The following is a 112,254-nucleotide window of genomic DNA, read 5'->3' as shown; positions in this document are numbered from 1 at the left end:
TGTAAACCTCGGCTTACTGGAAGTAATAAAAGAAAAAAAAAAAAAGCTCCTTTTTGCTTTCCTGTTACCAGTGGCATGAGCTGTAATCCTGTATGCTTCCAAAAGCAGGAAATACAGAGACAACAATCCCAACTGAAGCTCCACTTACTGTCACAGTGTTCATCAGTGGATGGAATTGGCTCAGATGTCACGGTGATGGATCTGTTTATAGTCGAGCTCAGTATGCGAGGTCATTCCTGCCTTTGGAAATTTGGCGGAACAGTTCCAACTCAGGGTCCACTTAGTAGTTTTTTCCTGATCTTCCAACCACACCACAAAGAACAGAGTGAACTCTTGGTGTCGTGGATTCAACAAGCTTCTGGAAACATTTAGAGACGCTGCAATGTTGACATGAAAGCATCACGCAGGTGCTGCAGATTTGTCAGTTAACAACCTCTTGACCACGTCTGCATGACTGTATACTTTACTGTACATTATCTATTGTAACCTTTACAAAACAGCACGTATGAATTTATGACATGTGAAACACATCTAAAGTGAAGTGAAAAATCGAACATATTGACACACATTTTTCCGACATTTCTCGTGATAAAATCTTACAATATTTGGCAAATCAGATATTTCCCATGGAAAATATCAAATAATGCTTTTTTTTGGGAAAATTACATTGTGTTTGTGCAGGATGGATGAGGCTACAGATAACTACTGAAAACAGGCATATTTTTGAGCACCTGGACTAAACACAATTTTGTAGTTTTTCACACTTTTTTAAGATGTAAAAATTCAGTTTGTATTTCTTCCAGACTTGTGAATCAGAACCCTGCATGTAGAGGATCCAAACAAGACTAACTCTGATTGATCCCAGAAACTGCAGCAAGGGAAGTGAATTAAACTCACTGATACTGTAAGTTTCAACGTGACTCGCAGTTTCACATCTGTAGGAAGTTTGTCTCATCGTGACTCCAAATCAGGAAGCTGACTTGAACAACACGAAGTCTGAGGCTCAAAATGTAACTGTTTCCAGATAAATCCAGCTTCTAAACACAGAGAACAGACAGATATGTGGGATATCTTCAAAAACATTAAAACAACACTTAAGAAACCAACTTTTATTAATCCAAAAGGGGCCATTTTCATACAATATCGAGGTAGAAATTAAATAAGGAACCAAACTGATGAAACAAAGCAGGCAGTGTACTGGACCATCGCAGCTTGAATAAGAACACTTCTGCCTCATCTCCATGAGCTCGGCTGAGCCCAGCTGGGTCCAGTTGTGGTGGATCTCCACTGCAGACTGGGACCAGTGAGGCTCAGCCAGCTGACAGTGGAGACTCTGTGACTCTGAGCCAGACAGACCACAACGAGACGGAGCTCAGGCCAGTGGAGACGAGACATTTGACAAAACCACATGAAGGACTGAGGAGAGTCAGATTTCATGCGCAAAACATATTATCATATCACAACTGTCAGCTCCAAAAATAGAACTATCTTCCTTATTACAACGGTAATGAACATTATAAAGAACCTTTTTCTCCAAAACAGAATCAAATAAAAGCTGATATGTGTTTACATTATATACATTTTCCTTCTGCTTAAAGTAAAACATGAGGCTCCACTTCACATTATGATGGCCAAAGCAACTCTAAATATATTAGTGATGTTAAACTGTGTAATTAACAGGGCAGAAAAACACCATCTTAAAGTACCAAAATAAATTAAGAGTGATGGAAGTGTGCAGCAGAAAGAGGACATTTGACTCAAAGAGAAGTGATTTCTGCCGTATATTATTTTAAAACTTAGCATTTAGTTTGATTAAATGGTAATTTCTGACCCTAATAATTATATCTTGTACCAGTCAAGTAAAGTAGTTGTTCATATAATTCTGCTAAAACTACTCAGCCTGCTGCACAAAACTGTTGACAGCAGGAACCGTAAAGTGCTGCATCGAGTTCTGACACAAATGAAATATTTGACATGGCTGCTGGAGCTTTATGACCCAACGTTGAATTGTAATGTTAAGAATAATATATTATATTTAGCTTACACTCAATTACATACATGGTGACAAAGCTTGATGATATAATTGGTCTTTTATATGTTGTATTCTTTTATCATTGCAATAAAAGAAATGTTTAAACCATAGCAAACTATTTTACAAGGTCAGTCGGCAAAATGTAAAACACACATGCAAAAAAGGCATTTTGTTGTGGAAATATTGCTTCTATTTTCTAAGATGTAAACATTAGAACATTACTTGAGAGTCGAATGAGAAACATACGTTACAACGTCGTATTTAAGACAATACGGTCCATCAGTGCAAACATTCTCAAGACCAGAAAATAAAATAAAATACCATTCTTATAATAAAATGACTGGTTACTTTGTCAAGGGTGCGCTATGTTGTGTTAATCCTTGAATAGAAGTGAAAACCCTTTTCTAACAATTATCTGCATTTTAGAGACGATAAATTATGATTTTCAGATGAAGATTTGTTACCTAATATACTGTATATAAAGCGATTTGAAAAATGTACCCCAAGCAAGCAGAATATTTAGAGTATCTTCAGGATTATTTTTGATGGTTTTATGTGGACCTCTGAAACAAGTCTGGCTGCATAAGCGTCTGGTAGAAGCAGCAGATTCAGTGTCAGCAGTATTTGACCAGCAGCTTCTGTTAACGTTGCGCTTTAATAAAAGGTCCTTTAGTTGCTGAAGGCGCAGTGTGGGCTGCAAATGACTTTATCTGTTGTCTGTGTAAACAAAAGGCTCGACTTGAGGCTCTAGTTAAAAGTCACGTTCAGGACTCCACCAGACGATGTTGGGAAGTAAAACGACGCTTCACTTCAAAACTCTTCGTACCGTAGTGTCACTGAGGTATAGACTTCTGAACGGAGCAGTTAATGGAGCGAATGCATAGACTCTAACATTATCAGTGTGTGACTGCTCAGAGCTGATTCCCAAACCTTTGTGGCTCTCGACCCCTTTAAACAAACCAGTGTGTTGATGTGTGCACACTTTGTGACTAGTTTACACAAAAAATCATTTGTCTTCTGCTTCATTAGTGTTTCAGAGACCCGAAAAGGTGAGCAGTTATTCACAAGACATTAGAGAAAAGTCTGAATAAACATAATTTTATGTAGCATGAATGTGTTTTTTCTCTGCTTTCCTGGCGTGTTGATCGCCTCGTGACCCACCAGATTTATCTTATGACACCTTGTGTGGGACCACTAGCTTCAAGTCCCTTATTGAAGGAACCACTTAGAAGCTTTTCCACTTTTTAGCTGATTGTTTAAGTAACCTCAGGGTCTGATTATAAAGACTGTGCTCAGAATTGTTTTTCTTGCTAATTGGGTCGATATGTTAAATGACACCCGATATTTTACAAAAAGAACCTTAATGTTTTTTAAATCAGGTTTTCTTGAGGAAAAAAAGAAACGCCTGAAGCAATGAAACATGATTCAGGTGTTCCCTTTAATCTGAGAGTTTGGAAGTTTATCTGTTTTCTGGCAGCTGAGCAAACTGAGAAACTTCTGGTCCCAGTGCTGCTCAGACAGGAAGTGCTTGTGTGCTCACACATACGCTGTTTCACACACACTCTCACACTCACTCCAAATACTGAACCATCCTAACACACACATACACACAGACACACACAGACACAGACAGACAGACAGACAGACAGACAGACAGACAGACAGACATGACTGGGCTGCCGTGGTCACACTTTCTATCTCCTGCTGAAGTTTTCTTTGTCAAACTTCTCAATTTCAGGCACCAACAACAGCAGGATCGTCTGACTCCGAGTATCCATGTTCACATTGACTTACCGTGTTGCCACCGACTTTAATAAATACTCAGCTTTCTGCTGCTGTTGGCCAGGAGAGCCAGGCTGAAGTGCCCTTTGCTCTCCGTTGTTCCTGAGTGGTTAATCGCTACATCAGCGGCTGCCGCTGGTCAGTCGATGCGGTTACCACAGATTGTGAAACGGTCGATCTCCAGCAGGTCTTTTTTGGGAGTCCTGTGCTTGAGTTCAAAGGCTCCTTGTGCCTCGCCCTCCTCTTCTTTGGAGAGTGAAGGTGCAGGTTGTTCAGGTTCAGGTGGTGGAGTTGGAGGACGGCTAGCTGGAGCAGCAGGAGAGGCATCAGTGACCGGCAGAGGAAATAAGTCGGTCCTGGGAGTCGGCTGTGTGGTCACGGAGGAGGAGGAAGATGATGGTGGGCTGCAGGTTGTGGGAGGGTTCTGATCCACCTTTGATTCACCTGTACAGGATAGTGGTTAAAAATTGTATTTAATGACAAAAGAAATATGGATGAGTGAAGTTTAGGTTGTTCAGCTTATTCACTGGTCAGAGTGTCTAATGGACTCTTCACATAATATCGCAGTAAGTTAGCAGAGCAGCAGCGTCTGAACACTTTATGCTAAGCTAGGCTAACCTCCTCTTGGTTCCAGCCTCGTACTTAACACAAAGACATTAAGGTGGCATCGATCTTCTCATCTATCGCCGAGAAAACAAATATGCATATTCAAAAACGTCAAATTATTCCTTTAAAACATTTAACTGATGCTCTTTTTAAAAGCAATTTTTTAAAACATGAAACTCAGCAATGCAGTATTTAGAGGGGGATATATATATATATATATATATATATACCTTGATATATGTGCAAAAAATGTTGTTATGAGTTGTAAGAGCTCTGTCTCCCTCATGTCCTTGTGTGTCTCATACAAAGTGCCTTAAGAAATCTTTAAGTTTCTTTAAGACTTTCTTTAAGAAACACGCAGAAGGAGAAGTGAGAAGGCGAGAGAGAGAAAGAAGAGATTTCTTTTAGATCATTTTGAGGAAGAAGATCCAGTACAGGAGAGGGTGAAGTCTTTGAGCAGCAGTCCTCAGCCTGTAACAGAAGAAGTGAAGGTGTTCTGGCTTAAGTGACAGGGAGTGATTCAACCTGCCGAGTCCACAAGTCAGCCAACGTACACCCACCTGACTGCTCAGTTTCAAAGCAGCACAGAGGGAGAACAACGAAATGAAGCCAGAAAAGAAAGCTGACATGGAACATGAAGCAGCACGGTTGGTTTTTATCACAACTCCACTGAATTATGTCAAGAGAAAACGCTGCAAAGTCTTTTAACTTTGAGCACACAGAGTGTATTACATTAGGAAAATCAACCAAACAGAATAATTCATCATATTAGAGAGAATTGAGCGAAGCAGCTTCGGATATTAACAAGGCCGTCCACAGCCCCGGGCTATGTGACTACAACAAACTTCTTACTGTAGACGGAGCTGAACCAACGCTTTACTGTACAGAACTACTGCGACACACTGAGCACACAGTGTGTATAAGAGCACATTGTGTGCTCACGGTGCTCGAGACACTGCAGACTACATGTTGGACCCCGCCAGTTTATAGCTTGCAGTCTTTTTCAACTTGTACGGTGATTAGTAAGTTACCAAGAAGCAGCTTCACTTTTCCACACCGACAACATCATTCCTCTTTTGCATCACCATGTTAACATATCTATTGGTCAACATCACAGAACACATCGTAGAAACAAGCCTAAAGAAAGCAGAAGTATCTGGAACGGAAGATATTTTGTTGGGATGTAAATGTTGTGTTTTTCACTTGTTTTATTGCCCCCCATGTGGCTAAAAGAAATCAATTAATGAAGGTTTGTATATAATGGTGCATTTGTCAGAAGAAGTTCTTTTTTATTTACATTATGTTTGTTATCTAGTTGTTTTTTCTTCTTCTTTTAATCACATACCTTTCTGTCTGGGTTTGATCATTGGTATGTGTAAATAAACTCTGTTGTAGAGTCCTTAAGGGTGTACCATTACAAAAGATTTAGAAGAAATGTTATGCGAGTCACATACTGCAGAAACTCTGCTCTGCTTCTCTAGAAGATAATGTGAGCTTTGACAAAAGTTAACCACCATATGGGGCTTGAAATGGCTGATGTGAAACTGCTCATTACCCATTTCTGCCCTCTGGACAAAAACATGCACTATAGACAGATGGCATATCTAGTGTTATGTGAATACAGATCATTGTAAAGACAAAGACATACAGATGAACATATTGTGCAGTGAATCCACTGGAGCGGCAGGTAAAGCTCGAGGCACACACCAAAGTAGTGTAATGTTAGAAGAGTCAGCATGGGATGTGAGGTCGCAGGTTCAAATCCCAGCAGCTAAACGTGTGGGAAGCAGAAGGAGACTGGCATTAATTCCACACAACCTCAAAGTAGTTATTATTATACTCTATATGTTGGAGCGTGGAGCCTTAAGCCTTGTAGCGGCTGCTTTCTGAGAAACCAGATTCGTTTGAAACACAAGCGCTGCGTTTGATGTTTGATATGAAATGATGCACCATCAGGATCTTTGTCATTTTAAAGCTCCTGGCTCAGTGCAGCAGGCGGGTCTGTGGCACACGGGAGAAAAGATCTGCAGGGATTTGGCTGCGGATGACAGGGAGATACTGCCACCTCCAAATCTGTGTGTCTGATCGTGTGTGTGTGTGTGTGTGTGTGTGTGTGTGTGTTTGTGTAGATACAGGGCCCATTTAACACTTTGTCAGGATATTTACATGAATGTTAATGAGGAAATTCATATGTAAATATTTGAATGTTGGAATGAATGTTTGTTGTCTGTCATATAGGATTCCAAGACATCACTGCTTCTAAAGTCAACAACTACCTTTCATTATTCATTAAAACGCAGATTATTTCTTGATTCATTTTCTTTAAAATGTCAGAAAATATACAACCCTTGCTATGTAACTACAACTATCCTCACAAAAAGTGACTTATGATTAGTGGAAGTGCTGCTGGTACTTTTGGAGGTATGATACCTTTTGAACTCCTTTTGGAGTCCAGACAAATTAAACTCATTGGCCTGAGGGACGTGCTACTGTACGACAAAGGTCAAACTTCAAAATGTCAAATGCCATACCTGCTACATCACCATAATTTAATGTCACATTAGATAGATAGATAGTAATACAGCAAAAATGATTAGTAGATTAATATGTCTAATATAATTGTAAATTGTATATTTTTGGGTTTTATACCATTGTTTGGACAAAACAAGCAGAATATTAGAAAATGTCAATTAGAATATTTTCACTATTTTCTGACATTTTATAGACAAAACAATCAATTGAGAAGATATGTGGAAGATTAATAGATGATAAAAAAAATGTTAGTTAAGTTAATTGCAGCCATACACGCAAGACTTCATGACAATATACTATACTTCTGCCACAATACAGTGAATGAGTACTAGGTTAACCATGAAGACAATGAAGACTCATATAGGGATGCTGAGCAGTCTCTTAGAATATGTATAAACATATAAACAGAATATAAACTATTTCAACAAAATTATTTTAGGAACACCCGATTTGTTTTAACCTATAAATGTTTTGGAATCAAACTCAACATCTGGCCAGTTACAGCCTGACAATATTCAGGTAGACTTGTCCACAACTAAAAGGTCACTGGTTTGATTTCTGCATCACCACACTGGATGTTTCTGTCAGCTGCCTGCAGCAGGACACTGAGCTCCTGCCTGGATACAAGTGTCAGCTAAATGCCTGACATGTAAATTAAAGTGTCAGCTAAATGCCTAAAAATGTTAATATAAACATGATTGTTCTCTGAGGCGGGGCGGGTTTGGTAAGTGTTGTTTTAGAAACTGTGCTGCACAAACACAGGATCTGGAAGCATTAACTAGCAGTTTCCTTTGTGCATTTGTTTTTCAGATCACTGACATGAAAACAGTGATGTCTTACAAAGTGCAGAGGGACAGGAAAGATCATCGATTGTGTAGGAAGCTGTGAGCAACAGGCACATTATTCATAACCGAGATTAAATCCCAGGACGTCTCATTTACTAGATATCTGTTCTCTGAGGTTGTGATACTTTTCATGTCTCCAATAGAGGATGCAACCTCCCACATGTTATATATTTATTTATATATTTGTAAAATATTTCAAGCCGATGTTCTGTGATTACAAGCTTTTAAATAAATGTATTTGATATCTTTGCTTGCACAGTAGCTGCAAACATGTAATCTTTTAACATGCTGCATTTTCTGTGTTTAGATCCAAAATCAAACTGTTGTGTTCACACTGCATGATGACCTCAGCTGAGGGTTGCTACAAGCTCACTGAATTCTTCATGCTGAAGATATGAGTGCACGATAAAATTTCAATGTCTAATGTGCCAGAATTTATTTTTAGAAATTGCTTAAAAAATGTATTTATTCAATATAGACGGCTTGGGGTTTTGTGTTAACAGTCAATGGACTTATTTAATCTGGTAATGAAGTTTTTTTCTTTAGTTTATAATCTTATAAAAAGCAACTAGACACAAAGTGCCACGCATCATTAGACTACTGACCAGAACAAAGAAGATATTAACAGGGTATTCCAGGACTTCCAGGACTTACTCTGGTTGTCCTTGATTGTAGGAACCTGACATTTCGACACAGTGTAAGAGGTGAAGTGAGAGGGACAGACTGTTACCAAGCTGAGAAGTTTGAATAATGATGTAAAGTGATTGGGAACACTGGGTCAAAACAGTAAAGTTGCAGCCGGACAGATAAACAATACGCTGAAACTGGTTTACCTGATGGTGTGGGACATCTGGCCTGATCAGCTTTGCTGGGGGTTTTCCCAGAGGAGGATGGAGTGGCGGAGGGCCTCTCAAACAGTTTGTCCTCCATGTTGGCTCTCTTGACGTAAACACACGACTTCCCCAGCAGGACAATACTGTTCAACACTTTAAGTGAAACCAGCCTAAAGAGGGAGAAGGCGGCTGTTTAGAGAGGCGCATTTCTGACTGGAAGAAGAGTTTGTCAAAAAAAAACAACCAAACAGTCCCAGCTCTGATGTAGGGTTTACACGCTTGCCATGCTGACTTTGTTAAAACATTTCACATTTGCATGTCTGCTATTGGTTTTGGCAGCAGATGCATTAGTGGTGAGTTGCAGCAGAGTTATCACTGTGCTGTCTTGAGCTGAGCCACAGCTATAATGAATCTCTTCTACCATCTGGTTTCGATCGCCACTGTTCACATCCCACCACTGACACCAGGATGTTGATGTGCACCATCCTTCTGTGTTTCTGGGCTTTGCTATAAGGCCCAGCCTCTGACACTGATGAGAGAGAGACAGACACATTTGGGTCTGTGGACCACTGCTCGCTGTGACAGGGCGTTTCGGACAGAGACTCAGCGCGGCTGAATCTTTGCCAAAGCACAGCGGTCTGTTCGAGCCAGAGCTATTTTTAAATCAGGGGGTGGGGAAGGCCAGAGATGGCACTAGAGATGACAACATTGTATTCTTCACCCTGAGGGAAACTCTTCAATGGTACGAACCGAATGGGATCCGGCAAATGAGAATGAGCGAGGCAATCAGCAGCTCAGCACAGGGAGAACGTGAGGGCACAGTGTTAATGCTTATGTAACTGTGTGTCTCTGAATCTGAGTGTGTGTTTATGACAGGGCCTGCATGTGTTAGTGTGCATTCAAGAGACTCTGCAAGCATGTCTGTACACAACACATGAGAGTCTGTGTGTTTGTATAAGAGTCTCTGTGGATATTTGACACATTAACATGTGAATATTCACTGACATATGACTCAACGAATACAGTGTTAACATTAAGAAAATATGGAAATATAGATTTTGACCTCAATTTCAATGGTTTAAGGAGAGGGAAAGAATAACAACATGTTCTATCACCAGATTTATGCGCATGAACAATTTAGACAACCAAAATCAGTTTCAGCCTTTAAATCGCCTCTTGAGCTGCATTGTCAGATTAAAATATATGCAGAATATGCAACATAAAATGTCATGTTCAGTACAACAAGTGCAGCAATATAAGGCTTAAAAGCTCCCTACGTTTTGGATGCTGGGCAGGGCAATCTACAATAAAATCATGTAATGACATGAGTGATATTTAATTTAATAGACTTACCCGAGATAAAAGAGGAACACACACGTGTATGAGAGAGCTCCTTGTACCTTCACTGAACTCATTACCACTCGGATAAGCTGTTAAAAAATTTAAAAAAAGAATAAATGGACATTCTGACGTTTAAACAATGGTGAGAATCAGGCAGCTATTCCCAGTAATAAGGACAAGTTTGTTCTGGCTAATCTTAATGTGCCAATGACTAACTCTCTACTGGTATTTAGTGCTTGAATAGCAACAGAGTGCTGCCTCTCTTACCAGAACAGCCAAAGGCAGAGGGATGAAGCCCATCCTCCGGGCCACTGAGTCACTATAGTCTGTACAAGCCTACACAGTGACGGACAAGCACAGATTACAGCACTCAACAAAACTGCATTGATTAGCTGCGTAGGCTCAATGCTGTTTATGTAAGTATAATGACGGTGATATGAAAGAGACAGTCGCTTACATTCTTCTGTCGACTGCTGATGAGATCAAAGGCCAAACTGGCTCTGTACTCACTGTACACCTGGGAAAGAAAGAATGGAGTATGGGAGCAAACAAGAAACAGACCACATACAGAATAAAACGTGCACCGTGTGTGACAAGGCAATTTTAGAAATAATGAATATCAGGTTTGGTCCTTACTTCTGCAGTGATGTCATTGAATTTGGTGATGAAAGCATGTTTAATGATGTCAACAGCAACTTCAGAGGTGACGACCATAAAGACGTCAGGGAACAACACCCACAGGTGGTCTGAGGGAAAGAAAATGGCACATAAAACTGCTTTACAACTAGGTACAACCAGCTTATTTTTCTGGCCACTGTTATTAAAACTCCACTAGAGCAACAGCTGGGGTTAAAATATCTTAGAACCTCAGTTGTAGTAATTGTGACGTGGTGTTCGTTGCCCACAGCTGAGATTTTCTGATCCAGGATTCAATGTGGTGACACTTAAGTTACAATCTTAAAAGACACAAGAATGTTTAAAGCTGTATTCATCTACACATTAGCAATATGAGCATCTATTTGGTTTCTGTCCACCTCACAAATGTAACTCCAAACTTCACCCTCCTTTTAGCCATTTTTCTCCCCACCAACTACTGAGGGAAATATCTGGCAGTGAGACTGAACCTAAAAACCAAAACAATGAGCTGAGAGACACTAATAAGCTTCATAGAGCTGAGGGGAACTGCAGAATCAGGTGGAAACTCTTCATCAGTTTGTCACTACGAGCAACCACCATTGTTAATACACATATATTGATTAGTGCAGCTTTAAGTAATATAATTACTCATACAATTCAAGGCATGAGTTTACAAATACTATGTACTTATATTTCTGTACCAGCAGTACACACATTATGGCTTAAAACCCAGAGATTATACTAATTACTAATATTTTACTACAAGTTGTCATACTTGTATACATTTCCTAAATACTCTCTCATTTCAGCCACTTTAACTATCAAAAAGCGTTTAGCAGGTAATTAGCTGAGAGCAGGTGCTTTGGTTCTGTATAATGTAAAGAAAGGAGTGCAGGCACCACTAATGCAGCATGGAAGATAAGTAAATTACTGGGGACTTGTGATTTGTATACCTCTTTAGCAACAGAGGGCTGTGGCTCTGCTAGCATTACCACATCAGTGTTATGATTTCAGCTGACAGGCCACGTCTGTCATCCACTGTGTGTCTGGCTTTGAGACTGTCAGGAGGAGCTGACTGTTTTCAGAGGGCTGTCACACAGAAACGCCCAGCTGTCATCCCTCACTCTGCGCTGTCGCATTCACTGAGGTTTGCGGGAGAGAAACATCCCCAAGGTGTTGCATTGGGGTCGACCAAAACTAAAACAGCAGGAAAGGAGCTGCTCAGCAGAATTTTCTGAATTTTTACAAGCACTGACCGTTTGTGGGAGCTTTTTACAAATTCAGCTTTTGAAACAGACAAAGTATGGTGAATAAACCTGACGCGGCACGCTGTCTTTTTGCATTTACAACAATATATATTAAAAACAGATAATTACCCGGGTTCCATGCGAACTGCTCCATGTTCCTGAGACAAACGATGAGCAGGAGAACGTAGCTGGTGAACCGTTCCTTGATATCTGCAGGATAAAATAAACAAGTCTGTGATTACAGTCTCTCAACTCTGGAACAACTTGGTTAAGAAGCATCAACATTTAAGACACAACTGCAGGAAAGGTGCTTTCACACACATACTCCTACTGCAGTTATGTGTTTAAGCAGGTGTTGTTCAAAGGCTGTTTTCAATGAGTCAGATCTGTCAGTTTTAAATGAGTCAGATCTGTCAGTTTTGAGAAAGTCTGAAATATAGCAGCATATCACAGTTCCAGTGGCTCTTAGTCTTATCACAGAACTGCATGCTATAAACATTCATCAACTATAATTTAAAGACACAGCTGTAAATGTTCGTCTGTGCTGATAATACCAGGCTAGTTAGGACCGCGCTCAGCTCCATAAAATCTTCCAGGATGTTAGTGGGAACAGTGGGAGGGGAACGACAGCTGATTAAGGCTCATTTTCTTCTGCTGTCATTAGAATACAATAAGAGTGACTGAGATAAAAACATGCTGCCTCGGGGGAATCAAAAGGGAGATGCACAATGTGTTCATCAGACATCTGTATTCGGACTATTGAAGTCAGATGGATTGATTCATAAAAGGGTTGTATGTAAATAAGAGGAATTTTACTTGTTCCTTGTTTAGAATGTTCTTCAATTACAGTTTGATTTTTAGTAAATCAGTCAGTAATAAATCTATACAGCAGAAACTGACAAAAAGCTTGTTTCATCTACATGATTCACTCAAAAAATAAGAAAAAAGAAAGAGTTGAAGGTCAGCAGAAACAGTGTTGCCTACTATCAGGGCGCTGTGAACTTTGACCCCTGAGCTCATTACCACTGGATGCTTTAATGCTGAGCAACTGTGGAGAAGCTCCTGTGACTCAGCTAAATGCTCAAAGTGTAAAATCAGTGTTTAAAAAGTGTTGTCACAATACCATCAGTTTGACTTCAGTGCTGATTATTTTCATCACTGATTAACCATTTCAAACAGTCTTTAGCAGGTCTTCTGAAGAGGGAGGTCAGAGCTACAAAGAATATTTGTTTGTAGGACAAATTCTTTTGACGCAGTTTTCTCTTTTGTACTCTCAGCAGTCGCAGTGAAGCAGTAAAGAGCTCGTGGAGCAAATGATGATCACAGATCTTGGAGACTGTGAGACACTCAGTCTCTATGAATATTTGAATAAGTGTTTAATTTTGTAAGTGTAAATTCTCTGCAGGCTGACAACATCACATGAGAAGCGAATACAGACGCGAGTATTTATTGGTTCTGTTAAAATTATGCATTAAATGTGTGACTTCGGATATGACATTGAATATCTTACCACTGTTGGACATTTGGAATAAGTTGTTCTTTCCAAATTTCTTGAACACACTTCCTTTGATCTCCACAAACTGTGATTGAGAGAAGAACAAAGAAAGAAATGCAGTTAGCAGTATTTATGATCCAGAAAATACAACACAAACCATCATGTTGCAGCTGCAGCAGCAACGTTTCATCACCAACGTTTTCTAGGATAAAACTGCATAGAAATTATTTAAGTATAACGCAGCTTGTAATCACATCAGGCAGATTGTTGTGTGCTGTAATATCTTGGGATGTGTGTGTGCACTGACGTTGTTGGACATCATGATGGTGAGCAGGGACTTGTTGTGTGAGTTGAAGGCGACATTGAGGGTGGAGGCTTGGACCATGATGAGGATGGCATGGAGGACTGACGAACAGCCACTCAGGAAAACAACAGATTTAAAAGCACAAAATACCACTTCATTAAAAGCAACACATCTTAACAGTTAGACAGACCACCTTCTAATCAAGACCACAAATCATGCAGCACTTAAAGGCTCTATTTATCTTTTTCAGTGGTCACAGAGCTCACAAGTCTGACTTGATCATCTGACTGTATGTCATCTGTTAAACGTAACACTGAGAAGTCAGAAACTTAGGAAATTGACGACCAAATTCATATCAGCTTGTAAAAAAGACTTAAAACGCCTACATTTCTGCTGTGGATTTGAGCAAGAAGGATACAGACATAAAAGACGGCCATGATGAAGTGAGGAATGACTCCTATACTGTCTCTCTTCCGCTCTTTGGGTTCTGTAGCCGTCCAGTAGAGAGCGTCCAGGATGTCTTGACCAAAGGAGGAGAAGAGGCGGTCAGCCACCTGACGGAGGGACAACAGATAAGATCATGGCTTAATAAATTAATAATGAACATACAGACGCTCACAGAACCATAAAAAAAACGGTGAATGGACGTGACAGTTTGAATCCTGATGTTTAAGAATCCATGCATTTATTTTATGACCAAATGTCAGACGTGAGCGTATAAACTGTGGGGTACCTCCATCATGTTGTAGATGAGGTAGAGTTTGATGACAGACTGCCCTCTGATCACGTGGTACATCATGGAGTAATCCACGTAATGCATCATGGAGAAGCACAGCACCAGGATCAGGCCCTTCAGCATGTCACATACCTGCGCTGGCTGCAGCAGCCGGGACCCGCTGACACACACACACAAAGATCAACTTACAGTATCTGGATTGAATATAGAAACACATTTAACCAACTTTTCACAACATTCTCACGTATTTGCACACACTTGCATGCTGGGATAGTTCAGTATATGCATAAGTAGTGTATACGCCTAACATGCACACACAGTAACCTGTCATTATATTGCCTGAGTGAACAATGTATTTGTACCCATATATAATGTACATGTATGCTGACAAACACACACATTTTTACCACGTAAAATTATGACCATGACTGCATGAACACATACAAGTATTAAGAGCATTAACACACATTTATTCCACGTTTAGCATCACAGACACTGAGATCTACTGGTACACAGTGAACATCACTGACTACTGCTAGTTACGGAGGCTCTGAAAGATCTCTGATGATCACACCATTCGAGGACACAATAGGACAACACATACAGGGGTAAATAATTAATTTCTGTTCAAAATGAGATATCCCACATAAAGGAAATGGCAACAAGTAGTGATAACACAAAAATCACAGTATGAAATATTAAAGTTAGTATCTCCTCTATACTAAATGTTACCTCATTCATAAGATTTATTTCCTTTTAATACGTTTCTGTTTCTGTTCTGTTCTTCTGCTCTTATAAGATTGAATCTTTGTTGTTCTTATCTACCAAACAGATTACACCAACAAAAAATCATATGTGTTTGAGCATCTATTTCAATTTTGTTACCAAAATGGGTGCAGCATTTTGGACAGAAATGTTTAAAATGGTGTTGGGTGAGCAAATTAAATGGAAGGAAACACACATGCTAAGCTGTCACATACTGCAACAACAGAAATACATGTCCTTTTAATGTGTAATAATGTGCAGCTTTCATAATTAATAGCAACGGTTGGCAGCGGCAGCTTGGGAGCATGTTAAGAGGAGGGCTGACAAATCCATAGGGCCAGTTATTTAGTATTTACTATGACAGGGATAACTGGGCAGAGCCAGAGCCAGAGAGCGAGAGCTTAACTTTAAGACATGCTGCATATTTTACATGTCAGCTGTGTGACTGGACTATATGTCTGCAACCACCACCAACTACAGCAAGAAGAATATGTTTCATCTACGCACCACACGGACTTTTACTGACCATAAACCCCAACTTCCCTATTCACCAACATTATGAACATGATACAGTCAAATTACAGAGTTCTTATTTTACCACAAAGACTACCACAGTATCATTGTTCTCAATAACAGCCAAGCTGAACCCTACAGGTACCATTTTACACTAAGTCACTATAAACCACACTAATACTAGACCAACTCACTAGAGCACAAGACATGGCGGGGCAACAATAAAGTACTCTAACAGACATCATTACCTTGATTAACTTTAGCAGGTGTTGATTAATCTTGCAACACATCAAGGCTAATCCTCACATCCCTTTTTTAAAACATGGGAGAGGAAAGAAATCATGTTTCAGATGGAAGAAATGTGGAGCTGGAAGGTAAAGAGATCTGAACTATTTTAGGATCCGACTCAAACCCGAGAGAGGGGGGAAAAAAACGGGGCCTGAATTTGGGAAGATGTGTAAATGAGTTTAATCAAGTGTCTTCTGTATCGGTGTGCAGCTGAGCTGTGAAGACAACAGGAGGAGCTGAACATCTGGGCCTTTTTGTCCAAAGCATAAAAGACAATAACTGCCTTCATAACCAAAGAATAGCTCAGGTTTAGTTTGAATCTATTAACGATTTACAGAGATTACACAGATAAAGTGAACTTATACATGAAAGCCATTAACCTGAATCTTTACATATGAGAAAGGATAAGATTCAGATAAAACTGCAAAAATGGGATACTATCCAATGTCAGGAAGGTGTCCCTGTGATACTGAAGATTTCTCGTGGTTTCTTTTCCTGATGCTGTGGCTCCATCCAGTGGTCAGAGCCGAAGTCATTCACGTAAAAGAGGCTTAAGTCAAAAATAACAACAAAAGCTTGAGGCCTCCTACAGAAGATCAATTTCTGAAGTTGTTTGATCAGTGTTCGATGTACAATAATTTACATTAGATACATAAATAAAGGTTTAGTGTACTAGGACAAAGTGTACTGTAGCAGAAGATAAAGGAGTGAGGTAAGAGACAGAAAGATGGCGACATAGAATAAAGTAAAGAGTATAAAATGGGACTGCTGCTGAAAAGATATAGTGTAAAAGAGTCAAATCAGACATAAAACATAGTCTAGGGCTGCAACTTACAATTATTCTTTTTATTATCCATGAATCTATTATTTTTTTCAATTAACTGAATAATTGTTAATCTATAAAAGACAGAAAATACTAAAACATACCAAAGTTCCTAAAGCTGGAAGTGATGCCTTCCAAAAGATATTTCATTTACAATGATAAATCATATAGCTTGCCCCTAATGGGAAGTTGTTTATATTGTATTGTATATAAAACAGAAAAGCAGCAAATCCTCAAATTTGAGAAGTTCGACCAGAGATAAATTACTTAAAGATCAAAATTATTGCTAGTTGATTTTCTGTCAATCTTATAATAGAATAATAGGTTGATTCTTTCAGTTCTAATCCACAGTATTACACTTCTCTTAAAAGCATGTGTTGGTGAACTGTAGCTTTGGTATTCAGGTGGTTGAGTGCTAATTCATCTTATCCCCAACATGTGCAACACACACGGATCTTTGGAGGCAAAGCTGCTGCAGCCGGCTGGTAGTGTAGCCTGTACAAAGCAGTCTTCACTATCTCTACTTGACAAGCATTATCTCCATAACACATGTGAATATTATAACGTTTGAGTGCAGTCAGCTACGTGCTGCATTCCAAGCAGCCATCACTTTGTGCCATTCGTACTGTATTAGCCTGACAGTTGGCATTAAGACCCTGCAGCAGAAAAAGACGGAAAAGCTGGATTTCTGATACTAAACCTTGTTAGAGAAGCAAACCTGTGAAAAAGAAGCTGTTTCTTCTGTAGAGCAGCTGGGGCTTTCTGTGCAGGGAAGGTGAATCTTTTTACCTTCCTCAACAACAACAACAACAACAACAACAACACCAACAACAACAACAACAACAACAACTGCCCTTAAACATGACAAATGAGCCCCAAACTGTTCCAGAGGAGCTGTACAGGAAGCATGTGGAGCTGTATCACTGACAAGCAACACGGTGATGAGAATGAGCATGCACGCTCGGCAAACCTTCCCTGGATGAGTTTGAAAAAAACAAAACACCCAGACTTAAGAGGAACCAACATGGCTGCTGTGGCTTGGAGAACATGACGCGAGGTGCCGAGCTGTATATTAACAGACACAATGGAGATGAAGAGACACGTGGAGGCCGGTTCAGGACGGTGATAACATTTATGAAGCCTGGAGAGGCTTCAGGGAGCGTACCTGCTTCTTCTGCAGTAGGGGCATGTGTGTGCCCTGCAGGGGGGGGGGGCAAGGGGAGAATCAGACAGAGGGTGAGGCAGGCAGGAGGACAGGCAGTGTCCATCAGGAGGGTTTAGGTACAGACTGTATGCCTTGTAGCTGAACGCTTACTGCATTGCTCTTCAATATTACATATTGACATTTTGGTCAATGTCGGAAGACGGCTCCCAACACATAGTGTACAACATGTGAGTTGACAGTTTGATAAAAGCTACATTATTTTTCCTCATTTTCCAGACCTTTTGTACAAACACCAAACTTATCAAGCCCTAGAAACATTATCAAATGAATTCCCTTAAAATCTATAGGGCTTTCATGTAGACAGAAAGACAGCAACATAATCCTGGTAAGAGGTAGACAAACTCTGACAGCTGATGTACAATCAACAATCAATAACTGATGGACAGAAACTTTTACCAGAATGTCTTGAAGGCCTATTCCTGCTCCAAGTGGAAGAAGTAAAAAACAGCTGCTATGTTCAAAACTATAGCTGTGACAGTATGTGTTGCACAAAGTAAAGTAATGAACTGGTGACATTTTACTTCAGTGGATCAGATAATTATCATAAAAGTAGTAACCAAAACTTGACTATTTCCTAAAAGAGAAACAACACAAACATTTCTCTCAAGGCCATTTCGTGCACAGTTTAGTGTCTTCCTGTTGAAAAACATATGTCTGTTTAAAATCAAGAAACCAAAAAGGAAGATGGTAAATGTTGCATTACTTTAAGACAAATCATGCTCATACACCAAACAGAACTGACCATTTAGACACGTTTCACATTTCATATGACATATATATGTATCTGTGATTGAGCTCTACTTATATGTACGGCTGCACAATCAGTCATGACTTTGGCTAGCACAATTTATTCAACTCTCTAGGATGTTGACACTTTGCAATCAGTTATCTGCTCTTGTGTCATATGAAACACAATATTGTCTCTTTTGATGTTGTTCAAAATAATTGTTAATGTGAAGTTTATGTGCTTCTTTTGGTACGCAGGTATAATTATATGTTTATAGGTAAGAGAGTGTGGGTGTGTTTAGGCTCTGACCTGAAGCCACAGCATGGCAGGGTGAGGAGACGGAGGACGGCCAGCAGAACCCTGAGGGGCAACAGGGTGAAGACGTACAGGAAGGCGTCCGCACACAGGAAGAAGCCAAAGGTCATCAGCTGGAAAAGTCACACAGCAACACCTCCAAGTCAAACAACGACTGTCAATGTTAATGAAGATACTGTACAGCCTGGAGATTAGGCTTGGGGTGACATTTCACCGGGGGACACAGTATATGGCGGCATTAGTGTAAAGAAAAGAAAATGTAAAAGCTTGTCGATTGTAGCATGTATGACACTGTCTTGCCTACAATGCTGTGTCTCTAATATGCAATTAGCCTACTTAGACAAGTCTTGCTGGGTTTAAATACTTGTGGCTGATAATAATAATAATAATGAACAGATAGAAAATAATAGATTCTTTCTGATGGCCCCGATGACACTTGCTGCTGCGGCAGACACCAACACATCAGTGGGCTGAATGGAGATAATGTGCCTGTGGTGGTTTAATAAAATCATGTGGCTAATAAAATGCTTTTGTAGATGGAAGAAGTCATCTCAAGATAAAGTTCTATGTGCCAATATTTTCATGATTCCATAGCTATTCATAATTAATGGTATAATTCATATTCAGGTTTCTTTAGCCATAACTTTTTTCACAGTTTCCTCCGTGTTAGCTGGCACACTTTTATCATCGGGAATAAACCAAAAATACTCCCAAACAGGGGCAGAGGCATTTTTCTATTTACTAGTCCTGTAACAATCCCCACCACTCACAGTCGTCATCTTTCTCGGCTCAGCTGCCTGTTACTCCGGTAGAGACTGACCTCTGGTGGTGCGTGCTGTGCACGACAATACATCACCTCAGAACAGCATCTCCGCATCAGCTTAATATAAACAGGAGCATCTGTATTTTTGACGCTATTGAAAATCATTCCTTCAGGATTTTCTGAATATCCTGGTATACCACAATACCTTGATACCACCCAAGTCTACTGAAGACACATTTATCCATCATAGTATAGTATTTCTAAGTACAACTAAATAAAATAATGAAAAAATAAATGCAGGAGCATCAGATGGAGGGATACACAAGAGCTTCTTCACATCCAAAAATGACTTCTCTTATTTTCTGAGGACACAACCTCTGTCTCCTTTCCATCGGAGGAAAGTCGGGCGAAAGATAACCACTGGGGATGTAACGAACAATTATTTTCATTATTGATTAATCTGCAGATTACTTTCACGATTGATCGTTTAGTCTATAAAATGTGATAAAATTGTGAAAAATGACATTGAATTAATTTTTCAGAGCACAAAGTGGCGTCTTCAAATTGCTTCTTTTGTACAACCAACAGTCGAAAACCCAAAGACTCTTCATTTACTATCATAATAACAAAGAAAAGCAGCAAATCCTCACATTGAAGAAGCTGGAACCAGCAACTGTCCGTTGCAGTTCTAATAACGACCACATGTGACACTGACACCAAAAGACTAGCACTGAACCTAATTATGCGGCAGACACATACCTTCATACTTTCCCACATAGGAACAGCCATTGCCTTGTCATTTTAAAAGGAAATGGTTAAGAGAAGGGTTTTTAAGCCAGCTGACGTCTTCTTGCTTCTACAACATGAAGACACTGAAGTTTGTTTTGGCAGAAGCTGGTGGGAGGGTTTGTCTCCCATTGGTGGATTCTGTGTGACTTTTCTTGGGGCCTTGTCAGCTGCGAGTGACGTTGGTTAGTCTGCTTAACATAGTGAAATCACTGAGGTCTTTTTATGTTTACACACATTCCTCTCTTGCCCCCAAGGAAAAACCAAGCCAGTTGGAGCTACATTAGTCTGGGCTCTGGGCTTGTCCCGATGTGTTTCTGTAGAGAGATGATCTACTCAACTCCAGAAACTACATACAAAGACCTTTACACCACATGCAAACAGAGAGGACTCCCTCAATGGCCAAATTGTACGATTTCAATGTATAAAATTATAATTTAATAACTCGGTTCAGTCTTTTTAACACGTTACATGTTAACCTGTGTTTTTTTAGGACAAGAATATATTTGTTATTTCCAGGTATCATTGTAAAGTATGTGATATATTCCTAGAAAGAGGCAGCACAGAGCTCAGATTAATCCACATTTTAAGTGCTGCCACCTGGTGGCTCATGAGAAGAACAACAAAAATATACTGGTGTCAGTGACGCACATCGCAAAATAAAATGTTTTTATATATCTCAATTATTAGTTAAAGTGTGTGTATGCACAAATGTTTGTGTGTGTACTTGAGAATGCAACTAATGATTATTTTCATCACTGATAAATCCATTATTCTTTAAAAAACATTAATCATACATTTAACAGACTCTAAACTCAATCAGTCAAACTTAATTTGAACAACTGCTCATAAAAAACACAAAGTTCAATTTATAATGATGTTAAAAGGAGAAAGCAGGTTGATTATATCTTCATTTACGAAGCTTTAACCAACACATCTTTGGTGTTTTATACTTTTATACCAAAACAATGAATTGATTACAAAGCTTGGAGTTGATAAATTCACCAATAATCAGTTAAGCATTAGTACAGAACATATCGGGGGACTATCAGGTTTAGGTCTGACCCAGTTTGAAACAGTTGTGAGCTGTTAACTGACAACATGACTTTCTGTGGGCTTCTTGGCAAGACAGCAGACAGATGGAGATAAATGAAGAGAAAAGGGGGCAGCTAAGTTCAGGACTTGTATCTTACAGTACCTTTTCCAGCTCCTTGGGAATACGCATGCATGTGTAAACTCTCTCTCTGCGCTCTGTGTACTTTGCCTCATTGTGTTCGAGGAAGTAGCCTCTGGTGAGCTCTGCGGCAATGAAGCGTGTCAACGACGGATCTGGAACATAGTGAGAGCACCAGTGTTACCACAAGTCCATTGTCTGCAACAATTACAACCACAGCTATCAACACAATGAGAGTGCCAACCTTTTGAGAGTCACACTGCAAAGTGAAAGAGAAGGAAACTTCTCTGAGAGGTGAAAACTGGGGGTTTAACAATATTCTTAACTCACAGTTTGATTCAATGCATCATGAAAACATTGTTATAAAGGCTGAATAGGCAGAAGGTGTCACCATGACTCTCTTTAAAGAAAGTGAGAGTGTATTTTAAATCTGTCATAAACTTTAAAAATGACTGATGATCTGCGATGTTGCTATGGCTAACTATAATGAGACTATGGCTGTAACTAATGATTATTTTCATTTTTAATTAATTTGCCATTTATTTTAATTATTTTTCCTATAATTCACTGCATCATTTGGTCTACGACATGTCAGAAAATAGTGAAAAAATGTCCATCAAAAGTTCCCAAAGCCCAAGATGACATCTTCAGATTGCTTGTTTTGTCAGTTTAGTTTTGTAGGAGATGTGAAAACCAGTATATATCCACATTTGAGAAACTGAAACTAGAGAATTTTAGGCATTTTTGGTTAAAAAATGGTTGCAGATTGAACAGCATTTTATGTATTAAGAAGAACAATTCAAAATTAAAAAGCCACTGAATTAATGTCTCTCTTTACAGAAAGATTAGAGACTCTTCAAATAAAGTGATATCTCTTGTTATGAACCAGGTTAATAAATGCAAAACAAATACAAGGAAAAAAGCAAAGGTTATCTCAGTCTGACTTCATCCTAAATGCCCGCATACTGTCTTGAAATTTGTTCCACTTGACTTTAACCTGTGAGAACCTGTCAAACAAGTCATGCTTCATAAACTGAAGACAAAGATGAAGTCATCTCATGAAACATCATATGACCTAACATTATAATGTTGGCTCAACTTGCAACAGTTTTGCTGGTAAAGTCACACAGAGAGCTAAAACATGTTGGGGTTTAATGGGGTTGAAGCAAAACATATCAAAGGTTCAACTAAATTTAGCACCCAGAAGCATGCCTAGATTGCAAAGACATTTTCCCTCTTGTGCAAATTTGCATTTTATCTAAGATACAGTGCCTTTGGTATTTGTACTTTTCAATGTCAAATATTTATTTATTCAGAAGCATTTACCTAGCCTCAGATGTTACTTGTTCTTAACTAGATAAATCCAGAATTTGCAGGGTCAAATAAGGATCCATGCGAGTGTGTGTTGCCCATAAATTATGCTTCTTGTTTAACCAAAATCTGTGATTAAATTATGAATTTCAGGTATAGTTCCACTGCAAACTCTTTAATTTGTTGTAATATATCCCAGAGCCCAAGGAGGCATATTTAAATGTCTTGTTTAATCCGACAAACAGTTTAAAACAAAAAGATATTCAGTTAACCTTCATCTATGACAAAGAAACATATTTCATTACATTTGACAGTTTTACTTATCATAACTATCAAAATTGGAGACCCTCTCTGTATCTAAGGGGTCACAATTAGTCTTTACACCAATCAGAAGTTGTGACCCTGTCTAAATACTATTGAGGCACCCTTTTAGGTGTTAAAATGGAAATGGAAATAATATATATAGCTGAAATTCATCAGGCCACAGAATCTGATGGGTCACAGAATTTGGTGCAACACCTGAGAGGTGAACTCTTGAGGTGAAAACTGTGTAGTTAGACACTGTACCTACATTACAGATTGTTTATGCGTGATTATGTACTTACTGCTCACTGAACTGCCTAACTTTGTGCAGCTACAGGCGCGGTTCATGCAGCCATGCAAACAAACTTTAGACATTAGTACATTAGCTAGAGAGTGAGAGAGGAGATCCAGAACTAGTTTCAAAGAATAACTCTATTGTTTCAGCCACATAGTTGTTTTTACAGGAAGGTTTAGAGAGACAGTTCAATATTAGCTAGCTAGTTAATCAAGCTAGCACTGACTGCAACACTAAACAACAAGCGTTGACAGCTCTCGACTCTTCACGTCTAACTTGCTTAGATTAGAAATGACTGTCATCGTTAAAATATTGCATTCATGGAGTCACTACGGTAACAATGCGAACGTACAAAGTCAGCAAACTGAAATTATACATGTAGGTTAAGACGTCTAACGTTTATTAGCTGTAACGGTAGTAACGTCAGTAATGGGGAGCTGACGTTTACCTGCTGGGTGCTCCCGTTGCTCCCTCCTGACAGCACTTATGTCGTAAAATCCCAACGTTTCTGGCAGTTCTGGAGTTATACCGATTTTACCGGACTTGTGCAAATCCTCCCACGGTCGTTTCTGTCTTTTCTTTGGCTCTATTTCTGTTTCTTTCTCTTCTGACAGTTCGGTCCCCGACAAGTCCGCCATCTTTACTTTGGCTGCTGCCGTCGCGTCGCTCCGTTCAACGTCACCGCGCTGTGGGTAAAAACAAACGACGTCATAACGACGACCGTTAAGGTAGATTCAACGGTTTCTTTTAAACTTGTTTAGTGGTTTTACTTCGTTAAGATGTTTATCTCTAAAAAATCTGGAAAGATATTGACATTAATTGTCACTTTAAATCCCCGAGACTGTTTGCTGCTTTGTGAGACTATTTGAAACAACGATTGTGCTTTTATCAGAAGACAGATTGTTAAACATTATTTTGAAAACTTACGAGAAAACAAAAATTACAGCTCTTATACTTTTTTTGGTTATATTTAATATTCATGAAGCCAATTTTATAGGTAAAAAGCCATGGTATTCACAAAGGAGGCTAGATTAATTTCTCTATAAATCCAAATGATCAAGACTTAAGTGTAGTTACTTAATAATTTTGTTTGAAATCTTTTCATGGAAAGGAAATTCTCCCCCAGCCTAATAGTTAACTTTTCTTCTGTACACCTCATACTATATACTTCATCTACATTTGTTTACTTATTTGTTTATTTCAATATAGAAGAACAAAATTCAGCAGTTTCACTGACATTGACCTTGAACTCTTTGTACAGCTGTTAATATATCATGATAATAATAATAATAATTATAAGAATAGGAACATTATAGGAAAAATCCACATGCACGAAGAAATGGACTTACTCCAAGCCTTAACTCATTTTTGCCAAGAGCTGATTGAATATGGCACAAATACTAATGTAAAAACATATCTACTGTATATAAACATAAGTTTCTTTATACATGTCCCTGGTATCACCATTTGTCTTTGTAACAGACTATATTTTACTTAAGCCATTGTTGTAAGCGCCAGTAACAATAATATTAAAAGTACAAAAATGAAATAGCGACATTAATACAAAGTCATAGTGGAATGTTGTTGCAGTACCGATAGTTTCCACTTGGTGCCGCCAAAGTTCCATCAAATCATCCTGGATTTAAAGTTTACCCAACAACAGTACTGAGGCCTGTTCTTACTGAGTTATCTGGGGAACTTTGCTGAGAAGTCCATTAATTTGTTCATGTTACAAATCTCAAATCTTCACATTTGAGAAGATGGAACCATAAAATCTTTTTACATGACATATTACTTGACTTATAATCAAGTATCTAAAATTCAGTTACAATTTGGGCAATAATGCTGCTATTTAAACAGTGTCAGTGTCATTCTACAGCTAACTAAGAAGCATAACTGTAATGTAGACAGACTACACATTAAAGACAATCACTTGATATCATTTTGCCATCCTCATCACATCCCAGGACTAATTTTGTGATGAAGAGAGGCAGTTGTTTAAACATATTCTTCATTAAATGATTTCCTACATTTCCCAGAATGCTAATAAACTCCAAGAAGCAAGGGAGAAGGCGCATGAACCTGGAGTTAAGATTTTTAATCAAAAGTGAATACATGGGCATATAAATGAAACCAATTAGTATTTGAATACTGGAGTGTGTTTATGATGATTTCTTCATATTTAAAACACAACCTGTCTTGTGGCTGCACTCCATTCTGGTCTAATTATCTCCATCTCATCTCTGGTTCTTCAGCAATAGATTTCTCCCAATATGATCATTAACTGGCAGCTCTGGAAAGAAGCTTTTGCTCCTTTTAGAGACTGACGCCAAAAAAACATGATGTTTAGGTCACTGAATCATTTTCTGCTATTAGACTTCATCACAGACGCAGGGAATATAATTTCCAATAATTTTCTTTCACCGATTATCAGCTGGAACAAGAAAAACATATCACAAAACAACAATTTCAGTCCAGAAATGTAGTTTCCTAAAGAGTAAGTTAGATTTCAGATCAATCAAATCCACCATTCATAGCAAAAAAGCAAATCAAATTGTCTCACCTTAACGTCCACTTAGCAGCTGTTCAGGAGCCTTTGATTATATTATACTTTCTTCCTCAGCAGATAAGGCGATGTCCAGTTATTATGGAACCGTACATGTTCAAATTTCCATTTTTCTGAGCACATTATGGACTTTTCGTCCATATTGGATGAGACTAAATTACTTTCTCCAATCTGTTGAGGAAGGTCGTGGTGAGATTGTTTTTGTCAGCTGCTGTTTTCAAGGTCAAGAATGAACTTTCCAACAACTTATCAAACTGATCAGCGTTAACGGGTGAGAGTAAATATCCAAATAAACACATGGTGCATGTCACCAAACCAAATTCAACTCTTTTGTAAGCACGGTTTATTGGCACACATAATGGTAAAGCATACATACCAGACATCAGATATGACACTGAACACCTCTGCTATATAATGTACAAATGGTGTCTAATAATACTAGGCTCAAACATATTTAGAAATGTGTTAGCTTCCTTACAAATGCACAAATAAATACCCATAAGATCCAATTGTATAAAGACATCTGTCGCTGTCTTCTTGCCCATTTTCAAACTAAAGTCCAACAAAAGAGATCAGGGATATAATATCAATTCAATTAAAGATTAAAGAACAATTGTGAACACAAACACAGGGATCTCAAACCATTTCTGTGGGGTGGATGGGATTTTATCTGTGCGTTGTTGTTTAAAATGTAAAATCGTTTTCTTCCTATGTCACAGAATATACAAGAAATATGTGACTGTTACACTTTGTGGCTTTGGTTCTGCACTAGCTAAAGAGGACGGGAGACATTAGAGAGGCAAACCAGCGTCCATCCAAACCACCCAACAGAAATCTGAACCTCCTGTACAAAACAAAACAGCTGCCATATCCAAACTGGTTTCAGTGGCTGATTTACAGTGGACAAAATAGATTCCACCTCTATTTACAGAGCTACAAACCTTGCAACAGTGTTCCCAAACTGATGAACCCAAAAGGAGAAATCAGACTGATGCGTTTTAAAAAGTACATATATCAAACAAAATAAAAATCCTATAAAATCATGCAGGAAAAAGGCTTTAGTATCAGTTTGGGAGTAGGTCGTTAAAGGGAAAGAAGTCCAATTTTTTGAGGAGGGAAGAAAAAAAAAATCAACATTAATGCATCAATGCGTGTTGGCAAAGTTCACATACTGATCGGCAAAATTACAACGTGATTGCAAAGGATTCTGAGAGAAGCAAAATACCAATAGACTACGAACACAATCAAACTGGTTTGCATGAAATCACAATCTGTGACGACCGCAGTAATGTCAAAAAACAATCCCAGGACACGATTTTCCCTCGTTTGAAAGGAGTCCATAGCGGTAGAGAACTTTTATTCCTTCTTAATTGGAAATTGAAATAAACAGCAACAGCAGAAACAAACCAACAGCCAACCGAATTTCCAATAAAAATGCAATTGCTTCAAACAATGTTCTTATTTGTCTCCAATGTGGTTAGATGCTTCCACTGGCTCTGCTGGCTGTTAGAAAACACCTTGCCTTCTCATCTGCGAGCTTGCCATTTTTTGAGACATTTTGTTTGTTTTTTTTATTCTTCTTCTTTTCCCCCCACCTGTCTACTGTCAGCATGATGACTTGCGACCTGCAGGTCAACCAATCACAGCTGTGGTATTCCACTAGACGAGAGGTTTGTATCTGAGGGTCCAAGGAGGAGAATTTGATCCGCAATTTTCCACTGCATTCTTAAAAAAAATGCAGACCTCTTGCTATGTTTACATTACAGTTGCATACGACTTGTATGCATTTGTTGTCTTTGACATGTGGATATCGCTGTGCAACGTTCTCAGTGTTCTCCAAGATGTTACAGTGAAGAGAAGAAGAAAATATCCAGAGCGGACATATTTTAGCTGGACACGCCAGGTGAGTTTGCAGACGGGGGTTCAGATTCAGTACAATGTTATGAGGCGTAGAAGCACTACCCTCAGGGAAAGGGGAGAGGTTAAAAAGTCCAGTCCACATGGAGCCAAGGATCTGTTGTTTTCTTCTTCTTCTTTTGTTTTACTGTGAGGGCTGGGGCGCTGTGCTCTCGGGCTTGCTGTCCTGGGTGGCGGGGGGTTTGCTGCTCCAGGGCCCGTTGTTGCCCAGAGCCGGGGAGCTGTTGAAGTCGTCCTCGTCATCCAGGCCGTTGGTGGCGTCGTACTGCGTGTTCTCCAGACGAGTGATCAGACGCTCATCCTCGTCCCCGAACTCGCCGCCCATCAGGGTCGGCTCGCCCACCACCATCACGTCCTGGAGAGAGAGAGAGAGAGAGAGAGAGAGAGAGACACGGAGAGCAAATTTACAGACCAAAAAGAAAGGAAGTAGCAAATGTTCTTGTTTGTGGGTGCACACTTTTTAAAAAGGTCACGTCATGTTCAAGCTGTGTCCTTCTTTGTTACAGTTGTGTTACTTAAAGGCACACTTTTTTATTCTATTTGAATATTTGCATTAACATATAATGAAGTCAGCCAATCAACCTTGTTTTTTGCTAGATAACCATAAAGTTTTAGTTTATCCAGTGGGGTTTTGAATGGGTTTCTCACATATAAATATGTGTCCTTCCTAGAAAAGAGTATGCGAACAATGTACATTTAGTTTTGTCTTGATGCTAACCAGGCTGCATAAAGGAAATGGAGACGAAACAAATTATCTTTTCAGTCACATTCTCAAAACAGAATATATGTTGTTCTTGAATTTGCTTGGTAGTTGATCTTACCAGTTCTATGCTTTTTAAAAGAGTGTCTAACTCAGATTAAACTGGTATTCAATTCTAACACAGGCACATGTGATGTGTTTTCAGTTTTGTGCAGGACCGTCCACATTTAGCCTCGGGGTGATTCAGAATTAACATGCTAAAGTGAGTGAGAAATCACCAGAGAAGATATTAATGCGTATCTGTTTCATCTAATTCGGAGACCAAAGCACCGTCTGAATATCAAGTGAACGCACATCCACCCAAAAGGACCTTGCAACATTTGCATTACTTCAAATAAATTATTATGCATTATGTCTGTTTCACATAATTTTAGCAAAAAATAATTTATTTAATGGACCAGCTTTTAAAACGGAGGGTTAAAAATACTACAAGGTCATAAAGACAAACATTTACGAGACTTCCTTCAGCAGCTGATCTGTTTGTGTGTGTTTGTGTGTGGGTCTACCTCATTTCCCAACAACAAAACCCCCTACGATGGGAGGTGTGTGTTTTCCTGCTGCAACACAGACCCCCTGCTCGCCATGGACTAACAGGGTTTGTGACAGAGTTTGTGAGTGTGTGTTTCAGTGTGTTTGTGTGAGTGTTTAGGACAGACGTTGGTGTATCCAGTGAACCCATCCGTATGGTCAACCCCTCTCGAAGCAAATGAAACCTTCCCGTACAAAAAGCGGATTCCCCCAGCGCTCCGTATCCGCCCCAATCAATACTCATCATGTAAGACATATTTCACAAAGATGGCCCTCTCACAGCGGGTCAAGACGGGAGGCAGAGAGATTTATTCATTATCCACCGCGATCTGTGACTCTCGTGATGAGACGGAATCATTCTTTAGGAGTTTTATTCCATGTTTCAGTTTCAGCACTTCATGAACAAAGTGAATCTGTTGACAAACAATCACTGGAGTGTAATGTGTGAGTTCACATTGATCAATAAGCTCCAAATCATGGCTGTATTTCCTGTGCGTGTGTGTGTGTGCTGAGTCTGTGAATCTCATCTTCCTCTGACTGGCTAAGCATCTCCCTGCTGCCGAGCCCCAGCGCCACCCACCGTAACCTGGGAAGAAGCTGTACAGTTAAATGGAGCGCACGCTTCACTGGCCATGTGTGTCAACGCTGGCTGGCTCGGGAGATCTCGCTCTTCTCAGCCATCTCCTCCGCAACACACACACACACAGACAAACATGCACCTGCTCTGGCACACAAACCCAGATTAGTTTACTGTACAACCACACCTTAACACACGATCACACACCTGAACACAAACATGGACAAAAGCACTTGAATGCAAACTCAGATTAACCCTATGTATTGTACACACACACACACACATGCTAACCAAGAGCTGTACACAAAAATCAAAAATCCCACAGAGATAAACAAACACACACAGAACAAACACACATCGAGCATTGATGCAAACATACAAACAAAACTAGACAACTTAGCACACTTCAACCCCCCCCCCCCCCCCCCCAAAAAAAAAACTCACAACACACACTCGGATGAAGAGCGCCAATGTGGAGAGGCAGTTTATTTATCCAAGCCATCCCCAAAACCCCCCTAGCGACCACTTCTACACCCCACTATGCCTTAATCAGGCTAATTAATTTAGGTGAGCTTTTCAACTAAATGACAATATCCACACTGATTTGTCAATTTGCATAGCTAATTAAGTCATTAGCTAAAAACGTGCTGATTGCCAACAAGCCTTGCATTCACCATCTGTTCCTGTGAGGAGGCCTGTCAACCTACCTCTGGCCAATTTTGGGCCAAAAAAAAAATAAAAATCCCTCAGACGATAACAGCTGGTGGCTAGTCTGAGACTGCAGAGCGCTAATTGTGAGCTAATTAATACTGTCTACTCGTCTACTCATCTCGTTAAGAGTTAGCTTTTTAGTGCTAGCTAGGCGGCGATGCTTTGAATGGGGCGACACAGCAACGAACACCTCCCTGTTCCCTTCATTCACTCAGTCATTAACATATCTTGTACAGAGATTTGCAGCCAGTAGCTTGGAGGACGTGTTTGCTCCTCAGGCCTCCGAGACAACAAGTGGGAATTTTGGTGACTTGGCGGGAATGTGATTTAGAGAACTAAACTGTCCCATAAAGCAGCAAAGGAAAAAAAAAAGCAGTTTGAGATACAAATTAGATGATTAAAGTTTTAATAAAGTTTAGCCAGCTAACGCTCTCCATCACTTCTGTATTCACATTTAGAGAAAAGCAGACAGAATTGAGAGGTTAAATATTGTTTTCTACGCTAGTTAGCTTGTTCATGCTAAAATACAAATTTAAAGGATAAGGGCTGGTGATATTCTATATTTGTCTTGTTGTGTCAATGCTCTCTGACTTCCCTACCACGACCCATGTTCAATTACATAGATACATTCTTTAAAAAAGACTCAGTTATCTCCTAAAACAGCTGGGGATGGTAGTTGTTACTCACACAGGAGTAAATGGGGCATTTGTTGGGGACTATTTTCAGCTGCAGATTAATACATATTTGGCGCTCTGGTGAGTATTTACAGCAGCAGAACGGTGTATGTCAAAATAAAGTACAGTGTTGATGTTCATATTAATGTAGGAACATGTCAGGGCATTTGTGGCTCATTTGTGTGTTTTAATAGTTTTTGGACAACGATGGAGCTCTATGGCACAGACGAAAAGCTTTACATACACAGACAATATTTGTTATTAGGATCAGTTAATTTGTTGATAATAAGCCTTATCCTACAGGGGTTAAAGTAAAAACTTCACCACCTGAATAAAATGACTGAAAGTTAAAGTTTTCAGTCAAGTATGCAACATAAGAAACACTTTAACTGTTATTTGAGTCATAATATGCGTAGAGTCCAAGGATTTTTGTGGCAGTGTCACACGAGCACAGGAGTTGTTTAAGAGATGTGTGACTCCGTCTTAGTTCAGTGCAGAACCTTGTAAGTCAAATCCTCATGATCTTCAATCCATGATCTACCAATGTGATACACAGCGGATGGACAGTTAATTACAGGTTTAGTCCATAACACGTCATGCATGCATGAAAATGAGACTGCTGCTGAAGGCCTGCTTGGTAAAAGAAAACACATGTTTAACATTAAATTTAGGCCACTAGAGGTCAGTGTTGTTCATTCTATGAGCCCCCCCCCCCCCCCCCCCCCCCAACACACCTCCCCACCTTCCTTCCCCTGCACCTCCTCTCTTCCAGCCGCTGGTAACCCCCCCTTCCCCTCGCGAGGGTCCACTCCTTATTGTCATTGGGCTCACGTAGGCTTGTGCTCAGCCACAAACGAACAACTTCTCAGACAAAGACAGCAGGCACGCAACATATGTAACCAGCATGTTACCCCAGCCACGCTGCCAGTCTTTAAGAGGCGAGTGAATGCACGGCATGAGTGGTATGGGTTATGTGTGTGTGTGTGTGTGTGGGGGGGGGGTGTCAGCGATGGAGTAGAGTGTGTGTATGTGACGGAGGAAGGGGCTGGGGGTGGAGGGTGTATACAGATATCGGTGATAATGAGAGCTGGCACTGAGCCAAACTGCCTTCTAGAGAGAAAACAATTGCGCACGCTGTGTGTATATGTGTGTGCGTGATGTACATTATATATGAGCCGGCGAGAAGGCGGTAAAATAAGAGAGAGAGGACAACAAACCTCAAAAGATGATGAGACAGCTAACCACAGGACAGAGACAGTACAGTGTGTGTGTTTGTAGGAGAGAGGAGTGGTCCTCATTTAGAAATACTGTAAAAATGCCAATAAAATGAAGTCTTCCAGCGTTGAGTGCCAAACAGATGAACAACCCCAACCTGGCTGGAGAAACAAGTCCATCCAGTATCAAAATTATTCATCGAGAGCTTCTACAAGTTCTACAACGTCCCCATGTTCAACCCTGTCTCCTAGAAAGTACATTTATCTAATACTCATGTAAATACAGCAAATATGTTTTGAAAGGAAGAAACATGATGCCGCCCAGATTACGTTTTCAATCAACATAATCAACGTAGTACCTGACATGTCCGCTGACAACATATTTTACTTGTAATCCCGACAAGATCTACTCTAACAGCAACTAAAGCAAGAAAAAACCTTTTTTATGATTCGGTTTCGGTGCTCAAAGCACTCCGTTAAAGTTAGGGAAAGATTGTGGTCATGGTTTCCCAAACCTGCTTTTGTTGCCTAGAACTAATAACATGCAGGACTCCAGCTCTCCAACAAATTAGTAGTATATAAACGTCATTTCTGGGGGACAGGGCTACTGTACTGCACACGCTGTGAGTAAAGAAAAGCATCAGCAGGCTTACAATTCCCATTGAGCAGAATTAGTCCTGCGTACAAGATGAACACACACATTAAAGCCAACCTGCAACACCTCAACGGCGACAACTTCCAGCTTTGTTTGTTTGTTTTCAGCTCACTTTCAGCTGCACTGGAATGACCTGTATTGAAAAACACCTGAGTGCTGCACTAGTGTGGCTACAGAATTGTAAATTGGATGCAGTAGTGTAAATATAATATAGTATGTGTGTAATGAGCAGTGTATGGAGAAGGTAGAAAACTAGAGCCTCTGCAGACACACTCACAACAGCATCAAATCCTCGAGGGGAGAGCCAGGCATGTGGTGTAATACTCAGCTGTTTAAGAGGCTATTTAACCTCTAACTGTGTCAAGTGGCCTGTTATAGAGACATGTGGCAAAATCAGACATTCACACCCTGAAACACAGTATGCACGAGTCACAGGGCTACATATTTCTGTCTTTATCCAGGTTACTTTTCCTGAATGACAGTATTACGTCAATATAGATCTATTGTTATTATTGTTGGTTGCTTGTTTTGTCACTGACATAAGAAAGGCAGTTAAATTGTTCACTAAAGTAGTTTGATTTTCTAATTCAAAGGCAGCATTGTATTTCAGAATTACCCTCTTCAGAAATGTGATGACTAATTTCATTATTCTGGTTTTACTGTCTGAAAGACCTGCTGAGCTTCTTTCACGACAACATTTTAAGTCTGTGGGTTACAACAGATACAAGTAACTTACAGTAACACAAAAATGAATAATTATACTTACAGACAACATGTGCTCCAAATATTACCTAAATGGTCTTGTTTTAATACATAATTAGAATAGAATAAATAAAAATCATTTTTTAATCCTGTTACAACATGCACGCTAACAAGTTATTGGCCCAGTATTGGGTTATCGTTTGCGCCTCTATTTATAGGTATTGTTTAAAATGATTACATATCCAGAAACTATTCAAAATGTACTACCTTCATCTTACATTTACTGGTACTGTTAATAATAGTACAGTCTATTGTTCCAATATTAAATATCCTTAAATAACCCGATTTGGCTGATATATAGTTATTTATTTGTTTTTACTCTCAAATATTACTATGAGTCTCTAAAGTCCCACTGGTTGAGCTCTGGTTCTTACAACCTGACATCATATATATATATAACAGTATAACTGGAGCAGCTGAGGTCACAGAAATCCTTCCCCAGGTGCTTAATGACCAAACGACACAGGAAGTGGCTGTAGTTTAACTACATATGAAGCTCTTTCAGTTGCTTTAAGGCAGTCTGTATTTACCCAGCACTCTTTAACAGCAGCTTTACATTCAGGCGGTTCTGGACACGCAGAGCTTCTGAGAACAAGCGAACTGTGCCACCAGTCCTCTGGGCGGCTGTGAGCTCAGTGCCTTGGTCAAGGGCATTTTCAACAGTGGTGGCTGAGAGAGGGCCGAGAGTCACTTTCCCATTTGGTCCTGAGATTCAAACCCTTTTTTTTTTCTTTTTTTTTCCTTTCTTTCAAACCTCTAGGCTACAGCCACTTGGTTGAACAACGAGGTCGGCTAGGTCTTTTTAAACATGCATATTCTGAAGTACATGTCATGAAACTGGCAGAAAACTCAGAAGGACATACAGTAGCTGTTAGTGATGTGATACTACCTGCAGCAAAGGAACACTTTCATTCACCTTTACTTGTTGTGTATAACTTAGCTGTTCTTGTACTATTTTCTGCTTTGATGATTTTTAATGTCGTTTGTGTCACTCTTTATGATATTTGATGTATTTTCTCTTTGTCTTTTGGGGCGAGATGTTTTCACACAAATCCCTCGAGGTTTCTTTGTCTCACTGCACAGAGTTTCTTCTCTAACTGTGTTTTTTTTCTTTTCTTTTGTGCAAATAAATTAAACCTAATAGCTGCAATACCATTAGGAATAGCTCGTGCCTCTGTGTAACCCTGCAAACATGCATGTGGAATCATAGAAAAAGATAAAGGAGGAAGCAAACCGAGTGGAGCTGATGCTTACAGGTACCTGACTGGAGAGGCTGAAGTTGGTGGCGGGGCTGCGTTTCTTGCCTGCGGTGGTGCCCACGCTGCTGTTGGCGCTGCTGGCTGAGTTCTTCCGTTTCCTCCTCTTCGTGGTCGTCTGTCGGGCGGGCTCAGCTTTGGCGCGACCAGCAAAGACAAACAGAGGCAATGCCAAGAACATAACGCATACAGACGGAGACAAGGTGTAGGGATGTGTGCTGTGTGGATTGTGTGTGTGTGTGTGTGTGTGTGTGTGTGTGTGTGTGTACATGTTTTGGGCTCGTACAAACAGCAACATAGGCGGAGGCACAAAGGCATGCAGTCAAAATTGTACAAAATGCTTGTATACATGCATGCATGTAAAGAGAGTACACACACACACGAAAAGACACGTTACAGAGACGAGCGACTAGTCTACATTGACCCATGCTTTGTTTTCTTCAGAGGTGAAACCGCATGAGCATTAACATCTCCCAAGACATGCACTAGTAAGAAAGAACCCCTGTTTCATTTGCATAAATGCTCAACAATGGACCCTGATGCTCAACGTAATGTAAATTTGTTAATGATTTCTGAGCTGTAGCGATTGAGATGTTCCTCAATAGAGCCAGATTAAAACTGCTCTGCTGAGGCAGAAAACACATTCATGTTTGTCTTACTGGGTAAGCTGTTATACTGTGTCCATTTGTGCACATTAGTTTTATTATTACAGATCTGACTTGCTGAGCATGAGTGTGTTCTTGTTCTAATCATTATGTTTTAGCCAGCGCTTGAGAAAGTCTGTTCTTACATGCATTAAACTGGCATATGTAACCTGTATTTAATTATTAGTACTGTTTACAGCTGAGCATCCATGATGAATTTGCACACAGAAATGTTGCACACTACAATGCTGCTTTCTTACTTCAGACAGTCAACAGTGTAAGAGAGAAGATACCTTTTTTGTGATTTGTGGGAAATATTTCCGTTTTGAAGTTCTGTGGGTGTCCAGCTGAAACCGGAGCCAAAATCAGTTTTATTTTATTCAGGTGACTGAATAATCTCTTAAACACTTTAAGACAGAATGAGACCAGAGACGACAACAGAGGAAAGGAATAGAAAGACATTCAGTGTCATACAGATGCTACTTAACACCACTGGGAAACTTGTGCTTAGATGAAAGATGTTTTCCTATTATGAGCTATACATAATTCCTGAAGGTGCAATTAAATCACAAGTGAAAAACAAATATTATTAAAAAGATACAAAGCACTGACAGGTTAAATAGAGATCTAGGTGTTTCTAGTATTTACAAAATAATTTATGTAGTGCATAATTTATGAATACATGATTTTGCAAATTCTGCAAACATTTCTTTTAATCTCAAGAGAGACAAGAAAAACACTGCTGTTATCTTCAAACAGATGTCTTTCGAGGTTCCTACTAATCACACCAAGGGAGATGCTTTCATATTCAGTTACAACAACCAGCGACTCATGATACAAACAAAACTGAAACTGTACATCAGAGCCAAAACAATAAGGGGAATTTTTATCAGTATCTTTTTTCTTTTGATTCCTGACTTTGACAGACGTGTGTGCAAAAAAAGAAAAAGAAAAAAAAAAAAGCGGGCCTATTGTCAGAGACAATCATTTCTGTTATCCGACTGGTTTCCTTCGATGCTGAAACGGTGACGCACTAAAATCACTTCCATTTCCACCAAAAGGACTTATCAGAGCATAAATGCGCCTGTGGCTTCCTTCCTGGCTAAATCCTCAACCAGTTTCCAAGCTGGAGAAGAATTGCAGGAAAAGGGGAATGACACGCCACCAATGAGGAAAAACTGCAATTCCAGCTAAACTGCAATGTCCAGTCAAACTTCATGTCAAAATATAGACAGATGACATGAACTGAGCCTGAAAAACACTCTTTCAGAACGGTTAAACACACTGAGAAGGCCTGACTTAAAGAAAGCATTGCACTTACTATATTTAATATTTAAAAAACAATGTACGGATCCAAAACCATCATTCCCACACCGGATGAAGCTGCATATTATATCAAACTACATTTCACATTAAGCTGTTTCTCATAAATCACACATACTGCTATATATGATCCTCCGTCTAGGATTTCATAACAACCTGTATTTTCTTTCCAAGTGCACAATTAACCATCAATACAAGGGTTTTTTTTCTCTCTGATACTTTATATTCATAAAATGCTTTCCATGTTTTTTTTCTTCTTCTCTGTTTTTTCTTTTCTTTGAAGAACGTCATCGACGCTGGGGAGCCGCTGGCCGGGGAGCTGGATCTACTAGTCTGATTACACCCGGCACTCTTAATTAAAGTTACACAGGTCTGAGTCAAAGGCTTTTTGACTGGTGTTGGTTTTTAAAGACATCTCGTCACGGCTCGCTAAGCATTGCTGTAATTTGCAGCCACTCCGATGTGTCCAAAAAAACTCGGCTTACTCTTTCTCTACAGCTTAAGACTGCACAGCCAATTTAAGCCTGGTACTTTTCAGAAACCGCCCTTAAAACATCAATCATAGAAAGCTGAGAGGCCCGTTAAGAGGTTGAGATTCAAGAGGCAGCCCTGAATTCTGATTAATTTCACATACCTGACAGGCAAAACATATTTAAGGGATTAAGACATTTAATGGCAAATTTGGAAACATAAATGATGCAATAAAAACACAGTCTGAGAAAATATATTCCTATTCCTACAAAGTGAGCGATGGTACAGAATTAAAGGCTGGTTTTTAAAGGAAAGGAAGAAACTTGAACCTCCGTAGAGGAAGACTTAACACTTAAGACTAGATCCACAACATTTCAACAAATGTAAAAGATTTTCTGTTGTCATCCACTCAAACTGGATTTGATGTCATTTTGGTCGAGAACTTGTTCAGAGAAGCAGGTTTATCAGGAGTTATCTGACAATCTTTGCTGAAAGAAAATCAGGAATGATCTTTTCGTGTTTGTCCATGTTCCAGATTAGTCCAGATTTGACTGAAAAATGCGATCCAGATGTGCTTCTTTGAACAGGCTTATGGAGAGTAAAGATATGTTTGTTAGTAGTAGGTAGTATGTAGTTACCTGGTGGGGCTACCATTCTCTGCCATTTTTGGAATAGGCATGTCTTGAGACAGTCCCGGGGGCTGAGGTTGTAGGTCTTGTGCCTTGACATGAGCTCCTGCATGGGCTCCAGGATGACACACAACTGCAGAAGACAACGGGACAAACCGAACGCTCAGTTAAAGCAGATTTATTCAACAGCGTCCTGTCCACTGTTGCAAACTCTTATCAAGGTAAAGCAAAACAACGTCCATAAAAACGCTGAGTTTGTTACTCAATTAATCACCAGCAGACTGACTTTGAGTGATTAATTGCGCAGTAAATCTACTTTTTATAGACACTACTAATAAAGTGCCTTTAAAACACAGGTTTATTGTCAAGTGCTTTGGAGAGAAGCACAAGACGACAGATAGAGAGAGAAAGACGGGCAGGAGGATACTGTTTACAACACAATGTGTATGACACATTCATGCGTGAATACACACATACTTTATCTGACTGGGCCGGGCACACAGGACTTCACTCGTTCCCACACTGCACTCCAACAATATTCTCCTGTTAAAAGACCTTAAGTACAATATTCAGCTGGTAGAAAACTGTAAATCTCTGGTGATCTGCAGTGAGATGAACCAGGGGTCAGCCTGTCATCTTAAATATATAAGGCTTAGCTTATCCAGATAACATCTGGATAACATTACAAACTGGTCGGCCCCCAGCAGAAACCGTCCGAATGCTTGTTGGTATAGTCAAAGGACAGTGATAGGACAGTTACAGCGCTGTCTTATTGCTGGACCAATCACAGGACAACACTGGGATCAAACTCCAGGCAACTTGCCCGTCTATTTCCTCCAACTGGATGAAATTGTTTTCTTTTCGTCCCTGACTTCTCTCTTTCTTTGAAAATTTGACAATTATTCTCTTTTTGAGCAACGTCCTGGTTTATGACGAAAAATATCAACAATTGATGTTTTGATGTCTTCCAGAAGTGTTTTCTGATCCGACACCTGTATCAGCAGGACGGCATCATTTGTCATTGCTGTGGTTAAGGTTTGGATAAGTTTAGGCACAAAAAGGGAAAGATCATGGTTTGAGTTAAAATAACTACTTGGTTAGGGGATTACGTTCCAAGATGCACATTGTATTCACATCAAGAATTGTTGTAGTGATTATCACACACAGTAAATGTAAAAAAAGTAGTAAATGTCATCAGTCTGATGTGCAGCAACAGAGGTTTTGGCCACTTGGCCAGCTACATAGCTAGCTATGGCTGACCAGGCTAGCAGTTGATGTAGTTTCTGTTAGTGTTTCTCAATCAGAGTGTGAAGTAAGGTCAAAAATTACTGGAGTGAAAGTAGGCGTGGGTTTACTAACTTGCTCAAGGGCACTTTGACAGTCGTTACTCAGAGAAGGGAGACTGTTAATCATTCACTGCATGCTCAGATGATCTCATCTGACCTTCAGCATCCCACCACCTCGACATTTCCGATGTCAGTTCTAATCAACATGCTCATCCTGTCTTCAGCTGTACTGTACAGCCACTTGGAGGTAAAAAGAAAAAACAAGGGGAAACTTGGAAGGAGCCTGTGTGTCACGTACAGTATCTATTACCTACTTCTACGTGCTAAAAATGTTTGGATGCACCAGGAATCCTCGCAGAAATGTTTTACTTAGCGGATATTCAAACCAGGGAAGTTGTAGGTTTCAAACTAGTCGATCTAACAACCGCGGACTCAGCTGCTTACACCAAATTACCCTACATAAACATAGTAATGTCTGCTGCTTTTCCCTGTGTTAGGATGGCAGTGTTTTGATGCCATGCAGCTCGAGGTAAAGTGAACATCCCTGTAGCAGACTAATCCCTTGTTCTCCTCTGATAGTTCCCTCCTGACACAGTAATATCCCTCCACAGCTCAGCCAACAAGCCCTGGCTCTCAGCCTGAAAACAAGGGCTATTTTCAGGCTGAATAGTAGGAAGCCGGCAGCTCCAATACATGGAAAGGCTTAAATACTCCAAATGAAAAAAAAAAGAGAGAGAGAGAGAGCGTGTGTGTTTGTGAGAGTGAGAGAAAGGCCGGTTGTAACCCCTAAGCCAGGAAACTGTCAGTCTCTTTTGGAAGGACTGATAAACGCTGGGAAAGGTGTTTTCCAGGGACACATAATTGCCAGTTTAATGTGAGGAAAGGGTGTATTTTACCTTGACATCCTTGGATAACAGTAGGGGAAAATATCATTTTCAAAGTGTGTGACATGATGAATAACAGTGACTGCACAGCAGTGGTGCCCAAAATCGGGATTTGGACCCCCAGAGGAGGTCACAAGATGAATCTAACAGAATAATGAGATGGTTTTTGGGGTATAAAAATGAAGTAAATCAAAATTCTATTCTTCTAAGAAATGTTTTGTTTTTCAGACTTTTCCCTGTAATCATGTGAAATATTGTGTAGTTGTATCTCTTCAGGCCTCAAAATAGTATCCAAATGAAATCAATGAGGGTTTGCATGTAGACATTGCTTTGTATTAATGGACACAAGCAAAAGAGGTTGGGAACAACTATGTAACAGGACACAAGTCACAGTTTTAATCAAAGTCTTCTTGATGCTCTTGATGAACTGGTGATCTGGGTAAACTCACATGCTTAAAATGCAAATTCAATAAACTAAATATCATTATTTTTAAACGAGTAAAATAATCTATGTAGTTTACGATGTTTTCCTTATTACTGAAATGAAAGAAAACCTCAACATGGTTAAATCCGTCATTAAGTTGAACATTTTCTGTAGCATTTTAAAATAAAACCACATTGCGCTCTGGGAAAGTCGGCCAATTTCTAATTTAGCAGACGCACAAGGATTTATGTGAAATATTTCAGGTTTAGACCACTGAGGCAATGCGAGTCATTTCAGCAAAATAAACCATTCTTCAAAAGGGAATATTTAGACACAAACAACTTAACCTCGTCCATAAAACTCATGTTGTCAGCAAACAGAAAACAAGGCGTGATCCCTGTTTCATTTGCTGAGCACTGACCATCTGAATCACCAAAATAAAGAATGAGCTAAATCTTTAGTGTTTAATTACAGATACTTGAATTATGTGTTTTCTCTTTCAATGGCATTACAGTTGCTTTCTGTATAGAAAATAATTGTTATAGGAAAACAAAAACAGCCACCCTGCTCCCTCTCTCCCCCTCTGTGTGTCTTTCTTCACTCAGTTATTATAAGCAGTGGAAGGTGCCGTTCCCCGATTCGTGCGCCATTTCACAATTATGAGTCTCAACAGGGAGCGTTCATTAATGTTATGCTAATTTTCTGTATCCAATTAATTCTTCTCTCTCCCGCTCGCTCTTGTTCTCCCATTTGGAAATCGTAGCTGTCACTCAACTGTGGCGGCGAAAAAAAAACACAAACAAAACCCTGTGAAATAATCACTAATGTATTCAGCCGGCTTATACCTCCTATTTCCGTAAATTATATTGCTACGGTCAGGTAGAAAAACATGTATATAAAGAGAGTAAAGGAGAAATAAGTGCTTATTTTTTGTATTTGATGCCATGAAATTATACACTCAGGTTTCAAATGCCTGTGAGTCATAAAACGTGTTCAGCACCTAAATAACAGCATAAGCTTTCAATTCCAGTAAGACAGAGAAAGATAGTTACAGTTACAGCTACAATATGACCTTAAAATACCTAAAGACTTGATATGAGAAGGAACACTCAAACAATGAATATCCCTATAAATTTGAAATAAAACATTGCGGTTTACTGCAAGGCAGGTAATATAATCATGCCATATATGACAAAGCATGAATATTCAACATAATAAAACATCTTTATGCCGTCTAGACGCGTAAGTATAAGAGATTTAGTTAGAAAATATGAGTAACATGAATTACTGCATTTAAAAATGGACAAGAATTGTTCCTCTGTGTGCATTAAAGTGTGAGGAGTTGAGAACAAAAACAAAAGCAGAATGACAGTCATAGACATTGTCACACACGCCCAAACACACACACACACACACACACACACACACACACACCACAGAGTCCTTACCCTGAGGTAGTTGAGGGTGAAGTTGGTCAAGCCCATGCGAGTGATGTTTTTAGACAGTTGTTCCAGCACCTGAGGGTCTTGTGCCTAAAGTCAGCAGCAGAGAAATGAAAATGAAGAACAAATGTATAAATATAGGCATTATATTATATTCTGTTATGTTTGCATTCAACTGACTACCCATAAACCAATTATCTACGGGCAATTAGGCTAATTGGCATTCATCAGATATGCACAATCAACACATTCACACCCTCAAGTCATAAATGCAACTACTTAACATTGTTATTGCAGTTGTGCCACAAAGCTGAATGGAAGCATTTCAGGCCTTCATTTCACACTACTGTCAAACTGTGAGCTAATTAATCAATATTACTTTGTCACTCCATTTAAATTTTCCACACATTTTTAATTTCATATCTTTACTGGATTTGATGATGTTGCTCAGTGTGTATATACAGAGTCTGGGCAGCAGGGAAATTAGTTTAATCCTGTTGGAAGTTGTTGGAAAAACTGGCCAAAAGTCTGCAGATATAACCCAACTTTCAAGTTTATTTGTATTGTGCTTTTTGTTTTTGTGAAGCATAAATAAATGATGTTGTCCAGTTGACAGAACTGACCACCATCTTCAAATGTGTTAAAAATAAATCAGCACCGAATAAATTGATTGTAAAATAGAAAATGCATGGAAACCCTGTGATTATACAGTATGTGTGTGTAGGAGTAAAGAATGAATCTTAAATAAGAACAACAGAACAAAACAAAAAAAAGCCAAGATAGCAATTATAGGATGACATCTGATTGAAAAAAAAAAAAAAAAAATCTCATGAAGACACATGATTATTCACTAAGCTTGTTTGCTGCTTCAAGAATAAGCAGTCAAATCATAAAAAGCTTTAGGTATTGACAGAGCAAAAGCAGACTGAGGAGCAGCAGTGAGCACACTTGCATTCACCGCCTCATGAAAAATGCATAATTCTATCTCCAGTCGCATCTCAGTGTGGAGAAAGTCAAGAGGGAGGCGAGGGAGTTCTTCTGTACCGTCAGCAGACCAGCATGAGTGACGGGAGAATTGAATTAGTGCGCATTATTGGCAGACCATCAGAATCTGAACTACTTTACTCATCAAGGAGAATTAGTCTAAACATACTGTACAGGAATTTGTCTTGGCAGCCGTGGTGCAGCCACGTATCAACAATTTGTGGAGTAACGCGAGCAAATACTGGCGCATATGGTGCAGGGACAACACAGACACTCGGTTCAAGAGGCCAAAGACAGACAAACAAACTCCACCACACTCACGGCAACGGTCTAAATGAGACGTTTAAACAGAGAAGACAATGACAGTGTGCGTCTACAGCACATTAAGCCTGATGTTAGAGAGGTCAGGATGCAGCACATTCTACATTTACCCAAGTACTTTATAATACTGTGTACTTCTACTCAGCTACATTTCAGAGGGAAACATTGCACTGTTTACTCCACAAGTATTTGACAGCTGTAGTTACTTACATATAATAGATATTAAGAAAATATGACCCTTTGTTAGGGACTAAAGCATCCGACCGTATTTAATGTAGTTAAAATTAGCTCCAGTTTGACCCACCACAACAGTAATATGTTGCTTCCACATTAATGCACCAGTAATAATAATCTAGACATATAATATATAACAATCACCGGGGCCACATATACTTTTTACACTGTTGTATTGCTACTTTTACTTAGGTAAAAGATCTGAATACTTCTTCCAAACAAACTTACTATTTACTACCCACTCGTACTACAGCTATTATTAATGTGTTTAACAGCTGTTGCATCTTTGCCATCTTGCATCATTTGTAATTGTAAATGTTTTATTGTTATAATTTTTTGTTCATTTATATCTGTATGTGTGTGTGTGTGTGTGTGTGGGGGGGGGGGGGTTACAGCAGATGTTTGGGAGGGGAAATATACGCTGAATCACCTGAGATGATACGCAGCTTCCATAGCGTTTTTTTTTATCTGTGTATTTTTTCCATCCCTCAAACAAGGAAATGAACATTTTGCAGTGGTGTCATAGTAATTTTACTCATGGCCTGTACTTCAGTAGAGTTTTGGGATACTTTATTTGATTATTTCCATTTTCCTACTACAACAATTCAAAGGGAAATATTGTACTTTTTATCCCAGTACACTTACTTTACAGCTTACGTAACAAGCTATTTTGCAAATGAATAGTTTCTTAAAGATGTTTTATGAAACATCCCAGTATATAAAACAGTTAAACTGAGATTCAACTGATCCTCGACCAGCTACAACATTAAAATGCTGTTTTGATCACTAATAATAATAATGATGCTGTAATATAATAAAACACTGCAGATGGAGCTATTCGGCATAATGAGTACTCATTTTTCTGCACATACTTCTGTACTTTCACTTAAGTAAGTATTTTCTAATTGTGGTATTGTTACTTTTACTTAGGTAAAGGATCTAAATACTCCCACCTTCCAACTACTTTTTTTTACTGCTGGCTGCCATCTTGGAGTAACAAGACCTGAGTGAGACAACTGTCAATCAAGCAAACTTGCCCCAAAACTTTCTCCCTTTAGGTCCTCTGTAATGGAACAAGCAACGTTGGAATCATCGTCAAGACAAATGTAAGAATAAGTAAAAACAAATATTAAGACCCAGATGTCGAAGACTATGCAGGCGAAGCTGCCTCTCTCACACACACACACACACACCTTTAGGTCCACGGGGGTAAAATGAAAATACTGGGAATGAATCTCGTTTAATTTATCAAAAAATCGACTGACAATTTTGTCACTGACTTCAATGACACAGATGATACAGATGAGTTTCTGAAGTCAGCATCTAGTGGGCGTTACAGGAACTGCACCACTCAGCTGTGATGGTTTTGCACATATTCACAAAAACTGTATTGACAGTTTTAATTGCTTTCATTATGTTGCAGCTGTGGTTTGGTTTGGCACCTTTTATATGAGAACGTATGAAAAGTTGCTTAATCTCACAAGTCCTTTATAGACATAAACAATGTTTAAATATAAAACACTTTTCATAGTGTATAATCATTCACAACATCTACTTAAAATGCCTATTTATCCCATACTTTGTTTAATACACTTTTTACTACAAACATCTACTCTGTCCTCTCGTCCTTGTCATATGTAGTGATTCCTGTTCATCTAATTTTCATTTTGGGTACATTTTAAATTGAGTTAAACTATGCTACTTTTTTTACAGTAAGTAGGTACTTCACACTATTAACACTATGTTGTTGTTGTACTAAAGCTCCTGTGCTTTTACTCAAGTTAGATTTATTTTTTGATACTGTCACTGAACACACACCTCTAGTATCTACAGTATCAGTACTGGCTAACATCAATTACATGCCGTTTCTTTATAAACTTCTGCAAACTCAAATAAGAACGAACCTAATTTCCAAACAGTTCCTCGTGAGCGACTGTAAAAGTAGTTCAGCTCACATTAAAAACTGGGCCTTCCACAGTGGCTACGTCTGTACTGGTATCTGCAGTTTTAAATTTCCTATTCCGACTCCCATGTGTCTGTATCTGCTTTCATTAGTCCAGGCAACGATCAAAAGAGTGAACTCACACAAATCACTAAAGGGATCTGGCCAGGACCCACAATACCGCACAATATCCCACTCTCCAGGAATTAGTGTGAATGCCCAGAGGGGCCAATTTATTGGTGAGTGAAATTCATATGAAGATTTGGCCAAAAAATGAAGCTGGCTATGCAGGCGAAGCTGCCTCTCTCACACACACACACACACACACACCTTTAGATCCACGGGGGTAAAATGAAAATACTGGGAATGAATCTCATTTAATTTATCAAAAAATGGGAGGAGCTCCATGTATAGCAAGTGTATTGCACATCACAGCTGAAAAGAAAAAGCCATGTAAGAGCACTATGAATTATTGTCATTTTCTCACCTTTTCAGACATGCAATGCGTAACACTGCTGGCTTCATCTATCTGTTAAAGTAATGGCTTAAGGTGACTTCTATGTAAATGTTCACAAAGGCTTTTCTCAAACATGACAGGACATTTACGTTAAGAGCCACGTGCTGGCGCAGTACTTGGCAACTACGTACGTGAGAGGGGGCGTCGTCGCTGCGGTGAAACAGGTGTGAGTTGAAAGGTTTAATGATGTGAAGGAAGTGTTTTCTGTTCCCTCACAGGCTGCATCACTGATGGATCTGAAAACTTATCTTGCCGTCGAAGTTTTAATTAATGATGATCTTGAGCTTAATGGACATTCGCCCCCACTTCTCTTCCAGCGAATCTCCTAATAAATTAGGTAGAGAATCCTGCTGCCTGTTTTATCAAGTCAGGTGTTTAGTTGGGAATTTCTATTTGCTCACAAGCTGTATATAAAGTGTTTTGCTGGATATTATTTTAAGTTTGAAAATTGAAAAACAGCTGGTCTAATGATTGTGGTTGTATGAGATTTCTTTAAAACTTCTTATGTCCTGTTCGCACTGCAAGGGGAAATTATAAACTTATTTTATATGAGGAGAATATCCTGAACAACGTGAAGTGGTTCAGTTTATTAAACCACTGAACTGTACTCTTTGCAAGTCAGACTTGTGCCATGTGAAGTGTTGCGGAGATGTTAGTAGGTTCGGCCTGGTAAAATTGCCATCATGACTTTTAGGTAAAAGTTATTTATTCAGACCAACATGTAAACTTGCCATAATTTGTGAAACATATGCTGTACAGCATTGGGGCCAATGTGAATATCCACTCAGTTGGCAGTTCATTAGGTACACCTAGCTAAAGCTAACGCAGTCCTGCAGTAAATCCTTTAAATTCATGAAGGTTATAATGTTTTGGTCATTTTTGAGGCTGCAGTTTGTGGTGCTGTTGAATTGTCTTGCATTATGCTGACAGGTGTTCCTATTATTTTCATGAAGGTAGATTTATGGCAGGACTGTTGTATTATACTGTATTAGTTTGAACTGGGTGTGTTTTAGTGTCTGTATAATTTGGCTTCCTATATTTGTAAAATAAATTGTGTTCTATTTCCCTAACAGCAGTGCTGTATTGTACAGTTTCAGTTCAAAATCATTTGGAAATGGAAGATCTTCTGCTAGCTCCATCTACACTCCACAGCCCCAGTGACTAAATGTGTGTTACACTTAGTGGAATTAAGCAGATTATTCATTCGACCTTGTTTTTTTTTCTCTCTCCCTTTTCAGACAAGGGCCCTTTTTTATCCTTGGTGGCCTTTGATGTCTGCAAATAAATTGGTTTGCAAAAATCCCTCCAAACTGCTTTGTTGGCGTTTAAATTTCATATGCTCATGAAAAGCCTCTAAAAAAGTGTCTTGGCAGAGTGCAGAGACCCTCGTTAGGATTCAATAAGTGACACCTAAAACAGGGTAGATTGGGGAGGGGGGGGTATTTGTCGCGTGTTAATGATGTCACACTCACGTGCATGGCCAGGATGCTGCGGGGGATGAGCTCTCGGTACTGCCGGATGGTAAAGTGCCACGTCTTGATCCTCATCAGATCATCAAAGGCAAACTCCAGTATCAAACGACCCTCTGTACAAACCTGGACAAAGATCACATAGTTAGTGTTACTTAACGTTTCTCCTCGGATTGATATCTCTGTCAGTAATCCTTAACCGGCTGGCAGGCGGCCGTCAGCTTATTTGGACGCATACAAAACAGAAATCAGTGTTTATTGGCCAGGCGTGATTTTGATAAAAAACGCTGGAAGGGTTTCGTCTCTGTTTTGGAATTTGTTCAAGGATTTTGTAGCATGGAGCGAGCTATTATGCTCCCAATATTTACTCTGCTCGCTTCCCTCATTCAGAGCATCTGTCCTTGGGCCTCTCAACCATCCAGCTATCTCTAAAATGTGAAAATAAATGTAATCTGGAGAGGGGTGTGTTTACACCAGAGACAAAAGAACTTCAGGTCAGAGAGAGTTGCCAATTAGGAGGAGAGAGAGAGAGAGAGAAACAGTGAGGGGAAAAAAACATTTTTTCGCCCCTTTAGCTGAATTCAGCGCTTGCCGGGGCCCTTGCGCTTCTCCCGTATTTCGTTGCTGTGACAACCAGGGAGAGAGAGGAGAGAGATAGAGAGAGAGAGGAGAGAGAAAGAGAGAGAGAGAGAGAGAGAGAGAGAGAGAGAGAGAGAGAGAGAGGGGAGAGAGAGAGAGAGAGAAAGAGAGAGAGAGGAGAGAGAAAGAGAGAGAGAGAGGAGAGAGAGAGGAGAGAGAGAGAGAGAGAGAGAAATGGAGAGATAGACAGAGAGAAGGGGGGAAAAAAATCAGCTGATTAGTTGGCATGGCAACGGCAAAGATGTAATCCCACCAGACACACTCTAATCAATGCCCCCAGCGCAGATGGTCTCCTGAGGATCAGCAAGAAAGAGGCTAGCGGCCATACTGCATCCCCTCCCCACCACCACCACCACCACAACCCCCCCACCTCCCTCCTCACCCTCATTCCCCACTTCCCACCCACCCACCTACCCCTGCTGGTCACGTGCTCCACCGCTAACTCCAACACACTCAAAAAAAAAAAAAAAAAGAATAAATAGAAGCTCGACTGCTCCAAAACCCCCCGAACGCAGAGCCGCTTCTCTCCTGTCTTGACTGAAAATGTGGATCCTGTATAATGTTCTCACTCTTTGTGCGACGGTGCGTTTCCTGAGTTATTCAACCAGCTGAGATTACAATAAGTACATATGGAGAGAGTTTTGTTCCATAATGAAATAGTATCTCATATTTGGAGGGAAAAAAAGGTGACACTATTAAAAATGCCTGATTAGAATAACAGCAACTTTTGAAAGACAGTAGCTGCACTTTCATTTTTATTTATAACAAAACCTCTGGACCACCACGTATTTGGCTTTAATGTTGCACATTGTAACAAGCACTTCACAACAATACACCTGGACCTTGGTTTCATATCTTTATTATTGTTATTACTATTGGGAAAATAATAAGAGTAGCAATACTACATTACTACTTTATTATTATTATTATTGTATCATATAATATGCTGTAAAGCTGTCTCTATTTCCTTTATATTTATTTCATAGTATTGTATTATTAATGTAGAGCGTGTGTATATACTGCTATATACTTTAATACACTATTATATATATTGTATATTTTTGATGCTTAAACCTATACACACACATGCACGACTGGATCTACTGACTTCTTTCCCACAAATATTTATATAATTTACTTATATAATCTAAGGTATTGCAATGTATATATTGTATATAAATCTTTAATGTCATCTCTCTGATCTCTTATTTTATTTGTATTTATTTCATTCAGATAGTAATTAAACTTCATCTGTTTTTTTATCTCTTGGCCTGCCTCTGTGCTGCTGTAACATCCCCGAGGGATCAATAAAGTCTTCCCTTTTCTTAAATACTGAATGATAAACTTCAGTTTATAATTGTATTCTGTCTTAAAATAGATTTGGAAATTAACACTTCCATTCAATGACACAATTCAGTGCTGATACAGTGTTTTTTTTTTTACGTGAAAACACGCCTGGGATCTGCATGGTTGGATAACGGGCTTGTCTGAGCTAGATAAGTGTGGATTAGACTAAAGCAATGTTTGGAAATAATCCTTGGTGTTTAATGGACAATGAAAATGGTCTCTATTTTATTTTTTATTTAGTCTAATTCCAACAGCAGTTTGTCCAACAGCTGACCTCAGAGTTCAGAGTGAAAGGAGGGATGCAACATGATTCGTAACACCCCAAAATTTAAAACAACACCTTCCCAAGAACTCAAACAGTGGGATTGAACCATCGCTCTACAGTGAAAACTATGTATCTCCAAATATGGGGATGGAGGACTAAGTGTTCCTTTATGGGTTGAGAAAATTCTTCTACTTCTTAAACTAAGTAAACCAGTTAAAAACTCACTGGATTATTTGAAAAATGTATTGTCACAAAGCTGAACACAGGGCTGCTCATGAAAAGTTGACATTTTGGAGATACATTGTTTTCACAGGATTGCTACAAAACAAAAAAGTAACTGAAAAAAGCCTTAAAACATATATAAATTATTTATCAAAAGAAAGTATACAAAAAACAAGAAACCATATTTGTATATTATAAACATATGCGTGCATGTTACTTAAGTTTTGACAATTATTATTATCATCTCCTGACCCGCGGGTTCTCTGGCCATGCTGAATTATAAGAGGGAATGTTAATCTACTAGGACTCAAATTGCTGTTGAAAGGTGAAAAAAAAATACTGCAACTTCAGTGTTTTTCTTTTCCTCCTTTGAAATGAAATGCATCATGGTCATTATGTGTGTGGATGAGTTTCATGCCCTTTGGGCTGCTGAAACCTATTAAAAGACCAAATACTTAGGCATATATGAGGAAATAAGTAATTCTTTACATCATTCGTGAAAGTGTGCTTTTTGTAGATTTATGTTTCTTACCCACCAGCAGGGAAATAACTTGGATTGTGTTTACTAGTGAGCCAGTGTCTTCTGATGCTTTCCAGGTGCTGTAGCCTACAGTGAAACAACGCTGCACTATTGATTTCTTTTTCCATAGTGCCAACCGTGTCTTTAGCGTTGCCTCCACTATTGCTCTTATTTCTCTCCACAAGCTTTCTGCTTCTCTGTAACCAATAAATAAATTGGCAAACCAGCTAAATCAGAACCAGAATAAGAATCACTTTAATTGCCAAGTGCAATAAATGTGCAGGAATTTGTCTTAGTGGCACTGGTGCAGAGATACATTAACCACAAATGCAACCAAGGCAGCCCCTTTTCCACAGATTCCAGAGTAGATTCAATCATAAAAAGCTATTTATTTCTCCATACTGAGAGATAATTGGTTAAAATCTAATATTTCTCACAATGGCTGTAGCCATTTTTTTTTAGCTAAATAGTGTTCCTTATGAAAACTAAAAGGAGGAAAATCCCCTTGAATTAAAAAGTGGTCCATTAAATGGTGCAGCCCCTCACAGAGAGTACCCATTGATTTAAGAGCAGGGTCATAAATCTTCCACACAACGGGGCTGAGATCAGGGGATCTCCGGCTCAAAAGAGTAAGAAAGAATAACAGCGTCCTGCTGCTGAGACCCTATTCAATACTGTATCCTAACATGACAATCAATTAACAACAGAGAAGTTGAAGGTCATTAAATCGATTATTATGAGCGTTCATGACTGCTTCTGGTGAATATTAACTAAAGTTGACTAAATATGCTCAATTATAGCCACAAGCTGCTGTCATGCTTTATAATACTGTAACTCAATACAACCTTTTGTATCAGTAAGTGTAGATTCAAGAGCTTGACAATGTTAAGGTTACAGCAGTGTTACTTTAATGATATGATATGTTACTTAATTTGAGTTTAGAGCTGATAAGGCTAGTCAATTAATAGATTAGTCGATCACTAGAAATTTATTCCGAAACCATTTTGACAATTGAATAATTGTTTAATTTGTTATTTACGGAAAATTACAAATAAATCACTGTTTACAGCAAACATTAGCTTGTTTTCTTACATTTCTATGATAGAGATCTGAAGGTCTTTGGGTTTTGGACTGTTGGTCAAACAAAACAAGCTATTTGAATATGTGAAAATGAGCTTGGAAACATGCACGGCGCTTTTTTCATTTTCTGACATTTTATAGACCAAACTAATTGATCAATTAATTGATCATGAAAATGAGTTGGGCAAATATATTAAGATGAGTGGCTGCAAGGTGTTATTGAATACTTTTCCTCAACATGGCAATCAACTTACAACTGTGGACCTAATTTAACCTTTAAATTAATAAAAAGTATAAGTTTAAAACTTATATGCATATATTTGCAGCATTACTGGTTCTATTGCAGCATTTGTTGCGAGTCACCCTCTCCCCATGTTTTATGAGTGTCTCTACTGTCTTCAGTCAATAAAGGTTAAAATGTCAAATAATCTAAAACTAATCTTAATGAAAACCAATAAAAAAAACTCCTGCACACAAAATGTTCTGAAAAAGCAGCTAACTTATGGTCATAGCCCGTCATAAGGAATTAAACAAACAATACAAAAAGCAGCATTTATAGGCTGCAACAACTAATTACAAAGAGGTCAATTCACCGGATCATCTGAGACATTCAGTAATTAATCTAACTTTGATCCCATTTATATTCACCAGAAGAAGTCATGAATGTTGTACATCTCATAATAATCAAGTTAATAAGCTTCAGCTCATGTTAAGGTACAGTAAACGTTTCTATATTTATGTACCTTGCAATAAGGGTTGACTAGTGGTATTTTTAACAGCACTATAACTAATAAAAGCAGATTGCTGCAATGTTAACATAAATATCATTTAGTATCTACAATTATAACTAAAGTATGGTAGAGTGACAACTCAAACATGCCTGAAATATACTGACTACAATTCAAGCAAAGCTCAAAGAAACACATCCACTAGTCAAGCCCCCCCCCCAAAAAAAAGGACTCAGGGAATTAAATTCACTTGAGCTGAGATCACCATGTCATGAACTCGCCTTTTGCTCTTTGCTCGCCTCCCAGCATGCAGAAACCCCCAACTGGGCACCGGTAACAAGGGCCGTGCCCTCAGAGCTAACACACAGTGGCCAGGGAAAGCAGAGCCTGCTGGGTAGTGAATAGAGGTGCTGGGATACCAGGGGCGACTGGGAGGTTGGGGGCTTTTGGTCAAATTGGCACCCTGTGTCACCTTGTCAACACCTTGCCACCCTGTGAACCTGCACACATTGTCCACCAGCACCTGGGTAGCACCACCCACTCTTAACACCTAGCTAAACCCGCCCATTCGTTAGTCTGTAGATGAGCAGTGACGGGGGGAGATAGAGAGCGCAATAACACATGAAACTGTGCTGAGCTCCTTGAAAAACTTCTTCTCTGGAGCTCATCATAACCATTACACTGACTTGTCAAGGTATATCTATCTGATTTTTATTCACTGATTACCAGCTGTGACAGCACGTGGCTGGTATTGTTTTCACCCCCAAACTTTACACCCAAAATGTAGTAATGACTGCTGAGTACTCATGTAATAATGTAGTAATGGCGGCTGGATACTTGTGAGTCAGAACATTGACATGTTGACAGGCGTCGCTGCTGGTGTGATCCCATCACAGGATGGTCTCCAGTTTGTTTTTCTTTCATCATAGTATTGCTTTTGTTATATGTTTTTTTTCCAAACCAATTCTGGTTTATTACAACTTGAGCAATCATTTCTATTGCTGGGATCTGGGAACATGGTGATATCACTACAATTAAGTCAGACAGGACAAGAAACACAAGCGAACACAATCAAACACAAACAAACTAGACCACAGTTTAGCTAAATGATCTACTAGTGGCTCCCAAAATGGGTAACTTGAAGATGGGACTGAGGAAGCCTTAAGATTTGTTTATTTCCATTGTTTTATTGCACATTTTTTCATAATGTTTCAGGATACATTTACAGTAACCACAATTCTAAAATAATGTTTTCAAATACCTCATAAATAAGCAATAAACACCACATTTAAAACCGTGTTAAATATGCAGTTATGCATGACAGTTTATGGTTGCTGGTTTTTATAGTAACACTAAATGCTTTCTGGAACATGGCACACAGCAAGCAAATCTATATGGACTGCCTGGTTTAACAACCACGTTTCTAAACCACCTTATTTCAGGGTAAAACCAAAAGCAGCTGAAATGTTGGTAATAATGCCTCACCGCACAGGAAAAGTGTGCATTCACAATTATAGCATTGTTGAACCAGCCTGTGAACTGTGATGATGACAGTTTGGGTAATAGTTTTACCGCTCCCCTTCGTTTTCTCAAATCACTGTATGGCTTACAATATGGGAATATGTTTACATTAAAGATCACAATGGCAATTAGTCTTGCACTTCATTGTTTTACCCTTGACCTTTGTGTTGACAACGACTGAACGTTTCATTGTCTGACTGCTACTGTTTGTATGATGTCTTTTTATAGTCCCAGATGTCAGCAATTAACTTTGGTGACTACAGAGTTGTTACTACTGACAGGAAAGATGGCTAGAACTACAAAAGTAAGAGTAAATTTTTAATAAACCAGAGTTATTCTTCTTAAAACATGGCCATGCCAATAAACCAGATCTGAATTTGAAATTTTAAAAGAGAAAGAGAGACGGAGAGAGAGAGAGAGAGAGAGAGAGAGAGAGAAGAGAGAGAGAGAGAGAGAGAGAGAGAGAGAGAGAGAGAGAGAGAGACGAGCAAAGAAAGAGACAGATATAGGCAGAGAGAGAGAAAGAGTGGGAGAGCAGGAGAGCGAGTTGGGAGCTGGGGATGATTTCTCTAGGGATGAAGGATGCGTGTGTGTGTGTGTGTGTGTGTGTGTGCTGAGGGTGCAGGAGGGGGGTTGAGAAGAAGAAGAAGGGGGGGATGAGAGAGAGCGAGGGGGGAATGAGCGAGTGAGCGAGTCAGGCAGGGGGATGAGAGAGAGGAGGATTGGGGGAGGGGGTGGGGGGGGTGGTGGTTGAGGAAAGCGAGGCGAGGCAGAGCTGATTGAGATTCGGGCCTCCAGAGCTGCAGGCTCGCTGCTGCTGCTGGGAGCTCAGGGAGAACACGCTCAGTTATTGGAATTCTTTTTTTTTTTCTTCCTTTTTTCTAATGAATTAATTCTTCTCATCCAATTTAGGTGAAGATGAAAAGAGAGCAGCGCTGCGAGCATCAAATTTAGCTTTTTGTTGACCGGGCCTGTGCCGCTCTGTTTCTGTTCTGTACGGTTAATATCGGACACTCGTAATATATTATGTCTTTTTTTTTTTTGTTCCATTTGGGGAGCCTTGTTTACGAAAACCAAACAACAGCAACATAAAAAGACATTTCCTGTGTGTGTTATTGGGGATGTTTCATGCTCATTTACTGATACGATAACACAAAGAACCCCCTCCTCCACCCATTCACACATACACATACCCTCACCACCCACCTACCACTACATGAATACAAAATCATCTCCCCCCAAAATGTACAGAAAAAGTGGTGCAACCTCATGAACCCCCTCGTCACAAACCCACATGTAGGCAGTCATGCATGTAAATATACACCGACATACACAGACACTCACACTGGGACTGAACACCTGTCACATCTGAAGTGGTGGTAAGACTCGACTTTGGTATGCTTCTGTAAATAAAGGTCCTGCACTACAACACTCCAAAACTTTTTCATGTGGAAATCATTTCCTTCAGAATTCATATCAAAATGTGAAGTATTATCATTTCTTCATTGTGTGGCAGATTGTGCTTAAAAACAGGTAGAGTTATATAGGTAGGGTGAATGTTTATATGAAGAATGTGAACATATTTTTTATTTATAAAGTTATTTATAAGTCTCCAAACTCTTTCTGTAGACCCTGTTGATTCACAGAAATATCAAGCCAAAATCATATCACAGGAGTAATTAAATCAGAAACACTTCAAGAAATTGATCATTAATAACAAATGCAATTGATATAAAAATACTCTGCTCTTTCAAAGAGCTCTCAAATTATCTGACCAGTAATAAGGACTCTGCTGGGAGAACTAGTCCAAGTCAGCCAAGCACAACTAACTAGCTAACAATTCAGTCAATAATATCAATGTGTATTTTCATAAATTGTGTGTACAAGAGTAAGCACAAAGTAGAAACCCACCGATAAACTGACCGGGCTAATATATAAGCTGATATTAGCTAATTACATGTATATCAGTATCAGTGTACAGTACACAAAAGAAAACATTGTATTATAGATATGTTAAAGATGTTAAGACTAAGATTATTTTCTATACATATAATGACCAAATGTATAGAACCTTTGTTTAGCTTACAGTGCATGAAAAAAAAGAATATTGGTCATTATCAGACTCCTCAAATATCAATACTGATATTGGCCTAATATTGTCCGGGCTACAGTGTAAACACCTTAGTACTAAAATTAATTCAAATCGATCCTTTAAAACTCTTCAAACAGAAAACTATCTACCAGAGAGGTGAGCAGAGAGCTCCATTTCATCCTGATTTCATTTCCCAGTTGTGAAGAATTTGCTCAAAAAGAGATTCAACATTTAGAAAAAAAAAGACTGGAAAAGGCAAATCACTGTCTCAGTGTCAATACAAATACCAAGAAATTCTTGAATCAAGTTCATCAACCCACATTTTGTTCAGTTCTTTTCAGACAATACGATTTTAGATCTCAATAACAGACAAAATTACTTGCTAAAATGGAGATTTTTTTTTGCAGTGATGTTTTTTAATACATTTTTTAGTCTCACAGTCTGTGGCAGGTCAGCCAAAAAGTTAATTTCAGAATCTACACTACAAAGTCCTAAAAACAAGAGGGCGTATAGCTGTTTAATGTCAGAACAATCCGGTCTGCTGCTGTAGCTCAGGGTTCATGGTACAGGGAACATGGAATCCCTTTAGCTCGCCTGCTCGGCGCTGACAAGGTATCTGGCCTCAGATTCATTTAGACAGTCAGCAGAAGACCACTGAGAGTCAGCTAGCCATCTGGATCAGACCGTGGTGAAGCAGATATTCACTCTGGCTCACTGGGGGATTCTCTCCCCAAAGACAAAAGCAGATGAGCTTTACTGCTTTCAGAAGACCTCTGTGTCAGGTTTGGATTATCTCACCTGCGCAATTTGTGTTTCCTCTGCTTTTCTTGCTTCTGTCTGTGCCTCACTCATACTGCTAACTAAACCATACTCTTCAAAGATCTTATTTATGTCCCCCTAGCATTGCCTTTGGAGTAACTGAGGGCTTAAGATTCTGCCGACATCTTTAACATGAGAAATGCCAGTGGATTTGGGGGTCTAGGAGAAGGCCAAAATGCTGATAAGTAAACAGGGTAAATATGGCTATGTGTGACATTTTCCTGCATGAATTATAAACTCCAAACACTGGTTAGTGCAGACATTTGTTCATTTTTCAGCTGAGATATTTGAATGCAATTATTAAACATACAGTAACAGTTCATTTGATTGCAGTTTTTTAATGTGATCTTAAAGGATAGGTTCCTAATTTTAATCTAGTATGAACATCGAACATGCTGTAGTTATTCCCGCTGTGTAGCTGTGTGTTATGTGCTTCCAATGTAAGTGACTGTAGGACTGTAGACTTTGTCCCCCATCACTTACATTGGAATCTCTTAACACCTAGTATTAACCAGAGGAATAATCACAGCGACCAATTTCAATGTTCACACCTGACTATGTGAACCAGTACTTTAAGGCAGAGTACCTGGTTTTCTCTGGAAAAGGGAAAGTAATACTATAGAATGGGGACAGAACCAATTAATAGTAAGTAAGTTATAATTTACTAACTCAAAAAAAGTGTGTTTAGTAAATTGTCCTTTAGAAATAATGGACAGACACTTAAAATGTATTCAAACTCAGCAGACAATAAAGAATTTTATAATTCAAGCAGCGAATACATAAAGATCTTCCCATATTTGACAGTAAGCCCACCTGGTATGACTTGATAACACTGAGACAAAATGAAACAGGGAGGAAAAAAAGAATCAAAGGGTGTAAATGGATTTGATCTTTAACCAGTTAAACACCTCGCCTGGTCCATTATCATAGCCTGTGATCAATTATTCATGCTGGGAGAAGCTCGGGGTTCAGGTGTTACCTTTGTAAACATTGGCTTCCCGTGCTGGGTGACCATGGTGCACTGATCACAGTCCAGGGTGATGCAGGAGTTGTGGAATGACTCCTTGGAGTGTTTGAGGATGTAGTGAAGCTCTGTGACCCCTCCCTCGAACACCGTGCTGAAATAACGGGGGATCAACGTCCGGCCGATTGCTGCAGGGAGACAAAAGAGAGGGCAGAGCTGCTGAATACAGAATGAGACCAACCATGAAACGATCTGGTATTACTGTAACTACTACTATTATATACTGTATATAACTACAGGCTGCTGCTGCTACTGTTACGATATAGGGCTTGGTATTGTTTTGAAAGCTTTTTTTCTCCAAACCTTAACAGGGTAGTTCAACATTTTGGAAAATTCTCTTTCTTGCTGAGAGTTAGATGACAAGATTGATACCACTCTCATGTCTGTGCGTTAAGTATGGAGCTGGAGCCCAGAGGCAATTAACTTAGCTTAGCATAAATACTAGAAAAAGGAGTGAAACAGCTAGCATGGCCCTCTCCAAACTTCCTTAGCTCTTACACCAAAACAAATGATTGTTTTCACATTTCAGTTGGTGGACAGATTAAACAAACAGGATACAACGTGTTAATCAGTGAGCTTTAGAGGAGCTGATAGGAGTATACTTGACAGAGCAAGCCTAGATGTTTCCAGCATGTTCAAGTCTTCATGCTAAGCTGAGCTAACTGCTTCTGGCTCCAGCTTAATACTTAAGGCACAGACATGAGGGTGGTATCAATCTCATCGTCTAACTCTCAGCATGGGAGGTAAAAAAAAAAAAAGTACATAAAATGTCAATACATTCCTTTAATTTGAGGAATAAAAACAGGTTTGTCAAGTCATGTCAAAACCCTTCTTCTATATAACAAGAGAAGCCAAACTTCTCAAATGTTAAATGTTGTCTAAAGATGATATTATTATGATATTAACATGATAACTTTAATAGCTTCAATAAATGATAGAAATCAGAAACTGATCAAAGAATAAATAAAGAATAGTACAATTATGAGCAAGTATTCAATACCAGCTATTGGGACAATTTTCTTTATTTTGTGCGATGGACACATTGTGGTCGGTACCAAAAAGTAGTGAGGTTTAATACTCACCCCTACAACTAATACCACTACAACTGTTACAACTACTGCAATAATAGTCAGTGCTACTGCTATTAAATGAAATTCAAGGTAATAAAAATGAAAGATTTAAGAGAATACAATCCAAAAGGAAAAAAAAAGTGTGAGTTTATTTGCTAAGAAAAGCAAAGAAACGGCTTGATAAGGACATCTGCTGTAGATTCATTAATCAAGACAAACATTTCATTGGCTGTCAAAAGCTCCTTGGAGGAAGCAGAAACTGATCAGATGTTCAAATGAACAAAATTGATTAAATATTTGAGAGCAAAAACGTTCTTCTTTTCTGACCCCTTCTCTATCACACAAAATCATTCTAGGAACAAGGGAAAGACTGTCAAGTCTGCCGTCTATTGATTTGACTGTAACCTCTGTACTCATTACAGCTGGCTGCTCGTAATACTGCCAATGTAGGAGTCTCAGTATTTTTCCCTACATGAAAAATGTTCACATTCAAAAATACAGAGCATGTATTCATTCATATTCTTCCCTCATCCAGCCTCATTAAAAGCTGAAAAGCCTTCTAATGGGCCTAAACAATAAGTGCATGACAATAATCCCATACAAATAATTTACAATATTTTTAGCAGTACTGTAGTAATCATGAGAAATCTGAATGGACTCGTTGCTAAACATATGCTATCGAGCAGTCCTGCTGATTGTGGTCAATTTATGAATCAAGATTCTCAATGCAACAGGCAGACATTATAGATTTACAGAAGCTATTGGATTGTCCTGAAACCTATTGAGTCACTGAGTATCGAACACTGGCAGCCTTCAGGAAACCTATTCACCCTCCAAGAAATACTCAAATCCTTTATTCTTAGATTGAGTCTGATTTTCCCCTGAAACAGAAATAAATCTCCCAGTGCAGAGAGGTAAATTCAACTCTTTCTAACACAACTGAAGATTAAAGATTTTCTTGAAACAACTGACAATATCATGAATTTGGGCCTCTCAATCCACGTCTCCCAAGATATGACACCTCATATAATACACTCACTTTTGAGTATTCCTCATATGAGTGAGACTGCTCAGGAAAGAGAATATTTTCACATATTTTTCAGCATAATTTGATTCCATGACTAAGTTTAGTATTAAACTGAATTATTAAGATGGACAACTTCAGCAGTGCAAACTTTTTGCAGAAGCCAAGAGACAATGAACAGGCTTCATGATGAAAACTGGAGGAGGAGTCAGAGGGGGAGAAAGTGTCTTCAGTGTTTTATAGCCCTCAGGCTTCGTCTGGTTTCTATCTCCTCTGTGTTAGCTGGCTTCAAGGAGAAGAATGAATGATACAGAGAGAGAACGGCTTACATTTCCCATTACATTAGGGATGCACTGTGATGGCATGCAAGATAGAGATTCCTTGGAATACTTGGATGTATTTTATAGTATGAAAACATGTCCTGAAATGCCTTTACTTCTCAGCTTTTAACTTTAGATTGTGAAAACATTAACAGCATATGTTGTTAATAGCTTACTGTTAAGTTCATTTGGCTAAAATAAAAATGAAATTTCACACAAGAGCTTCCTCATCAAGGGTTCTGAAACCATCTTTGACAATCACTGTCTTTAACAACAACACCAGAGCACCTTTTTTCTAAAAAAAAGATTATTTTGTCACAGTTTTAAAGAAACATGAGGCTGCACTAATGACTATTTTTATTATTAACTAATCTGTAGGTTATTTTGATCTTTGAAATGTCAGAAAATAGTAAAAAATACCAAGGTGACGTCTCCAAACATCTTGTTAAGATATTAAAGAGAGATATTAAATTTGCTATTATAGAAGATTAAGAAAACAAGCAAATATATACTTTTGAGAAGCTGGAACAACTGTATTTTATGGCATTTCTAATGAAAATGATTTAACGATTATACCAAAATTGACAATTATTTTCGATAGACTAACCGATAAATCAACCAATTGCTTCAGCTCTAAAGAAAAGTCTGATTACAGTCAATACTTGATTACATGACTTGTTAAGCAGGATATTTTGCAGTGTAGGCAGAGCTTTATTTCACAATAATGTGAGGCGAAAGTGAAAAATGAGATGTTAATGCACAGGATTTACTCAGAATATAAAGCACGATAGTCTTCAGTGCACAACTTAATATGTAGATCAGGGTCTCTGCATGGCACCAACAGAGAGCAGCTGCGTCAAACAGCTTTCACTTGGGACAAAAATTGCAGCCTCTTCTGGAAACTGCAGAGCTCAATATTGCTGTTTCTGTTACTTGTTGAGCAGCTGTGCAGACCCAATTTGCAGAACGACCCATACATCTACAAAACCGAATCTTAGCACACATTGCTCCTTAAAGAGCCTGTATTTTCTAGCCTTTCTGTTTCTCACTATATGGTTTCTGCTGAACACAGATACTCATTTCTAGCACCGCCCTGCTTCACACTCCTGCACACATACATGCCTGAGAGCTGCACTGTGACCACAGGCTTCATCCAAACATCACTGGGCAGTTCCACTTGAGCAACTTGACTTGCTCAACGGCACGGCCAGTAGTTACTGGAGGGCAGAGTGCTACTCATTCACTCAAATGCACAGGAGATCTGAACCAGCAACTGCTGGGTCTTAAACTGACGTTTAATGTTGTTTTTTCTAAATATTCAGATCTCATCTGAGTTTTCTTTTGAATATTTTTTAATAATTTTTTTTATCATCTTGTGGCCCACCTCTATTGAGATTACAACACAACATAGTAAAACACTGATAATGTTTACAGTACACAAATGTCACCAATGTCTGCATATAAAGACAACTATGAGATACACTGATCACACAGTAGTTTGTGGGGGCTGCGTTGGTGGGGACAGGTAGGACGTGTTGCTTCAGGTACCAGTGAGACAATAAAATACAATCCAGCAGCTTCCGTTTGAGTAAGAGATCTATGAATTTGACAGCTCATCAGATGCCAAAACCCTGCACAGCTGATTATAATGCTAATGGGACAAGATTTTTCAACTTTGGTAAGTCATTGTGGCAGCCATTGTTTTATTTTTTGTCGCAACAATCATGAGGTAAACAGTAGAACTACGCCGCTCACATTACAAAGCTGCCAACAAAGCGCCTTCCCAGATGCTGCCGCATTTCAGTCCGGCAAATCTGAGCCGCGTTCAACTTTTTTGAAGAGCGACCAAGCTGGGTTTTTTTTGTTGTTGCTTCTGCACCAGCATCCCGCTGCAACATCAGAATGACCTCATTAAAATGAATGAGGGAGTTGTGTTTTTTTATGCAGGGCTAATGTCGGTCTGGACACCACTTAAATCAGTGACTCCAAACCAGGGGTACTTGGACCCATGGGAGCACTTTTGCAGTTACCAGGGCCTACATGTGGCGTAGCTTGGCTAATTTGAATAAATGACTACGACTTGGGGGAAAAAATACATCCACATATTTGCGTTCAGGAGGATGAGTAGGATTTATTTAGGCTGATCTTAAGTAAATTTGATTTATTGTAACAATAACCAATAAACTACCAACAATGATAAGCCAACTGCACAGGACGCAAGTCAGTTCTAACAACCTTACACCATGTGCTGTGAGTGAGAGTGTGATAACTAGTTATCATGTGAGCAGAGAAGTTCAAACAGTAGCTTAAATGTAATGTGTCAATGACTGAAACATCCAGCTTCTGCCACTCAAAGTGGGACTACAAATGCACAGCTTGACCGAACTCGACCGAACCTACTACACGAAGAGACCAAGCCTAAAAATCGTCTATTTCAGTGTCACTATGTCTTGTATGAAAACAAAAAATGATTGTAACAATATACATTTTTATATAATTAACTATGAAATAACATCCAGTTTAAATCGTGTAAGTGATGATGTGGATTATGAGGTGTCTATGAAGGGATACATGCGCTCATCTGATAGCTGCAAGGTTGAGAAACACTGTGAGCAACCCTTAAAACACCATGAGTATACTTGTATTTTCTTTGTATTCTTTTCTTTTTGACATTGTTGGTTCAAGTTGAAATCAACCTTCTAATCCTACTAAGTGTTAGTGACCCGGTCTACCCACTGAGCTACGCCGGACTGTTAAATAACAGCAAAAACAAAACAACCATAAATCCTGACTCTGGGATTATGAAGGCGAGCATGTTGGGATTTCCTTTAGCCTCTCGTTCCTCGCCTAGTGGAACAAGTCTCCCTGTTCCTCCAAATTTTGCTGCCCGTCAAATCTCTATCATTAGAACACTGCTGGAAAAAAAAATCGGGACGGCCACATTATCCAGCAGCACATGGCCTCTGATTTCAAGCAGAAATAATCCATCTTAGAGTCAACACTCTGTTGGCTAGAATTATGCTCTTTTTCCCCTTCCCCCAGGGTGGGTGGGTGGTCAGGAGGAGGTGAGTGCGTGGAGGAGAAGGGTGGGGGGGGGATGAAGCCTGGGAATAAAACTTCATTTAGAAGTGAAATGTCCCCAAAGACAGTGGCTTGAGAGGCTCTTGAGGTCAGACCTGGAAGGTAGAGTCTCAATCGAGAGAGAGAGAGAAATGAGGATGATGTTGGCGGTTGGGTGAGGGGGATTTGGAGGGGGAGGCAAGGGGGGAAGGGATGTACCCGTGACTGGCATGTTTTTCAAATTCGATAAAGTCAGGCATGACTAAATAACACATAAAATGTTTGGCATCGTGAGCAGTGGCTGAGGGAGGAGGAGGAAGGGAGGGTGAGCTGCAGGGTCCGCTCGGCGTGGATGACTGTGTAAATGATGCTCTCTCTCTCTCTGTATCACTTGCACTGCACTCTCTCTCTCTCTCTCTCTGTCCTCTCTCTCTTCGTATCTCGGTCCCTCCCTCGCTCAGCCTCCACCACGGTTGAAAAACAAAGTACGTCTAGGAGTGGAGCTGACTGCTAATGCGGAGGAGCTCTGAGGAGACGAGGGGGAGGAAGGGAGGGTAGAGGGGGAGGAGGAGGAGGAGGCATGTGTGAGTGTGTGTGTGTGTGTGTGTCGGGGGGGGGGGGTAGAGGGATTGGGACAGAAAAAAAATGAGCAAGGGATGAAAGCAAGAGAGAAACAGAGAGAGAGGGAGAAGAAACTAGGAGGGAAGATGAAAAAATAAGGGCTTGTCAATGAGGGAAAGAAGACTCACTGAGGGGTAATAGGAGAGAGAGACAGCAAGAGAGGGTGAGACAGCAGGAGAGAGAGAGAGGGAGGGGGAGACAGGGGAAGGAGGGGGGATGCTCAGGTGATACGCAGATCTGCTTCTTGCCCACCTCACCAAGCCATACAGGAGCTCTGGTAGCGTCTTCTCAACCAAAACTGTCCTAATAAAACCCAGTGTGCGTAGCCCAGGGTGACAGAGTGATAGATAAGCATGTAATGGTAGCCATGCTAGCAAGTTTGGGATCATTTCAGGCGCAGTAGTCTTGTGTTTTTCCTCAAATATTTTCCAGGCTCCTTCACTCAGTATTTACATTGTAGGCAAACACTTTGGCTGAGTTGCTTTAAGTCAGCCGGCCTCGTTGTCTTCCTCAAGGGCACTTTTAAAGGACATTTGACAGGTCATGTTGTCAGGTGCATGTTTTAATCCACTGTATTTGAATGCACTTTTCTCTTGTTAACTGCCCATCTACATAAAGAAACATCATTTATAATTGGATGTCAGGGCGTTTTCTGCTTTTCTCTGTTTTAAATAATACAAAATTATATATATTATATATATATATATATAATATATATATATTGATGGGCATTAATCCAATGATAAATGATTAATTGTTGTTGAATAATTATCTGTATACCAACTAAGCAACTGTCATTTCAGTACTGGTTTCAGTGGGTAAAGGAATTGGTACTGATTGTTATCCAAAAAGTAAGAAACTACACAGACACATAAGCAGTGGGAGATGGAAATGTCAACTCTACTAAGTGTGGACAAAAGGAGAACTCCACAGTGACATGAGACACAATCCTTCACCACATTGCCAAAAAAAGGAGGCTCATCAGCCCCATGTTGTAGCCCCATGTTGAAAACATTATAATTTATCTTTTAATAGGCAGTCAGATTACACACTCACCAACAGCGCACAAACCAAACAAACTTCTGACAAACAACTGCAGAACGACAAAAAACTTGCATGGAGTCCAGACGAGATGAAATATATTTGTTGGCCATCTTATTTATTTTTCTCTCCTCTCCTTCTCTCTCTTCTTCTTCTTCATGTTTTCTTTTTGCAGCACCGTGCTGATTGGCCCGTCTTCAGACGCGGGGCACTCCAGAGATACAGATTAGCTGGCACTTGTTTGGGCGAACACGACAAGCAGCATATGCCTCTCAAGTAACGTGTACCCAAACATGCAATTTACAAATAATTAACGTGGTGTTAATTAGTCACATTAATTCATGCCACTTTGTTGGGATTGTTTCCCCCCGTTGGTCCCCAGGACTCCTGCCAGCAACGTCAGCCACTGAGACGGCGAGAGCGATTTTTCTGCTCCGAAACGAGAGCGGGGCATCAGAAGAAAGAGGGGTCGCTGGCTGGTGTATGCACAGTGACACACACACACACACACACACACACACAGAATACATGCAAGCAACTACACATATTCAAAAGGACATTTGACCACATATGTGGAGTAATATGCACATGTGGTTCCTATTCATATTCATGAATATTCATCCCCCTCTTATGGACATGTGTGCACACCCACACACCAAACCAACAATCACAGTATGTGTGGATGTGTGCGTGTGTGTATGCTTTGAGGTATGTACAGAAAATGCATAATGTTCTACAAGCTCATTCATTCCTAATGATGACATACAGCAAATCTTTGAAATCAGGTCACAAATATATAGTTTCATTATTATTATTATTATTATTATTATTATTAATAATAATAATAATAATAATAATAATAAAATAATTTTCAGCTGGGCACTGTAGTTTTTACTGAACATTACTCAAACAAGAGTAAATAGTGTATTTGTTGGGGACTATTTTCAGCTGTGGATTAATACATATTTGGTGGACTAATGAGTATTCACGGCAGCATGACGATGTATGTGGCTCCGACTCATCTTTACTGGTAATGAAGGAACATGTCAGTCAGTGCAACAGTGTGGCTCACTGATGTGTTTTCAACAGTTTCTGGACAACAGTGGAGCTCCATGGCACAGAGGAATTAGCTACATCAGGCTTAGGCTACTCGGAAAATACGTGTTTGTAGGGTTAATTTATTGTCTGGATTTTTTTGACACTAAGAAAAAAATCACCAAACTTAAGGCTAAGTGTTGTATGAACAAATGTTTTAATATAACAATATAAGTCAAACTTCTCAAATATTAAATGCTGTCAAAACACAAGCAGTCATACAAGAACTTTGCAGAAATAAAATAGGTCAAAAAATAATCTAAAATGATGATACCTATCCCTCGTCTTGTAAGCATGTAAATACTTAAAAAGCATGGATTCAATGGCTGTTTGTGCAGGAATGTGGTTGTAGTTTTATCTTGTATGTATTTACATTATTGTTGTGCACATGTGTGTGAATGGTTTTATATGCACTGTGTGAATATGCTCTTGAGGGGTTTTATCTGTGTTTACTGTGTAACTTATACTTATAACCCTATATACTGCACATACTGTCTGTGTGATTCTGCTTGTGCCTGTAAGAGTTTCATGTCTGTGTGTCAGTAGACATCCATGTTGCACTGGAGAGCAGTAGCTATATGTTGTGGGTTGACTGAATCTGTGTTGTCCACTCTGACATTCACTCTCACACACACACACACATACAGCATATGCATGTACAGTAATGATGCGCCAAGGGAGTACAGAGGCAGCTAGTTAAACAATATGCACACCCACATGCATGAACAAAAATAAATACATGTAAACACGCAAAGAGGTGCCAAATCTCTTCAATCCCTCCTGAGTAAACAGACCATTCATTTTTTTATAGAATAAAATGCAAGATTTGAAATTAAGGAATCAATTAATCTCTTTTATAACAAATGAATGTAGTGCATCTTATAGTAAATGTTTTGTATTAGTTTATGACTCTACATTTATATTTATAAAACTATGATATGACAGATGAAAGACGAATTGCTTTCCAGCCAAAGAAGAAAAAAAAAAGATTTAAACCAATAAAAAACAACATAAATAATAAAAACATCTCTTATTATTAATTTCTACCAGCTCACCTGCTGTAAGTCACTGAGGGCAGACATGAGCTTCATGCTTAATGCCTCAAATATTCAATCTAAAATGCTTCAAATCAGCAGTTAAAGGTCCATGTATAAGACAGGAAAGAGCAAATAGTGTATAGCTCTTGAGTCAAAGCAGCCCCAGAATTTCATGCTGAACCAATCACCAAGTATCAATAACATTTTTCATGAAGTCGAGAGTGAGAGGCTGGAACTACCACTGGTTAGAATAGTAATAACTATAAAAGAGAGCGTGGAAGGCTGTCACTAAACACCCTCCATGTGGCAGCAAACACGAAGAGGGAGGAGGAGTTCTACTCTCAAAGAAAGTCATTACCTGGAAGTTATTTATTAAGTTCATCACCCAATATCTGCAAAATATAGGCAATCTACTGTAATGAAGGGTAATCATTTTGTGAGCCACAGATTAAAGCTACTTCTTTCCTTTGAAAAGTACCATCACTTCTGTCTAATTTTGTGCTATCAATCATTTCCTTTTTCTTCTGAATGGCATTATCTCCATTTGGAATGAGACCAGTCAAACCCAGACCACTCAGACTAGTCAGCACTGTCTGTCCAACCTGTCCAGCTAGCTGATGATTAAACTGAATACTGGTGGAGTACAGACAAATTAAAAAGCTGGGTGGGCGTGGGGGGGGGGGGGGGGGGGGCAAAGAGGTAAGAAAGTCGGGAGATACTCAGTGGGCGATTATGCAGCAAATGCAGCTCTCCGCAGTGCAGAAGAGAAAGGGATGGAAATGAGAAGGGGGAGAGCAAGGAGAAATTCTTGATGATCCATAATGTCTGCATCCTGCAAGTATTCATCAGACAACCGCTGGCTTGTTTCAATGGCCAGGTGGAACTCAATAGAAAGAGCAAGGCACTTACAGGTTAGGAGTTCAATTCCCTTTGAGGTTTAGTGGAAAGTTGGGGACACTAACATTTACAGAGTGAAAGGTTCAGATCTCTAAGTGGCTTCCTGGAAAAAGCACTAACACTTCGATTAGTCCTCATTACATACTCTAAATACAAATGTTTCCCCTTTTTTGAACATTTATTTATACTAGGATTGGATAACATGAATAAAATAACAGTGTATATAATATGTATATATATCAGGTGTGTAACGGTACACAGAAGTCACGATTCATATCTGGTTTAGCGAGGGGAAATAAACAAATACATAATGATACGTTTCTTTTCCTTCATTTTGAAAGTCAGTACAAGTGTCAATGACAAAATCCTCTTGCTGAGGACTGAAGTAGCATTTTGCCCAATGGCAACTTTGGTATACTATTTTCATTATAAAAATAGGGAACATTTCAAACCTTTCTGTATTATACTGTATGAACACTGAACACTTTCCCAAAAGACAATTGGTCACAATAGGCAATAAAACTGAAAAGCATCTCTTGTGCTATAAAACTGAAAATACAAAATAAACAGAATAATAAAAAATAAAACTTGTGCTAACCTCAGCACATGTTGCTAACGGTGTACGGCTTATGAACTTTGGTATTGGCGCCTTACGTACATCTATAGTCTGCGTGCGACCGTGACCCCCATACTGTGATGGTTCGGCAAGAATACACAAACCGTAACAAATGTGAATCCTTTATCCTACAACATTTGATTGATTGGGCTATATCAATAAAATTGACTTGACGTATAATTGGCATTTGACTTCGGGAGTAGCTCAGTACTTTGTGTATGTCTCTCAACCTTACTTGATCTTCATCAAGCAAATGGCCACCATGACAGGACAAGGACAAGTTATATGTAGGCAAAGAATCTCACCAGAAACAATGGTAAGGGCAGACTGTGCAGTCACAGGATGTGCAGTCACATCACAATACAGACCAGTATTTTACTGTAAAAAAAATCAAAACACTATGAGCGTCTTAAGATGACAGGTTTATAAAAAAGACTTTGGTGTTTTCAGAAAATAAATCCAGTGCCATGTTAGTCCTTTTTTCATAATAACCCCCTCTTTATGTAATGCTATGTTTTTTTTTATGTTATTATGATGTCATGTCACATCACATCATGTCACGCTAAATGAAGAGCAAATATAAACAGACATTTTGGGATCACTGGCAGAAGCTAATGTGTAAACTGCAGTGTATTGTTTGAAGCATATGTTTTCCCAGTGGACTGTCATGATTCTCAACACTTGTGCTCTACATTTTTACATTTTAAGACATCCAGCTCTCTCCCCAAAGTGATTCCAGTCCCAAGTGGTTAAAATGACTGAGCACGGATTTAGTGTCTCTCTCTCAAGGATAATCTCTTGTCTTTCCAGTTACTGAATGGTCCCTGTAACCTCCTCCACCTCATAACCTATACATAAGGTTAGGCTAAAGAAACAGATTATGGGACCTGAAAAACTGGGTAGATCAACAGACTCAGATAGGTAATATTGATTTTTTTGTGTGTACAAACCAGTGCTTGCTTAGATCCAAAGTATGTCTAGTAATCAATAAGCTAAGCTAAAAATACTATTAAATCGATTATTACCCCTCGGTGTAAGCTACTGTTGATGATCGGTGAGAGGAGAAATGCATGGATGAAAACCAAGCTGGCATATTGATCTGCGAGTTTAATCGATGGCTGAGGAGAGCCTACACTACTTGGCAAACAAATGTCTGTCTTAATCGACTCATATCTCTATCTAAATACCCATCATGAGCTACCATTCTTGGGTCAACTGGGAGGGGTATTAAATCATTAGCAAACTGATTAAGTCAACTCAAGTTAACTGTTTGTCAAGCCTCTGACAAACAGGATTGTCGCAAAGTGCTTCTAAAGAGGACACGAGCAGAGATGTAAATAGCACAAAAAGTAACAACATGCTCACGACTTTTAAAGGATAGGTTCAGATTTTATTAACTCTGCCTTAATACAATACTCACATGCAGATATGAACATTGACAGAGACTATTAATTGATTCTGTCCATCCAGGCATTTTTTTCTTCCGCAATCCTTGTTTTGTGCAACCCAAAGTAAAGCTGTAACTAAAGTTTAAGCAGTCTAAGTTTAAAGGGGGATTTGTGCATTAAGGAGTTGCAGCTACGCCATAGCTGACAAGTACCTCATCAAGAATGTAACTACATGTCGGGGCTACGGCAACTACAAAGACACCATGTTGAGACTGCTGTGATTGGTCAGCTTTGGCTGCTTGTGTTTTCACCCATAAGTTTCCAACGCCGGTAGAGATTGTTGGTAGTGAAGACAACATTAAGGAAGTTGAAGAAAGCCTCAGTAATCATCTCCTTTTCAGAAACACACGTCTAGCAAAGACAAATACTCTGCTTACCGCAATCCCTGTTCTCTATCATAGTGAATGAAACAACATAAACATGTCAAGTATAAAACCAGCGTAAGTGGGTATCTTCTAACGTTACAGTTGTTTTAGAACGAAATTGCCTCTTTGTTTTTTACTGGAAAATGTTTCCGTGCTGAGCCGTGGCAGAGAAATACATCCTGATAGTTGCATGCAGGTCTACTAAAACTTACATAGGACTACCAGGAGGAAGATACAAACTTTATTTGGCTAACTCAAACTACTGAAGCGTAATTTTTAACTTAGACTGAACTCAAGAATTATTTTTTGCTGTGGACTGTGGAGTTTGTCCCCCATCTTTTAAAATGTAGTCGCACTAGGAAGAAATCTCTTCATGGACAGTATGGAGAAGAGGAATGATTACAGTGATGTGATTATGGCTATGTGAGTATTGTATTAAGTCTGAAATCTGAACCTGTCCTTTAAAAGATATCAGACCAAAGCCAGTGTGAGTTTACATATTGGCCGCTACATACTGTAGTACAGTACATCTAGTGTCCCAAAACAGTGGAGAAAGGGTTAAAAACACCCAGCATAATATATTCTAGATGCACACTTACACACAGACATACTGGGGCCCGCGCACAAATGTCTACACACACACACACACACACATGTATTCACACACTGGCTCAAACACACACCAGAATGTGGGAATCACTGCCCAGAACATGAAATATTCATCAGTCATAAAACTTTAATTCAATCTCTCTCTCCCTCTCTCTCTCTCTCTCTCTCTGTATTTCCTGTCATTTTGGGGGGCTGCTGTATTCTATTTTGTGAGGTAAACACTTCCCCCACTGCCCCTGCAACGAAAAACAATAATAGATTTCATTAAAACCCCTTTTGTACAATTGTCCAAACGCACAAGCCGAAGCACATCATTAAGACGGCGCTACATTTCAGATGGAGGAAACCACTGTTCACGTAGTTCAAAATTACATTTCAAAAAGGAAAGCTGCTGGGTGGCAAAGAGAGGAGCGGCCCGCATTTAATACTGTGATGCTGAGTTTTAGAGGTCCCCTGTTATCAAAGTTATTGTCACTCAAACACAGACAAGAAAAGTATAATCATGCCAATGTCTCAATATAGTTCATAAAAAGAAAAGAAAATCAGTTGCATGTATACTTTTATGTTGTATTATCACACTTTAGGCTCAATTTCAAGACCACCAACATTTTAACAAATGAAAGGCGGGACCACAGTGGACCAAATCTTAACCTAATTTCTATAAGAGAAGGTTGTTATTTGGCAGTTTGATCCAAAGGTCCTAAAAGATATAAAGGATACAAAGAGTAAGAAAACAGCAGCTTCGTGTTGTTCAGAAATACGTCCGACATGCATGTTATATAATGTATATAATATGCTGTCATACAGATATCCTTCATTTTGAGCTTATTGGCTATAAAATACAGTAAGATCATGTGACTTCTGCACTAAGAAATGCCACACAGCTGTAACAAGATGGACCAGCCTTTTCACCCTGGTCTTATAACAGCTAACAAGCGTAGGGGCTGAGTGCACCGCTGGAAAAATTCAGTCTTCTCTGTGCAGGCAACAATGCTGCAAAATGTCACATACATTATTATGTGACTTCAGTAACACAGTCACCACTTCCAAGATGGACCTTATGTCTTTCACAGTTCTTCAAAACATAGAACAACGGCAATAAAATAAGATGAAACAAGCACAAAAGGGACTCTTTTAAAATAATATTTTGAGCATTTGAGTTTAAAAACTAAATGAAAGTATCTTATTAATACACATAAACTACACTATATATCATTTCCAGGTTTTGAGAGGAAGAAATAATTAAACAAAACCCAAGAGAAGCTCTTTCACTACCAGCCGAATACTGCTGGTAATTCACAGAGGAAGAAAATCAAGATACTGTATGTCTTTGTCTCGTTTTCTCAACATCTGCAGACCAGTTTCGGCTGAACGGACCTCTATCATTTTGACTTTCCCAGCAGAAATCTGGGAGACAGAGGAAGAGAGAGATAAGGACGAAAGTGTAACAAGGGAGAAAGAAAAACAGCAAAGCAGAAAGACAGAAAGAGAGAGAGACCCATCTCCAGTCACCCTCATCCAACCTCACGCCACGCGTGGATGGCAACTGTTTTGGCAGAGAGGGAAGCAGGAGGAAAAAGAGGGGATGGGGGAGGGGTGGGGGGAGAGTCGGAAGTGTTGGGGATGGAGGGGGGTATGGCCCCCCGAGGCCAGCCCTCATCCCCTCTTCACCACCATCCATAATTCAACAGGGACTGCCCCCCCACACCCCTAGCCGCACCGGCCCCCAGGGCGCAGCTCCGCCGGGAGGACACAACACGCAGAGAAGGAAGAAACAAAGACCCCCCCACCTACACCAACCGCAAATAGTGGACCAAATAGTGTAACACTGAATAAATGCCAGAAGTCAGTGGTGAGATGCATCATTTCCCCCATCAGTTAAGTCAAACTCCAGTCAGTCATATTGCGAACGACGAAAGAGGAATATTGTCCCACACTGCATGACATTGAGTGCTCAACCAGACGCCAAACACTTGATCACGGGATCCTCACAGAGTGGATTAACAGCTCACACAAACAAACACACACACACGCAGTCTGAGTGTGACTCAGACTCCTGGTGAGCCAGAATCAATGGTAATGAGCATCGCTTTGCACTGTTTGGCCTCTGATAATCGAGCTCTGATCTAAAAGAGGCAACGATACCTGCTAGGCTCTCAGTGGCTCACCTGAGGGAGGGGCCGGTGTGAGGGGGGACAGGGGGGGCTCACAATCTTTAGAAGCCACTGGTTTTGTCCTTTTTTAAAATGAATCAAGTCTAGGATGCAGCGACTAGTCTTAAAAAACTAAAGAGGGTGCCACGTTGCCACATGGGTGACTTTCTGAGGAACCATTTCTTCTGAAAAAAAGATGCACGTATTAGAAATATGTTTGCATCAGAAAAATATGTTTGGGGAAAAAGTGAATTGCATTTTCTGTCAACATAATCTACAAGACATAAATACTAAACATCCAGGTATCTGTAAACTGCCAACATTCTGTATTTGGTTTTTCTATAATATCTGCTTGAGGCAGATGGTGAAGGTGAAGGGGGCCTTTAGAAATCCTTCAAATGAAACAAACAAGCAAAAATTACTTCCACTACTTGTGAGGAGGTGTCATAGGTAGACATTGTTTCATTTTAAAGGGTCACAAAGGGTTGGGAACCACTACACTGATAAGAACATCACAGTACCTCCTGTATTGGCAATAACTATGACCAGTGCACATAAGGTTGTTGAAGGACACCTCTACATGTGGTGGAGGTGGAGCTGGTGATCAAACCGCCAACCCTGCAACTCAACAACTCCACCCAGTTAAGTGCATAAGAATGCAATTCATTGTTACAGTATTTTCCATGAGAATATAGCACGAGAAACCTACATGAAAATACACATGAATTGCAAGAATTGGTAATAGAAAAAGCAAAAGTCTTGTCATTTTTGTGCCATTTATTGCCAAAAAGATATATACAAAAGAATGAACCAAGTCATTTTTCATATAATTTTGACTTGTGAATTTCTCATCTGAATTGGGAAGCGCTTACTGCCATTGTGAGTGTGTGTGTGTGTGTGTATGTGTGTGTCCGTGATTGTATGTGTGTGGAAAGAAGGGATAAAAAAGCGCCACATAAACATTTAATACCTTAAGTAAAGTGGTGCAGGCCCTTTCATAGACTATGGAGACTGATGGGTCTCCACCACACTGTATTATATATAAATATGGATTTCTCCATGTGTCAATAACTTTGCACTGTGAACGTGCGCTCCTTCCTGTGTTTGTGTGCACACTGTATGTGTGTTTTTGTACATATGCCAACACTCTTTCTACTGCCTCTTTGTGTTCGAGACCAGGTGGGCCCTCTCTCTGTGATTTTATGTGTGTGTTGTGTATGTTTGTAGATGTGTATGCTTACAAGCACTCTTTCACTGCCTCACTGTGTTTGTGAATCAGCATGAACTTACTCTCGCTTTCACTGTGTGTATGTGCAGTATGTGTGTGTGTGTGTGTGTGTGTGTGTGTGTGTGTGTGTGTGGTATACATACACAGCACGTTTTCCAGGTGGAATTCTTCTTCTACTCTCCAGTGTGTGGATGAAAATGTTATTCATTATTGATAAAACTTCTCCTTCTCTCTCTCTCTCTCTCTCTGAGTCCATCTTGTTGACCTTTCTGGAAGGTTCTCCTGTTAAAAGCTCATGTTGCACTTCACTCTTCATTTTTTCATGAACTGCATGTTTGTCATCATGACTTGTATCAAACATTCACAAATCCCATTTCAGCAAAACAAATCGCAGCTGTGTCGAGTAAGAGACCTCATGGGAAGACTTTCCCAGGATACTTTAAATGTAATTTCGTGTTTACTTCATTTATTACAAAATGTAAGTTCACAATGATTTGGAAACAAAATCCAAATACTGGTCTTCATTTCAAATGCTATGCTTTGTATGTACAAAATATTTCTTAACAAAATAAATCACAAACAAAAAAAGTCTAGTCATTAGTTCCCCCCTCTCACATAATCTATTTCAAACATTTTTGAAGAAAACAAGACATTTGGTGTCAGTGTAGTTTGGTGCACATTTGCAACATTTCTTGCCTACTACAAACTGTCAAACTGACTGCATTTAACTGCCATGCAACACACTTACAATAACAGACATGTACATGTTTAGATACATGTACAGACTGTACATATACAACCATTAGCAGGTAAAATGATAGGGAGAGTAGGAAGAAGAGGGTGAAGAGGACATGAAGGAGGAAAATGTGGAAGAAGAAGCAAGGAGGGAAGATGATTTGGGGAATCAGAAAAGAAGAAAAGGAGGGAGAATAAGAAGAGGAAAAGAGAGGAGAATGTGAGAGAGAAAAAGATGGACGGAAGGTGAAGAAGGAGGAACAGAGAGAGAGAGAGAGAGCGAGAGAAGAGGATGGAAGCAGAGGAGGGCTGTTTGTGACATCTATTGTTTCTCAAACTGGAAGGGGAAGCTGGTTTTGTTTTGCTCCAGGGCACACCGAGTGTTGAGAAACAGGAAGCAAAGGGACCTGCCCATCCTCACGGACAGCTGGTGCCCTCCGATAGCTGTTCCCCTCTTCCTGTTAGCTACATACAATGGTTCCCACCCTGATCCAGGCCACCTGGAAACCAACCCGACTGACCACTCTAGTCTGTGTACAGACTCTAATATTGCATCACAGTCCTGATGATGACCCTGTAAAAAAGCATGCCTAGTTTTTTTTTTTTTTTTGTGAACTGAGCAGGTAATTTGTTTAAAATTCGAAACTCTGCACTTCTTACTGTAAAAATTTTTTTTTAGCCATTAGTCATGTGCTGTTAAAAAAAAGTCCAGAACACTTAATAAGACATTTTTTATGGTAAATTATGGGCCCTCCTGCCCGCGGCTAAACGTCATAGCTCACTGCTTCACTGTCATGCCTATAATCCCAATAAGGAAAGGACCTCTCGGATGTTATTGCTATAGAAACTAGGTCGGGTTCAAGAACCTTTCAGATAAATGTAGAACTGGAGAAACTAAGCACACTGTTTTTCTAAATTAAAGTATTATTATTCCAACACACACATGCAAACAAACTCAGGTGCTTTTGCTTAAAAACTGTGAAGTCTGTTCTTTTAATGTTTTATTTGTCCCTCACGTCCTTTGTTGTCTGTAGTTTGTTGAAAGCACTCAATAAACAAAATTGACTTGGTGCAAGTGAAGTAATGGCACACAAGAAAATAGTAATGGCACACAATAATGTTTTTAAGAAGAGAGAGTTGTCTGTTTTGTTTAGTTAAAAATGAATAGCAGGTACCTCCTAATGTGCTTTACTTTCATGCCAGCAGGCTTTTTGTGCCAGAGTAGGCGTCAATTATTTCAGATATTGGATATTGTTTTAGAACGAAAAGGCTACGGTTCCTGGCAGCCTCAGAAGAACCCCATTATGTCTTTAAAAGGCCTATCTCTTTCTTCTCTGGTCAAACAGTCCAACAAAACCACTGCTCACGTCTGCAGCTGTATATTTTCATCAGACTCTCAGATAAAATGCACACTGTGCTTACGCCCACAGATTCACACATACTGCATTAAAAAATCATCAGGAGAATAACAGAAATCCAAACTGGATTCACATCAATTTGAGCTTCTATTATTGATTGACACGACTGCAAGAGGTTGATTAAGAGAAGAGAATAATAATGTTACAGTTTCCCTCCTCTTTGTCTCTTACTCATTCTGAGTTCATTTTGATGGTGATTCCTAATCATTTTAATTGCATCGGCTTGTCAGTTACATTGCTAATTTGATGCTAAAAGAAGTTACAGTATATCATGGTGTAATATTCAAGAATTGTTTTTCCATTTCGCACAGAAAGTCAGAGCTGTATTTGCAGCCTGTATGTTTTCATAAACTCTACATGCGTAAAGGGAAGTGACTCATTTCAAATACTTGTTATCATAAAATGTTTAATATACTGTAACAAATTAAACAACAAAATACAATTAATTATTCATGATGAATGCACTTAAAACATATGCTGGAGACAATTCTATAAAACTCCAATGCAGTATGTTTCTACAGCTTTCTATTTTTATAGTTTTTCCAAATGTCACAAGCAGTAACAAGGAAAAATGATTGATTAATCATTTTCAATCCCAGGAATCTAGCTTCTATGATGAAATAAACATGCTTTTTGTGGAAAAGGATGTGAAGTAGCCACCGTGTTCACCTTATTCAACTCCGACTCAGACTGGTGGCATCCGATCTGATTGGTTGCACAAACCACACACAGAGAGGAGAGGAGGCCAGTCGCAGAGAGGCAACAATAACAGGCTTATCGCTGGGTGAAAAATATAAAGAAATAGTAAAACTCTTTCTGTTCGGGCACTGACTTCACAATCAACAGGTCAAACTCAATGTCTTAATTGCCATCAGGGAGACACTGCAGTCAGAAAGTGTATGAAATAACAAAAATACAGTCTGCAATTAGACTTTGAAATACAAAATTTGTACTTTTTATACAAGTTTTAATGGCCAATTTAGTATAAGTTCAAGGTTACAAGAACTGCAAACAAACAGCAAACAAACAATCCTATGTTGTGAAATGGTCAAAATAGAGGGCTGCAACGAGATTGGGACCCTACTGATGTCCTACTGGACCCAACACCAGTGTTGTGGGTGCAGGATATTTTTAGTGTTGTGAATGTGGAGCAGACAGTCAGCATCATCATCAGAGGATGAGCTCATGAAGATAGGAGAGGCTAGTTCTATCTGTTTTAACGAGTGATTGCTTAACTTTGATATCTTTAAGTCGGCTAACTTTGCCTCAAGAGCTTGGAGAAAAAGGTAAAGTGTAGCTAATAGTTTATAAGTCTGTACTTTGATTTATCTTGCAGGTTACAATTATGTTTTTTTTTTAGTAATTAATTGATTGTATTGTTGTAGACGTGAAGGTCTAAAAATCTGATTATTTGCTATGTATTCTGGATCTGGTTTATATGAACTTGAGGTATCCTGTAAGACCATCCAGACTGGGCATATCTGCATGCTTGACACAATAATAAGTCATCATCATCATTGACAACATTAATGTGCCTAGGACTACAGTACCAAATAAAGTTTAGTTTGCCTCTCTCTCTAGATTTATCTGAACTTGGTTACATACAGGGCTGTCCTGAATACAATCTTTGGGACTTCGAAACTTCGGAGAGAATTGTCTGCGATAATGTTCTTTAAACATCAATACCATTAAATAAACTTGCCATCTCAAATCAGATCTGTACATATTGACAGTAACACTGCTGCTCTGACATCTGATCTGCCAGCTTCTTGTTTGTATTGGTTGCTATGGGAAACTACACAAACTATCAGAGAGAAATTTTAATTTTTAATCGGGTTTTTTTTGTACGTATTAAGGCTTATTTTCAGTTCACACCTTCTAAAGGTGGCCTATTAAATAGTTGAGTAACTGTAATAGCATGTCTTTAGACTTCCATGAGGGCTTCATGCATCGTATTCTCCATGCGGGCTGAGGCAGACAGGATTTCAGAAGAAAGCATTGTTGCGAGCGGGTGTGTTCAGAAAGGAGTGGGATCGTGGATCTGCAGGCAGTAATGCTCAGACTGTGTGGACCTCTGGTCAAAACTTACTGACGGAGACAGACAAAGACTTTTTTGTGTTGCCACAGAATGAAATGAGCACTTCAGACTGTCACACAGCCTCATCAAAACCTGTGTGCCGTGAGCTTCACAAAGCTGCTATTTACAGCTTGTATCCACGGCCAGAGCACAAAGTTGCATAACACAGGGTTAGAAACAAAACTTGGATCACCAAATCAATGGGTAAAAGTAATGAACTTTTTTAAAAGCAGCTTCATTAACACCAGAATGAAGTCAAAGACCTCACCAAACAGCATCTCTAAACACTTTTGAACATTTTCAGGTTTCCACATACACCCATAAAATAATTCAAGACTTTCCTCCTTAAAGAAAGGTCCAATGTTTTACTATAGACTTAAATGACAGCAATCGAAAAAGGAATGAAGTAATGCTGTCAAAGTTTGTTGATTAATCGATTAGTTGATGGTTAGCATCAACAATTAAGCAAAAGGGCCTAATTGTGTAAGTCACTTATCAAGCAAAATGCCAAACTGGCAAAAACTGGTTCTGGTTTTGTTCTGATTCAGCAATTTCTCAGTTTTATATCATTGTAAATTAAATATCTTTATGTTTTGGGATTGTTGGTCAGACAAAACAAGCTATTTGAAGTCATCACCTTTGGCTCTGGAAGTTGTGATAAGCAATTTTCACTATTCTTTCCATTTTATAGTAAAAAATTACTCAATTAATGGAAGAAATGGAGAAAAGTATTAATAATGAAAATAAAACATTAGTTGCAGCCTTCGGTTAAAGCTATGACGAAGGATAAAAGTAGTCCTACTTCATATTAGATGTGCGTTATTCAGATATAGCAGACCACTTGATTATTTTGCCTGCTCATATACATTAAATAGATTTCTACACCCTCCCTTTCTTCCCTATGACTCATTGTTTGTTTCTCTGAAAGGTTAGTTGTCATTCAGTCCTCTTTCCTACTCTCTGCATTCCTCTCTTCATCATTCTCTCTTTAAAGTAAAACACACAGAAGCTGGATTAGCACATGGTGGACTGCCAGAAATACCATGAAACTACCACAAGCGTACTTTACAATAGATGGCAGTGTCGAACTATCCAGAAACAGACCACACAGTAAAATGTTATTGCTACATAGTTTGGTTTAAATCTATAATTTGCTCTTTCTCTCCCTCCCTTCCTCCGTCTCTCTTTGCGGCCGATCCAGCACTGTGGTTCCCAGGCTCGGCACGACTGTCAATCAGCAGCAGCCTACATCTCAGCGCTGCAGCTGAGCCAGGGCCGCATCATCCCGCCTGCCAATCACCGCTCTACACCTTCAATCCATCCTATCCATCTCTCTGTAAAGCAGCTTCGCACCCCGCCTCCCCTCCCCTCTCTCCCCTCCTCCTTTCAAAACAACCCCCTCCACAGAAGCATTGAGATCCCCCTTTAACTCACAAACCAACACGCACACACATTCACTTACACATTCACACACAAAAACGTTCGCCATCGCTCGAACAGACAAAACACACTCACAATAAGATACAGATACGGAGGCGTAGATACACACACACACACTAACAGACAGGCAGGCCGACACTGCACCACTCCCATACCTTCATTTGGGACTCCACCTCTCCTTCTCTTCATTCCACCACCACCCAATTCAATAATACAGCCCGACCCCCCTCCAACAACCCCTTCCCAACCCTCCGCTGTCAATCTTTTATTCAACAGAAAGGGAGTCAGATCACAGCACTAGACTTATCCTCCCATCTCAGACCTCCATTCAGGTTTTTTCACACAGATACGGTATTAACTCTGTCTGTAAACATCATTTCGATTATTTTTTAGGGCCAAGGCATAATGTGTTTAACACTGGGCTGAGGTTGGCTGGTAACATCATAAAGATATGTAGAGGTCTTGACTCAGACTGGCCCTTAACATTATTATAAAATAATATATAAGGGACACACTGGATATCAGTAACATCATGATGCCTGTAGTAATGGGCTAAAGATGGAAATGCACTTTGTTGAAGACATGTTTATGATTGGTCAATGAGGGCAAATTAATTAAAGCTGCGTTATTATTATTTTTTTTCAAATTAATATACAGTGAAATGACTACATGTGATGCGAAAGAGGTAATTTGTACTGATATCACTGAGAATTTTCATGGCACATTCGCTGTATGGTTCAGTCAGCAGCAGCAGTAGGGAGCCGTTTTCACCCAACTAGCTCTGATAAATCCACTGTACGTGACCTGCCAAGCACCAATCAGCAGACACAGTTAGCAAAAAGCTGGTGGCCATTGTGGAGCATTTAGCAGCTAAATATCCAGATATCTTTGGAGACCAAACAGAGATTTAAAAAAAAGAGTAAATATTGGACCAGAGGGATGATAATGTTGCTGTAAGTAGGAAATATTTTGCTAACACATGAGCCAAAACAACAATATAATATATATAACATGAAAGGGCTTTGTGTTTGTTAGAATGTCTCAGTTTTCCAGACCTGTAGTGGCCATAAATTGATGATTGCAGCATTTATGTCAGTTTCAGACTTTTATGGTACTCCCCTATCTGAGGGAAAATATGACAAATTTTCCAGGATTCAACCACTTTAAATTTGTATAAAGAGCAACATTTTTACTAGCTAGTTGGAAGCTTAACAGCAACCTTACTGGGTTTGTTTCAAGTCTGCTTCAGATGTTAAATACATTTGTAAGTTTTATATCTGCAGCTTGCAAATTCTTTTTGGCTGGAATAAAGCCATTTGAATCAATATGTTGTGTAAAATGATGAATGGCTTTTATAAATGGGACTTTGTTCAGGGAGCTGGTCATTACTGCTGAGTATACCCCTGAAGTGAAGCAGCACATTATCTCTTTTGCTAAATACAAGACTGAGGCATAAAACAAACTAACAATTCAAAATGTCACGTGTATCATTGGACTAAAATCTGCTAAGAGTAATGTTTTACTGCATGTATAAGAAGCATATTATTAGATACAATTAGACTAAATGTCGTTGGTATGTGCATGACTGTCCTAAGAAAAGATATAAACATACAAACATCATCACATTTCCAACTGGACATAACGTCTTTATTGATTAAAGACTTCCCAGTTTTAATTCATAGCACCACACTCACAAGTGAGTTCCTTGTTAAGCTTACTTCACGGCAGAGGCAGTTAAAGCTGTGTTTTCTTCCTCCTCATTATGTCCTCATGCCTGCTTAAAGATTATTAGCTGTGGTCATTTTATCGCTGCAATTATTGCGTGCTGCAATGCAAGAATAACTAGATGAATTGTAAATGTGTTGTGAATCACTTTTGCAGTTTGCCCTGAATCAGCCCACTAAACATGCAGAGTTTTCCCTCTCTTGTTTGAACTACTTCTAAAATGAGCCTTGCTCTTTGATTGCATCATGGAGTGGAGCTTTCATCAGATGCCTCAAAGATTGCAGAGCCAGACAAGGTACTGGGGCGAATGTTAAGGCCATGGCAATTGGGGGTATAATTAGATAGAGTTTCTGAATATTCGGTGTAGAAAACAATAATTGGCCTGCACAGATGGAGAATTGTTTTACACACATACAGGGGTACACAAACATGCACGAAAACACTGAAGATGAAACACGATGCCAACAAGTGCACATTAAAAATATAAACTTTTATCAAAGCAATATCCTATCGTGGCAATACAAGGCTTTAATAAGTTTTATTTCCAAAGACGCTACAAAGAATTATGACATATTGGAGAGTACAAATTCTCACTGCTCACATTTAGTGTGCTTCAGATCTTTGCAAGAACAAGGCGAGGCAAGAAATAATGCAATCTGTCTGGATAAGCAGCTTATGTCGTCTTCTGACATGGTTATTGTTACTGATACATGTAGATTACAATTAGACACAACAGACGATCTGGTGAAGTTTGCTTTTCATAGTGACACAGGGTGGGAAATTATTCAGACAGCAGCAACATGCTCTGGCTCTTAAGACTGTCAAATCTCTGCCCTTTCACCAAACTGTCGTTTGAAGGTTTTCTATCTCAGTCTCTAGTTGGCTGGTAGAACAGAAACATTACAAGGTACATTTTGGGATATTCAAATACCCTGCATTTGAGATTAAGGTAGCAACTAATAATCATTTTGGTTACCAATTAATCTGTAGATTATTATGTTATCAATCAAATAATCACTCCTCTTCAAATTGCTTGTTGTTTTCTGACAACAGTCCAAAGGCACCGAGTTCGCAATGAAATAAACTGAAAAAGCAGTAAATTCTCATATTTGAAAAGCACATTTAATGAGCCACAAGGAATGTGTTAGGGCGTAGAATAATGTTTAATGTATAATAAAATACGTACAGTAGCAGGCAAAATAATGTAAGGGGTCTGCAATATCTGAATAACAAACATCTAACACACAGTAGGGCTACTTTCATCCTTCACGATAGGTTTAGTCTAAGGCTGCAACTAATGTTTTATTTTCATTATTGATTCATTTTCTTTTTCTTTGGCTTGTTTTTCCAACCAACAGTCTAAAACCCAAAGATATTGTGTTTACAATGATTTTAAACAGGAAAGTAGTAAAATCCCCCCATATGAGAGAGTGGAATCAGTGAATGATTGCCATTTCTGCTTGATATATGAGTTAAACAATTAATCAGTTCTCAATTCAGTGACGAATTGTCTGTTGAAAACAAATGATTTAATCTGCTAATTGTTTCAGTACTACATGACATACAGTCTAAAGCCACAGTGAGGTGGATATATCATGGTCTAAAGCAAGACTAATGGGGGTTAGAAAAACAGGCTTGTGTCCATAAGATTACTGGTTTGAATCACACAATCACTGGGAAAATATACTGCAGCAGGGAACTACACAGGACGTTCTCTTAACAGCCACACTTCAGTCTTTTGTCTGGATGCAAAATTGCATCCATTTTTAGGAGATTAAATTCAATTCAGAATAAATACATACTAAATATCTGTTAAACAAAAACTTTGTTTATGTTATGTTGTGTTATTTGTTCTGGTTTGGCCCAAAATATTCAATTTACAAACTACTCACACTTTGAGAAGCAGGATAGAGGGAGTATTTTGTGTTTTTGCTTGATAAATGACTTAAATTATTAATGGATTATCAAAATAGACGATTAGGATCAGCCCTGGTTAAAGGGTCAGAACTGATTTAAGAATAAAGACTAAGAGGATAGAAAAGACAGCGACAGAGGAAAAGAGGACTCATGGAGGACATAAATGCATTAGTGTTCATCCACCAACAATTAACACAGGCATTTCCAATATGATCTATTTCCTCTGAGAAGCCACAATGAATGAACAACAGCTGGAGACGAGTTACAAAACACCTTAACACAGGTCCACGCAATAAAAAAAACAGATTAAGTAAATTGGCTTTTCTAATTTTTCCTCCGCTGAACGTTATAAAATTAGAGTGCTTCAGACTGGAGTGAAATGATTGTTTCCTTGTAATTAGCTACTGTATGACTCAAAAAATATAATTCAATTTCAACTTACACTTATACCTCCATACATTATACAGAGAGTGTCTCGGTGGAATACTATACACATTCAAATTGTTTTAATGTAAAATTAAACAAACAGTTTAACAAAACTTCAAATATGTGTTTTACATGCTGTAGCTGTGAAATGAAACACAAACATTAAGACTTTTTGCATTCGCTTAGTATGTTTGATCTAATAAATATTATAATGAAACATTCTCTCCAGTTCAGAAATGCCATGACAAATGTGTGATACTATAGAGCTAAAATAAGCTCTATAATAACATACAAATTGTTTTACACTACACTACTTTAGCCTTAGGATTCACTTCCAGAATCCATATTGCTGCATACTGGGAACTTGTTACGACCTTTTGTGTTGTTGTAACTCTTGGATGGCCCTTTTAACCACTGGTAACTACTCTCTACCTCCTACACCCTCACATCTCCACTGGTCAGTGTTGTTCTGACCTGCGATAACTACATATATCTGCGCTTGTCACAGGGCTGCAAGGAAAGATTATTTCAGAGTACGGCCACTGGTGGTCACATTTACATTTTATGTTAGGCAGTTAGCTGATGGTCTTGTACAGAGTTACTAACAATGAGCACACTTGCAGAGTGAGCTTAAATTTCTGGACTGCCAACAGTAAAATCAAAAAAACAAAGGATACAGGAGTCCAAAGTCCCCTGATAACAGACAGGACAGAAATTCCAGTGCCACAAGAATGATTCTGTGTAATAGAAAAGGTGAAGAAAAAAGCTTCAGGGACAAAGTTACAAAGAGAAAATACAACATATTCAAATACTGCGACTGTCTAACACACATGCTGAGCCACATATTAGTATATGTACATTTTGTCGCCACCATGTTCACATTCTATCGTCACAGTAACAAATAAATCCTTGCAGCTTATAGTGCATTATTTTTACATCATATTTAGCACATGCGCCAGGTCTCCTCAACTGACTGGCAGACTTTGCTGCATATAATTCAATTTAAATGTACTTACACGTTCTAGTTTTCTCAGTTTTTTTTTTCATATTTGAAGCATTTTAATCTGCTTCCCTTGAAGTGAAAAAGTCAGTGCATGCGTTTGTATTTAAGCAACAAATATCTCAAACCCAAAGCAGACACTGGAAAAAAAAACGATACGCTGTCAGTTAGCAATATTCTTACTTCTAGAACTGAAATGATTAGCAGATCCATCAACATCAACATAAAATAAATTGGAATTGATGATCAATTAATTGTTTAAGTAATTTTTTGGAGCAAAAATGCTAAAAAATTCACTGGATTCACTTTCTCATTTAATAATATTTGCTGGTTTTCTTAGTCCTCTATGAGCGTAAATGGAATATCAAACAACATAACAATATGAAGACGTGAGCTTGGGAAACTTTGATGGGAATTTTTGGGTCCAAATGATTAATTGAATAATTGAGAAAATAACTTAATTAATCAATAATAAAAATACTCATTAGTTGTAGCCCTATTCTTTTTTTGCCTCAAAATGAGCATAGTATGTTGACATATTGTGCAATAAAAATTGTTTTATTTACTTTTCCTGGTTTTCTCACTTTTGAAAAATGAAGCCATTTGGTAAGATGTATCAACAGCAAATGGGAATGCTGAAATGCGTCAGTATGGAGCACAAGAGTCTATGGTCTGTAGTGGACTCTGGGTGATTTTGTCTATATTATTATATCATATTATTTATGGTAAGTTAACCAACAAGTTTTTCTCACCAAAAACTTTTAAGTAACCTTGAGCAAGACACTGAAGTCCTCCTACCTGCTGAATCATTGTAAGTTGTTAGCTGTAGCTAAAATTAACGACATTACTGAGCACTGAGCAGTGGGAACAGCAGCTATCGGGAAGGTGCATGACAATCACTTGCTGTGCGATGCATTATACTGTTGTTTTCTATATATAATGCTGCCGATGTGACATCTAGATAGACAACATTATCACTTTCAGAAGGTGTCATTCCCAGTTTTTCTTTTGAGTCAAATCTGTACCTGGGTGCATGAGGGTGGTGTATTTTTGGATGATGATGATGTTTTTATGTGTGTTTGTGCATGTGTGTAACTTAGCGCACCTGAATGTGAATCGAGGACCGCTTGCGACTGACGGTGAGTCATCATCGCCATGGTGTTAAGCCTCCCGTTCCCGGGGGAACAGGGTTACCGTCTCTACACCACTGAGGATTTTTATTTTTACATTTGAAAAGCAAACCAGTGCCCGGCTCACAACAATCCTCCATTCCCTCTCCCTCTCTCCCTCTACCTCTTCCTCTCTCCCTCACTCCCTCTCTCTTCCTCCTCCCTCTCTTCCTCCTCCCTCTCTTCCTCCTCCATGACTGAGCTGAATCACACACACACACACACACGCTAACACACACAAACACAACAGACGCTACACACGTCTGCTTATTTCAGAGCACCACGTCCTTATCTATGTCTGTGTGATATTCAATATGTTTCAGATATCAAAACATGAACCTATGCAGATGAGATGAAAAGGACAATATCACAAACTCAATAACAGCCTCTCTGCTCTGTCATTTGCTGCTGGAGACCACATACTGTAGCTGTAGTCTTGGTGTTTCTAACTTCTCTTAGTACACAGAAAATTTCCTGAATCTCAGGCCCTTGCAACCTTATAAAAATGCCATGACTGAACAGGAACTAGAAATTTAACTTGAAGCGATAGTTTAACGGGGCAGTTAGCTTAGCTTAGCATAAAGACTGGAAACAGCTAGCCTGGCCCTATCCAAAGTTAAAAAGCACGCCTACCAACACATGTAAACAACAACACTAATTAAGATGTCATCTCTTGTTTGTTTAATCTGAATTCAGAAATGTAAAAACAACGACATGTAGTTTTAGGGGGAGTCATTAACAGAACCTTGGCATCACTGTCAGGTTGCCAGGCAACCAGTGGAGGCTTTGCAGAGAAGTTCTGGGAAAGAAATGGAAAAAGACCAGAAACAGCTAGCATGGCTATGTCCAAAGTCAAACGATATTCCTACCAACACTTCTGAAGCTTAGCAGTTAACCATTTGTGGATTCGAATGGAGTTACGTGGTGTAAGTATTTCTTGACAAAGTATTTCTTGTTTCCTCTGTTAATTCCCATTTGAAAGTTTTCTTCCTCAATGTTCTTTAAGAAGAAACAAGGGAGTCTCCTAGATAATCTGAGGATACTATAAATTTGTGTTATGGCCATCAGTTTGTATATTTAAATGCTGTTTCTAAGAAATCATGTTTTATTCTGGTTAGTTAGTTTGGTATAGTAATTGGCTCCCATTACTACAGTACAAATGAGCTTCAGCTGCTATGCAGACGAAGCCAGGCAGAGGCGCAAATCAGAGCTGAAGCTAATTCTTTGTTGTTGCAGTTGGGAACAAAAGGCCATATTTGCCAAATTCATCTGAAAATACCCAGATTGCAAAAGGGAAGTCTACAACTACAACTCCTTGAAAGTTGTAGTTGACTTATCTCCTCATGTTTTTTATGTATACAGTGTTGTATATTTGACTTTTTACCAAAGAGCCAGACATGTTGTAACACACCTGCTCTTCTTTTTTTATGATGATTCAACAAAGAGAAACTTATGCGTTCAAGTGCTCAAACTGCCAGTCATCTAACACTGTCTGTGCAGAAAATAGACAAAATGAAAGATCGACATGACTCCTCAAACTTCTCAACTCAATTGGAAACGAAACATTTACAGTATAACAGATATAACAGATACAGTATCAGATTATTCTGCACTCTTCTAGGTAAAAAAAAAAGGGCCAAGATAGCAACACACTGTCATAAAGCACCACCATTATGATCTTGTATGAAAATGTTGTGTGTCAATACAGACATACTCAATAATTTGCCTATTTTCAAGACTGTGTTTTTGACATTTACATCGTTATTCAAAAAGCACAAGCCACAATAGAGGCCTGTGATGAAATTTTCAGAAAGAGGTTACCAGTAGTTATGTGTGGTGTTGCAGCAATGTTCAGCAATCACACACACAGAGAAAACTATTGTTAGAAGACTGAGAGATACCAGTTTTCTCACTGACAGAGACTCAGCAGGGCACAATGCAAAACTGTTTGACTCAGTGGTTCACATGTGTGTTTCTTAGAGGTGTTAAAAGGCATTTTGGGAAATGTAGGAAATCAATAATTTTACTGGAAGTAGACAAAGCAGGTTAAAGCAAACATTTTTTTCCCCATTTCAAAAGACAGAATCAGTCTGAGGAATGACTGAGGTATCCGAGTATGAGGGATTTTTCTCTAAAATCTCTCAGCGCTGCTACATTATGGTGGTTTGTCCCTGTAAGCCACTAAATACTGACGGACGTGGACATGTTAACCAGGAGGTTGCTGGTTCAACACTCTTTTGAAGAACATGGGAAACAGGATGCCAGGTGTGTGGGAGGGCAGCACCACTTGAATGAAACCGAAAAAAAAATCAATGCCTGATGAAGGTTGTGTAGGCTGAAATGTCATAAATGCATACACCAGCAGTAAGCACCAGTGTGAAGGCATTTTTTTTTCAATTTTACATAAAATACAATAGAAAAGATCTTCTGTTGAATCTTATTGAAACTCACCTAAACAGGTTTAAACTGAATTAAAGGATTTTCCTTAAAAAATTAAACACTTATTTAGAATTAAAAAATGTTTGCATTATTGGTGGTTTGCTTAAATATTACTCTTACTGTATCTCTTTGGTCCATCTTCGAGGCAGAAGGAGAGTGTGAGAGTGGCGTCCTCCTCAAAAAACTCTGTAGCGAAGGCGTCCCACCACAGACTGTCACTTTCCTGTTAAAGGACAAAAAGATTACAGTTAGACAGGAGTAGGGCTTTCTCAGGATTAATCAACACTATGTTTTTAAAGAATAATTGTCATAAAATACAGAATATGCAGTATGTAAAAGCAAGTCACTTCAGGTACTCCTCTGTCCTCTAAAACGACCATGGGCTTGTTTCAGTTTGGTATGAAACTCTTCATTTTCTTCTATTATTTAATAACCCAGTGAATTTCCTTCATCCAGCTTGTTGCTCTTGTGCTATTGCATTTTTTTTTTACATAAATTCAATATTGATTCATTCTGATAAGACAAAGATATTGTGACCATACAGGCTTTTCTATGAGACGAGATAAAAAACGTTTTTTGATATATGAAGTCAGCAGTGCAGGGCAAGTATTCCCTTTATTGTAGATTGGTTTGTTTGTTTGTTCCTTTTCATTAAAATGAATTTTATGAGCTTTATTTAAATCACTGTTTTTACATTTGAGTGTACAAAGGGCTTCAACTATCAAATATGGATCATAAAACAGTCAAATACATTATAGGCATAAAACAAATTATGACAGGGCCATAAAAAGACATCGCAATATGGAAGTATAGGAACAAAAGGCTAACAGCTACAAAAAGAAATAAAAAGCACATAAAAATAAGTCTATAAATCAAGTTTAAAAAAGTGATCTCAAAGAGGATGCTGGCTTCTTGCCTAAGCAGGGCAATGTAAATCCACAGCCTGGTAACACCCTTTACTTTCTTAAGCCTGGACTTTGGGAGAGCCCTGCCTGAGGCTCCTACAAGTCTGAATTACAAGCTGAGGTCCAACAGCTGTATAATTCACTGCTTCTTCTACATTTTACAGCAGGTGAGTATTATTATTAGTAGTAATAGTAGTATTGTTATTATTATTTGTGGTAGTATTGGTGGTAAATTGTATGTTTTTTTAGTTATTTTCTTTCATGTATAAATAAACAAAAGCAAGTGATTTAATGAAACTGTCAAAACGTACGCATATGCATACATTATTGTTTTGGTAGTGGCAGGAGCAGTGACTGTATCATTAGCAGAAGTAATAGTAGTGGTAGTAGCAACAGTAGTAGTTGCCTAATAGTAACAGTATTATTAGTAGAAGCAGTAATAATAGTTACAGGAGTTTGAGCAGTAATGGTAACAGCATCAGTAGTCATAGTAGTTATAGTAACCATAGATGGAGTAGGATTAGTATTAGTAGTAGTGATTACAGAAATTTTGGTCTTAACACTACAAGCAGTAGGCTATTCGTAACAGCTAACGTGGAAGTGGTAATAGTAGTATTAGTATTAGTAGTAACAGTTGCATTGCAAGTAGTAGTGATAGAGGTAATAGTATCAGTATCAATTATAACACTACTTGTAGTATTAGTAGCTGTGGTACCAACATCACAATAGTAACAGCAGTAATAGTAATTGTATAATTATTTTATTATTTTTTATCAATTGTAATAGTAGTAACACTAGCAATAGGCTATTAATAGTTTTAGTAGCAGCTACAGTAACGATAGTAATTGTAACAATAGTAATACTAGTTGTAGTAGTAATTGTAGAGGTAGAAGTGGTAATAATAGTAGTATTACTACTACTAGTAGTAGTAATAGTAGAAGTACCAGCGGTCATCTTCTCACAGTAGGGACGACTATGTGAGGAAACAAATTCATGTAAATCTCTTTGCCCTGAAATGACTCCGTCACCCGTCAGCCGTTCACCCCCCCCCCCCCCCCCCCCTCACAAAACCTCAGATAATGTTGGCGGGACAACCCCCACCCCCCTGTCCTCCCCCACCCTCAGCCCTCCACCCACTGACGTTCGACTGAAGATAATTTTCTATGACACGTTATGACAGATCCCTATGTTTCATTATGAGCGGACATGAGAGATGGCAAGCACTTCCCAGATGCTGACAATTAGCGTTGTCACCATCGAGCAGTGTCAAGCCCAATACGCAGTGACCGGGGCGCCCTGCAGGTCAACACGTCTCATAGAGGAAGAGGAGTACCTAAACCTGGACCTTCATCCAACTGGTCAATCAATAGGTGATCATGAGTTAGTGGGCTTGTAGAAAAGATCGGGTGGAGATAAATTAGTTTTCATCAAAATCTAATATCTTAGTTTCAAAATTCTACCAAGAAGAATCACATTGTATGCTTAAAAAGGCTACCTTTGGGAAAAAAAAACTGAATCCATTTTGGTCAAATACACGTCATCCCCCACAGATGATGCTGGAAATAATGCTTCTGTAATAAGATACATCCTTCTTCCAAGACAGGCTTCATTGATTTTTTTTCATGATCAATTAATTCCTCAACTGTCTTTTTGATTAATTGTTTGATCATTTGGGTCTATAGAATGTCAAAGAAATTTCCCAGAGCCCAAAATGACATCTTCAAACGCTTGTTTTCTTCAACCAACACTGCAAAAACCCACATTCTACAAATTTCTAATCGTGTGAAAAAGAGAAAAGCAGCAGATCCTCACATTTGAGAAGCTGGAGCCAAGTGTTTGGCCTTTTTGCTGATTTATTACTTATAAAAATTGTTGTTGATTAAATAAAATAGAAAAAGAAAACAGTTTGTAATAACTGAAGCGAAGGTACAGCCGTTACGACCTTTTAATGTTTGAAAAATGTGACCTTCCTTTTCCCCTCAACAAGGTTAGTCTAAACATTTCAGCACCGCAACACTGAGCCAAATGTGTCACTGCAGCAAGTTTCATCAAAAACTGAACCAGCTGTGTCAAAAACATCATGTCTGGCATGAAAATGTTGACCAATAATTACAGCGCTCCCTTTAGGTCAATCAGTGTAATTGTTTAAATGACAAAACAGTTTAAAAATACATCACCCACCCTCGCAGTACAACAAATGGACACGTGGATGTATGCCAGGGTATTCTCTGTGTATGCGCATGTACCGCTAACCAGCTGTCCACTGGGAACAAACTGCATGAGCTGCCGTGTGTGTCTGTGTGTGTCTGTCTGAGTGTGTGTGTGTGTTTGACTGACTGTGTCATACTGCGAGAATCAGCAAGTGTGAACAGCAGCATGCGTGTGGTGTCTGTTTCACGTGAATACATCTATTTAAGAGAGACGGACGGAGAAGAGTGACACACCAGGACAAAACAGACAGAGAGAGAGAGAGAAACAGACTTTGGTGCTACTCGGCATTCAGATTGAGTTCAACCCATAATCCAGTACCATGAGGGGGCGGGAACTCCTGGGATTGACGGTCAAGCGAAGGGTGAACAAGACACACACACAAAAACACACAGCAGCTCTTTATGATCTCACTGTGTAACTATGGATAATCCTGTTCTGTACAGTTAGTGTATCTAGTTTTAAAGGATAAAGCTAGCATTGTCCTATATTTGATATATCTGATAATCAACCAATCCCACCAAAACAAACAATGCGTCAATCTCTCAATCGTTTCTAACTTGTCTACCTGGTCTGTTCCTTCCTTATTAATACAAATTTGGTGTGCTAGTGAGTATTCACAGCAGCAGGATGGTGTATGTGGGATCTATCATAATAACCTACAGTGGTCATGTTCATTGTAATGAAGCAACATGTCACCCAGTGCAGCAGGGGTGGAAGAAGTATTCAGAGGTTTTCCTTAAAAGTAAAAAAAAAGTTAAAACATTATTAGCATCAAAAATTCAAAGTACTCATTATGCAAAATAGTTCATTTCAGAATCAATATATATTATATTAATGGATTATAATTAGTGATGCATTTATGTGTAGTTACATCACTTTAATGTTGCAGCGGCTAATTTTAATTACTTTATATACTGCTGGGTAGTTGAACCTATAACAATATATCATCATTAAATAGTTGATTGCAGAGCTGCAATGATTAGTCGATTAATTGCCAACTATTTTGATAATCGATTAATCGCTTCAGTCATTTGCTGGTTCTGGCTTCTTAAATGTGAGGATTTGCTGCTTTTGTTCGTCATTTATGGTAGTAAATGGAGAATCTTTGGGTTTTGGGCTGTTTGGTTGGACAAAAGAAGCAATCTGAAGACGTGACTTTGGGCTCTGGGAAATTGTGATGAGCATTTTTCATATTTTTTTGACATTTTATAGACCAAACGATCCATCAATTATGTTAGATCATGAAAATAATCGTCAGATTAATAGATAATGAAAATAACTGTTAAACAAATCTATTGGGGTTAAGAGTACAATATTTGCCTCCAGAATGTAGTGGAGTAGAAAAATAAAAGCATAAAAACACATAAATAACAAATAAAATGCTGCTTTAACCCACTTCATTTAACCATAATTTTCCTTATGTACTGTAGCAACTGTATAACACATTTTCATAGTGCAGAATTTCTTCTGACCAGCAAAGCCAACGTCAGTTAATTGACCGTTACAGAGTCAGAAACAGTTGCACTGAGCTAATATAGCAGTCTTGCTAGCTTGTTACTCACTTTCAAACGTACCACAAATATGAACAAACGTTATAATATCACTCAATATCAAACACAATATGAAACGAAATACTGTCAAACCTTTCGCCTTCATCAGCCAGGTGCCAAACAAACACTAAATATGACATTTTCGTACACAAAGACTAGCATTTTTCGTCGACAGTCGTTTAACTTCCTACCGTCGTCACCCCTTCAAAATAAAAGCTCAAACCTTCATACCATAACTAAAGAGACAATAAGAAAGTAAGTATGGAATTAATAAGCTTGAACACAACAACTTAGTCAAGTATGCTAGACCAAACTAAAGGTTATTTACATATTTACACATCTATGACCAGTGGAGGAAAGTAAGCCCTACATTTTAAGGTCCTTGTACCTACTGTATATATTATTTCCATCGTCCACCTCTATCTATTGCACGGATTAATAAAATATATCACGGTTTTGACAATACTTGTTATACAATACATTTATTGTTGGTTTTGGTTTTCAGGGGATTTGTTGACAATAAGAAAAATACAGAATATCAAGTTTTTATCCTTGAAGTTCACCAATCACATTTCTTTTCTGGTGCCAAGCACAAAACTGTTTCACCTGATTGACTCTGTTGAACTTTCCCTGCTGCTAAAACAGGTTAGAGGATTTCATGAAAAAGTGTGATCACCATTTTGACATAAACTGCCTTAGATTTAGTGTTGGAGATCAAGTTTTCTAGCGCTGTCACCCCGAGGGCTCCCATCTCTCTGTTTTATAGACTCTGGTATTCATTAAGCTTCCTCTTACTATTTTAATGAAAAGTGTTTTACTTAAACCCCCCACTTCTCTCTTTTACAGAATACTGTCTTCCTTAAAATTCCTCCTATTCAATTTTACAGAGGAGGGTTAGTTAACCTCCCCCTCATTCAGATTTAAACAGTGTTTCACTTCTGCTTCCCAATATGGTTTCTTTATTAGACTCACTTTTACTACTATTTTCACGTTTCCTCTCTCTGCCCTTCCTACTCAGTTTACAAGCACTTTCCTGAACCGTTTTTACAAAATAATATATTCCACTCTAACTCAATACAGTTCATTTTGGCAGTCTACTGATATTTGGCTTTGGCTCTACAACCACCCCCCCACCCCCCCAAAAAAGTGTATATTTCACATAGAGCAGCGGTGTCAGCATGGTCCAACCATATGATATGGTTTAGTTTGTGTCTCTGTTTTAAAAAGCCCATTCAGACAACAGAGAAATCTGAAAATAACAAGCACATTTCATGCAACATGAGCAGCATTTAGTTTCAGCATTCACAAAAATAAAACAAATGACACTTGGCAGTTTCACTGCTCTTCTATAAATCACTTATTTTGTAAATTAAATATGCATTTAGTAGCACAAGCTAATAAAGCTAAATGTTGCTCAGAACCTTTCCATTATATGCAGGGAACGGTCTATTTAGAGTCAGTAACCATTAATCCTCCAAACTGGAGCTTTTGGGCAGCTTTTGGGCAGCTTTTGGCCAGCATCTCGCCAAGTTGTAAAACGTGTCTGGCTGAGCCGTAGACCGGCCAGGTTTGGCCCGGATCTAAAGACAGAGGAGAAGCTGGATCTGAGCCAGGCGGCCGGAGCACAGCTAAAGCCTGGCCAGTGGACACAAGCCATATGAATCGTCTGGCTGAAGCTGAACAAGTCACACTGGAGGCTCATGGTGCCGTGGATGTTGTCTACAATTTCAATCCCTCCACGACTGCATGAAATGTTAGGAGCTTTACTTTCATTCTGTCATTGGTAGCAGGTTATAAAATTGTGAATGACATATTTACAACGAAAAAAGAAGCCTGCACTGTTCCGTCCTCCAATATCCTATTAGCCTTTTTTTTGGTTTATCTGTGCCTGTCTCTCTTTATGTCCACCTCCCTCTCTCTGTCTGTCTCCCGTCCTCTCTGCAGCTGCTCGCTGACAGACAACGTCCTGCCTTCATTTACGCCCGCGGACTCTCTGACGAACCACGTGGCGTGACGATGTTTGTTGTCAAATGCTACAAATCAGGCCGACTCCGAGGGACCCGGGGTGAACCGACATGGTCGCAGCCGTGACGGCCGTCAGCCGATAAGGCTCTATTGATTCAAACGGATCGCACCTCATCTGGGGGGGATTTATCAATGTGTCAATTGCCCACTAGCCAACCACAAATCACCAGAGCTGGCCAGGCCCTGGGGATTTACAGGAAATCCAGAGGATTGGAGGGACAGCATAGGGAGGATCCTCAGTAAACAGCAACAGAGTTGAGGGTTAAGTCCACGCATATCGAAATGTCCACACGGGATGGATAGGCAGATGACACAATGTGGCAGAAAACACAAAGAAGTTTTACTGTGTTAGGAAACGCACAACAACACCCCTTTGTACTGTATATATGCATCTATACACATATGTGCTCATGCTGTATGTATTGTAGACGAATCTTTATATACTGTATCGATATAGTGTGCATTCACAATTCCCGCAGCCACATAATAGAAGACCTCAGTTTTCTTGCCTCACTCTGTCTTTCTAACAGTCCATAAACCACTAATGTCTCTATGTTAAACATGAACTACTTTCCCAGCAAGCTTTTGTTAGTCTGTATTTTTTTATTTATTTATTTGTTTGCTGTTGCTTCCAGCCTCTTGTGGCAGAAAAGCCTCCAAGAGTGTAGGCGTGTCTGGGGCCTGACCTTGGAGAATTACCAATGTCTGAAACCCCATTCAGCTCCTGAATAGCATGTAGCCCGACTGACTAGTGGGCCAAGGAAGTTTTACTGCTGTCAAAGATTCAAACAGCCTCAGGTTATTGGGGAGCATAACAACTTAAAAGGAACCAAAGAGTCTCTAGATGTTTCGAACAGATCTTAAGGAAGGTAGCTTTTGTTTTGATCGTATGGTGAGGGCCATTGACAGATGAAATATTTTAAATAGAAGTTTAATGAAACCATATTTTCTTCTAGAAAAAGCTCACTTCATGTGCACGATCATGATTCTCCTGATTTTTGTGGCAGCACCTTGACTGGAGGACACACTCTCTCCTTCACCAGTTTATTTTATGTCTGAAATGTCCATGACATAGGTATTATTTTTAAATAAATCTACAGAGCAAACTTTTAATACAAGTTAAAGAATGTTGAAAATGTTGCTGAAACAATTAGCTGATTCACCGATTAGTCGATCAACAGACAATTTTGATCAATCATTTAAGTTATTTAACAAGTGAAAAATGTCAACATTTGTGACTTTTCCAGCTGTTTTACATTCTTGTAAATTAAATATATTTGGGCTTTGGACTGTTGGTCAGACAAAAAAAGCAATTTGATTATGGCAACTTGGGCTCTCTGACTTTTTGAGGGATGTTTTTCATTATTTTTGTATATTAATAGATCAAAAATAATCAGTTACTTGATAAAATCGATAAAGAAAATAAATGTTACAGCCCTACAGTTAATCTTGCTCCTATAAAGAACAGAATGTAGGACTGACTTGGATGGAGATTTCATGGTTTACTCATCACTACAGTATGAATTCTGCGCAAAATAACCCCCCAGACATGGAGGTCCCTGGAACAAAACTTAACCACACAGGTACTGCTACTATTAAGTGGTCCTTAGGATGACAAAGTACACAAACCACTCCTTTCGACTCCATAGACAACACCACTTTAATCTTGTCGGACTCAATGCACACTTATGTTTGATATAAGCGCATGTTTATCCTCCTGGGTCTTAAGTGTTTTTATATAATGCAGACTTTAACATGTTGCTGCATTTGGCCACCTTACAGCCACCAGCCAAGCATTATGCAAATGAAGAGCAAATGAATGCAGTGGGGGAAAAAGTCATTGCCCTTGAACAGCCGCTGCACATTCGACAGGAATGAACTTTCTCTCTGTAAATGAAGTCAGCGAAGAAGTTCTCATGTTTAATTGCATGTCTGGCAATTTACTTAGGCACTGGTCCCATTCTCTCTCTTTTTCAGTGTCAGAAGTTAGCAGCAGTCAGAGACAGCAGTTTGTGTTACAGTATAGATTCAGGGTCGAGGTTAATACACAGGAGTCATTTGTCTGTTGTTTTAATGCAGGGAACATGCATGAAGAGGAACTGCTACAGTGACTGCAGGATACATTCAGCACTACTGGCTTTCATCCAGAAGGTTGCAGGATTGATCCCCACAACAGCAATAATATCATTGTACTGCTGAAGGACAAGATCAGGATACACACTGACAAGTGGGACTCGCTGAAGGCATCGGCTACATTCCTAAAAATGTATTTCAGCACAACTCTATGTTCAAAAACCAGTTGATTAAACAATAATTTTGTTAATTTATACTTAATTGAGTCATTTGTCAAGCAAAATGGCAAACATTCACTAGAGTAGTGGTTCCCAACCTTATTGGCTTGTGACCCACAAGAAAGAAAATTAACTCAATTAATTTTTTCTTTTTACCTTTTCAGATTGTTTCAGATTTATTTTTAGAGGCTTGAAGCAGCAAAACTATCCAGTATTTTACAAAAAAGCAAACATCCTTTTTCTAAAAAACAAAACAAAACATAATTCATGGAGCTGAAAAATGTTATGTTCTTCTTTCCTAACGTGTTAATCATCTGGTGACCACTTAGATTTGACCTCCAGCTTGGGAATGGATTAGAGGATTTGCGGCTTTTCTCTCTTTTATGAATCTGTAAATTCAACATCTTTGAAGATATCAATTTAGACTCTCAGAACTCTGACGTTTTATACATTCAATTACTAATATATAAAAAAAATCGCACAATCATTAATTCCAGCTCTACATATACATTTAATTAAAGGGGGAAAAAGAAATGTGTTCAATAAACACCCAAGCAGCTTAAAAAGCCAATATCAGCAGCAGAGACACAAGATTAGGGCACCATGTTAAACGACAACAAACATCGATAAGGATGAAAACAATAAAACAACAACAAAATGCATGAATGACAAAGCAGGGAGGTGAAATTATTTACAGCACTCATAAGACATTAAAATCAAAAGGAAAGTGAGGATTCAGGCTCTGACTTGGACACACTAACACTATTCTGCCCATCCAGCCTGTTATTCCCCACAGCTAATTAGACCGATAAACAATCAACACGCTGCACACTTCCTCCCACCGCCTAACAAGACACTCGATCAATACTGGATTTCATCACATCCTCAGATATTGTTCAGTTCGAGTGAACGTGCTCTGTTGCAACGTCACTATAGTTAGTTCAGCTTTACACACAAAAACATTCTCACCTGTTGCTCATTAGTCTGATCTCCGATCTGTTTGTGACCACACCGACTGAGAAACCAGGCGTTCTCAGTGTCAAAAAGTTTCACATTCATTTCAAACTGTGAAACGAGCAAGCTAAAGATAAATACAAGAGTGAGATAGATTAGGTTTTAATTTATTTCATCAACTGTATTATTTAATGTATTAAGTTATACAGTTTTTACAGTCTTTGACATTTTTTTACTTCCATAGACCACATTATTTTTAAGTGTTACATTAATAATTACTACATAATAACAACTAAGTATCTTGGTTAATAAGGTGTGACTATAACTCCACCAAAAACATTTAATTTTTAAGAGTCTGATTTGCTGCAGTGTACAGCAGCTACTGTTCCTTACTGTGGGCACTGCCGAGCTATGAACATGCTATGTACAGACTAAAGAGCAAATGTATATGTATCAGGCAGAGACATGTATCAGACAGTGAATGTGAAGCCACTGGATTAGAAATTAGTCTGATGTTCAATGAATGGCAGCACAACTGGACTAATCATTTTAAACCAACACTTTTATGGGTGCCAGAATAAGAATGATGAATTTCTTGATTTGAAAATCAGATCCTCTCTTGGGAGATAAGAGGTCAGAGCAATGCTCCCAGAGGTGTTGGGCATTCAGAGGCTTGGCTTCATGCAGGATGTTTTGGCAGAGAGCTCGTGACTGACTGAAGGATTATTATTCATGCCTGGAAGACATGGTTGCTAAAGAAGAGCATGCATGCTCAGGAAGCGTTTTTGGACTAAATGTACATAAAAAATAAATAAGTGAGTGAAAACAGTCCAGGCCAGCAATATTCTGCAGTCCGTCTGTTTATTCAGAATAGTTCAGTTAAGTTCATCTCACAGGAAAAACTGTGAACTACACCAGAGTCAAACAGCTGATCAGCAAAATGACGAAACACCCAGAAAGCAGCAGAGAGCAGAGGCTGGCTCCTGGTGTGACTAATCTGAAGTACAGTGTGCCTCCCCCGTGTTCACTGTATCTTGTGCTGCACTTTTTCTGCTTAATGATGTAATATCATAAGCTTTAATATGTTTAAGTAAAGTATACAGCACGAGTTACATCGCTTTCTACAAGCTAAGTCGCATCCAAATAGCCAAACAATTTTAAAGGACTAAAGTAAATCTCCCTCGACCCACTTATTGTGTGTCTGTATGGACATTAAGTCCACCCACTTCCAGTTTAAACAGAGTAGACGAAGGCATGCAAAGGGAAAGTATAGGAAGCTGGAATAAAGACCATGAAACAGGTGAATATTCAGCTAAAAAGGTATAACACTGTTGTGCATCAGTCGTTTGTCATTACTTCAGTTTGAAACCAACACTGTAAAACATAGAGAAGACATGATGATGATGGCTACCATTACCTAAAAAAACATGTCTAAATAGGCCAGAAGCAGACAAGCCTTTAAACACGTCTTGGAGATGGTTGTGAAAACACAAAGGACAATAAAGTGCTCCAAAACGAGGCCGTCCTCCCAAGAAACACGCCAGCATTCATCAAATCCCAAAAAATGGCACGCTTACGTTCAAGTAAGGTGGTGAGGATGATGGATGGGACAATAACACATCGAACTTTAACTCGGCAGACCCCTATTTGTTTAACATGTCCTACGTTCAAAGTTCAACCAGGACTGTGGTCGCTCCTTAACTTTAACCAAATGGTTATTATTGTAACCATGACGACGAAGGGCCCCTAACCTGAACGAAGTAGTCATTTTAACCCAAACCTTACCGAGTACTTATAGATAAAAAACCTTAACCATAACTGTCAGAGCATGAAAATGTATTCTATTTAATTTAAGTAAATAGTAATTTGTGATGGTTTATAGAGGGCACTGACAAACTAACCTGCCAACATAAAAATTACATGCTTACATGTGAAATATATATTATGGAAAGGTTGTCACTTTGACACTTTTCCAAAAGGGAAAAAAAATCCGGATTCGGACCGAGTGGATATATTAAACCTCTACCTTCAGACTTATAAATGAGTCGGAATATAATCTTTTTCTCCCTTCAACCCTTTGTAGTATCTCAGGTGAAAGCTTCCCGTGTTCAATTGTAAATAATTAAAGCTAAACCTCTGGAAGAGCCAGACTGTGAAATGGTTATCACATATACTGCAAAATGTTTTGTTCTAAGTGTGCACAATGAATGATGAATGTGAAATGAATGCTTTTCAAAAATAAAAAAAAGCTTATATGTGTTGTTCTAGGGCATGGACAAGCAATGTATTCTGTCGTTTCATTTTGAGGACTCCATAGAGAGCAGCAATGAAATTTAAGAATCTAGTTTCTGTTTTAAACTGCAGTTTCACATGTTGTGTTTTATATCTGAGGTGTATATCTGACATAACTAGTTTTTAAAAGTGCAAACAAGCCTCAAGGCAGGTTTCGGCGTCTCACTCAAAGACCCTTCAACACGTCGGCCGCAGGCAAGGATCCAACCAGTGACCTCTCGGTTTCAGGACGGACTATCTAACCACATCGGGGAGAGAGAACAACAGGACATGGACGGACTACAGGCCCGTCTGTCCCCTCTGTTATCTGAGCGACAGCGCAGCCTGGAAGGAACCGAGGGAAAGGGCCAGGAAAAAGGTGGGTCTATTGTCCGAGCATCCTGCTGGATGTGACTGACGCTCATTGTTTGACCGGAGGCCTTGTTTTTTTTTTTTCTTCTTATGATTTTCTGGGAACATCCTCTCAGAGCATCTCATGTACAGTGTGACATTACTCGACCGACATAGTGAAATGAGACTATTGTGTTAATGTGTCATGTAAGATATACACATTGGAGGACATCATGAATCTTTTTAATGTCTCTGCTGCCTAGTAGTAGTAGCCTAGTCTATTTTCCATCCCTTAATCACTATTATTACTTGATTGAGTGTTAAAACTCTTTAAAGGCATTGTAGGAATGAAATTGTAAATCTTAACTTAATAATATAAATATGATTGCCTCATGAATTACTTAATTAAAAAAACAAAGACAAGAAGGTTTTAAAAAACTATAATTAACCCAAAAATAAATTTGATTTCAATGAATGAAACCTTGGATCCTAAAGCTGCACTCCCTCATAACACACAGCGCTTATAACACTGGTACATGTCAGATTTGATTTAAATATTTGATTTCTCAAGGCTGGTTCTATTATAGATTTGACTCGCGATTCACTGGCAAGGACTTTTGAGGAATGAACCACACTTCACTTTGAAGGTCATCCCCTGTTTGTGTTGGAGTGACCGGTTAAAGAAGCCGGGACGCTCCACAGAACCATTTATAATGTCTTTTATACTTCCAGCTGTGAAACTTTTCAATGGCATGTGTGTTTGTAAGGTTTCGTTTCACATGTATTAGTTTTTATCATTTTCAATTTAGAGCCTACTTTTCATATTTATTGCTTGTTTTATCAGGGCCTGTTTCCACTTATGGTTGGCCTTTTATTAATTAATCGATCGACTGTATTAAACCTGCGTAAACCTGTTTTTTTTGTCCACTTGGGGGCAGCGCAATCAAGTTTTGAACACAACACTGACATATCATCACCTTTTAAGTCGATATGGCAGACTTGTTAGCAAACAGTTGCATATTTACACATCCAGCAGTTATGGAGCAACGTTATAATTCACTTGGAGTCGTGTTTCTGACCATCTGGTGAATACAAGTCCAATATTCACTCTCTTTTACCTCTGTTCTCCTGAGGGAAATATATGGCTTAAAATCTTTTAATGCTTTTTCACCAGCTAGTCGCTAACCTTGTATGTCTGTTGTTTGGTGCTGAGCAGGTGGTGTACAGTCATTTTTTTGAGCTTTGTAAGTGAACACAGCAGCCTGTTACAGCTGAAAACAACAATATGACAGCGGTGAAAGTGAACCAAACAGTGACGTTTTGGGCCGGACGGCTAAACAATGAGCTGAAACTGGCTATAAAGCTCAGAAAAGACGAGGGGAGCTGCAGATTCAAGTGATACCCCGGTCACATTTACATACATTGTTATTCTAAAACTGTTGATTATAGCTGCTTTAAAGACATTAACGAGACATTTTCTAATTTAGTGGGTAGGCATGCTGCTGAGTCACACTTATGTCCCCTAGTAACGCGTGTTAGTTTGTGTGTTAGTGTTATCATTGTTGTGAGAGTATGTCTTTCACGTGTTGTCTTCTTGTGTCACTTTTCTTTTTAGTTGCTGTGCATGAAGTTATCTAAATATCCATCACTGTCTACATACACAGACATTAATTACTGTCACCCATAACCTGGAAAAAGACTGGATAGTGTTGAACTGTGCTTTTAACTTAATGATAATCTGTGCAGAATATGCAGTTTTCCTAGACCTCATAACAAGAAAACTGCATTTAATGTAATGTAATGATTTTGTCCTTTCTGTCTCTATAAAATGATTTTACATCAAAGAGCAGAAATGATAAACAGGGAAAACGCATTCAGCTAAGTTAGTGACCACCGTTTTCTAAGGATAAGGTTACTTTTCCCCTTCTATTCAAAACTATCTGCCTGTCCGCTCACCTTTTAGCAGCGCTATTCATTAATTTGGCGAGGGGATGCAGGCAGGGAGTTAACTAAGGGAAGCAGAAGCTAATGTGATTCAGTCCTTTCACAGACTGGCAGCATTATGAAAATATAAAATGTTTTTGTTTTTAATGTAAGAGCTCCGAGCAACGTTTTACAGGTCCACAAAAGCAGATGTCTGTTCATTGTCAATAAGTCTGTGAATCATAATAACAACACATATTAGAGACTCGGTTGATTTAGAGATAAATAATAATACTGTTAGATCTGGCAAAGTAAATAACAAATGCGACAGTCTTATTCTGTTTTGTTTGGTTTGGTGAGTGGGAGGGAACATAAAGGATCATCTTTGATTTAAATGTATTTGATAATTTAATGGAAAAATCGACACTCTCCAATCAACACTTACATCTTGTTAACTAATTAATAAATTAGCTGTGAAGATTTCCTGTGTCACCGGCTGAAAACAAGCATCTTAAACATCTGCAATATAAGACTTAAAATGATATATATAAGACACCTAAAATATACCCAACATGTGTTTAATAATTGATTTAATACCTTTTGTTCCGCTTCACATCAAAGTGATTAAAACTCATTTGTGACACGTGCGAAGCCTTTTCAGTGATACCTACTTGTGGCTTGTTTTCCCTGATGGTAGATAAATCCACCAGTAGTGGTTCAGATAAGGGCACCATGATGTTCAACACCTCTCTGGTAATTACTCTCAGCCAGTTTCACATACGCACACTGCAAAAAATGTCTGTGTTCTCAAGTATTTTACACATCTGTGCACTTCTGTCAATCCACTAATCAATTGATCGGCTAATGTAGTTTGGATATCACTCTTAAAGGAAAAATACGGCAACAACATCTCAGATTTCATGAATTTCATAGATGGTTCTTTCTTAAATGTAGCTGTATTGTTGTAATTGTTAGCTGTCATTTGTTTGGCACACTCTCTGCCTTTATTATGTTCATATTTGAACCGTTTATTGATATTTCTGATTGAGTTTTGTGTTGTTATTGATTTGGCTGTGTTGTATTCAGGTTAGCTGCTTTGTTGTTGATTCATTTTTAATGTTATCCTTTTGGACCTTGCTTTCACAATTGTATGAATGTTTTATTTGGACATATTTTGTTTCATATATTATGTGTGGAAACCAGGAAGATTAGCAAACTGCTATGGCAGAAGCTAATGGGATCCATTAAGATAAACAATAAACTCTTTTGCATCCGACATTTGAAATTTGAGCTGATCAAATAGATAAATTTTAACAGGAATCTTGGGTTTTATGATTTTAAACACTGAATATGGCTTGAAAGTACTGGCTAAGATGGATGTTAATCACCAATTAACCAGAAACAAAAAAATGGCAAAAATGCTGCTTTTCTTTGTCTTATATGATATTAAACTGAATATCTTTGGGTGTTGGACAGTTGGCGGCACAAAACCAACCATTAACTGAGAAAATAATCGTCAGACTAATCAATAATAAAAAAAACAATGTTTTGTGAACTGAAAACTTCCTCTGGATGCAGATTGCCACTAAAAGAAATCTCCTGCTGTGTTCTTGGTGTCTTGGTGGCTCATCTTTAATCCCTCTCTGTGAACCTTGCAGCTCAGTGCCAACTTGACCTCCACATCATAAGCCTATTCATGTCAATCTGACACGTAGTCCTGATGGGAACAGATCCACTTTGCCCCTGACAGGAACAAGGGATTTTGCCATAATGAACACTCCAGTTCTTCCAGTTCCACAGTCGAGCCAATGAGTCAGGTCTGTGGGCCCATTTGAATAATGAGAATGAGACTAACTATGTGCAATAGACACAAGAATCCAATGAATGGCCTGCCAATCACTGTTACTGATTGCATGTCTATCCAGTGAGGAAGAGTGTGACCATTAGACCCTCTGTCAGCAGCAGCAGCAGAGAGGCTTCTGAACGCAGCCCTGTGGGTGTTATTATGGCGCCTCCATTAAAATGCTTTTGTTTTGCTTCTGTTTCACCCTCTGTGTTGTAGTTTTACTTACAGTGTTATTCTGTGTCCCCGCTCTCTTCTGCTGAATATTAATGTCTTCTATGCTAATGGCCTTACACCGGCTGAGGTCGACCAAGCTCCTCCTCTGAATGTTAATCCGCTGCCTCATTTGCATACGCTTAAGTGTCAAATTCCCCCACAAATCATCGCAGCTGCCTCCGTACGGCGAGGCCAGTGCCCCCCGAGCGACGGCACAGAAACAATGTGGTCACAGCGTATGCATAGCATCAAATCCACATCAAAGCCTGTTTAGATTGCCAGGTCACAGCGGGTTCACATTGTGTAAAATGAAGGTAATGGGATAGCAGTCAGCCCGGTGCAGAAATACAGCCAGGCAGGTAATAAGTATGAATGGAGCAGGTAATAAGGTTGGGATAGAAACAGACCCCGTGTCATCACAGGAGCAGGACTGTTTAAGCCGCAGCACAGTTATCAGTTCAAAGGTGAGCGCTGATCCCAGACAAACACACAGGACTTACTGTGTCGTCAGGTTTTATTCCTCCTTATTTCCACGTGTGATTCTGAGTGCACGGCAGGTGAAGAGGTTGTCCTTCAGGTATGTTTTGAAGGAAGAGTTTCACCCAAAAAAATAAAACTATTGGCTTTGTTAAAGAGCCTAAAGCAAACCACGTGGGATCATATCAGGTGTTTCTATGATTCTACGATGGAATTAGAAAGCAGAAATCATAGAAAACACAACTCTCAAAGGGAGACATTTTCCCATATAATGCATCATCATCACTATAGTGAAGCTGAAACTGTTAGTTAGTTAACTGATTAGTGGATTGAAAGAAAACTATTAGGAAACTATTCTCGGATTCCAGCTTCCTAATTGTGAAGATCAGCTTCTTTCCTTCACTTAATGTGACACTAAACTGAATATCTCTGAGTTTTTGACTGTTTGTCCGACAAAACAGGCAATTTAAAGGAAAGTCATGATTGTGAAAAATTGTGACCTTTCAGTATTTCTTGACATTTTATAGACGAGATGATTCATGGGGAAAATAATCTGCAGATTAATTGTTAATGAAAATAATCATTAGTTGCAGCCCTAATATCATCATCAGTGTAGTAAAGATGAAAGGATTAGTTGATTATTCCATGAGCAAATCTTCACAAAATTATTCGCCAGCTACTTTGATAATCAATTAATCATTTTTTAAAGCAAATATTCTCTGGTTGCAGCTTCTCCTGTGTGAGGATTTATGGCTTTTCTCTGTTTTATTTGATTGTAAACTGAATATATTTTGGTTTTCAGCTGGTGGTCAGACAAGACAAGACAATTTGAAGACATCAGCTTGGACTCAAAGAAACTGCGATGGACATTTTTCACTATTTTCTGAGATTTTATTGCCCAACTGATTAATTGATTACTTGAGAAGGTAATCAACAGATTAATGAAAATGATCATTAGATGAAGCCCTATGCTACACTGCAGCCCTCTCTACCTAAACACTTAATGTCTTTTCTTTCTGGGGGTTATAGGGAACAGACGTATAGATGAGAGAATGTGTACAACCAAAAGTAAACTACCAAACACCACAAAACAACCTCTCTAATGCACTGAACATCACCAAAATTGACTCTGAACTGTCTTATAATGGCAACAGCATCTGAGGGCGGATGTTTCCTGGTAAAGTTAATTTCAAAATGATTCAAGAGATAGAAGATGCTGCAAGCGTTGTCCACTAAAAGTCCCAGTCCTTGCAACAAAACTGTATGTAAGAAATGAAAAGAAATAAAAACAGAATAACATGCCTCTGTCTAATTCTAACAACCAGTTATTTCACTCCAGCAGGATTAACCGCATGAAGCTTTTGCTATAGATGTCACTTATACTTGTACAGACTATATAGCTTCCTCTGGGGGTAAGTCTCGTCCAAGTGTCAAGTCCTTGAGTCCTGAGCCTGCCAGTGCGAGCGGCAGTTGCACCACCAGCCAAGCAAATTCAAAAGCACATTCATGAATAAGACAAATGGAAGACTTTCTAACAGAGGAGTGACTTCAGTCGACTCCTTCAACACTTTTCTAAAAGGTGGTGTCATACCGAGGCTTAGTCAGTTCCCCTGGTTAAAAAAAACTACTCAGAACAACGGATATGCAAACTATAATGAGTCATTTTGCTGTGACGGCCTGCCAGCTAGCACGATGTTAAGTACGCTCGGAGCAATTCTTACCCTTAACAATGGCTGTCCTTTCACGATGCTAAGCATCTCTACTTGGTGGTGATAATTCTGACAAGGCTGCTATTTGCAAGCTTGAAATCATTTTGACTGGATCAACAAAATATAGCAACAAACCCAGTCAAAGAATGGCTTAAATATGTCTCTTCACACTAAAACCCCACAGCAGAACTCCATATTATATGTTCTTTGGAGCACTTTATTATAGTTTTTGTGTTCTACTGTTTGTCTAAAGCTAATTTTTGAAAGACAACAGTAGAGTCACATGTCTAAAAGGATTTAACCTTGATTTGTTGATCTGTTTGATCACCCCTGATACTTTGAGACTTTTCCTAATTTTAGGAGATGACACGTCTCAGAAGTCTGCTACAAAAAATGATGCATTATTTCTGCTTCAGCTGTCCGACATGGTTAAATACAATGGATTTCCATATGCTCTTTATCTGTCGTTGGTGTTGACAGGACTTTATATGCAGCACTATCTTCCTAAATCCTAAATAAGTCTATTTGTACTTCTGTTATTGGAGTTTAATAACAGTTTGTTCATCTAACAGAGAGTCTAATTGACTAAAAACATAAGTAATGTGACATTTTGTCTGTGTGACTTTTTGGCAAACAAAATAATAATAATAATTTGTTCATACATAACCCATATAACATCTAACACTTGAAATATTTCCTTACTTGGTGCAATAACAATGCTTTATCATTGTACGTTCATCAAATGTACAAACCCAGACATGCAGCTGTGGGGTCTGTTGGATCCCAAACAATGAAGAAGTAAAGCCAATGTCAACAAATCACAAGGGTTAACATTGTAATATATTTTCAAGACTTGAAGGTAGTCAAGCTGATACTTCCATGAAGCATCAGTTCACTGCCAGCAGTTTATATCAAACACAGAAGGATATGGATCTGCTGCAGCTCCTAGCAGCAAAAACCTTGATGAAATATTCAAGAAACTATCCAGCAGGACAATTCAGCTATTTTCTTCTAATAGAATCCAGATTTTTTCTTTGTGCGCAAGAAACATCCCAAACTTCCTGTTTTGTAACAACATCATCCTGACCCCGCACTGATACTCACATACTCTCGTTTCTCTATGTGAGCTGAGTTTTAAAGATATTACAGGCGGTGGACGGAGCAGCAGCTCGGTGATAAAAGAAGCAGCAGAATGACCCTTCAGGCACGCATCATCATTAAGGGACCAGCAGCTAACCTCGCTTTACAGGAAGTAAACAGCTTCAGCAAGTCGGGTTCATGAAGCATGTGCAATATTTTTGGACAATTTCCCTTCTCTGTCTTTTTGAGCCAATTACACATGAAGCTCTGTAAAGGGAGTTTTCTATTAGAATCTCTTTTCTTTGCCTCAAATATTTCTCACACGCAATAGGTTTGTGTAAACTGATGGCTACAGTTTTGCTTTCATGAGGATAATTACTATATAATTTGGTTAAAAGGCTGAACTGAGCTGTATGGCACATCTGGATGCAAACAAATTGCAAAACTCGAGGCATTTATTTCCCGCTATAAGACACTACTTCTTCCTCATTATATTCACCACCTGCATTTTAATCAAACAATAACCACATCGCTAAAGAGAAGACATATCATACGCTCTTACGCCGCTGAAGAAAGGAAGAAAAAGATGAGGAGGAGAATGAAGATGCAATGAACACCAACGGGAACAAAAACTAATTATATTATTACGCAATTATATAATTTAGTCTGAGGAGATGAAGGTAATGGTTTAAACTGATGTGTGTCTATAATGTTTGTGTGCTCACGTCATGAAAGTCATCCACGTCATCCATATTATCAATTGCATGTGTTGCGTGTGCTGCTGTATACACGTCTGGTGGTACGTTAACACACATGCATCCTATCGTGTGTGTGTGTGTGTGTGTGTGCATGAACATACATGTGCGCCTGTGCTTGTGTGAGTGCGCGTGGTGATTGCACTTGGTGTTTGGGTATGTGTGGTACGGGAGTTGAGGTCCACTGGGGCTTGGACCACTCCGTATGAATAATGCATCAGACTGGGCCATTGCATCTCAGCAACATTGCCTTGGTCTGCTTAAAGTTGCAAGTTCCAGCATCATTCTGAAAGCTGCTGCAGTAACTCAGCTGGAGTCTGACTTTAAAACAAGACTGCAAAAAATATCACATCAAACCATTTAATCATGACATATTTATCCACAACGCCTCTGTTTTTAATGTCTCAGTGGGAATCAAATTCCAGCCTTAAAGCCTCAAACAGTAATGTCATTTTTTTTAAAGTAAAAAGCACGAAATTCACTCGTTCCACCTTCTCAATTGTGAATATTTTCTGGTTTTCTTATTCTTCTGTGACAGTAAAGTGAATATATGGTTTTGGACTAAAGGTCGGACAAAGCAAGACAGTTTTAGAGGTCACCATGAGCTCTGGGAACTCGTGATGAGCATTTTTTTGACATTCTACAGACCAAATGATTGATTAATCAATCGAGAAACAATTGGTAGATTCATGGATAATGAAAATAATCCTTGCAGCCCTAACATTTATAGTTCAAAAAGTGAACAGTTAGGCTGCAAAAAGATTTGTCTTTTTATTGCATTCTGCTGCCATCTATTCCCCCAAAGACTGCAAGGAGAACTTGACATGTTGGATGAACTTTTTATCTGCAGATTTACACATTTGTGATCACAGAACAGATGCTGGAGACAGATGCTTGCTATATAACTCACAGTGGGATCACCAAAGGTTTAGTATGAACGACACTGAGCGCCACACTCGCTGAGCGCACAACTAGTCGAAGCATCAGGAAACTGACGTGAAAATGAATTCACCCTCATTCAAATATATTATGATCATGTTACTTCGCAATCAGGGTCACTTTCATTGAGAAAACTTCATCCACAGACACAGTGATGAATCATGGGACACATGATTTTGCTTTAACAGTTACACCACAAAGAGTCCACAGTGGGCAAACTCTGTCTATTCTTATTGGGTTGAGCTGTTGCAGTTTTGAACCGACCAAACACAGTATGCAAATACTGTATGGAAAAACCAGGCGATATGTAAATATATGCAAATGAATTAAATGCACGTGAAAAGGCTACTTTGCCTCAGTCTGTGCAGCCTGGTTAGACTTCATCTGTCAGGCATTTATATTCAACTCCTTACCGTTATATCAATATACAACACTGCAACAGAAATGTTAATCTTAGTTAGTGATGAGTCTTTACATCTTGACGGAACTCGTTGAACTGATTCTTTCATATGTTTGCAGCGCAGTTTCACCTGATTTTGAAATGTCTTTATAACAAAGTGATGTGCCTATACTTCAACTCATATCAGTGACACTTAAGTCATGAATTTTAAACAAGTTAATTGGCCACGTGACAGCATCTCTTCCACATATCATCTTTTTTTTTTCCACTTAAAATGTAGATTTTCAGACTGAACTTCATGTTTCTACACACCGGCGCCTGTTTACTTCCACCTCAGGAATGTTTGGCACTTTGGCATCACATCTCCTGTTTGACAGACCTTTATGCCGACCCGAGCCCCTCTCTCTCTCTCTCTCTCCCCCTCTCTCTCTATCGCTCTCTCTCCAGCCCCTACATCCCTTCCCTCCTCCCCGCACCGGACCTCCAAAGCCCGCTACCCTCCCACCGGTACCGCAGCCTAAACGGGACCGTGCGGCGGTTTTCTCCGGTCGGCTCACCTCAGTGCGCGTCTGCAGCCGCTTGTTCATCTCGTAGATCCGATACTCGGGCTGGACCATGTAGGGCGAGTGTCTCCTGTAGAAGGGTCCGAACGGAGACGAGTAGAACGGGTCGTGGGTTGAGTTGGACATGGTGGCTCCTGGCGAGGCGCACGGCGCGATTTCAACATCCAACGGGCACAGCAGCGCACATGGGAGTGCGATGCTCTCCGAAGACCCCCAGTGGGAAGCAGCCGCTGTCGAGGCTGAGCTGCACTCTGCAAGTTGGCCTGTCTAGTTCGCTGCTATAGCGTGGAGCTGGAGCTGGAGGAGGAGGGAGGAGGAGAGGAGCGGAGGAGGGGGAGGAACGGGGAGGGGGGGCAGAATTGGAGGGGGAGGAGGGAAGTCGTTTCCTGTTCCCTCAAGACCTACACTCAGTTTTGCACTCTTGCAAAGTTCAAGTAAGATCTCTGTGCTCACGTGTGTGTGTGTGTGTGTGTGTGTGTGTGTGTGTGATTCTTTGTGTTTCAAGTCTAATGTGACTGTTTTAGTTTACACGCACTGACGCTGTAACCATAAAGAAACACTTCATATTCAGAGTTCACATTAATGTTTTGTAATGTGAAACGCCCCCACAAGAATCTAGAGATATGTATACTTTACTTCTTGAAAGAATCAACATAATATTTTCAGCATATCTTCAGGTTTTACTGATATGAGACATGAACTTGCAAATACTGAATGAGCCCTTTAGTAAAGAGTTC

At 39.1% G+C, this 112,254-nt stretch overlaps 2 protein-coding genes across 4 annotated transcripts; both read right to left on the bottom strand.

The window, feature by feature from the left end:
* Positions 1 to 3,953: 3,953 nt before the first annotated feature.
* tapt1a (transmembrane anterior posterior transformation 1a) lies at positions 3,954 to 24,353 on the bottom strand. Its single transcript, XM_070913408.1, has 15 exons — positions 24,126 to 24,353; positions 21,793 to 21,923; positions 19,040 to 19,158; positions 17,944 to 17,976; positions 14,387 to 14,549; positions 14,072 to 14,207; positions 13,657 to 13,754; positions 13,365 to 13,434; positions 11,984 to 12,064; positions 10,608 to 10,717; positions 10,429 to 10,488; positions 10,239 to 10,307; positions 9,984 to 10,060; positions 8,631 to 8,800; positions 3,954 to 4,258 (listed from the first exon to the last, which is right to left on the bottom strand). Exons 1-15 carry the CDS (start codon positions 24,313 to 24,315, stop codon positions 3,954 to 3,956), a joined length of 1,812 nt encoding a protein of 603 aa, XP_070769509.1. The 5' UTR covers positions 24,316 to 24,353.
* A 3,931-nt stretch (positions 24,354 to 28,284) lies between these two features.
* Positions 28,285 to 111,643, bottom strand: ldb2a (LIM domain binding 2a). Of its 3 annotated transcripts, XM_070913118.1 has the most exons (9): positions 111,512 to 111,643; positions 89,175 to 89,277; positions 58,080 to 58,252; positions 47,871 to 47,993; positions 42,407 to 42,490; positions 38,374 to 38,497; positions 36,235 to 36,288; positions 35,302 to 35,432; positions 28,285 to 28,515 (listed from the first exon to the last, which is right to left on the bottom strand). In XM_070913118.1, exons 1-9 carry the CDS (start codon positions 111,641 to 111,643, stop codon positions 28,285 to 28,287), a joined length of 1,155 nt encoding a protein of 384 aa, XP_070769219.1. The 3 variants fall into 3 exon arrangements, with proteins under 3 accessions (XP_070769219.1, XP_070769220.1, XP_070769221.1); XM_070913119.1 differs by lacking the exon at positions 36,235 to 36,288 and having other exon boundaries at positions 35,296 to 35,432; XM_070913120.1 differs by lacking the exon at positions 36,235 to 36,288.
* Between the last annotated feature and the right edge of the window lie 611 nt (positions 111,644 to 112,254).

This window comes from Enoplosus armatus, chromosome 10 (assembly GCF_043641665.1).
Source record: "Enoplosus armatus isolate fEnoArm2 chromosome 10, fEnoArm2.hap1, whole genome shotgun sequence".
NCBI lineage: Eukaryota > Metazoa > Chordata > Actinopteri > Centrarchiformes > Enoplosidae > Enoplosus > Enoplosus armatus.
The sequence above is the reverse complement of the archived record's forward strand: the minus strand, read 5'-3'. Positions and strand labels throughout refer to the sequence as shown.

What these genes read in the sequence shown, in the direction of transcription:
- ldb2a (XM_070913118.1), bottom strand. Translation starts at nt 111,643, where the DNA reads ATGTCCAACTCAACCCACGACCCGTTCTACTCGTCTCCGTTCGGACCC. An exon ending in GCAGCATCCTGGCCATGCAC is followed by an intron (nt 42,491 to 47,870) that starts GTGAGTGTGACA and finishes TGCTGACTTTAG; the next exon opens with GCACAAGACCCTCAGGTGCT. An exon ending in GAGAATGGTAGCCCCACCAG is followed by an intron (nt 36,289 to 38,373) that starts GTAACTACATAC and finishes CTCCGGTTTCAG; the next exon opens with CTGGACACCCACAGAACTTC.
- tapt1a (XM_070913408.1), bottom strand. Translation starts at nt 24,315, where the DNA reads ATGGCGGACTTGTCGGGGACCGAACTGTCAGAAGAGAAAGAAACAGAA. An exon ending in GCAACGGGAGCACCCAGCAG is followed by an intron (nt 21,924 to 24,125) that starts GTAAACGTCAGC and finishes ACTATGTTCCAG; the next exon opens with ATCCGTCGTTGACACGCTTC. An exon ending in GTGTTCCTCTTTTATCTCGG is followed by an intron (nt 8,801 to 9,983) that starts GTAAGTCTATTA and finishes CTCCCTCTTTAG; the next exon opens with GCTGGTTTCACTTAAAGTGT.